Source organism: Mytilus galloprovincialis, chromosome 10, assembly GCF_965363235.1.
Source record: "Mytilus galloprovincialis chromosome 10, xbMytGall1.hap1.1, whole genome shotgun sequence".
Lineage (NCBI taxonomy): Eukaryota > Metazoa > Mollusca > Bivalvia > Mytilida > Mytilidae > Mytilus > Mytilus galloprovincialis.
Genome location: NC_134847.1, coordinates 38611027 through 38755205, shown reverse-complemented (window position 1 = coordinate 38755205; position 144179 = coordinate 38611027). Strand labels below are relative to the sequence as shown.

General features: G+C 32.1%; 6 protein-coding genes and 1 long non-coding RNA gene across 10 annotated transcripts; 6 read left to right on the top strand and 1 right to left on the bottom strand.

Annotated features, from left to right (window-relative positions):
* The first annotated feature begins 3226 nt into the window (after nt 1–3226).
* On the top strand, nt 3227–5613 carry LOC143047526 (uncharacterized). The gene is made up of 2 exons (XM_076220581.1): nt 3227–3394; nt 4593–5613. Exons 1-2 carry the CDS (start codon nt 3319–3321, stop codon nt 5216–5218), a joined length of 702 nt encoding a protein of 233 aa, XP_076076696.1. The 5' UTR covers nt 3227–3318; the 3' UTR covers nt 5219–5613.
* Nucleotides 5614–8702: 3089 nt separating this feature from the next.
* Nucleotides 8703–11985, top strand: LOC143047525 (uncharacterized). The gene is made up of 2 exons (XM_076220579.1): nt 8703–8842; nt 10467–11985. Exons 1-2 carry the CDS (start codon nt 8767–8769, stop codon nt 11873–11875), a joined length of 1485 nt encoding a protein of 494 aa, XP_076076694.1. The 5' UTR covers nt 8703–8766; the 3' UTR covers nt 11876–11985.
* An 8591-nt stretch (nt 11986–20576) lies between these two features.
* LOC143047524 (uncharacterized) lies at nt 20577–22735 on the top strand. Its single transcript, XM_076220578.1, has 2 exons — nt 20577–20799; nt 21934–22735. Exons 1-2 carry the CDS (start codon nt 20733–20735, stop codon nt 22464–22466), a joined length of 600 nt encoding a protein of 199 aa, XP_076076693.1. The 5' UTR covers nt 20577–20732; the 3' UTR covers nt 22467–22735.
* A 24759-nt stretch (nt 22736–47494) lies between these two features.
* Nucleotides 47495–48876, top strand: LOC143047523 (uncharacterized). The gene is made up of 2 exons (XM_076220577.1): nt 47495–47648; nt 48282–48876. Exons 1-2 carry the CDS (start codon nt 47501–47503, stop codon nt 48662–48664), a joined length of 531 nt encoding a protein of 176 aa, XP_076076692.1. The 5' UTR covers nt 47495–47500; the 3' UTR covers nt 48665–48876.
* A 1717-nt stretch (nt 48877–50593) lies between these two features.
* On the top strand, nt 50594–72112 carry LOC143047521 (uncharacterized). Its single transcript, XM_076220576.1, has 6 exons — nt 50594–50764; nt 60286–60387; nt 63272–63340; nt 63909–63926; nt 66123–66230; nt 71901–72112. The coding sequence occupies exons 1-6, from the start codon at nt 50686–50688 to the stop codon at nt 72095–72097; spliced, it is 573 nt and encodes a 190-aa protein (XP_076076691.1). The 5' UTR covers nt 50594–50685; the 3' UTR covers nt 72098–72112.
* Nucleotides 71947–113267, top strand: LOC143047520 (uncharacterized). Of its 3 annotated transcripts, none has more exons than XM_076220574.1 (11): nt 71947–71961; nt 79995–80111; nt 84922–85002; nt 89001–89027; nt 89978–90085; nt 95028–95075; nt 96050–96130; nt 103591–103692; nt 106881–106946; nt 107893–107913; nt 112418–113267. In XM_076220574.1, exons 2-11 carry the CDS (start codon nt 80063–80065, stop codon nt 112561–112563), a joined length of 729 nt encoding a protein of 242 aa, XP_076076689.1. In that variant the 5' UTR covers nt 71947–71961; nt 79995–80062; the 3' UTR covers nt 112564–113267. The 3 variants fall into 3 exon arrangements, with proteins under 3 accessions (XP_076076689.1, XP_076076688.1, XP_076076690.1); XM_076220573.1 differs by lacking the exon at nt 71947–71961 and adding an exon at nt 109577–109734 and having other exon boundaries at nt 79954–80111; nt 112418–113244; XM_076220575.1 differs by lacking the exons at nt 71947–71961; nt 89001–89027 and adding an exon at nt 109577–109734 and having other exon boundaries at nt 79954–80111; nt 112418–113244.
* Nucleotides 113268–128651: 15384 nt separating this feature from the next.
* Nucleotides 128652–132262, bottom strand: LOC143049145 (uncharacterized). Of its 2 annotated transcripts, none has more exons than XR_012970085.1 (3): nt 132196–132262; nt 130854–130948; nt 128652–129096 (listed from the first exon to the last, which is right to left on the bottom strand). It is a non-coding gene; the product is annotated as an uncharacterized LOC143049145 (long non-coding RNA). The 2 variants fall into 2 exon arrangements; XR_012970086.1 differs by having other exon boundaries at nt 130854–130992; nt 132196–132255.
* Nucleotides 132263–144179: the final 11917 nt, after the last annotated feature.

The following is a 144179-nucleotide window of genomic DNA, read 5'->3' as shown; positions in this document are numbered from 1 at the left end:
TCTTGGTTAAAAAAATTATTAATGATTATGTGATAATTTTGGCAAAATATTTGTGATTATATTCTATTCTTTATTTACCTTAAACAATACAGTTTATCGGTATAATATGCATAAATATACAGTTTATAAGTTGTACACATAAACGTCAGAAATATCAGTTACATATTATACAGTTTGTGAGTTTCAGACTACATATAATAAACATAGGTCTTAAATATTATTCCTGCACTTAAATGCATAGAGTAAGTACTTTCCTAAATTACAGAGTTCCTTAGTGTTTTCAACAGAAAACAATTGTACTAATTTATAAGTTGACGGCCGTCTAGTCCAATAATATTTCTTGATGAACTTTTTACGTATATCATTATAATAATATATGATTATTTGGACACCCGCATCAGCTAGGGGCCTCAGTAACAAAGAATTGTCAGGATAAGTTCAATCGAGGGTCCAAGCTCTTGTTGATACGTCAAGGCGAAACCATGGTAACGGAAGAATGTTTAACATTAGTAAACTATAAAGAGAAGACATTTAATATTAAATTTAACAAGCTAAACTCATTACCTGATTTAGACAGCAAAAAGGAAGGATACTTTTAATCTCTATAAAAACACCTCAATATTGACGACATTGACCTCTTATAGGGAAGTCTTAGTGCATACGGATTATCTATTGAAACAGACATATATTTACAGATACATGTAGTCTATCGCATTTGCATTAATACGGCTAGGCAGATCCGCAGTCTAATCAAAATATAGAACTCTGATTTCGTTAAACTCATATGGAGTATAACGAAATCAGAATATGGAGTATAACGAAGTCAGAATATGGAGTATAACGAAATCGGAATAAGGAGTATAACGAAATCAGAGTTCTGTATTTTAATTAGACTGAAGCTGTACGTTATAAGCAATGACCGTTGAGAAAATCGTATGTTGACTAAAAAAATGTCTAACTTTGATTGTATATATCATTGACTCTTCTCTTTATTCAGATGAATACAAGGGTATCCTCAAAATTCCTTCCTGTATAAACTCTTCAAATATACAGCACACTTTTTTTCATCTGGAGTTTCTGGACATGATATTTAAAAAAAAAACGGCTTCGACTTTTACATTGCAATGAAATAATTCTGTAATAGGTATCATGTATCATGGCTACCTTACTGCTTGGTAAAGAGCGAACATTGGCCAGGGATATAAAATGACCAGAGTTTTTGTCTATATTATAGTTCTGTTTTTAGCGATGTACTTTTTGATTTCAGTTGCTTAAATAACCCTGACGATTTAAATGGGTTTATTTGCTTTTATGAAATCATTATCAACATGCGTCAAGTTGTGCAATGTCATTTTTCTTTATCATTATGTCAAGGGTAGACTACTCCTTCGAGAGGACTTTTACACGGATGTTAACAATCTTTTATTTATCAGATATACAATTTATCTAGATTAATGATAAATGAACGAAAAACTATTCACCTTGATAATCAGTATCATATAGGATGAACAAATCCTGTCGAAATTCAGACTGTAAACTGTATTTAGGTGAAGTGCGGTTGTGGAATTTCCATTTATGATATCCAATTTAAATTGCTTTAACATTACAGACGCGTTTTAACATGCAGTTATATTCTATATACAGTAACATACTAGTATGTACTTTTTGAATTGTATGTATCCGTCATAAAATTGTTTTCTAATCTCAATCAGTGAGAAATATTCAGCCCCACCCCACCCCAACCGAATCCTCCATTGCTGAGTGAAGCGGTTGTAGTGACACATATATTTTTTACAATGACGGTTGCTAGTGATAATTAAGATTTATTCTAATTGGCAATGGATCATTGAGAGAAAACAAATCACGGTTACAATCTCAAACCGAGGAATTTCAGGAACTCAATTTTCGGCTCTTCCTTGACACCATCTGCGAGTATGGTCTTGAGGAAACGATGACAGTCCGTCGGAAGGGGACGATAAATAGCTGACCCGTGTTAAGAGAGAGCCATATCTCTTGCACGTTAAAGACACCCTTGTAGATTTCGAAAAAGAGTAGGCTAATGCCGCTACAAGGCAGCACTCACACCTGCAAAGTGGAAAGGGATTAATATAAGTTGCAAAACTTGTTTCCCAATCCACTATAAATAAATATGTTTAAACAAACAAACCGAGGGATACACATAAACCATAAGAGGAAAATAACGGAAAAAGATCACTGGAGTGCAACATGAACAAACGACAATGCAACGTTCATAGAAACGAACTATTAGATAACAACTGCCATATTATTGACTTACAGGTCATTTTATGAAGAAGAAAAAAAGGTGGGTTGTCAAATTGAGCCTGGTTTTGTGACTAGCCAAACCTCGCGCTTAAGGGCATTGTTAAATATACCGCTAAAATGACAACATTGCATAGCAGGGTTAAACTACAAAAATTTGCAACCACGTTCTCTTTCAAACGTGTTGTCAGTTTTGAATAATTAGCTAGTTCGTCGTGAGTGGTCGGTTTTTGAGGAAGGAAGTTCTCCAAATAATCTCACTTTAATTATTGTCAAAACTTATATACTTTTCTTCCTCTTAAACACAGGTACTTGTTGACTTTATTGCCATCCCTCGTTTTATTTTAATTAACTAGTTTTCCGGCACTTTATTACATGTTCTGTTGAAAATAAACTTTTAACAATTGTTAATGTGTCAGTAAAGATAGTAGAAAACCTTTGAAAAATTTGAAAAATTATAATAAAAAATCACTCTTCTGTTGGTACTTAAAAAAAAATTGCTAGACACACTGGTATTGACTTGTTTCAATAATCATGCATGAATATTTGATAAAAGTGATGGAAAAGAAAGCTTAATAAAAAAAAAAGGGGGGGGGAGGGCAATCAAATCAAATTAGTAAAATATTGATGAAGTAAAACCGACTGGTTTCAGCCACACATGCACTCAGTCATAGAGTGTAGCAAGCAAAATATCGTCTAACCATGGAAGTATTACATTGAATATAATACTTCCATGGCCTGGCTTATATTAAATCATTAAAGTGTTCTAATAATTTATAATTCAAATCGTTTAACTTTACTTGACCCACTTAGCGGACAACCGATCCTTCAAGTTGAGGGTCCTTTTTGATTTTCCAATCGATACTTGACGTCATCCGTTATTGGTATGTGATAGTTATTCATATACATATGATAAGCTCATGTGACCTTCGTAAAACACTTAAATAGCTATGTATATCTCTTCCGTCTTCACAAGCTTTTGTAGTTTTCAGAAAATAGCAGTTTAATATTTTCATCCTGTAATCCTTAAGATCGACGATGGACGTTACATATAGGAGCACCATATTGCTAGTGGTTATATTCTTTGCAGCAGTAAATTCTAAACCTGGAATTGGTAGGTAATATTTGAACATTTTAAAAAATTCATATGATTGTGCAAAACGCTATTTTTATTCTTCCTGACTATAATTTTATTTGATTACTTCCTTATTTAAAGGTTTCGTTTTAAATTTACCATATCAATTTCAAACTGTTAAAATAATACTAGTATATACTGCTATTCGTTTAATTTCTGTATGTAAACTTGGATACAACATATTTTGTATGCGGTTAAAAGGGTGTATTTCCAACAAGAATACTATTTGAATATTGATCTTAAACAAATAAATAACATACCAATTCACTTAAAATTCAGTTGATAAATCGTATAGCAATAAAGATTTGAATTGAATGGAATTTTAAAATGCATTACTGCTATTCGTTTAATTTCTATAATATATAAATTGGTTACAGCATGGTTTATATGCCGTTAAAACGGTGTATTTCTATCACGAATACCATGGGAATGGAATAAAACGGTGTATTTCTGCACGAATACCATGGGAATGGGTTAAAACGGTGTATTTCTAACACGAATAGCATGGGAATGGGTTAAAACGGTGTATTTCTAACACGAATACCATGGGAATGGGTTAAATCGGTGTATTTCTAACACGAATAGCATGGGAATGGGTTAAAACGGTGTATTTCTAACACGAATACCATGGGAATGGGTTAAATCGGTGTATTTCAAACACGAATAGCATGGGAATGGGTTAAAACGGTGTATTTCTAACACGAATACCATGGGAATGAATATAGACCTCAAACAAATTAATAACGTACCGATTCTCTTAAAATTCAGTTGATCAATCGATTTGAAATTTAATTAATTCTGGTTCTTTTTAAAAAGATAATTTCGTGTGATTTTTATCAGTAAAATTTAAAATCGCATATGCATAAATAGAATTATGTTTTGATAGAGCATGGATAATAAAATTACGTGTCCATGTTTTTAGAATACAAGTTTAAAAAACTAAAACTGAAAATTCCGGAGGAAAAAGGAAGTCGTTGTTTTATCTTAAAACAAATAGATTAATAAATGAGTGTGTATAGGTCAGAAAATTATATTAGAAAAAACAAAAAGAGTACTTTTAGTAATAAAATATCTGTATTAAAGAAGGGGTGAAAAGACACAGCGGCCATGCTTGAGACGTACGTGTTTTGTCTTAGTTGAGATTACAATTATCTTCAGTATATTTTGTTTCTTTCAGTGCTAAAGAATGTCAATGGCATTAAAGCAGCAACTGTTCGTCAGACAACAACCGTCAAAAACACATCAGCTAGTTCTGCAACGACTACAAGAAACTCGAGCATTACTGGCCAGACAACCGAACTCTCCAATGTTACCATTAAAACAACGATAACTCCAAATATCACGAAAGAATCGACAACGAAAAATTCTAACATTACTGTTGAGCCAACAACTCAAAATTCAAATATTACAATGGAACCCGTAACTAAGGCATCAAACGTGACACTGGAACCAACAACGAAAAACCCGAATGTTACAGTAGAACCAACAACCACAACCCCAAATGTTACAGTAGAACCAACAACTAAAAACCCAAATATTACAGTAGAACCAACAACGAAAAACCCCAATGTGACAGTAGAACCTTCAACTCGCCCAAGTAATATGTCTACACCAATGTCAACTCCAAAAACGAATCCACATCCAACAACACATGCAATGCCGACCACTACAAAGAAGTATAAATTTAATGGTGCAAGTTTTGTAGGAGGAATAGTTTTAGGCGTCGGTGTATCAGTTGTTATAATAATGATTGTTTACTTCTTAAAATGCAGAAAAAGTGATGCCGGTTACGATAGAATGTGAAACTAACAATTGCTTATAACTATAATTTTGGTAATCTCATTTGGTTAATACTGATTTTATATATACGACCACTATATTTAATCATAATGTCATCGTCGTACTATGTGAATTCCAATGATCATTATACATTTATGTAAAAGAAGGACTTCATTACTAGTAGACAAATCCTTTGAGCAGACGGACAGAACTCGCAGGAAAGGAAGAGTGCTTTTATTTTGTGCTTTATATTAAAGTCAAAATGAGACATCAAACACATGATCATAGTTCACACATCAATGCAAGTTCAAGATGGAACATCAATTTTGGGAACACAAGTGAAAGATTACATTTTCAATATATTTATTTTTGTATGATTTACAATTTGTTTTTGTTATATAAAATATTTCTTAAACAGAGTTTTGTTAGCTTTTTAATCAGTTACTATATACTATAGTTGTTTGATGATTTTGTGTGCTTTACTTGTGTCTTCCAATGGTAAATAACTCATACATGTTAGGACGAGAACAATTTAACAATAAATGCAATAGGTATAAGTCCTGCTGTAAGGGATCATCCGAAATTATGGGATAGTAATGCCACTGGAAAATGAGGGTATATTTCATAAGAACAGAAATCCAGTCTTACAACAGGCCAATTACCGGACTCTCAAAGAGTCGCAAGTGTTCTTGACGTGCAGAGAGCGAGAAACAAGTTCACAAGTAACAGTCCACAGGGAGACATACCACCTAATCCAGCCCAAAGGGAGACATGTCACCTAATCTTACACATACTTCTGACTCAATGTTGACTAGTTTTTGCTCACACTCCTTAATTAATGCTGCGTGCTTAACGTAGAAGCAGCAATTACTAGTTTTAATCTGCCTACCCTTCCGGAGCACCTGATATCACCCTCAGTTTTTGGTGGGTTCCGTGTTGCTCAGTCTTTAGTCTTTATGTTGTTTCTTGTGTACTATTATTAATTTTGTCTGTTTGTCTTTTTCATTTTTAGCCTTTTTTCGAGTTTTACTGTTCCTCTGGTATCTTTCGCCCCTCTTTTAAGTCTTTAGTTTTACCAGGTCGGGGTTCAAACCTGAAACCTCGCGCACACGAGGCAAATACGCTACCACGACACCATTGAGGCGGTTATATGAAAGTTATAATGTTATTTCACCCTTTGTATAGTTTTCCTTCATAACGTTATCAACATTTGATCATAATTTGTTTTGCTTTTTCGCAGTAATTATTGTCCTTTAATTTATCATGCAATTCTGTAACAGATCTATAATGACAGTTCATTCTAATACCTTAATACTAAATTTTGACCGAATATGTGAACAATCAGATGTCCGTCGGTCTGTTGTCTGTTATTATATTTTTCCTTCAAAATTTTGTTTACTTCCAAAGCCAGTACCGCTATATCAAACCAATTAAACATTAAGATTGATTCTCACAGTACTTAGTTTCAAAGGAGAAGGTCCGGTAAAAGTTCATTTGGGCCTAAAATTTGAAGTGCACCTGATTATAGATTTCTGACACTTTAATACACTTACTTGTTTGTGTCTACTTCAGTCGATTAAATTACTTTAAATGAAAAATTTCAACTGATTCTAGAATTGAATATCAGATATCAATCAAAAATGCAATAGGCTTCCTTCGTACAGTACAGTGGCGGATCCAGAAATGTTCATAAGTGTGGGTCCACTGACTGCCTAAGAGGGGACCCGCTCCGGTCATGCTCTAGTGTTTCCCTATATAATTAACCAATATTTTCCATATAAGGGTGGGACTGGCCTCTTCTAATCCGCCTCTGATACTAATATAAACGAATGCTAGCTATTACTGAAAGTACTCCCAATGTACTACACATGTGCGGTCCTGGATTAATTACTTAATTAATATACATGTGTAGATCTTTGGGATAGCGCATGTATCTTACAACGAGTGGCACTGGGGATGATCTCTGGTCTGAAATTGGTCGTTATTTTAAACTGAATTGTGTATGATAATGTCGAACCATATAAGATGAAATGTATGAAAAGGTTGCTGATTGATTCATAAGTACAATGTATATCCAACTATTCAGATGTCGACTTTTTCTAAACCTCAAAGTCGTTAAACACCCCCGTTGAAGTTTCATATGAAAAGGGTGGGGTAGAGCAAGTGGCAGTTCCTCACTTATACAACAGAGAATTGAAGTGCCCAATTTCTCTGTTTTTGAGCAGGGATCAAACCAGGATCATGAGGATGTTTGACAGAGGGATTAATTCTATAAAACAGTAAATTATCACCCAAAGCAAGGCAAACGTCTGTTTGACGATCAAATGCTAAAACAAAATCCTCTACGCTCCATGACATCCCCAACACACACCATTACTGAGGATAGATGCACATATATCTTTACAATGGTGGTTGTTAGAAACTTGGTTTTTAAGGGAGCTACCATTTGATTTTAAAAATGTTTAAAAAAAAAGGGGTAGGATGGAAATTTATGTTACAAAAGCCAAAATAAACTAATAAAAAAGGCAGGACCGAGTGGAGTGAGAAAAAATGCAAGACAGAGATTACAACTAAAAAAAACAAACAATGCAGGACAATATTTTCATTCTAAATACAATGGTAGCTCCCTAATTGACAATGGATATCAATCACAAGCAACGTTGTCTATAATTTTGTCGGTTTGGATATATTCTGATTAAAAAATCAAACGTTCTCTTTCAAACGTGTTTCAGTTGTGAATAATTAGCCAGTTCGTCGTGAGTAGACTATAGTCGGTTTTTGAGGAAGTAGATTTTCCAACTTATCTCACTTTAATGTTTGTCAAAATAGATTATTTGTCTCTTCCTCTTCAACACAGGTACTTGTTGAGTTAATTGTCATCCCCTCGTTTTAATTTGATTAATTCCTTTTCCGGCAGATTCAGATTCAGATTTCTTTTTTCTTCAAAATTTAACTCTTTAATGGTCGTTTTCTTACATTGGCAGTTGAAAATCATCTTCGCTAGGCTAGCCAAGGGATACGACCCCCTGCCCTCCTCTACACCTCTTAAGCCAATAGCAACGATCCAGGCGGAGAGGAAGAACGTGGATCGTTACTTTTGGCTAGCGAAGATGGTTGAAAATAAACGTTTAACAATTGTCAATGTTTTTTGATAAATTTGAAAAATGATAGTCATAATCACTCTATTGTTGGTATCATTGTTTTCCTTGTATCCCGGTATTGTTTTTTTTATAAGGAACATGCATGAACATTGAATAAAAAGAATGGAATTCAAAAGAAAAATTACTTAAAATTTAAAAAAAGGGGGATGGCAATCAAATCAAATTAGAAAAATATTGCTGAAGTAAAACCGGACAACCGATCATTCAAGTTGAGGGTCCTGTTTGATTTTCCGATGAATACTTGGCGTCATCCGTTATTGGTATGTGATAGTTATTCATATACATATGATTGGCTCATGTGTCCTTGGTAAAACACTTAAATAACTATGTATATCTCCCCCATCTTCACAAGCTTTTGTAGTTTTCAGATAGCAGTTTAAAATTTTCGTCCTGAAATCTATACGATCGACAATGGACGTTACATATAGGAGCACCATATTGCTAGTGGTTGTCTGCTTTGCAGCAGTAAACTCTAAACCTAGAATTGGTAGGTCAGTTTTAAACAGATTCAAATTTCAAGTTATTCTGCAACTCGCTATTTTTTTTTTTCTTCCTGACTAAAAGTTCTTTGATTACTTTTTTATTTAAAGGCTATCGTTGTAAATTTACAATATCAATTTTAAACGCTTTGTTACTTTTGTTGTGTATATTAATGATCTTGTTGTTATTTTGTTATGTTCATTGTTGTGTCACATACCATAAATATGTAGTTTTATGGCAATAAAGATTTGAATTGAATTGAATTGTTAAAATGAAATACTGCTATTCGTTTAATTTCTATAATATATGAATTTAATACAGCATGTTTTGTATGCGGTTAAAACGGTGTATTTCTACATTTGCCTGGGGTCCTGGCTAATCTTGCCTGTACGACGCGCAGCTAGATATCGGGCCGGGATACCAGGCTAATTTCTACATTTGTAACACGAATACCGTGGGAATATACTTTTTATTAGATCCCAAACAAATTAATAACGTACCAATTCTCTTAAAATGCAGTTGATTAATCGATTTGAAATTTAATTAATTCTGTTTTTTTTTTTAAAAGATAATTTCATGTGATTTTCATCAGTAAAATTTAAAATCGCACAATATTCATAAATAGAATTATGTTTTGATAGAGCATGGATAAATAAAATTATGGGGAAATAAGAGTCCTTGTTTTTAAAATACAAGTTTATGAAAAAAACTAAAAGGAGTAGGTCCGGTAAAGGCCGATTTTTGCCTGAAATTTCAGGTTCATCTGACGAAAGATTTTGGACACTTTTTAAACACTTAAGTGTCTATTTCAGTTGATTCAATTAGTTTATGTGAAAGATTTTAACTAATTTACTAAATACTCATTAAAAACGCTCCGATTCAAGCTTAAATTTGAAAAACATCAAATATGCCAAAAAATGTCAATTTTCAGATGGTTTTTGTCAAAAACGAAGTTGCCGCATCCGTGTTCATCCTCAACCTTTATATATGTTATGTATTATCATCAAATACAACTTTCATTTCAATATTAAGAATGAACACAAATGCAGCCGCTTTCATTTAAGACGGAACCCGTCTAAAATTTAACTAAAATGCTAAAAAGGGGAGACTTCAGTAATTTAGCATGACTTAATGATGCAAATACCCGATATATGTGCATTGTATTGTCAAAAACAGCCAATTTTTTATCTAGCATAAGCATTCTATTTTTCAATAAATAATTAAAATCTTACAGTTTATCAATTTTGTTAAACTGCTATATTTTGGGGCCAAAAGGGTTTTTTACTGGACCTACTCCTCTCCGGAGTAAATGGGAAGTCGTTGATTTATCATAAAATATATATAATAGATATAAAAAAAAAATGAGTGTGTATAGGTGAGAAGAATGACAAATATGTAGAAATATTAAGTAAAAGTGTTTTGATACTAGTTTAAATACAAATACAAAAATAGATATTTTTTTTATATCATGCATAGACTAGAAAAAATATAGTAATACACTACCTGTTTTAAAGAAGGGATAAAAAGACACAGCAAATATGTGTAAGACTTTTTAAAATGTTTTAAAAAGATTTTCTGTTAATCAATCAGTTGAGATTTCAATTTTTTAAAGTTATGTTTGTACCTTTCAGCAACGAAGCATGTCAATGGCATTGAAGCAGCAACTGTCAGTCAGACAACAACCGACCAAAACACATCAGCTAGTTCTGCAACGACTACAAGAGACTCAAACATTACTGGTCAGACAACCGAACTCTCCAATGTTACCATTCAAACAACGATAACTCCAAATATTACGACCACGAAAAATTTTAACTTTACTGTAGAGCCAACAACTCCAAATGCAAATGTTACAATGGAACCCGTAACTAAGGCCTCAAACGTGACACTAGAACCAACAACGAAAAACCCAAATGGGACAGTAGAACCAACAACCACAAACCCTAATGTTACAGTAGAACCAACAACAAGAAACCCAAATATTACAGTAGAACCAACAACCACACAACCAAATGTTACAGTAGAGCCAACAACTAAAACCCCAAATGTTACAGTAGAACCAACAACTAAAAACGCCAATGTGACAGTAGAACCAACAACCACAAACCCAAATGTTACAGTAGAACCAACAACGAAAAATCCCAATGCTACAATGGAACCAACAATCACAAACCCAAATGTTACAGTAGAACCAACGACCACACACCCAAATGTTACAGCAGAACCAACAACAACAAACCGAAATGTTACAGTAGAACAAACAACCACAAACCCCAATGTTACAGTAGAACCAACAACGAAAAATCCCAATGCTACAATGGAACCAACAACCACAAACCGAAATGTTACAGTAGAACCAACAACAACACACCAAAATGTAACTGTAGAACCAACAACCACAAAACCAAATGTTACAGTAGAACCAACAACCACAAACCCAAATATTACAGTAGAACCAACAACCACACACCAAAATGTAACTGTAGAACCAACAACCACAAAACCAAATATTACAGTAGAACCAACAACCACAAACCCAAATGTTGCAGTAGAACCAACAACGAAAAACCCAAATGTTACAGTAGAACCAACAACACCAAACCCAAATGTTACAGTAGAACCAACAACTCAAAACCCAAATGTTACAGTAGAACCAACAACCACAAACCCAAATGTTACAGTAGAACCAACAACGAAACACCCCAATGTTACAGTAGAACCAACAACCATACACCCAAATATAACTGTAGAACCAACAACCACAAACCCAAATGTTACAGTAGAACCAACAACCACAAACCCAAATGTTACAGTAGAACCATCAACTCTCCCAAGTAATATGTCTACACCAGTGTCAACTCCAAAAACGAATCCACATCCAACAACACATGCAATGCCGACCACTACGAAGAAGTATAAATTTAATGGTGCAAGTTTTGTAGGAGGAATAGTGTTAGGAGTCGGAGTATCAGTTGTTATACTAATGATTGTTTACTTTTTGAAATGCAGAAAACGTGATGCCGGCTACGAAAGAATGTGAACCTAACAATTTCTTAGAATAGTCCTTTTTGTAATCTCATTTGTTTAATACTGATTTTATATATATTAAGACCACTATATTTTAACATAATGTCATGGTCGTACTATGTGAATTCCAATGATCATTTTACATGTATGTAAAAGAAGGAGTTCATTACTAGTATATATTTGAGCAGACTGCCAAAACTCAAAAGCGAAGGAACAGTGCTTTTTTGTGCTTTATGTTAAAAGTAAAAGTGAGATTTTCAGCACATGAACAGACACACATCAATGCATTTCAAACGGATCATCAACGGGAACAGGAGTGAACTATTATATTTTTCAATGATTTATTTTTTATGATTTACAATTTGTTTTTGTTATATAAAATATTTCTTAAACATAGTTTTGTTAGCTTTTTATCAACTAATAGTTGATTGATGATTTTGTGTGCTTTACTTGTATTCTATTGGTAATATTTCATTCATGTTCAGACGAGAGCACCTTAACAAAAATACAATAGGTATGTCCTTCTATAGAGGGTCATCCGACATTATGAGATGTAAATAATAAATTAATGCCACTGGAAAATGAGGGTATATTGCACAAGAACAGAAACCCAGTCTTACGACAGGCCATTTACTGACCGCCCAAAGAGTCGCAAGTGTTCTTGACGTGCAAAGAGCGAAGCACGAGTTCACAAGTAACAGTCAAGGAAGACATGTCACCTTATCCGACACATTAATTGAACTCAGAGCCAACCAGTCTTTGCTCTAACTCCTTAATTAATGCTGCGTGCTCAGCGGATAAGCAGGAAATACCAATTTCAAAGTTTTTAGCTGACTCGGTCGGAGTTGAAACCCACCAACTCCCGCACTCGAGGCAAGCACGCTACCAAAAACACTGTTGAGGCGGTAATAAGAAAGTTAGAATTTTATTTCATCCTTTACATAGTTTTCCTTCACAACGTTATCAACATTTGATCATAATTTGCTATGCCTTTTCGCTATAATTTGTTTCCCTTGATTTATTATACAATTCTGTACAGGATCTATAAGGACAGGTCATTCTTATAGTTAGGTTTAAACGTTAGATTTTGGAAGAATACGTAAACACTTGGATGTCCTTCGGTCTGTTGTCTGTAATTATTTTTTTTTTCAAAATCTTGTTCACGTCCGAAGTAAGAACCGATGTCTCAAACAAATTACACGTCAAGATTGATTCTCATAGTGCTTAGATTATTGTTTTAAAGGAGAAGGTCCGGTAAATGTTAATTTTGGCCTTAAATTTGAAGTACACCTGATTATAGAGTTTTGACACTTTTAACATACCTACTTATTTGTGTCTACTTCAGTCGATTAAATTACTTTAAGGTAAATACATGGTATACCACCATCTTATATTGTACAATCACAGTAAAAAATCGGTCAAGTTATTTGCCTAAATCTGCAAATTTGGAGACAGATTTGCAATTTAAAGGATAGACTGTTAAATAATATTAAGAAAACTTGGTAATTTACTGTATTATTCAAAATATTTAAACAAATATCATTTGTTTTGCTTTTAGAATATTTTTTTCTTTCAAATGAGCCATTTAAGGGAAGATAACTCTTTTAGTAAAAATATTATACTGGACCGATAGGGAATTTTTTTCTTTTTACTTGTAGCAAGAAAACATGTTCGGTGACACCATTTTTTCTTTTCATTTTAAAATATATTACAAAACCTATCTTTTCTCAATCTATTTCAAAATTCTGTTTTTTCATGCACACAAATGCATTTTCCCATGAACAATCTAACTAAATTTAGGCAATTTTCAACGACTCATAGCTTAAAAAAAGCACGGTGACCCATACTTTTTATTATCTATACTATTAAACGAGAAGACCTCATTTTGTGTGTCGCTTCTCTTCCTTCCGCAATAAATTAATCATCATGCCTCTGTGTTCTTTAGGTAACATGTATAGTCGCATTTGTCATCCGTTCTTATGATTATTCTGATTGAGGTATTTTGGGAGAAAAACGAAAAAATAGGTGTCCGGATATTGTTTCCGTTATCAGACTGACTTTTAGTCATAGACAAGACTTCCGGTTTTAAACATGCACAAGAACAACCAATCGTGTGATAGATTACAAAAATGAAAAATAAATAAGCCAATCAGAGCGGTCTCCATATCATGGTTTTTAGATCGCAAGAACCACAACTATTCCGGTTTTAAACATGCACAAGAACAACCAATCGTATGCTAGATTACAACAAGAATGTGTCCAAAGTACACGGATGCCCCACTCGCACTATCCTTTTCCATGTTCCATTGACCGTGAAATTGGGTAATTATCTAATTTGGCATTAAAATTAGAAAGATCATATCATAAGCAACAAGTGTACTAAGTTTCAAGTTGATTGGACTTCAGCTTCATCAAAAACTACCTTGACCAAAAACTTTAACCTGAAACTCCCACTTTCATTTTCTATGTTCAGTGGACCGTGAAATTGGGGTCAAAAGTCTAATTTGGCTTAAAAATTAGAAAGATCATCTCATAAGCAACAAGTGTACTAAGTTTCAAGTTGATTGGACTTCAGCTTCATCAAAAACTACCTTGAACAAAAACTTTAACCTGGACGGACGGACGGACGGACGAACGGAGCCACAGACCAGAAAACATAATGCCCCTCTACTATCGTAGGTGGGGCATAAAAATGAAAAATAAATAAGCCAATAAGAGCGGTCTCCATATCATGGTTTTTACATCGCAAGAACCACAACTATTATACCTCCTTAGAGACAATAATTTTCGCGTTTTATCCACATGTAAACTACGATTATACTACTATAATATACAGAGACTCTGTATTCTGTCTACTTTTTTCTGAAATATTTACTATCTAAGGGGTCATTCCAGTTGCATATATATTTAAATAAGTAAAACATGTGGAAACAAGAATGTGTCCATAGTATACGGATGCCACATCGTCACTTTCATATACTATGTTTAGTGGACCTTGAAACGGGGAAAAATGTCTAATTTGGCATTAAAATTAGAAAGATCATATCCTAGGGAACATATTTAGTAGGTTGCGAGTTGCGACTTCATCAAAAACTACCTCGACAAAAACTTTAACCAGACTGAGCGGTACGAACGAACGAACGGACTAACAGACTAGAAAACATGGGGCATAACAATTTATTGTTGAAAGTGAAAGAAGGGATTTGGTCAAAATGAAAGTAGGGTAGACATTAGAGGGAGGCAGGACTTATTCGGGACGTCGGGATCGGGTGTTTTTAAGCTCGGGATTTCGGGATTGATCTTTACGGGATTCGGGAATATTTTTTTTTAATTTCGGGATGTTGGATATGAATTTCGTTAACATACGCACCGCGGGATTTCATGTTTTTAAGCCCGAATTTCAGGATCAAGGCCCCTCAGACCACCCCTCAAATGAGCTTTAGTCATTTATACGAGATTCAAATCCTACCATTGGCATGTTAATAGGGCTCTCAAAAGGAAAAGCACTGATGGATTGTTCTAGAAGCACATTTTATTTGAATAATAATGGTCTATAAGCAGTTTCATTTATTTCATGTTTAAAGCGGTGTAAAATTTTAATTTAATTTGACTTTTACCAAAAAATTGTAGCAAAGGGGAAGAATAAATGTGGTATAAGGCCAGTAACACAAAAATAATTGAATTTACATCTTTTACTTTAATACTAGCAAGACAAATCTTTGTGTGGCTTGCTTGCTTTGTTTGTATCAATGGGGGTGTTTGGATATACGCCTGAGGCGGCATATAGTTACCCATAGGTACCTATGGTTTGATATTTTATACACAAAATATCAAACCATAGGAACCTATGGGTAACCATATGATGCCTCAGGCGTATATCCAAACACACCCAATGTTTCCTCAAGCATGGCAATCAAGATAGGAGGGGCTTCAGCTTGTATACATAGACAATAATAGTGCATTGACTTGACATATCAACGATATAAGGATGAGGCTTAGAAACGGGGAAATGCGATGCTGTGCCGAGCATTTTCCCCGTTTCGGGCCGAATCTATGGGGTGTTTGGATATACTATTTAGGAAATAAACACAACTAGTTGTAGTATAAATACAATGATTGAACAGAGGCTTGTTTATGACCAAAAAATACGCATCCAGAGCAAAATTAAAAAATATGTGTTTTTTTTTTTTATCCTAAGAGTTTTTGCAGTTTTAAAATATGCAGAGAATTTCTTATTAGAGTAAAACATTTTGATTATAACTTGTGTTTCATTTTAATTATTTTATGCACTTAAACTGTTGCAGATATCCATTGCTGTCCAATCCGTTCTATCATCAATTCTCGCATCATTTAGTTGTACCACGAATTCACTTTAATTTCTTGTTAATTTTATTTTCAAAAGTATTCTAAAGTATTAAGTGCTTTCAAAAATGTGTATTCATTTATCAGAAAATATTCTCCACATAATTATTTTACTGAATTTGTTGTAATATGTTTAAAGTAAATATTTTAAGGGACTTTCCCTCCAATTATTACTCCACAGAGATTACAAAGATTGTGTATTCGTTTGGTTGTATTTTTCGAGGCCATTCAGACTGAGTGTCCAATCATATCCTGTGTATACTATACACAAGCTGAAACTCCGCCCCTCGGTTGGATGCATATGTCAATCTTAATTACACATTTATACAAACAAAGCAAGCAAGCCAAACAAAGATTTGTCTTGCTAGCATTAATGTAAAAGCTGTAACAAAGGAAACGCATAACGGACTCTGGAAAAAACGGAGAGGGCTTTTGATACCTTATATGAAATTCTCCAGTTGTAATATCTTTTACAAAAATTCATCCTACAGAAGTTTACAAGCTGTATATGCCCGCGATTATATATACATCTAATATGCAATATAACGTTATTTTTTAAATGTTTTTTTTTTGTTTTAAATGCAAGTGGCTTCATTCGTGTTTTATTCTCAAATCATATTTTCTATGTATTATCATCAATTGAAATCCCGCTAACATGTTTAACCCAGCCACATCATGTATGTATGTCCCTGTCCCAAGTCAGGAGCCTGTAATTCAGTGGTTGTCGTTTGTTTATTTGTTACATATTTGGGTTTCGTTCATTTTTTGTACATAAATAAGACCGTTAGTTTTCTCGTTAGAATTGTTTTACATGGTCATGTCGGGGCCTTTTAGAGACGACTATGCGGTATGGGCTTTGCTCGTTGTTGAAGGCCGTACAATGACCTATAATAGTTGTTAATTTCTGTGTCCTTTATATGTATTTAAATCTTAAGATTTAACACAAGTGCGGCCACTTCAAATTTAGACAAAAACTGTCTAATAATTAGCACAAATGCTAGAATTGTTGAGATTTCAGTAATATTCCATGAGTAAATGATGCTAATACCATATATATGTGCACTGATTTGTCCAAAAAAGCACATATCCATGTAACAAAAGTATGCTACTTCAAACTTATAAGCTAAAAGTTTTATAAATTTCCTGTTTACAAAACTTTCAATTTTTCGAAACACCTAGGATATTCTTATTCAAGGCATAGATTACCTTAGCCGTATTTAGCACATTTTTTTGAAATTTTGGATCCTCAATGTTCTTCAACTTTGTACTTGTTTGGCTTTATGAATATTTTGATATGAGCGTCACTGATGAGTCTCATGTAGACGAAACACGCGTCTGGCGTACTAGATTATAATCCTGGTACCTTTGATAACTATTTACACCACTGGGTCGATGCCACTGCTGGTGGAAGTTTCGTCCCTGAGGGTATCACCAGCCCAGTAGTCAATACTTCGGTGTTGACATGAATATCAATAATGTGGTCATTTTTATAAATTTCCTGTTTACAAAACTTTGAATTTTTCGAAAAACTAAGGATTTTCTTATCCCAGGCATAAATTACCTTAGCCGTATTTGGCACAATTTTTTGGAATTTTGGATCCTCAATGCTCTTCAACTTTGTACTTGTTTGTCTTTATAAATATTTGGATATGAGCGTCTCTGATGAGTCTTATGTAGACGAAACGCTCGTCTGGCATACAAAATTATAATTCTGGCACCTTTGATAACTATTAACAACTTTATATAAATACCAAAATTAGCCAAAAAAGGCTAAACATAAATAATAGTGGTAAAATTCAAGTGTGGTCTTGTATGATAGATTGAGAAAATCTGACAGGTGCCTACAATTTAAGAAAATCAGGTTCTGAAGACTTTTGTCAGACACTCCGAGCGACAGTTAATATTTTTACATTAGTTTTAAAAACAATACATTTTAACTGAAAAGCTGATATTTGATAAAATTCCTTGATAGATATTCAATTTTATATAAATCATACTAGGGAATTTCGTCAAAGTTAGTTTTTTTATCCAGAAATTTGCATATGAAGCCTCCAAATCTGCAACACGAAAAACTAGGGAGACAGAGCAGAACAGAGCACTGAAAACGACTAATTCTGCTTGCAGGAAATAGATCATGTTTCGGTTCCTTCCGTGAAATACATTACATGGTACTAACAATTTTCAACTCCCGGGAGCGATGAAAGATTGGTTTTTAATTAGGAGCGATGAGAGATTGGTTTTTAATTAGATTGGAACTTATCTTGATCGTTTTTCTTCGCTTTAAAACCGCCACTCCATGTCAAATATAGCCGACTCCCCGCATGTGGTGTTCTACACGGTGTTTATGTTTAGAATTATAATTGACAGACAGAAACTATAAAAGGGCAGAAAAGATCAGCAATACATGATCTACAAAACTAATAAATAGTGAATTAATCAAAATATTACATTGAAATGTACATAATGCATATTTTTTGTCCTCTGTTTTTAAAATTCACTTTGCAAAAAAATATCATATATGTATCAGATCAGATAATTAATATCTAAACTACTATAGTACATCAAGTACAATTCAATGGCAACAATGAATTCAAACAAACAATAAACAAGTATAATGTTATATGCAGGGGACGGATTCTGGACGTTGGAATACGCCAGACGCGCGTTTCGTCTACATAAGACTCACCAGTGACGCTCAGATCAAACTAGTTATAAAGCCTTACAAGTACAAAGTTGAAGAGCATTGAGGACCCAAAATTCCATAAAGTTGTGCCAAATACGGCTAAGGTAATCTATCCCTGGGATAAGAAAATCCTTAGTTTTTCGAAAAATTCAATGTTTTGTAACAGGAAATTCTTATAAAATTGACCATATAATTGATATTCATGTCAACACCGAAGTGCTGACTACTGGGCCGGTGACACCCTCGGGGACGAAACGTCCACCAGCAGTGGCATCGACCCATTGATGTAAATAGTTATCAAATGTACCACGAATTATAATTTTAATACGCCAGACGCGCGTTTCGTCTACATAAGACTCATCAGTGAAGTTCAGATCAAAATAAAATATGCTACTGAATTAAACTGACATGCTTTATAGAGTAAATCATGGAACGATTCAAGCAACAGCAAAAACACGAACAGGTCATTTATAAAAATAAATAACATATGGAGACAAATATCCACCTAAGTCCAAAGGTAGTGGATCTAAGCAATTATAGGCAACCGTACGGCCTTCGACAATGAAAAATACATACCATAGTGTCGGCTATAATAGGTCCCGAATGAGTATCAACTGAAAAAAGCAATGGCCTCATTTCTAACAAAACAATTTACGAAAAAAAAAAACAAACGAGAGACGTGCACCAACAATACTTACTGAACTACATGCTACTGACTTGGGACAAACACATACATAATGTTGTTTTTCTTCTTGTCTACTGGGATTTATAAAAAGAATGTATTTTCAATGAAATAAATCAATACAATTGTAATGAAATGTAAGAATAATTTTAGCACAAAGAACTCGTTTTTTGACATTCTACAAATCATATATACGCATACGTATCAGGGTAAATCGACACCATGTTGACTTTAATTATAGGACATTAATCTATCCCTAATATCCAATGTCAAACCCATCTGCCGGTATGATAAAAAAAGGGAACGATAATATCTACTGAAACGAACGGCATGACACCAGTAGTATCACCAGAACTACAACAATCCCACAACAGACTATAACAATCCCACAACAGACTACAACAATCTCACAACAGACTACAACAATCCCACAACAGACTACAACAATTTCATAACAGACTACAGGGTTCAGTCATGATTTTGTGATGCCCTATAATCAACCAAGTTTTTCTAACAAAAGGGGGAACCCGCTCCCCTGGATCCTCCTATATCAGTATATGTATCGATTCCTGCAATTACACCATCCTAACTTTCAAAAATTTGAATCCGTCACTGATACTGAATAGAACATGTTAGTCATTCTGATCTATTCATGACAGAACTATACTAGTATAACATGTAGAACATTAGCCGTCGGGTGCAGTCTCCATTAGGATAATACTACAGAAGCTCTTCAAGGCCATCATGTACTATACAAGTATAACGTGAAGACCATTAGCCATCGGGTGCAGTCTCCATTAGGATAATACTACAGATTCTCTTCAGGGTCATGCAGATATTTTGTTATCATTAAATAGATTAGTCTAAAACTGTCTGTCACAACATTTATCACATATTCAATTAGTCACTTGCTCGATTTTAGGTCTTACGTACATTAACTCAATGATAGGACATTTTTTTCGTATCTAAATGCGTCTGATGAATTACACACAATAGATGTGTAAATACGATGTTATCTTCATTATCTATTAAAATCACGAGATACTCTCTTCAAACTTTAACCTTACTAGTGACTGCAGGTGGATATAAGTCGGGATATTTTACACACAAGTAGAAGAATTTTGAGTTGTAAAAATTAACATCATGATGAAAGTGTGTGTCGTAGTAGCCTTTTTTATTGTGTCTGGTTGTGTGGCACTTCCAGCAATTGGTAAGATAAAGGACTAACCATTATATCCTACGATTTATCAAACCCCTTTTTCCCTTCTTCATCCTTTACCCTTCAATCTTTAAACGCTTTACCCTCAATGTATTCCGGTGTCATTGAGACATTATTCTTCTTAAATTTATAGATTATTTTTCTACTATTTGACTTTCGAAAAGCAAACTGACCCTATTTCTATTGAAAAAGGGGAACTACGTATAACGAATTGTTTCTTTTTTAGTTCAGGACCTCTTATAGCCGTCTATACTTAAAAGTTTTAATTTTCTAATAAGTCCATGTATCTCGTTCGTTGACGCAACATCAAATGAAAGATCTTACGGTATGAAGAAGAAAATATAATATCTTATTCAAGCACACGCGTTTTTGGAATGTACTCCCCTTTTTCTAATTTTTGTTAATTTTTCAAGTTAATATTTCTTAATATTTATTTACTCTTCAAAATGTTCCTATAGTTATTCATTAGATTTCAAAATGACATGGTATTTATGATGACTCCATCCCCTGTTCTCATTTTCACGGCCAGTCTTATTTTCCATGTGGAAAATCAGCCGTAAATAGAGGAGCATTACAAACCCTACTTTTATAGCAAAATCGTATGGATAACATGCAGCAAGAACATATCAAAATATATGTAAAATTAAGCTTAAAAATGTAAAATACATGTTTACTTGTTATTTGCATATTACAAATCCTATATCCATATCTTGATGAGTAACTCAACACAAGGTTGCCTTTGTTGACTGCTGTACCCCATTTTTTTTACCTATTGTAAAATTGAGAATGGAAATGGGGAATGTGTCAAAGCGACAACAACCCGACCATAGAGCAGACTATTGTGTATGTTTGTTTTGTTCACGCATCGTTGTCAATCTAATGGAATTTGATGCGACTGTCATACAAGTGAGAGGTTTAGCTAGCTATAAAACCAGGTTCAATCCACCATTTTCTACATAAGAAGCCTGTACCAAGTCAAGAATATGACAGTTGTTATCCATTCGTTTGAAGTGTTTGAGCTTTTGATTAAAGAGCCTTTCCTTTTTGAATTTTCCTCGGAGTTCAGTATTTTTGTGATTTTACTTTTTTTGGACATTATTTTACTCATTTACTCTTATCTTTCAGAAGTAACTGCAGATATGAAAACAAAAGCAACGGTAGTATCGTCTCAAACTAACGATATGACAACAGTAGTAACAACAGAACAACAGATGACAACAAACACACAACAAATGACAACACACAGTCAAACAACAGTCAACCCCGTTACTTCAATGTCAATGACAACAGAGTCTATGATGACAAATAATACTATGCCACCTTCGTCAGAAACCACAGCCAATCAAATGTCTACACAATCCTCAAACATGTCTACTGTCACAATGATGACAGACGTACCATCAAACATGTCGTCTGCGGGACAAATGACAACGATGCCGGCTACTATGACAACAGCAGGAAAGGTGACGGCGCACCACCCAACAACACATACACCGAAACCAACCACACAAAAACCAGAAACAACAACCAAAAAATCTAAATTTCAAGGAGGAACATTCGTCGGAGGGATGTTTTTAGGAATAGCACTTGCGTGTATCGTTACAGCAATAGTATACTTTCTTAAATGTAGAAATCAAAACTATGGGAAAGTCAATTAAAATCCAACAAGAGTATACATCTTATAGATGTTATATCGAATTTATAGACATAAGAATAGGAAACAAGAACAATTTTAAAAACATTTTGAAATACGAATATTAGTTGAAGATGGCACAGTAGATCTGTAATGTTTTGAAACATAATGAACATATCTTTTGACTTTGTCGTTGATCGACGTTGTTGTACAAAATTATATAAAAAGTGTATTTGTTGGTTTATGTGTTGTTGATGTTTTAAGGTGCATAAAATTAAAATAGTTTCAAAATAATTTCCCCGCCTAAATATCTTATGTGCATGTTTTGTTGGTTATATTTCAGAGGATAATAAATACCCTTATATTTCAAAGAGTTATTAAAGGTATCAGGCAGATTATTTATTTTATAGAACGCCAGACACTAGATTGAAAATGGAAATGGGGAATGTGTCAAAGAGACAAAATCCAAATCATAGTGCAGAAAATACCGCAAGACCAACATTAGGTCTTCAACATAGCGTGAAAATTCTGCACCCGGAGTCGGGCTTCAGTTGGCCCTTCAACAACAAAAGTATGCTTGCTTAAAGTAAAAATGGACGTCACAAAAAACTTATAAATGAAAATAAATGAAAACAAAAAACAAACAAAAAACAACAAGCAAGAATAACAAAGGCTTAAGCCTACTTGGAGTAGATGCAAAAATGCGGCGGAGTACACATGTTTTTTGAGATCTCAACCCCCTTTCATATACCTCTAGCCAATGTAGATCAAACAAACACACTGCAATACGCACAATAAAACTCAGTTCAAAAGACGTCCGAGTCTAATGTCAGAAAAGGTAACAGAAGAAACTAACAAAATGACATTGAAACATGAGTTAACAAAGGACTACTAGCAGTTATAATAAATGCAAATATTATCTTCATCATATGACAATTAAGCACACTCCCTCACGTTAGGAGTTTAGTATCATATAATTATAAAATATATGAGAAGAACAAATCCCGTATCATGTCAACGCATGGTTTTAGAATAAATCTGAGACAAAGACCGTATGAGTGAATCAATTTTAATTCCAAAATATGCCATATTGAAATACCTGACAACTGAATCGTAACTATCTTTTTTCTGAATAAGTCAGTCCATGTTTAGTTAGCTTTTGGGGTGAATGACTTTTTATTCAATACAAATGTTTAAGAATATAATGCTTCTATTTGTAAATTCATTGGGGAGTAAAAGCGTTGACCGAAGTACATTTTGTATGAAGCACCGAAGCGCTTCATTCTAAAAATGTACGCACGGTCAATGCTTTTTACAACCCTATGAAGTTACAAAAAGAAGCATTCAATACTTATAATTACATTTTTTAGCTCTGATCATGAAAACACGAATTTTATATTATTTTTTTGTTTAATTCATCTGTGCACTTTATTGTGGGACCACGTGTTATCATGGATGATAAGTTTTATTGAGTGATTCAATTGCTGAAGGAATAACATGTGATGTTCAATTAGCCAATCAGAATAAAGTATTATAATGAAACATACATCTAATGTAATTATATAACCATAAAAGATTGGATGTCAAATACCTGAATACAAATGTCTATGAGAAATAAATTTTGAGAGTTTTTCGATGTGCTTGGAAAGAAAATTATCTCCTGGATAAATGTTATATCATTTGTATATAAAACAGCTGAAGGAGGGAGCAGGGTTGTCAACTTGAGGAGATGAAAATTAGATGTGCTATTTTCCCTATCTCGTGAGTTTTAGTTGATTAAGGTGACATTCGTCGAACAAAGCGGTATAACTGAGATGTATTTTGTTAAACAATAGGGATAAAATGAAACAAAAAAAAAATAAAATGTTAATGCTTTTATGATATTTAAAATATGTGAAAAGAAACAGATTGATCAAGATTGAATAATCACTACTCATTACATAATTAACACCATTATTATCTGGAATACTACATCTGTGTCAAATAGAATGACCAAATTTAAGGTCCCAGAGAAGGAAAATATTCAGTTTTCTACTTTGTCTGAAGGTGCTCATCTTGCCTTTTGTATCTTTTGTTGTTGTTTTAGTTTAACGTTTGTATTTGTATCTTAAATGTATCATTTGCTGTTTTCTTTAGAACGAAGTGACGTTTATTTCATACGTATTCAATGTTTGCAGTTATTTTTTTTTTCATAGTAAAATAGAAAATAAATTTACCCAGTTTTGTTTGCAATACTCCCATCCTAGCCACTTTTATTAGAGTAAATATTTTCCTTTCAAGATATTAAGATATAAAATATTTTTCTCCTTGAAGTTCACAGGCACTTGTCTCAGAAAAAAATTTCCTATATACCTTATCATAACACAAGGTACTTAACTTGCATTTTAGAAAAATGTCAGGTGGTGACGAAGTTCCGTTATATGCCGCTTTATATGCTGTCAACCCCACTAAAACTTGTTATATCGTAAATCTAAATTGATTTATCTTTACAATGTTGTATAACATGCCTACATTTGTTGTCGGAATCATCCGTAGCAATCCTACCAAAGTATGTCAATCGTAATAACTTTCCAAACCGCTGAAGAATTGGCAATACACGTCCGCAGTAAATGATTTATTATAAAAATTGTTTTAAAAAAAACTGTTAGTTTGCCAGAGAGAGAGAGAGAGAGAGAGAGAGAGAGAGAGAGAGAGAGAGAGAGAGAGAGAGAGAGAGAGAGAGAGAGAGAGAGAGAGAGAGAGAGAGTTAGCAAAAAAGAGAATGAGAGAGTTAGCAAAAAAGAGAATGAGAGAATTAGCGAGCAAGAGAGTGAGCGTACAAGAGAGTGCAAGAGTGAGCGAGCAAGAGAGTACAAGAGTGATCGAGTATAAGAGTAAGAGAATGTGAGTGATACAGTAAAAGTGTGAGAGAGTAAGAATTTGCGATAGCGAGATAGTAAGTGTGTGAGAAAAAGTGTGGGAGCTAGAGAGGTGTAGGAGAGATAGAGATAGCATGTGTACTGACGGACGAGCGAAATAAAAGCTGTGGGAGACCTGATGTGTGAGTGAATGTGAGGGAGTGAGTGCGTGTTGGTGAGAGTGAGACAGTCATTGTGATGGAGAATGTCAGAATGAGCTTGATAGTTATTGTTTAATGTGAATTTTGGAACGAAAATTAGTGTATGTTCCGTGTAGTTTGTCCAATTTTTGTTGGTTAACAATCGTGTGGTTGATATCTCACAAGACTGAACAGTTTGATATGAAATCTTCAACATCAATTGCTGGACATACAGGTAGTGTTACTTCAGAAGCACAATCTGGAGACTTAACAGAAGAAACTACACCAAAATGTATCAATAATGACATAGATAATTCAAACCTACAAACACAAGATCAACTTTTTGTAAACACAACTAATTCCATAACCAGTGCAGATGTACAAAAACAATTTGATATCCCCAATAAAGCTGTGAAAGTTAATTCACAACGTTTGGAAAAAGAACCAGAAAAGATTCATGAATCTGAGAAAATGAATGAACAAACCCTTACTGTCATCCAGAATAGAATTGATATCATCAAAGAGTCACTGGTTAAAGTTTCAAAATCTCTGGCTAACCTGCTGACTTTACAAAGTGACTCGAAAACTAACATACTCAGTGAACTACAAAACATGAGCAAGTCTATAAAGTGTACCCCCATTCCTCCTGATACAAAAATCTATGAATCACAACTAAAAGAAAAAAATTCAACAATAATAATAATAATAATAATAATAATAATAAATTCTTTATTTAAAGAGGGTAACTCAATTAGAAATAGTCTAATTTTCATTGAGGCCCTCAAACAAAATACATGCATACAGTTAACATTCATACATTCATACATTAATTTACAATATATATTACTAGTATATACACAATTCAATCATTGAAATATACAAAGGGTAATAAATGACAATATTTGATATAGTTTTGTTAGAGGAAAACAAATTAGTTGACTTGCATATAATTTTCAAGAAAATGATTATAACTATGTTTCTTGAATAATTCCACATTAGGACATTTCTTTATTTCGAGTGGTAAATTATTCCATACTTTGGTTGCAGAATAATGAAAAGATTTTTTATAAAAATTTGTATTTGGTCTTGGAACAAAAAGATCATTATTAGAGACAGATCGTAAGTTGTGGCGTTGCACATCATCAATATTTAGTATTGCTAAGTAATCAGGTGTTAGCCCATTTACAATTTTATACATTAGAATTGATTGTTGGTATTTTATTCTTTTGGTAAAAGATAGCCATTTTAAAGAAGAAAACATGAAATTAGATGGAATAGAAATATCGCATTCCAGTATAATTCTTGCTACTCTTTTTTGAAGTTTTATGATTCTATCTGAATCTTTTTGTAATAAATTTCCCCAAACTGAACTACAATAGTCTATATATGGTAGAATATATGCATTATAAAATAGTTGCCTTGTGTGTATTGGCAAATATACTTTAATTTTATATAAAAGTGATACTTTAGATGAGATAATTTTACATACACGATCAACATGATCTTCCCAGCTTAAATTTTCATCAATGTCTATTCCAAGTAATTTGAAAGAATGGACATTCTCAGTACATGTTTCGTTGACGGTAATACATAATTCTGATAGTTGATTAAGTTTTTGTTTTGAACCCAATTTCATACACTTAGTTTTTTGTGCATTGATTTTCATACTGTTATTGTTACACCAAGATTGTATAGCATTTAAATCATTTTGCAATATGCTGTTTATTTTTTCAATGTTTTTATCATGAAAATGCAATGTTGAATCATCAGCATATAAATCCATATTGGATTGTTTAACATGAAGTGGTAAATCATTTATATATATTAAAAATAACAGCGGACCTAAAATAGAACCTTGAGGCACTCCATACTTTACAAACGATTTATCAGATTTAATGTTAGCGTATTGGACTTCTTGTTGTCTGTCAGACAAATATGATTTTATCCAATCTATTATATGTTTTCCGATATGATAAAATTTTAACTTTTCTAGAAGTATGGCATGGTTAATAAGGTCAAAAGCCTTACTGAAATCTAAAAACACTGTACCAACTATTTCTCCATTATCTAAATATTTTAACCATTCGTCAATTAGTTTAGTTAGCGCTGTTTGGCAGGAATGACCTTGTCTGAAACCTGACTGGGCGATATGTAACAATTTTTTATTGTTAAGGAATTCATATAACTGTGTACATACATGTCTTTCGAAAATTTTAGATATGGTATTCAAAATAGAAATTGGACGATAATTTGAGGGAATATCTCTTGGTCCTCCTTTATGTATAGCAGTTACTCTTGCAAGTTTTAATTTTTGCGGAAAACGATTTGAAGTTATACTTTTGTTTATTAAAAAAGTTAATGATGGGGATATTATTTCTGCACTTAACTTTAAAAATTTGGGACCTATTCCATCTAAACCTGCGGATTTATTAATATTAAGATGTTTTAGTTGAGAACACACCTCTCCAATGGAAATGAGTTTTAAATGAAAATTTTTACACAATAGAGAAACTTAAAAAAGATAACGAGCTCCTAAGATTGAATAAAGAAAAAGATTTGAATAACTTAAAAAAGGATTTGGAGAAAAAAAACTTAGAACTTCAAAACCAACTTGCACAAGTTAGAAAGTCAAAAACAGAATCTGATTTGGACAATGAAAAGCTAGTTTTTATTATGGATAACACAAAAAAAGATGCGGAAAAAGTAAGGTGTAATGCCAAAGAAAGAATTGAAGAAAAAGATGCAGTCATCAAGGACTTAAAGATAGAATACAGTCCTTTTTATATGACTGTGAAGGTAACCCCATTCAGCCATGGATTAAAAAACAAAATGCAAGGCAAAATCAACAAAGTGAAACAACAAGAAATGCAGTAAATCAACAAAACAATACAAATGTTTCAAATATTCTACTGCGAGAGAGTACACAAAATCTTATTAGTCCTACATAAAAAGTTGCTCAACCTCACTCAAACTCTCACATGGCAAATAAGAAAACTAATGACATCATCATTAAACCAACACAGATGTCATCTTCATGCATGACTCTATTTGTCGTTTTGTGGATATTGATAGGCTTCTTTTAAGATCAGGAAAAGAAGGTATGAGATTTACAACCTACACAATTGGAGATGCTTTAGGGCAAGTAGACATGGTCTCTTGTGCAGAGACAATCATTATACATGTAGGAATCAATAACCTGAAAAATGAATCAGCAGAAGAAGCATTTTGTAAATATACTGATTTAATAGAAAAGGCCTTAAAAAAATCAGAATTAGTAGTTAATTCACTGGTGTTGCCTTCACAAATAGAAAGGCTTAACGTAAAAATATGAGAGTTTAATGAGAGAATTTTGTACAAATATGACACAGCTGATAAGATAAAAGTTTGTAGAAATAGCAACTTCATTTCAAATGGTAATGTGGTGAAAAAGTTCTATTGGGATTCATTTAGACTCAATAAATTTGAAGGAGTTCGTGTTTTAGCTGGGAACATAAGAAACATTTTATTCCCACGAACCAGGAACCAGGTTCCACATTCACAAAACAATCTATATGTGAACTCATACAGAGAATCTCAAAAAGACACAATCAGCAGTAGAAATGATTACAAGTATCCGTACAATACACCTAATAGAAAGAGCAGTAATCGAAGTGATCAAGGACGAAACTCTGAGACTCCAGCAGGAAACACCTATCAAGGGCCACCCAACACGTACTATGACAGAAAGTTAGCGGATAGTATTGCATCAGCAGTAGCCAGTGTTTTCCACCAGTATCATGAATTTGGATCTTAGAAAAAAAAAGAAAAAAAAAACATAACGTACAAAATGTAGTCTATAACAGAATTTATTACTTGTTTTCCTAATTAAAATATGTATTTTGGTATATATATATTAAGAATTCATTATTGGTTCTAATTATTATTATTATTATTTTTATAAGATTCTTCAGAAGTTATATTTCTCAGTATTTACTATTAGTATGTAGATTAGGGATAAATTTAGCCAAGGATGGCAACAGACAGTTTTGTAATACTTACATTTGTACACTTTATCATAGTTTTAAAAATACATGTATTTAAAGTAACTTTCCAGCTTGTATGCTAGTAGAGGGCAAGCACTTTTATTTAACTTCACATATTATAGTCAAAGCTGGATAAAAGGCAAATAATTTAAGCAAGTAAGGTTTTCTTGAAAATAATTAAACAGTGATAGTAATTTTCTATTTTATTTTTCACTTTAATTTCTCTCTCTATCTGTTTTACAGTTCACCGACCCCTGTGCATTTTGAATGGTTAATTCAAATTTAGATTTTGATCATGTGTATAAAAGTTTCAAAGCAATTATCTATCAAATCTTGGAATGTTAATGGATTATTTAAAAGAATAAGTGGTAACAGAGTTTGTAAACTAGATGATGATAATATTTGTCAAATTATGACTGCAGACATTGTTGGTCTTTCAGAAACGCATATCCCCACCAATGAGATTTTAAACTATGATGGTTATAAATGTTTTGTAAACTGTAGATCATCTGATTCAAATAAAGTTAGAGGTGGTTTAGCTACATTTTTTAAGAAGGAAATATTATCAGGTGTAAAGTTGATGGATAAAACAATGGATGATATAATGTGGTTTAAACTAGACAAGACATTTTTCAGTTTTGATAGAAATGTATTTTTATGTTTTTTTATATATTCCTCCTTCAAACTCATCTTACACATTAAGAACAAATTTTGATAAACAAATTTTTGAGAAACTTGAAGCAGATATTGCGAAATATAGTATATCAGGGGATGTAATCCTTATGGGAGATCTAAATGCACATATAAACTGTAAAGAGTTAGATTTCATAACAAATGAAGTAGATGACAGTTTGGACAACTTTCTTCCCACTAATTATGTTGCAGATAGTGTATGCAAATTTAGAAATACTCAAGTACACCAAAAAACTAATAACTATGGAAAATTAATACTTGACTTATGCACAGAATCTCAATTAAGAATCCTTAATGGAAGAACTCGCGGTGATTCAAAAGGTAAAATCACTTTCTATAATATCTGATCACTGTCCAATTTCAATAACTATACATTCTCAGTTAGTAAATAAGTCATGTGATAATTATGTTAAGCCAACTCTTAGAAGAGTTAAATGGACTACTAAACGAGAAGAAATTTTTAAGTCCAATATGTTGAAAGTGAACTTTGGAACTATTAATTCTGATGTAGATAATTTAACCCAAAAAATAGAGGCGAATAATACATGTAATTCCAATGTAACTCAAAGTGTTAATGATACAGTCTCTAGTATATCATCAATATTATACAATGCTGCTTTTTAGCTCACCTGGCCTAAGAGGCCATGTGAGCTTTTCTCATCACTTGGCGTCTGTCGTCATCGTCGTCGTCGTTAACAATTTTTCAAACATCTTCTCCTCTGAAACTACTGAATGGATTTGAATGAAACTTAAAATAATTGTTCCTTAGATTATCCTGCACAAAGTGTGTGCTTCGATTTTTGATCCGTCAAAAAACATGGCCGCCGTTACTTAAAATAGAACATAGGGGTCAAATGCAGTTTTTGGCTTATATCTCAAAAACGGAAGCATTTAGAGCAAATCTGACATGGGGTAAAAATGTTCATTAGGTCAAGATCTATCAGCCCAGAAATTTTCAGATGAATCAAACAAACCATTGTTGGGTTGCTGCCACTTAATTGGTAATTTTAAGGAAATTTTGCAGTTTTTGGTCATTATCTTGAATATCATTATAGATGAAGATAAACTGTAAACAGCAAAAATGATCAGCAAAGTAAGATCTACAAATAGGTTAATATGACCAAAATTGTCAATTGACCCCTTAAGGGGTAAATGTCCTTTAATGACAATTTTTCACAATTTGTTCATCATATTTGCTAACTTTAAAAAATCTTCTCCTCTGAAACTACTGAATGGATTTGGATGAAACTTAGCATGATAGTTCCTTAGATTATCCTGCACAAAGTGTGTGCTTCGATTTTTGATCCGTCAAAAAACATGGCCGCCCTTACTTTAAATAGAACATAGGGGTCAAATGCAGTTTTTGGCTTATATCTCAAAAACGAAAGCATTTAGAGCAAATCTGACAGGTGTAAAAATGTTCATTATGTCAAGATCTATCAGCCATGAAATTTTCAGACGAATCAAACAAACCATTGTTGGGTTGCTGCCACTTAATTGGTAATTTTAAGGAAATTTTGCAGTTTTTGGTCATTATCTTGATTATCATTATAGATAAAGATAAACTGTAAACAGCAAAAATGATCAGCAAAGTAAGATCTACAAATAGGTCAATATGACCAAAAATGTCTATTGACCCCTTAAGGGGTAAATGTCCTTTAATGACAATTTTTCACAATTTGTTCATCATATTTGCTAACTTTAAAAAATCTTCTCCTCTGAAACTACTGAATGGATTTGGATGAAACTTAGCATGATAGTTCCTTAGATTATCCTGCACAAAGTGTGTGCTTCGATTTTTGATCCGTCAAAAAACATGGCCGCCCTTACTTTAAATAGAACATAGGGGTCAAATGCAGTTTTTGGCTTATATCTCAAAAACGAAAGCATTTAGAGCAAATCTGACATGGGGGTAAAAATGTTCATTAGGTCAAGATCTATCAGCCCTGAAATTTTCAGACGAATCAAACAAACCATTGTTGGGTTGCTGCCACTTAATTGGTAATTTTAAGGAAATTTTGCAGTTTTTGGTCATTATCTTGAATATCATTATAGATAAAGATAAACTGTAAACAGCAAAAATGATCAGCAAAGTAAGATCTACAAATAAGTTAAATATGACCAAAATTGTCAATTGACCCCTTAAGGGGTTATTGTCCTTTAATGACAATTTTTTCACAATTTGTTCATCATATTTGCTAACTTTAAAAAATCTTCTCCTCTAAAACTACTCAACCAAATTCAACCAAACTTCAACTGAATGATCAGTAGGGTGTATAAAATAAAGTTTGTGTTTTATTTTCTATTTTGTCTAAAAACATGGCCGTCATGGCTAAAAATAGAACACAGGGTAAAATGCAGTTTTTGGCTTATATCTAAAAAACTCCAGCATTTAGAGGTTGCACTTTGTAAATACAGCTGTTTCTGACAACACGCCTCTTTTGGGGAGAAATAGAATATTCATAGAAAATTAATTTTGTTTACATACTGGTTCCCAGTTATGCTCTCTGTGTTCCATATCGCAGAGACAGAACTGGGGAATGTTACCAGTAAATAAACACGTGCATATTGTTTACATTGAAATCTGTGGTAACCTTTCATTCGAGGTAGGGGTAGTTAAGAAAATTAGTGTAAGTTTCAACTCTGAGAAGTTCGGGGCATATAAACGTTGAAAATATGCCGCACAGCCCTATATTTTGACCTTTGAAAAAAATTGTGGTGCAAATGAACTTTCAATTCTAGGATAAGATTTTTTTCAAAACTTCATAGTAAAAGTGGTACAGTTTTAGCTGTAAAAGGAGTTCCTATGGGAAATTGCATTGTCAATATTTACAGAAATGCAACCTAGAGCAAATAAGACTAGAAGTTAAAATATTTATTAGGTAAAGGTCTACCTGTCCTGAAATTTTCAATTTGCAATTTGCAAAAAAAATAATTTGTTGTGCTACTTCCAAAAAATAGAAAATATTCTGACCAGAAAAAAAAAACATGTCCCCCTACAAGTTAAATGGTCCATGCCTAACTGTTATTAATGAAATCATTTAACTGTTTTGCTGTTATTGGAGCCCCTTGCCCCTTCTCAGCAGTGGACTCGAAAAATCAATATGGGAGGGGATGAGAATTGAGGATTTTTTATTGTGGCCATATTTTAACACACTAATACTATGGTACTGAGGTAATCTTCATAGTCAATGTTTCTTAGTTAAGGGGTTCAAAGTTTAACAATGTCCAACATAATCTACCTACCTATTCTCTACCTAGCAGGGTAAAATTTTATTTTAGAAAAAGATGTATAGTAAGTACATGTATGCAAGTTTTTTCTCTTAATAAATGATTAGTTAAAAAAATTGTCTTGATCATTTTTGTCGAGCCTGCAACTTTTGTTGCAGTTAGCTTGATATAGGGATAGTGATCCGGCGGCAGAATTGAATAACTATATTTGGTACGTGCGTTCCTTGCAAGGTCCTCATGCCTGTCGGACAGTTTTCACTTGACCTCGACCTCATTTCATGGATCAGTGAACAACGTTAAATTTTCGTGGTCAAGTCCATATCTCAGATACTATAAGCAATAAGTCTAGTAGATTTGGTGTATAGAAGAACTGTAAAGTGTACATGTCCAACTGGCAGGTGTCATCTCACCTTGACCTCATTTTCATGGTTCAGTGGTTATAGTTAAGTTTTTGTGTTTTGGTCTGTTTTTCTTATACTATATGCAATAGGTCTACTAAAATTGGTGTATAGAATGATTGTAAGGTGTACATAAAATTGAGAATGGAAATGGGGAATGTGTCAAAGAGACAACAACCCGACCAAATAAAAAACAACAGCAGAAGGTCACCAACAGGTCTTCAATGTAGCGAGAAATTCCCGCACCCGGAGGCGTCCTTCAGCTGGCCCCTAAACAAATATATACTAGTCCAGTGATAATGAACGCCATACTAATTTCCAAATTGTACACAAGAAACTAAAATTAAAATAATACAAGACTAACAAAGGCCAGAGGCTCCTGACTTGGGACAGGGGCAAAAATGCGGCGGGGTTAAACATGTTTGTGAGATCTCAACCCTCCCCCTATACCTCTAACCAATGTAGTAAAGTTAACGCATAACAATACGCACATTAAAATTCAGTTCAAGAGAAATCCGAGTCTGATGTGTCTAGCTGACCTCATTTTCATGGTTCAGTGGTTATAGTTAAGTTTTTGTGTTTTGGTCTGTTTTTCTTATACTATATGCAATAGGTCTACTAAAATTGGTGTATAGAATGATTGTAAGGTGTACATGTCTAGCTGACAGGTGTCATCTAACCTTGACCTCATTTTCATAATTCAGTGGTCAAAGTTAACTTTTTTAGTTTTGGTCTATTTTTTTAATACTTTATGCATTAGGTCAACTATATTTGGTGTATGAAAATATTTTATGATCTATATGTCGGTTACGCAGGTTTTATTTGAACTTGACCTCATTTTCACAGTCCATTGCTAAGTTTTAAGTGTTTGTGTTTTGGTCTCATTTTCTTTATTTATAAACAGTAAGTCATATATATTTGTAATATTGAAGAATTGTTAGCTGTACATGTTTGCCTGGCATTGTTCAATATGTTCAATAAGTCATTGTTTACCAGGTGAGCGATTCAGGCTCTTGAGAGCCTCTTGTTTAAGTAATACTAATAAGACCCCTGGTAAAACCAAGAGAAGTAAACGAAGAAAAATAAAAAAGCCATATTATGATAATGAATGTGAATCTAAATATAGGTCCCTAAAGAGTCTGACTAGAAAATTATGTACTGAGCCCTGGAATGACAGTCTTAGACACAAAGTATTATTTAATAAAAAGGAACTGAATAAACTTATAAGGAAAAAATATAGACAATTTAGACATAAATTGATAAAACAGATTATAGATTCAAATAACAGCTGTCCAAATGATTTTTGGAAAACAATTAAGAAACTAAAAAAGGAGAACTTCAAGGATCCTAGTTCTAACATACAACCTAAAGAATGGTTTAAATATTTTAATAAATTAATGAATACTGATTATGATAAAAATGTTTGTAATGATAAGAAAGAGTATACTACTTTTAAAGATTGTAACACATGTACTAAAATGTTAAACAGTTCTATTACAACTGAGGAGGTGGTTATTGCAGCAAAATCTTTAAAGAATAATAAAGCAAGTGGTTCAGATTGTATTACAAATGAAATGTTACAAATATCTTGTTATATGAATATTGATGTTTATGTAAAATTGTTTAATCTTATACTTAAGTCTGGTATCTACCCACCTTTATGGAGAAAAAATTTTATTAAGCCCATTTTCAAGGGTGGGTGTTTTAATGATCCATCTAATTACCGAGGTATAGCCCTTTCAAGTTGTTTAGGAAAATTTTTTCTAAAAGTTTTATATAACAGATTAGAAAAGTATCTTGAAGGAAATGAACTTATTTGTCGTGAGCAAATTGGATTCAGAAAGGGAAGTCGAACAAGTGATCATATTTTAACTCTAAAAACCATAATTGATAAAGCATTTAAATCATCAAAAAAGATATATGCCTGTTTCATTGATTTCAGGAAGGCATTTGATACTATTAACAGAGATGCCCTCTTTTACAAATTGTCTTATTACAACATAGATGGTCCCTTTTTTAGTATAATGAAAGATATGTATAAAGAGGTTTTGTACTCGGTAAAGATCTCGGAAGGTATCACTGATTTTTTTAATTCCTCAGTTGGGGTAAAACAAGCGTGTATTTTAAGCCCTACATTATTTTCTTTATATATTAATGATTTACCATCTATTTTTGACTCAACATGTGAACCACCCAAGTTAAATGATAATGATATATCATGTCTGTTATACGCTGATGATTTAGTCCTCATTTCTGAATCGGCTAATGGCTTACAAAAATGCCTTGACAAGCTTAGTTGATATTGCACTAGTTGGGATTTAACAGTAAATCTTGACAAACCAAAGTTATGATTTTTAACAAATCAGGTAAAAAACTTACAAAAGACAAGTTTGTTCTTAGTGATAATATTTTGGAACACTATACAGAATATAAATATTTGGGTATACTGTTTAAACCATCTGGTAGTTTTACAGAAGCAGTGAGACTTCTTTGTAAAAAAGCCTCAAAAGCTATATTTTGTATTAGAAAACTGTTATTTTCTGAAGATATCAATGTATTACCTCACTTAAAGCTTTTTGATGCTTGTGTTAAACCTATACTTCTTTACTGTAGTGAAGTTTGGTCTCTGTATATGATAAAAGATATTACAAATCTAGAGTCAAAATATTGGTCATTGGCTACCATCAAAGTCCAAATTAAATTTGCAAAAACTTTAATTGGAGTAAATAAATCAGCTGTCAATTTAGCAGTACTAGCTGAACTTGGTATGTATCCAGTTTTTATAGAAGCTTTAAAACTGTCAATTGGCTTCTGGTTGCATGTGATCAAATCTGATAACAATTGTTTACTAAAAGATGTATATTGTTCCAACCTGCAATTAACCAATGGATTTGCTAAAAAGATTGAACAGTTACTTGCTACATTAAATTTTTCACATGTTTGGAAAAATCATGATACTATTTCAAAAAGGCGTTTATTATATGCAATTCATACCAAACTTAATGATAGATATCTTAATTATTGGAAAGAAAATATATTACATGGTAATAAGCTGAGAACATATAGACAGCTTAAAGAAAATTATAAATTGGAAAACTATTTATTGTTAAATATAGACAGAAAAGTAATAGGGCATTTTGCTAAAATTCGTATTAGTAATAGTGTTCTTAGAATTGAACAAGGGCGTCACACTAAAACCCCTGTAGAAGAAAGAATTTGTCCTTTGTGCCTCTTAGAAGTTGAAGATGAATTTCATTTCACTTTAAAATGTACAAAACTAAATATAATTAGAGACCAACTGTTTTCCAAAATTAGTGAAATAGTTCCCTCCTTTTTAAATATGACTAATGAAGCAAGATTTAAATTTTTATATACGTGTGTTGAGACTGATATAATTAGAATTATTGTTAAATTTATAAGCGACATGTACATTTCTAGAAATGCTTTATTAAGCACTAAATAACTCTGTGGTACCACCTCCTCATATAATGTTTATGAAATTGGTATGATATATATATGTTTGTATGTTTGTGTATAACAAATTTGTATTGTCTTGGTATCAATCCTGTAATTTTGGATTTTAAACCAATAAAAATTACTTACTTACTTACTTACTTATGGACTGATTCGTATGATAGTGAACACTTTGAACATTTCCTGACACCTTCAACCTACTTCATGAAAGAATGAGTACCAGGTAGTCATGCCAGACCAAAAAAGTGGGAATTAAATATTTTCTGGTAGTATGTCCCAACATTCTGATTACATGAGTCATATACTGAGACAAAACAGTTTAGCAACTAAAATGTGATTTTTTTTGGTTACAAAATCATAACAACATATAATTTTAATAATAACAAAACGGAACTATGACATGTCAGAAGCAACGAAGCAACATGAATGTTTATCACTCACATTCATTTGGATTTTCTTTGCATGGAGCGCGGGAGGGTCAAAATGCGGAAATGAGTATAGTGTTATTCAAAATCAATTTCTCAGCCATGCCCTAAGTGCACCAATGAAAGATTGACAGACACGCCAGCAGCTGCCCGTAGTCAATGCACTACTTTGTAGCCGGAAAAAATTGTCACGTGTTGACGTAAAGCGAAGGTAGCGCGCCTCCTTTGGCGATATTTTTTTTTTATCTACGAGATATCGACATATCCCGTGCAGATGCAATTTGCCGATATCTGTTTGTTAGTCTATACACTGTTGCCTTATGCACATTAAATCGAGCCACGATGTCAGCAACACTCATTCCGGCATCAACCATTCCAAGAGCTTTCTGACGGTCATTTTCGGGGAGGCCTGGTTGACGCCCTATGCAATTTTTTCAAAAGTGTATATGTTTTTCTTACCAATGGTGTGTTTCTGAACGTAAGTGAAAAAGAAATCTTTAATATTGTTTTAAAAGTACAGGTACAGAAGGTAAAACATCAACTACACGTGCAAAGCTGAAAAGGCGCGAAATAAATCTCCATGAAAAAAGTACAACTGTTTTAAAATACAAGTAAAACTAAGGATTATATCAATGATGTTTAAATTTTTTTTTCTCCAGAAACCAAAAAAAAAAAAAAAAAAAAAAAGTGTTGCTAAACTTTTTTGACTAAGTATAGTTGTGCCATATGCTTTGGAATTAATTTTTAGGTGCGTTAGAACCGGTAGTGGGAGTGGTGACGGGGTCCCAACTTCTAGGCAAAAAATAATAATAAACGTTCTCTGTAATATTTGTGGTTGTCCGTTTTTGTCCCAATTATTCCCTCGTGCAGGATATAAGTCTTATTATATTGGAGTTGATACACATGCTTATTGCAACTGCTTAGTCCTTAACCTGGTCCCTCTTTCGTTTTACGTGTTCGGGTATTTTATTTTTCTTTACATTCCATCGTTTGTGTGTCCACTGTCAGTCTGTGCTGTTCTAGTTCGCTGTGTTTTTTGTGTGTGTCTTGATCACCTTCTTTCACTAGATCGTCGGTTACCCCCTTACGCGTAACAGGGGAGTGAGGTTTCATCACTATTAACTACATAAAGAAATATATCGGAGTTGGATAACACTACCCGCCCTCTTTGGTCGGAGCACTTTCTACCCCTTGTATCACTCATCTGCGTTTTATTTAAATTAATTTTGTCGCAGAAAAAAGGGACTAATGTAGCGTCAGTCAAATTGAGAAAAACAAAGAGACAAATACATACCCAGATCCTTAAGAATAAGATGACAACTAGGACGAAATATGTGCTCAGAAAAGATTAGCAATTCCAATTATGAATACGGTATCATGTTCGGGATTGTGAATCCACGAAATGCGGAGACAGTACACAGCACTTTCAATGGCGATCAATCAGACATAGTCTGAGAGATGACACTCAATTTTTTGTAGTGATACCAATTTTATATCCCAAGCTTATTTCAAAATCTAGAAAAATATGCCTCTTTTATAATGGTTGAAGGAAGGACAGGACTGATGATTTACAACAAAACGAAAAACAAATATGACGGACATGAACATTTCGGCAACTTCTCTTTTTAAAAAATATTCATGAGGAAAAGTGAAATCGGGTCGGTGACTGTTTATGACATAGAAATATACAGTCAACGTATTTTGACTGTTCTAATAGAACGAGTGCAGTATAAAAGCCAATAACAACTAATATGAAATCTAAGACAATGTGTGATATTCTTGTACTGCTTGTGTCTTTCTCAAATAGTCTAATTGTAAAAACTTACTACATTAGTAGCAAACTTGACAATTAGTTTTAATTTTATATTTATAATTTATAATATAATTTATATTTGAAGATTGTTTTCAAGGAGAAACATATGTAGATATCATTGTTTTTAAGAAAGAAAGTTCAAATGTTGATTAAGAATCGGTGCTCACCCATTACATTAAGAATTGAAAATACCAGATATTCAGAAAATCGTATTGTACAGCTGATAAAGTTGAGGATGAGCGTCATTTTTCAATCGAATGCTCACATTATCAAAATTTGAGGGAGGAACTCTTTCAGCCTATTCAGTCTAGCACATGTCAGAACTTTGAAAAGTTAGATAAATACATGTATGATTAATTTTTGATGTAAACACAAGAAAACTTTCCTATTATAGGGGAAACAAATGATGATTATATTGTTAGTTCTTTTGAATTATGTAGTACATGCTTTGATACTGACTGTTATTTGATATCAGTGTGGTAGTTGGTTTTTTTTTCTATTTTGTTTTGGCTCCGATTGTGACTGAGGCTTACGGTGTTATAAAGATAATTACATGTATAGCATAATATTACTATGTTAATAGTATTGTAAAGTCTTAATGTTGACCCAATCATTATATCGCCGCTTCGCAAAAGTGGGAAAATACTGTTTTACCTCTTCTGATCGCCCATTCAACCGTCCACTCGTCAGTCAGCCAGTCCGTCAGTTAGTCCGTCCGTCCCATGGATATTCAGTTTCGTTGCTATGGTGTGATTACGGGGCGCCGAATGGGACTCTTGTGAATTTGTACTCGAAATTCAATTTTGTACGGACAAAAGTGAGTTTTGTTCAACAAAAATGAGTTCAGTTTAACAAAATGTGTAGCATACTACAAATTTAAAATTTTGTCATACAAAATTATCTTTCAGTGGACAAAAGTTACTTTTGTCATGACAAAATTCATTTTTGTAACACAGACTTTACTTTTGTTACCTAATTTGAAAATTGGGCGACAAAAGTCAATTTTGTATGCAAATTAGTTCACAGAATCCAAACTAAACAAATTAGCATACAAAATTGACTTTTGTCTCACAAAATTGAATTCTCACAAAATTGAATTTTGTCTCACAAAAGTCAATTTTGTCTCACAAAAGTCAATTTTGTCTCACACAATTGATTTTTGTGTTTTAATTTCCATATCAGGTAATAAAAGTCAATTTTGTATGCAAATAAGTTTATATTTGCATACCTTTTTGACAAAATTGACTTTTGTCATGACAAAAATGAATTTTGTCTACAAAAATTAATTTTGTAATGACAAAAATGAATTTTGTCATCACAAAATTGAAGTTCTCATAAAACAAGTCTGTATCACATAGTTTTGTAAGACAAACATAATTTTGTTGTGACAGAATTGAATTTTGTACAAAACCACAAGAGTCCCATTCGGCGCCCCGTAGTGTGAGGCTTTTTCAGATTCACAACTCAACAACGAAGTATTTGTGCGGGAGCATCATCAGTAGCACGCACCATCACTGGTTGTTCTTGATTTATATGCTGTTTATATACCCTTTAATTTGGAAAGTGAGATGATATTTTCTGTTCTATTCTCTATACAGATTTCGAATTGAGTGTATAGAAAGTATTCACACTACCTCAGCCTTATGTTATATATACGGAATTATTTCTTAAAAATATTTTTTTTAAATTTTACCCTGATACTTGGCTTGATAAGTGTCGGACTTATGGGTTGTCGGACTAATGGGTTGTCGGACCAATGGGATGTCGGACTAATGGGTTGTCGGACCAATGGGATGTCGGACTAATGGGCTGTCGGAATAATGGCGTGTAACCATTCCCAGTACACTAATGGCCCATCCGCACTATCATTTTCTATGTTCAGTGGACCCTGAAAGTGGGGAAAGAACTACAATTAGAAAGACCACATCAAAAGGAACATGTGTAATAAGTTTCAAGTTGATTGAACTTCAACTTCTTCAAAAACTACCTTGACCAAAAACTTTAACCTGAAGCGGGACAGACGGACAAACGGACGGACGCAAAGACCAGAAAACATAATACCCATCAATGGGGCTTAAAAAAAAGAAAATTATAGAGGACATATCGACATGCATGGGTAATCCGTAAATAGTAGGTTGATTCGTCACTCAAACATGTTGAATTACAGTTGTGGTGTCACTTTATATAAATATAAAACATAAGATGTGGCATATCCAGCTATAAAAGGCCCCGAAATGACAATGTAAAACAACTTTAACGAGAAAACTAACGGCTTAATTTATGTACAAAATATTTTTTTTTTTATTTATACTTTCAGAAGTTTGCACCACTAATATTAAATCCACTCCTACTCCACTATGTGTGATACTTATATCATATCTATTAGATATTACGTAAATTATCAATAAGTATATACATAATCTAAAGTCAATGAACATCACAAAGTCCAGTATCGTAATTTTGAAATGTAGATAAAATATATCTACACTCAACAATGAAGATGAATATTTTAAAAATCGTCTTGTCGATCTATATTTCAGGTAAGTCAAATATACATGTAATTCAGTTTTTGGGGGTACATATTCTTTAAAAGATTCCTCGAGCATTCAAAACATAAAATATAATCAAATTTGCTGGCCGTATAAAAATAAGAAGATGTGGCATAATAATAGGTAATGAGACAACTTTCTACTAGACCAAATGACGTTGACGTTATTAATTACATATCGGTCATCGTACGGCCTTCAACAATGAGCAAGACCCATACCACATATCAATCTATACCATGCTTCGAAATAATAAACGAAAAGCAAATATGACATACAGCAAGTTGCCAACTATTGAAATAATTGACCAGCAACAAATATTACACAATATACCATTTGACAGGTAAACAATACAGAGATATATAGAAATCTTTTTTGTCATTTGTGTCATTAGGTTTTCGTACTGTTTAAATGAGTTAAAGTCTTTATTAAAACTTCTGAAACAACTAGCTATGTATATAACTATGTACATATAGACAGATTTTACAACGAAGCAATATAATGTAATAAAATATTTGACTGTTATGTTTGGGCTTGTATATTCTTCAGTTTTTTCCATCTTTTTTTCAGGGATCATTACAGTAACTGCTTCTTCGTCAAATGATCAAACTTTAGCTGACGTTGATTTATCTAATGACACTTCCACTCAGTCCTCTCAAGCTTCAACACATGGAATACCAGTGTCATCTCATGGCACATCTTCCGATTCATCCGTAGGTACCACACATGGAAACACAACCAATAAACCTTACATAACTGATACGACGGAAAATCCGGATCACTCGTCTGTTTCAACAGCCGTTAGTACGTCAGGTGCTCCCAAAACTTCAAATCCGTCGGCTGTTCCAGAAACGTCACATCCGACAACTGTTCCAGATAAAACAACAATTACTGTACAATCTACATCGGGTAATCCAACAACGACACGTGTTCCATCGTCAGACGATGGTTCTGGATTTAGTGGTTTATCCTTTGGACTCGGTATTCTGGGAGGTGTTATAGCAGTATGCTTGTCGATACTTCTTGTTTTTCTTTATCGACGTCGGATTCCATATGAAACTTTATCAAATTTTGACTCAACATCTTCAATAAACTTTTTGAAAGACTGAGTTGTAAGATAGATCTGAGATGTAATGTTAGATTTTTTAATTTAATACATCAATATTATTATATATAAAAATGAACTGTCTTCTTTTTTTTAATTGGTAGCATGTGCCTTTTACAGCCGACTTTACCATATATTTGTCTCATTGTTGAAGGTCGTACGGTTGCATCTAATTGCTTACATCCTGACTGCATTTGAACTTGATTAATATGTGCATAGCATGTCTCATTGGCAAACATACCACATCTCCTTATTTTCATATCAACAACATACATAATTTCTTTAAAACATTTCAAATTTCGTATCAGAACAGATGAATGATGATTTATGGACATAGGTTCATAGTCCAAATTTAAATTCGTTTGTGTAAAGCATCCAATGCATGTTCAAAACAGTTTATGGAGTTCTTGTGTCTTTAGAATAGAGAATTAATGAAACGAAATAGAAAATAATGGACATTAAAATAAAGATATTCGAAAAATGTGGCGTTGTAATATAAAGAATGGCGAATATTGGCAAAAACAATATAAAATAGAAAAAAAAATAGCCTAAAATATTAAAGAATAGAAAAATTTAAGATCCCCTCCAGTCAGAACCTCGATTATCAGGTGCAAAATAATGATAACAAGTCATAAAGCACAATGCATGGCTGAAAGACAAAACAAAAGTCCACTAAGTATACAAGATTTTTTAAAGGTGGATGTTTGTTTGAGAGGGCATAACGGGTATAATTTTATAGGTTTTCAATGATCATACCTTAAAGTAGTTTTATTTATAAAAAAAAAAAAAAAAAACACAAAAAAAACCCCGATATTAGAACGGAATTATTGAAACGGAAACTTAAATGTAAATCAAAAGGAAAATGAATAACTAAAGGAATATGTTTTACATAAATGAATAAGAGTTTATTGTTTTAAATTTATTACTTTTATATATAACTAAATATGTACAAGTACCAGTAGTGCTTTCTAATTACTAACAATTATTATTTAGAAGGATTAAAGATTGCTTATTTTGGCGTTAATATTAATTCACCATAAGGTCTTTCACGGCTTCGGAACTAAACACATTTTATTTTTTTTTTAAACAGTTGTTGGTATGACACGGGTTATGTTCTTCTCATATATGTTATGATGGTATGATACTAAACGCCTAACGGGAAGGATTGTGCCTGATATTCATATGATGAAGACAAAGTCTTTCAATCAGTTTAATTGAAGTCTGGACCTGACATGTCAATTAACTGCTACTAGTCTGTTGTTATTTATGTATTATTGTCATTTTGTTTATTTTCTTTAGTTACATCTTCTGACATCAGACTCGGACTTCTCTTGAACTGAATTTTAATGTTCGTTTTGTTATGTGTTTACTTTTCTGCATTGGCTAGAGGTATAGGGGGAGGGTTGAGATTAACCCCGCCGCATTTTTGCGCCTATCCCAATTCAGGAGCCTCTGGCCTTTGTTAGTCTTGTACTATTTTTAATTTTAGTTTCTTGTGTACTATTTGGAGTTTAGTATGGCGTTCATCATCACTGAACTAGTATATTTGTTTAGAGACCAGCTGAAGGACGCCTCCGGGTGCGGGAATTTCTCGCTACATTAAAGACCTGTTGGTGACCTTCTGCTATTGTTTGTTCTATGGTCGGGTTGTTGTCTCTTTGAAACATTCCCCATTTTCATTTTTAATTTTATTGTCTCTTGAAAATTCTGTTATATTTATATTTTGGAATTGTTCCATGGCATGCATTTTTTCACACTGCTTATGACAACAGTAAAATACTAAATCTGTTGGATGTGATTTTTGTCATTGAAAGTCTGGTTTATTCTAATGTTGTGCTTTGAACTCGGTTTTAGTAGCTACTAGTACTCTGTGTCTTTTGTCTTTTTGTGGGTTTTTTTCCAGATCTGATAAGTGAAGGATTAACAGTTTGTTCTGATGTTGTACAATTTCAAATAATTTGGAAAGGTTTAATTACGCACAAAATATGTTTAACTCTGCCATATTCATCTTTGCTAGCATGTAAGGGTTACGATCCACTCCCCTCCTCTCCACGAGGAGGGAGGGAAGTGGATCGTAACCCTTGGCTAGCGGGCTATGTGACAGTGATGTTTGTAGTTGTCTTTTCTTATTATATTATTTTTTTTTATCAAAAGTGAGACAGAAAGAATGATAGACTCATCAGATCACTACTAATAAGCACAAAAAAACTTACAAACTGGTGGATAGTTGTCACATTGTCAATATTAATCGTATCACAGTAGTCAGCACTTCGGTGTTGACCTGAATATCAATTATATGGTCATCTTAAAAAATTTACAGTTTGCAAAAGTATGAATTATTCGAAATACTCAGGATTTTCTTATCCCAGCCATGATAGATAACCTTAGCCGCGTATTTGGCACAACTTTTTGGAATTTTGGGTCATCAATGCTCTTCAACTTTGTACTCTTTAATCATAAGCCTGGTGCCTTTGATAACTAACTATATCTATATTTTATCCAAATCATGAATCATTAAAAAAGTGATAAATAGATATAAAAAGAAGTGGTATTTGCCAATGAGATAACTCTCCACCTATGTCACAATTTGTAATTAAAAGTAAACCACTATATACAACACCCTAGTCACACCATAGTAACACCTCAGTAACACTGCTATGATACAAGAAGTAAAAAATTTACAAAATACAATATTTTATCATGATGTTTTTAAAACATATGAAAATAAAAACTTAGTGCAGTTTACAATTTTATAGGTCAAAATATGGTCTTCAACACCGAACAGCAAGCTGTATAGAGGACCCCAAATAAAGACTAGTGTAAAACCTTTGAAGGGGAAACCAACAGTCTAACCTATATAAAAACGAGAAACGAGAAACGAGAAACACAACCTATATTTTAACCAAATCGTGAATTAAAAAGTGACAAACGCTTTGCTCTATCTGTAAAGTTTATCATTTATTTGTTCCCTTTCGAAATGCAAGAAATAAGTTGATATTAAGGAGACTCATTTTACTATTAAAAATAGTTTTTACGGCTAACATTGCATTTGTATCAAGTGATATCTGTTGGCTAAACCCACTGACGGTAGCCAAATGGCATATGTACATCCTTGTTCAAAAGTACGTTATCGTTCCTTGAAAATCATATGAAACGAGTGCCTGGTGAAAAATAATGTTTATCCAATTCTTCAACCAATGCATGTATATATCATAAACTTATAGTCTTCTGTGCACGTTTTTATCATTTTTCACGCACAAATATCGTAAAACCGTCACTTTTTTTCTCTCTGTCTGTTATGTACTGAAAATATGGCAGCTCATTAATTATCATGTTTTGAAGCAGTAGTTTACCGATTGTCATCTTATAGTAAACAATCAACAAATAGACAAAGAAGCATGGATATTGAGAACGTGTGTAACATGTTCAATTAGATAATACTTTATTTCAGTGATAGATCCATGCGTATTGCGATCACCAGATTTTTACGAGAAGGGTTATACATTTCAATTTTTGCCGAAAAAAAAACTATTTTTAATAGTAAAATGGGTCTCCTTAATATCAACTCTTTTCTTACATTTCGAATGGGAACCAATAAATGATGAACTTGACCGGCAAATAATCTACACAGTGTATGGAGCCATGAATTTGTATATATATACCTGTTTACGTATTGATACCAGTATCTTGTCATTGCACAAGGTCATGTTTTTCTCTGACTGTTAATGGCATAGTTACACTAAATCCGTTTTAGCTAGCCTAACCACGCCACATTCTGTATATGTGCTTGCAAGCCAGGAACCTGTAATTAATTGGTTGTCGTGTGTTGCTGTATATCATATTTGTTTTTCGTTCATTATTTTATACATAAATCTGGCCGTTTGAGTTGTTTTACATTTGCAAATTTTCTCAGCCTTTCATAGCGGACTATGTGGTATGGATTTTACTCATTGTTAATGGGCGTACGGTGACCTGTAGTTATTAATTTCTGTGTCATTTTGTCTCTTGTAGAGAGTTAGTTCATTATCTGCTTCAGTGCTTACTCATACTATAGTTGGCGTGTTTCATCGAAATTTTCGCTAGCTTGAGTATAGGCTAACGTTTGCTTTCTTTTTTAAGTTGACCTTCTTGCATTGTACCACGGAAAATTTAGTATCGCATTCGTGTAAAAATTTATTAATCAAAAGTTTTAATTATCGTTAAATTGTTATCCTTAAATAAATTAACAAGATTAAAATGCATCTCTTCTACGTAACAAATCATCTATCAGTAAAATGAAAAATGAACGGTTACGTACATTTCGTTATCATCTTATATGACACATGACCGCGAGGACAGTAACAAAGTACAACCCTTTTTACCATCCACCATGAATGGCAACGGGCAACTTTTATGTATTGTCATTTTAGGCGCCTGTGTATCAATAATTAATGGAGCTACAGTCCCATCATTAATGGCATCAGGTAAGCAGGTACCCAGATAATTCAAGAGCGTAATTATTTGTAATGGTTTACTTTAGCGTAACATTGGTGCGCCTTATTTCATTTCTTGAAATATAAACAAACAAGAAATAAATGGGTTGCAGTTCCTGTTTCTATAAATGGCAGCATTGTATATCAGCCAAAAAAGGATATTAAGCCTAGTTCTATGTCAATTTTAACTTTTAATATGCCTCTGTAACTTAAATTTCTGTATTAAGTATTCTGTTTTACTAAAATAGTGTTCAATATGTTGAACCTTCAAATAGAAATAAGTAAGACAACTATCTTCATAATCCAAATAAAGAAGTTGTAAGGGGATCACCGTACGACCTTTAACAAGTGGAGCAAATACCATCCCATATGGTCCACTATGAGAGATAATTGAAAACTATTAAAACAGAGGCGGATTTAGTATACCAAACATAATAATGACTTCACCGTTCAGCTAACAAGCAAGCTTACCAAAGATTCTAAATTACCTACACATGCACTCAATGAATTCTGCTGTTATAACCCTTGCCGATTTTTACTAAACAACAGCAATTTATGCAAAAGCTAGGCTGGGAAATCAGATGTTAATCGTACCTTATATTTAGATTTACTTTGATCTTTCAGCTGCTGTGTCTGCAACTAGTGGCAATGATACATCTATCGCACCAGCGGAAACGACAGTAAACCCTGGTACCGTAACAGCAGGAGCAGGGACAACATTGAACGTTCAGACAACACAACCAATAAAACCCGGAGGATCAACACAAGTAACACAACCATCTAACCCGGCTAAGGAAACCACACAACCTCCAACCAAACCCGTTGTATCTACAGGAACAACACCAAATAAACCAACCACAACCATAAAACAAGCTGCAGGACGCAAATTTGACGGTCCTTCTTTTGGTGGTGGTTTTGGATTAGCTGCTGGCTTAGTTATAATATTTGGAATTGGATACTGCTGTTATACAAGACGAAAATCAAGTGGTGGATATAGCCAGTATTAATAATGTAGTTAATGCTATAAGAATGAAATTATTAACAACTATATGTTCTGGTTTATATGTGGACTTTTATTTGGAGTTTTGATATCCAAATTGAACTTCTAGAACATGGCAGTTAACTGAAAAGGATCTCATTTCTTCCACTGTTATTCTTGTGTTGACATAAATTATGTATCAATGGTGCATTGTATTAATTAAATGTTTTACGCTATTTATATATGTACAATTACATTTAGTGCATCAGCCACGCCAAAAAGGGGATAAAAAATTTCAGTGCAATATATTTATGTTATTAAGTGTGAAATCATCCAGACAAATATGTGGTTCATAAGTGTTTCTCGTTTTTTTTTATAGATTAAACCGTTGGTTTTCCTGTTTGAATGGTTTACACTGGTCATTTTGGGGTCCTTTATAGCTTGCTGTTCGGTGTGATCCAAATTAATGATCTGTGTCTCAAACTGTTTGTTTTCCTCCTTCATGCAAAGCGCAATTCATGTCATATATGATATATCTGCATGTTTTGTAGGCCGGTATATAACATTTGTCAGTCTCTATGATCAAGATTCGGGATTTGTCTTCCATTAGGGTAAGAATGCCCTTTTACCGTCAGGCGTCAAACGGTCATTTCAACCGGCTATCGTAAGCGTTAACGTGGTTAAATTTTACCGTGATTCGTCAAAATGTCACTGTTATTGAGATTCGTCAGAGGTCTCAAATACTAGTAATTCAACTGTCGTAACCGACGCTTATTTTAGGGGGAAACATAACGTGATTCGTCAAATTCAGTCAATTTTGTATCGTCTGAAAGACTTGAGGCCGTACAGTGACCTATAGTTGTTAGTGTCTGTGTCATTTTGGTCTTTTGTGGATAGTTGTCTCATTGGCAATCATACCACATCTTCTTTTTTATATTGAATTGTCGGCACACGTTTATCTTTATGAACCAACATTACATTATGCAAGATTTTTTAACCGTTATTAATGAATCATGAAGGCCGGACTCCCAATCCCCAGTGATGATCATTTAAAACAAAAGATAATCATTCGTGACATTATTTTATGATTAATAAAATAAAAGCTGGTGCAGGAGAGATAACTCCAATGCATATTAAGACACCAAGAACAACCTATATCATTTGGTAAAATTTTGCAGTTTTTCGTTTTCTAGTTTCAAAACTTTAAGTTTAAGTAATTGCATAAAGATGATATAAAGCTTTTGTCATCATTTGACATATTCCAAATAATAAATCGTCTGGGCTATATAATTAAGTATTATCAGAGACATATAATACAATATATGTCTCTGGTATTATCAAAGAGGGCCCTCATGGGGTTTTTGATTATGTGATTACTTGGCCGTTTTTTTAATGATTATTTGATTATTAAGCCAAATATTTCATGATTATTTGATTACCTAGGACTGTATTTTTAGTTTATGATTATTTGATTACTAAAGATAAGCAAATATTTAATGATTATGTGATTATATTGGCAAAAAAATGGTGATTATGTGATTACTAGGACCCCCCCCATGAGGGGCCTCATCAAATAAGGATACCCAAACAGAAAAACCTTTAGTTGACTGGATGCTGCATTATCAGAAACATATATATTGTATATATTGCTCGAGATATATAAGTTAGGCCGGTATCATGACTGATGTATGATTATCATAGATCTATGATCATATATTGGTACAGAGATACAAAGTATGAGATGAAAAAATCACTCTATTTCATTCTACTTTCTTAAAATGGTATCGAAGGTCAGTCTGTCTGAGATAAAAGAAGAAGAAAAAAAACACTGATAACCGGAAAGTGAGAGAAAGTCGCTGTTAGATTTCCCGCCAATTAAAGCTAATCTGGATCTGGTACCTAGTCTGAACTAGTTTAAACCAGGTTATAAGAAAACATCTGAGATCTTCCGAATAGAAATTTACGTCAGCGGAAACTAAATCGAAAGTTGAAAAGTCGCACTACAATCGCAGAAGCTCCTGTTGTCAGAAGTTTACGACAAGTGTAAAGATGTCGATCCCGTATTTTGTCACTGTTATTCTGATATTCTGTTTCACCCTGTCGACCTTTCCTACCAGTAATGGAGAACGTAAGTGACCTACAAAACTCAAATAAAAACAAGTGACACGTGTGTGCTGGTGTGTGACAAATAAAATTTGTTGTCACCTGATGATACATGGTCATCATAAGTTATTTATTATGTAATTTTAACCTTGAATCACACTTGTGTACACAGCAATGAACAATTCTGCTAATGCTCAGTCCAGGAATATCCACTTTCTGCTAGAAAATCATAACAACTCTTTAGGGGTATAATTGAAATCGTTTAGAAATTACATAAATTTACAAACATCTACAAAAAAAAAAATCTAGTTTGTTGGCACCAAAGAGTTGTTCTTACCTGGGACAGTGGTGTAACAGCGCAACAAAATATAGAACGAACTAATCAAAAACATTTAAAGGCAAACAAGAATGAGAAACATTAAAATATATGACTTCCACTCAATTACAGGCTCCTTACTTGGGACAGGCACTGCCTCACATATACAATGTAGAATGTGGTAAGGTTAAACTAGTTTGAAGGTGCTAACCCTCCCCTAAGCAGGGACAGCTAGTCGTGTAACAGTACAACATACATGACATAAGAACAAATTAAATTATGTTATGCGTTTATTTTTCTGCTAGAGGTATAGAGGGAGGGTTGAGATCTCATAAATATGTAACTCCACTGCATTTTTGCGCCTGTCCCAAGTCAAGAGCCTCTGGTCTTTGTTAGTCTTGTATTATTTTAATTTTAGTTTCTGGTGTACAATTTGGAAATTAGTATGGCGTTCATTATCACTGAACTAGTATATATTTGTTTAGGGGCCAGCTGAAGGACGCCTTTGGGTGTGGGAATTTCTCGCTACATTGAAGACCTGTTTGTGACCTTCTGCTGTTGTTTTTTCTATGGTCGGGTAGTTGTCTCTTCGACACATTCCCCATTTTCATTCTCAATTTTTAAAAAATCAAGGGCTCAACTCATTAGATGGATACAAACAGAAATACATCTGACAAAATACAGAGAGGACATGGTAGAATACTTAAACATCCCCACAGCAAAAATTACTATCAGCTAGTTTACAACAATTATTGATAAAAATCATGCATCTAAGACTTAAATGTTAATTGTTACACATCATGCACATCACCCTTCCAATGGATTTACACATGTAGTGTAAAGAGGTCATAAACAGTCAAAGAAAACATGACCTTGTGCAATGCCACGATACATGTATTGGAGCCTCAGCCTGAAGTACATATGTTTAATTTCCATTTGTGAATCTTGAAATTAGGTAATTTTTAACAAGTCAGTAAAAGTAGAATTGAGTTGCTGCTATGTAGGCAATGGTAGAGTTACAATGAGAACAGTGTTCTCTGCAAATATATTTCATTTAGCATCCTAGGAAAAACAGGCAAATTTAAAATACCATCTTGTTTCTAAAAATAAACTTAAGAATCACAGCCATAAGATAATAAAAAAAAATTAAAAACAAAGTTCTTATTTATAACAATTTACAAATATCTAATATGAATGACCTGAACCAAAGAGCACTACAAGAATGTGTCAGGGTTAACCACAATTGTGAGAACTCAACCCTTCCCTAACCTCAGATAGTGGTGTAACAGCAGTGCGACACTACATTATTATAAGAGCAAACTTAAACTCAGTAGCAATCCACTTAACTCAAAAGAAAGACAATGTAAGAAGCACAAAACAACCAATGAAAAACATTTAAAGCAATACACTGAAATGAGAGTACTCGCAGCTTTTGACGACGATAATTTTTTTTAGTTACCTTAACTACTCATGAGGGTTTGTGCTCTGGCTGATTCCTTTTTGGGCATTAGAATAATTTATTTTGACCTTATGTTAAAATAAAATATAATTTGAGTGACATAAACATAAAATAAGTATTGTAAAAACAAAGTGAAATGTACAATAAACATACAGTTTATTATTCATTATAACATGAATCCCAGAAAAAAATCAATGAGTGTCTTGTTGTCAATTGAGATGGTAAATGCCTTTTTCCTATGGGTCTGCATCATTCAGTCTGGTTTAGCATATTTAGAGATGTCTGATAGGCAATCATACCACACTTTCTTATTTGTATAAGTATGGATATAGGAAGATGTGGTGTGAGTGCCAATGAGACAACTCTCCATCCAAATAACAATTTGAAAAAGTAAACCATTATAGGTCAATGTACGGCCTTCAACACGGAGCCTTGGCTCACGATTCACTTAATGACTTTTGAGCTGCACCGTGAAAAAGTTTAATAATTGAATAACTTTAATAATAGTAAGCCTAGAATCTAGTCTTGTATAAACATGAAGAATTATTTTAATCTTGAATAATTTTGAATTCTGTAAAATTGATAAGAAACATATGATGAAAATTAACCCAATTTAAGAGGGTTTGTCATGCTAGGGGGCTAGTTATATAAAAAAGAAGATGTATGATTGCCTATGAGCTATTAAGTTAAGTTGTAAATTCAGAAATTATTGCGTACATATATCATGTATATTATTGTGATTTTTCTAAAAATGGACAAGAATGCAAGTTTAATTAATGCAATTTATGAACCATATACATTCAGATCTATGTTTTATTTATTAAAATACAAATTCTTATTATTGTGATACTCACCTATTTGCATTATTCGCATTAATAAAAACCTCACAATAATTTCTGAATTTACATGTACAGTAGTTCATACTGAACATCAGTGAAAGTAAATGAACATTAATTCTGTGTGCATGGCTAACCCTCTTATGTTAAGTTAGTTTTCATAATGCATTTTTTACCAATTTTCTAGAATTCAAAATTATTCCAGATTCAAATTATTTCTTGTTTATCATGTTTATAAGACAACTTCATACAAATGTCATAATCAGTGTTCTGTCGTATTTTTTTTTAATATATATGATGGATGAATTTCACTCAGTCATTTGACCAATTTTAATGTATACATGGTATTTGAGTATATTCCTCATATCTTTGAAATTTTCGGAAAAGAAGTGCTGATTGAATATTTTTAAAGAGTTATTTCCCTTTTAAAATATTACAATGGAAATTTCATTGCATATATAGCTGACCGTGCAAGGGCTGTATAGCCAATCAAGGTTGTTAAACACTTCCATCAACATCATTGCATATTCTCTGAACTCTTCATCATTTTCATCTGGTAATTTCTGTCAGATATAAATGAAAAGTTTTGTAGAAAAATATTTTATTTTTTTTTAAGATAAATACCGGTATGTGCAATGGAGTGGGGACATCAAAACTCTGATTTCTATTCATGTACTATGTAAATTATGCTTAAATATAGTATGATCAATTTGTTTCTACTATATTGATTGCTGGAGTTGAAACTTTACTCTCTTTTATATAGAAATGAGAGTACATGTACCTCCCAATTTTGATCTATTCCCCTGAAAACATTGTCAAAGCCTGTGCAAGTTATAAAAACTTTTCAGATCTATGTCTAAGCAACAAATCATTCATTGCTTTCTCTTTAACACAAGTCATGAAAGTTGTGTGTGTGGGCGTGCATTAAATTTTGTTAATACATTTGATATACAGATATAAATGGCTTTAGCTTAAGATTCCCAATAATCATGATAATCATTTGTCAATAAGAGCTAATGGTATTCAACCAATTTTATGAACTGAGCAGATGAAATAAATGAAATTAAGGTTGTCATGGTTATAGGAATACATTGTAGGTGTCTGTGGCATCCTTCATATACTAATTCAAATAACACCATTTACCCTAGTTAACTTAATTTTTAGAATGTCCTATTAAAATTTTGTCTTTTAATGATGATATTGAAATAATTGAATATATATATAACAACTTGGAATTATTTTTAATTATGGAATTAGCATAATTTCTTGTGCTTGAAATTTTTAATAAATTCCATGTTTATTCTGTACTTTAATGTTCTATGCTGCGCACAACGCTACTTATTCATGTTATTACAGAAGATAGTACATTTTCAATAAAATGTACTGTGCCGCGCACAACACTATCTATACAAAATACATTGTATGGAATGTGTTATGAACTTCTCAAAACAAAAAAGACATGGAATTTAATAAAAATTTCAAGCACAAGAAATTCCAAATGCAAATTCCAAAATTAAAAATACTTTAAATAATAGACTGATATATATAGTTTTAGCCTAAATAAATGAGCTGTGTTACTAAGGATAAAAATCGACTTTATGCAAATGAATATCAATAAGTCTGTTCAGGGTGAAATATCTCTACAAAATATGTAACTGTTTAAGATTTGAGTTGATACATGTATATATAAGAAAGATACTAAACAGATAAAGCTTCACCTTTCATTTCACATTTGATTGTTCCAAAAGTCTTCTACATGTACATGTATGAAGGGGCTTAAAAACATGAAATCTTGAGGTCCCGAATTTGAAGAAATTTAAATCCCAAAATTCGAAAAAAGAATTCCCGGATCCTGAAACCCAGAGCTTAAAACACCTGATCCTGATGTCCAGAAAAAGGTCCTGCCCCCTCATGTATATCTGCACTTTCATAAGGTTGATTTCTATCAAAGACAGCTCATATATGTTAATAACAGATACTTAAGGAAAATTACAAATTCTTCCTTGTATCATAACAATACATGATATAAAGTTCAAAGTATTGATCAATATTTGTTGTATATTCTGACTCTGCATTTATTTATTAAATTTATCATCTTCATCCTCATCAGCCTGGAAGATGCTGTCTGAAACAGGAAACTCAATGATTGAATTTAAATCTATTTTTATTCATTTACGATTGATTGATGAACATGATGTATCATATTTAAAAAGTAAGATCACAAAAATACTGAACTTAGAGGAAAATCAATTGGGAAAGTCCATAATCACATGGCAAAATCAAATAAGAAAATGCATCAAAAAACGATTGGACAAGAACTGTCATAAACCTTTAATCCAATTTAAAAAAAATATGCATTTAAATTTTGAATTTTTTTTGCAGCATAAGCAATGATTGCTTTATTTTTTTTTATTTTTTTTTTTTTTTTTTGTTATCAATTTCAAATCCCATTTAAAATATGCAAAATTTGTTTCATAATATTATTTGATTTGGTTAACATTTTATTAAACTTGATAAGCAGCAAAGAAAATATAAATTACATCATTACTGTCATTTAGTAAAACAAAATTTTCGTCATCATAGTCATTTGACAATCTTAAAATAAATAAAAAAAGTTCTTTCCAGATACATGTACGGGTAATAATTATGAATCTATAAATTTGATATTGACTTTTTTTTCAAGTTTCATTGTAAAAAATCCTAGAATTGACTTAGTGGCAAAATTATTTTTTTTCAACCAAAACTGTAATACATTTGATTACATGGGTTTAAATAATTATCTTCTGAGTAAAGACACATAAATTTTAGTTTTGAAAAACTTTAAGGAACTTGATTTGAAAATTAAGTTGTAAAAACTGAAAACATTTCCAATGTAATAATAAAAGTTCACAGTGCACTCTTTATATATGTACATTATACAACATTTATAGTGTTAAGTTTATAAGTATGTCTGCCTTAGACTTGTAGGACATCAGATAATTAATTACAAAGTTGGTGACGTGAGACCTTCAACTTAAGAAGATTGAGTCATGTGATGTTATTACTTCGATTTAACAGCAATCAATGTTGACTAAATCATTCTATTTGTGTGCGTTACAGCTAATTTCCTAATGCTTGTAGAGTAAAACTTTGGTTGTCTAGCTTGCTTTGTATAAATGATACCTCAAGCTTTGTAATTTAGATCGAGATCTTCAAACAATATATATATATAGGCATAATTAAACCTGTATATATTTATATTTTATTGGACTTTATTTCAATTACAATTGTACAATATACTGTACAAACAAAGCTAGCAAGCTAACCAAAGTCTTGCTCTACATGGGGTAGTGAATTAGCTGTAAAGGCGAAATTATGTTATTTTTTCCAGAGGAAGTCAAAACTCCTGATTTGTAAGCCTTCTACCATCCCTCAAGTTGTTAATAATTCAAATCATCATTTTTTTCAAAGTTTCAACCCCTCAGAAAAATTGTCAGTCTTCATTTTTTGTTAACCTGATGTCACCATTAATTATGTTTTTGTGTCACTGATGAAGGTAATTTTTTATACATGTAAATCAAAGAACTGGTGCAGGTGTAATCCTGCTTAGTACTTCAGCCTAGTACTAAGAAGAGTTCATATTTGCCACTGAAAGGTTACTTTTAAAATAAAACAACCAATTTCCAGTCAAAAACTGACTTATCATGCTTATGAGACACTATCTATCTACTGTTTTCCTTATAATTATTTTCAAGTTTTAGGTAGAATTAGGAAGCTTGATAATAACCAACTAACATTGACTAATAAAATCAAAATTTTCTTCATTCGGTTACATGTATTTTATTAACAAAAAGTAGTTGAACTCTAAGACGACTATTATGCAAGGATTAGTAATGATTTTATGATGATTTAGGTACAATTGTAGAACTACTCACTAGAGATAAAATTATTTTGTGCAATTTTCATAAAAAGTAACTCGAGCAGAACTTTATCAATAATCTTTTGAAATCCGTATCCTGTTGATAGTTTCACAATATTGTCATTGAATTAATGCTTGTATGGTATATCTAAAATAATATCTTTTATATTGATATTATCCTTTTACTGAACAGATCTTTTTAGGGAAAAATGATTGAGTTTATTCATTAGTAGAATCATACATTTTGAAAATTTTGTGAAGCAAGATAATCTTAATTTTTTTCGAACTATCTGATTGATAGCATATCTGACATGTACATATTGTTTTTGTTGGAAGGTTGTTAATATTCAAGGAAATAGACATTAAAAAATATGAAAATAAAAACAACAACTTTAGAATCTATTCTAAGTATTTTGTTTTACTTGACTTGATAAGGAAATTGCATTATTAGTTGATAGTAGATCTGTGAAAATCTAAAAGTCTTTTTAAAACTTTGGGTGCAGTGGCTGATCGGGGGGGCTTCCGGGGGTTGGAACCCCCTTTTTTTTGGCTGATCAATGCATTTGAATGGGAGCATATAGTTGGAACCCCCCTTTTACTCTGTGTTGGGAACCCCCCCTTTTTAAAATGGCTGGATCCGCCACTGGGGTGAAATTGAGCTTGTATCTATATAGTATACTGTAGATTCATTTATATCCTGGATTCAAATTTTCCTTGATATATAATTCCTAAAAGACTGTATAACATGCTGTCAGAAAGAAAATATATACTTCATGTAACATTTTAAATGATGGTTAATCTATATATATATACCCACTAAATCAATGAAATGAAATTGGATCCACAGTACATACTGTCCTTGGTTGAAAACACTATGTTGACCTCTAGATGTCCTTCAGGTTTTTTCTGTGTTATTTGCTCTTCTGTAAGATTTCAAGGTCGTAGCAGGAATTTACAATCATACTCAACTTTAACAGTTACAATTAAAACAGAACATCCACTATAACAATGCTTATTTTTTTTCAATTGGGGGAAGGGGGAGGGAGGGGTGGTGGTCCCGGGATTTTTAGGAACCACTTGAACCACCTGGCTACCTTTGTGCATGGTTGCCTTTATTTCACATATTCAGAGCTTGTGGTATTCATGGTATTGTTGTCACACAGTCCATTACAGTCTTCTGAATGTCATATTATTTATAATAATTGCATATATATGGTCAGATCATATGTTTTTGTACATCATATGAATTGGTTATCATGGTTATATATAGATACAAGAAGATGTGGTACGAGTGCCAATGAGACATGCATGCTTTTTCAATGAAAATTGTGATGTCACATTGCATTCTTTTCAGTGTGAAAAAACTATGAAAGGAGGATACTGAAAGCCATATGATCAGGAAGTTTAAATGCTGTCATGCTAATTTTCAAACATTTTTTCTATTATTAAAAAATTAAACCGGAAATGACTAGTTTATACATGATCTTGCAGCAGTTAATAGATTTTTTTTTTAAAATAATGATACAATGTACTTGTATACAAGTCTAAGATTACATTGTATAATAATTAAACATTGTATTTATCACCTTAATTAGCATATTTATCTACGAAAAGGATAAATCAATTTCATATTTCATACTGATCTATTATTGTATATCGTTGTTTCTAAGAGTACTATGAATACATGTTTACCTTTATCTCAAAATTAGAAATATTTTTATTTGCCCAAACCCTACCCAAAGGTTGGGACAGGGGGTAGGTAGGTACATTGTGTAGACAGGCATTTTTTTTTTCAGCAAAGAGAAATTGAAGTACAAGATGTTTTATAGTTTTCATGTCAGAAAAATAAAACAATAATAATAAAATAACAAGATTTTGAGTAGGCATCTATTTTCTGGGTAGGTAGGGTGAGGGCAAACAGACTTGTTATATCTGATTACTTTAATAATTTAACATTTACCTTCACTTGACTGTAAGTGTTGCTCTTGTAATTTGTTTTATCAAACCAAAATATTCAACTGATGAGAAATATTACTACTCATGCTACTGAAGCTTTGAAAGTTCAAGGTGATGAAATAAAGCATTCTACAAATTGAACAACGCCGGGAATCAAAATAAATGTTTGTGTTCCTGTTGCTTGTAGGAATTTGAAATTAAATGAAATCTTTTGAAAATAAGTTTAAATCATGTACATGTATTTCTTCATTTCTCAATCATGAAACAGTTGATTTTCTAAAATGTTTTGGAATCATCAAATCAAAAAAGATGACTTTGGAATACCTATTCATGCTATTATAGGTCTGTTTAGAAGTACTAAAGTTCTAAATTTTCCCATTAGAATCAGAATAAATCTATCATGCCATGCCGTCTATGCTCATTTTAACATGGGTAGTCATTATATTTGTCAAAATTTCACATCTTGCTAACAATTGGTATAAAGATATTAACAAAAATATACCACCCGGGTAATGCATATATACCCATGTTAATACTGGTTCTCTGTAACTATTTAAACTCTTACATAGGGAGTGTGGCACGCATGGTCATGGATTTTCTTCAAACTTCACACATTTACTAGTCTTGATGAAAAAAACAAAAAATTGCAAAATTTTGGTTGCTAAGCTATGGCAACCGATGACCGGTTTTACCTCTTCTGGATATCTATGAATTTAAGCGCAAAAAGGCTATTTTCAACATAATTAATAATAAATGATTAAGAGAAAGAATGTTTTTTTATGATTTTATTAAATATAAAAATTTGCGTTTTATTAATGTAATTTAATAACTGATATTTTCATATTCATTTTCAATCATAATCACATACACCCCTCTTTTTATGTGGTTTGCATAAAGTAAAAAATACCCTTTTAAAATTAGCGTAGAGCATGGCATGAAAGTATTATTTCTTAACTTTTGATTTTCATAGCTGACTTGGCTGTTAACTTAACAGTGTTAAGTCAATCATTTGTATAGGAGTTAGATTCCACCGTCTTTTTTATTTGATTGACTGATGATCATATTCTTTCTGTATTTTCAGCTGTTTACTGTGAAACACAAAACAAAACAAACTGCTGTACCTATACAGAATGTGCTTACATCAACTGCACAAATGCTACTGATACAGGGGCTACCCATGAAGGTAAGTCCACATTACACAGAGGCAGATTTAGAGGGGATGGGGGACCAGGACCCCTCTTTTGTTGGGGAAAAATGGGTTGATTATACAGAGAATCACTGAAGCCTGAGCACCCTATATGGCAGTCAGTGTCCCCTTTTGAATATTTCTGGATCTGCCACTGTTACATGTACCACGAAAAGAACAGAATTTGGGTCTTGGGAAAGGTGGGTCATTAACTTTAAACAGGTCTGATGTTTAAACCCAATTCTATTAAAATATAACATTGAGTTTAGAAACACTCAAACTTTGCATATGAAAAAGAAGATGTGGTTTAATTGCCAATAAGACGACTCTTCACAAGACATCAAATGACACAGAAATTAACAATTATAGATCACTGTACAGCCTTCAACAATGAGCAAAGCCCTAACTTGACAGTCAGCTATACAAGGCCACAAAACGACAAATGTATGTTGTGTTATGAAAATTATATTTTGAAATGAAAACTGCTTACACAATGTGTTCTTATTGGTCAAGGTTATAAGTCATCAAAGATGCTGACATGGCTGAAGGGAATTAGAATTCAAAGGTTGTCATTGCTCTGTCAATCAATCCATTGTTTGCGTTTTTTTCTTCATCAAACTTTATCCACTGCCTGGCAATAGAGAATTCTCAAATCTTATCAAAATGCATTAGTGACTGTTTTTGGGTTGATGTTTAGATCCCATTAACTTTTTAAAGACTGTCCAAGTTCATATTGATATCACTATAAAGGAGAATTATCTTTAACTAAAGGAAATAAAAAGGACTTAAAAGATTTCCCAATTTACATACATTTTCCACTCGAACAATGTTAACATATTAGATATAAGAAGATGTGGTATGAGTGCCAATGAGACAACTTATCTATAAGAGGGAATTTTATCATGTCATAAAATATCTGTTTCCCTGCACTGTCAAGTGACTGCCTAATTCATAAAACATGTGTTACTTGCATGACAGTATTAATATCATTATCAATTTATTATCAACAGGAATATTTTTCTGAAACAGCAATTCCATATCTGTTACTGTCATGAAATATGCTAAAATGAGGAATAAGTTTGTAATTTAAATTTTATTAATGCAGAGTAAAAAAAAAATAATTTAGAATTAGAGACATGGACTCATGAGCAAACTTTTACAGCTCTGGCCATAACATCAACTCAGTGGCGGATCCGGGGGGGGTTCCGGGGGTTGGAACCACCCCTTTTTTTTGGCCGATCAATGCATTTGAATGGGAGTATATAGTTGGAACCCCCCCCCCTTTACTCTGTGTTGGGAACCCCCCCTTTTTAAAATGACTGGATCCGCCACTGCAACTACTGCTTGATAATTTTGTAACGGCACTAGCTCCACATTCTATATTTTGTATTTTGACAATGTTTGATAGCTTCTGGTCAGGTTTACTGGTGGTATATTGATATACATTTTTGTCTTGCCTTGTCAGTCGCCAATAAGACATTTTTAGTGTCAAAATCCGGAAAAAATCGTGTGTTTACCGAAATTGTTTCTGGTATTATACACGCCCCAACCCGAAGTCCACCATTTTTACATGTGTTTAGTGGTAAAATAAACAGTCATGATACGTTTTTAGTTAATTTTGGTGCATTCTGTTATGAATTCTTGCATACTTGTGATGGAAATTCAGATGACAGAAATCTATGAATTTAATTATTTTAATTCAAAATCCTCAAAATTTGTTTGTTTGAAAGTTTATTTTTCAGAAATGAAAAAAAAAGTTATAGGCTCGGGGGGGGTTTTAACTAAGGGTCGGTCGGGTTACTGGAACCCCATATACATTTTTATTTGGCCTAAACCATCTAATAAAGCATTTTTTGTTACTTTGGTTCTGATTACACAACATATATTTGGTTATTATCGTATCTTGGGTAATTGCTCTTCTTAAATGCTTGAAATTAGACAACTATTATCTTTTCTGAAAGCTTGCTAATACCTCAGGGGCCACTTCCTATATACACAGTGATAGGACATGCCACTAGACATTTTGCTAGAATAGGTCACTTTTCCAAGCTTGAAAATATGGGTATAGGTTGGGAAAACTGTCAGAAATATATGATAAGGTTGATAAAGTTCCAATTACTTGTATATGAAAAGTCCTATATTTTTTTTTACAGTGGAAAGTCCATGATATAAACATTACACACAGATTTTTAGTCTTCAATATTCCACTTTTCCAACAGACCCCACCAAACCCAAACAATATGGGAAAAGGTTACAATTTTACCTTCGCAATACATGTATATGAAAAGGTATACAAAAATTATATGAAAAGAGTGGGGTAACAGAACCCCAGCGACACCCCTATAAATAAAGTATTAAAGAGGCCCCCCAGGCTAATAAAGATACATGTGTTATGACCATTTAAAACAATGCCTGTTTTGTTTCCTTCTGGGTAGCTAGTTAAAACAGTTTCCCATTTTGTTGGTATGCCTATGACAATCACATTGTGACATATGTCTTAGATAAAGATTGGAAATTATGAAATCAAATAATTGGTTATCTGCTTGTTTTCAAGAAATTTTGATTTGAATTATGTTAATTTTTTGGGGAATTTTCTTAAAACTTTTCAAAAAGGAAAAGTTGTTTATAAAATTGTCAAATTGAGTTATGGCCAAATCTCTTTATATTAGTATACCTGCAGGAAACCAACAAATAGTTTTGGATTTGCCATTTCAAAATATAATGCATTTTGGGTAATAATTTTAAAACTGTATGCCAAAATGTTGTGATTGGTTAGAATCACTCTTAACAATGCAAATTCATCCAATGATAATTCAGATTCTAAAATGTTCAATTGAAAGTCTGATGGATATTTTGAGTTTCTGTTTAATTTGTTTTTCAGGTTGTCATGCTAAAGTCAACTTAACTAAACTAGAAGGTGTTTGCAAGGACAACACCTTTAATACTATTTGTAAGTTGTTATATTGAACAATACAAGTTCTTCACTGCATAATATAAAAATTTGAATGTATGTTGAGCAATTGAATCTACACAAAACATCAGTTTAGAGAAAATGAAATTTCATAATAAAAAAAAATGGCCACAACAATAAAATGTGCTTAGAGTGGTGTTCAACGCCCAGCAATAAACTAGTCATGTATTAAAAAGGAGAGTCAAAGAAAAGAGGGGCAAACGATACCAGAGAGATGAGAGAGACATAGAAATTCAAATAAAAAAAACAACAGACAAGCTAAGGCTAAAAAAGAAAAAGAAAAACATACAAATAATTGTCCACAAAAACACAACCTAGAAAAATAAAGAGTAAACAAAATTATTGAAACTTTTATGTTGTTTTTTTTGCTGCCAAAAGGAATTTTAAGTTGTGACTGTGACTTTTTTTATAGGCTTTTAAATGAGTAAAAACTAGAAGAAACTCAGTAAATTGATTCTTAGATTAAATGTACTAAAGCATGCTTGACAATGATGTTCACAGTCTGCAGAATAAATATGAATATATATTTTTCTTTGTGTTTTTACAGGTTCAGGTCCAGAAGCAGGTATGTATGAGGGTCAGAATGGGGGTTTCCTTCATTTCTGAATTCTTTTAATTTTTAATGCCATTTATTTCTATTCTTTTTGCCTCTTATTAACCGGATTTTTGTGACAAAAATGTCGGTTATTGATTTGGGGATGTACAGTGGGCGGGCGGGCGGCAATCAAATGTTGTCCGTGCATTAACTCATGAACCATTCAACCAAAGCTTTTAAAATTTTAATATGTTATTACTGACAACTATACGAAGGTCAAGTTCAATAATGGCGATTTTGACTTTTACCGTTCAGGGTTATGGTTCTTGAAAGATTGAAAAATGGAGTTTCCAGTCGTGTCCGTGCATTTACGCATGAACTGTTCTACCAAAGCTTCCCAAATTTTAATATGTTGTTACTGATGACAGAATGGAGGTCAAGTTCAATAATGACAATTTTGACTTTTACCGTTCAGGAGTTATGGTTCTTGAAAGATTGAAAAATGGAGTTTCCAGTTGTGTCCTCGCATTTTCTCATAAACCATTCAACCAAAGCTTTTGAAATTTTAATATGTTGTTACTGATGAAAAAATAGAGGTCAAGTTCAATAATGACGATTTTGACTTTTACCGTTCAGGAGTTATGGTTCTTGAAAGATCGTAAAATGGCGTTTCCATTCACGTTGTTGCATTTACTCATGAACCATTCAATCCAAGCTTTTCAAATTTTAATATGTTGATGCTGATGACAAAATGGAGGTCAAATTTGATATTGACGATTTTCACTTTCACCATTCATCAGTAATGGTTCTTGTGATATTGCCAGGACACAAATAAATGTTAATGAATCCGGTTTGCTGTCGTTGTGACAGCCTCTTGTTCTCTTTTGGTTATATTTGAGCACCTCTTTATTCTCTGGTCTTTATTTTTTTTTGTCAATTTTTCTCTATTCTTTATATTTTGTGCCCACTATTCTCTCCTTTTTAAACCCCCATCCACACCATCTCAAGGTTATTCAATGTGAAAAATTACAATATAATGGAACTAAAAGAAAGGATGAAATATAGAAACAAAAAAAAAGTTGAAATATAGAAACAAAAAAAAGGATGAAATATAGAAACAAAAGAAAAGGATGAAATATAAAAACAAAAAAAAGGTTGAAACATAGAAAAAAAAAAAAAAAAAGGATGACATATACTATATTTAACAGTGGTCAAATTCTGTGGATCATTTATTTTTGTAGGTAATAATTCGTGGATTTAAACAAAAAAAATTCCTGAATATTTAATTTTATTGGTGTTGCAAAAATTTTCAAACAAGATTATAGAAAATTTGTACTTCACTGAACCTTAAAAATCGTGGTTTCACTGTTCCCACTAAATCTCCAAAAATCGTTTCCCACGATAGAAGTGAATCTACAGTATAATAGTATGTCAACTCTAAACTATAGGAAATTAAAATAACGTGTGAAAAGAATATACACAATATACATACTTTTGTTGCAAAATATAAGATCTATTTGTACGAGGTTTATAAACAGAACCAAAAGGGAGGCTTGCTGGCTACTGTTTACAAATACACTTTATATTCCAGACAATGTATATATAATGTTTTTATCCTGCAATGTACACCTGGTACTTGAGCTTAAGTTGCTTAAATTAAAAAAAATGCCTTTGATTTTTCAAAGAAAGGAAAATTTTGAAATGCAGTCAGCAAAGAGGACATGATAAATGATCTGTTACCCAGAAAGAAATATTCACATTACCGCTTGCTCGAAATAGAAGTAGGTAACAGGAGACTTAGAAAAAACATTACAAATTTCCATCGTTCATGTACAAGTTAGGTTGATGGAGCATCATGCATGTATATTGTACATTGTTCTATCATATATTCAAAATGTTATTTTCAAAAATTTAAAAGTTAAAAAAAAATCAAAAATTTAGATGACAATTTTAACCTTGAAGAGATTTTTAATTAGAGGGAGGATGTGTGTGCCTAAACTAAGTTGAAATAAAATAGCTACAAAACATAATTTGCATGTTACATCTCCACCAAATTTCATAAAATACTATATAACAAGCTGCAAGCACAAACAACATGTGAAATAAAAATTGGGAAGATGTGATTGGGTAAGCTTTTAACTAGTACACAATGTGTATAGCTAAAAGCTGATATAAAATATAGATATAAATTCAAACAAATTACTAATTTGTATCACTATTTTACAGTAGATACATGCAGCCTAGTTAAAACTGAAACAGACTGTTGTAACACCACTGCCAATGCTGGTTGTGCTTGGTTAGGATCTTGTGGCAACGACACAATAAAACTTAACGGTAGGTGTCTATAAACTGCAGTTTTCGTCAACACCGTACATCTTAGCAGTCAGAAAAACAAGCTCTTTCAAAAATTCTTTTGCTATAACTGTCTTTCTAGATGTCAATAATCTTCTTATACATGTACATATGTTATATATTACAGTGAGTTGCTTATAGGTGTTACTGTAAAACTTTACCTATAGCTCAACCTGTTTTTAAAATTGACAATACAATAGAGACATTTAAATTGACCAGTTGGTATTGTTAGATTTAAATCTACCTTGATGCTACCTGTAAAAAATTTTATTCACCTAACCCAAAGTTTCAGCATGCTTTTTTCCTGAACTTTTTCTTACCTATGATTATTCTATTGAGAGATTTTTATTTTACTGTCATTCAAAATATTAGGAGTTATCAAGCCAAACAAGAATGACTATATCATATATGTTATTTTCTTGCAGTTTATTTAAAATTGCTTGGCCTAAAATGCACTACATTTCATCTTAATGTTTGCATAGCCACTACTAGCAGTGTTTAATACCCTAAATAATCCAGTCGTATTATTTCACTCACTTTATGAAACATCAAAATCAAATTTGAATAAACAATTTCATTTATTTTTTTACACTGATATTTGACATCTCATCCAGAATTCCAAAGTTTTAAAATAATTCCCAATTTTATTCATTTTTCACTACTTCACTAGATTTTTTTCTAAATCCATAGTATATAAATTCTGATTAATTTCCCATGATATGCATCCTAATTTAACAGGTGCAGAATCTATACATAATTCAGAATCTTGTAAAAAAAATTTATCATTTCCATTACTATATTCCAAATAGTTATCCTCACTTTACAAATATTTTGTAATATTTTATTTATATTTTTACTATATATCACTTGATTTTTCTATATCCACAGTAAACATTTTATTTCATTTCCTATTATAAATTTCCAAATCAAACAATATTTGATCCAGAATTTTATAATGACTATTTCCAATTTCACATTCACTTAAAACATTTCCTCACGTTAGGAATATTTTAGAATATTTTACTTTCATTTTTCACTTTATCGCTAGATTAGACTATATCCACTGCATTAATTCAACATTTTATTTCATTTCCAAGATCCCATTTAAATGGTAAATCATCTTAAGTTTGTAATAGATCCCAAATTCATAATGAATGTTTTTAAAATCACATTTAAAGCCACAGAAACATGTTGGATGAACACACACTATATCTCCTACTTGAATTCCAGTTTTGAAATTTTTAAATCTTTAACATAACTAAATCCCATCATATGAAAATTTGAATTTCCTTGAGCAAACACAGCATTTTATGCACAAAAGTCCCACTAATATTATAATAGATTTCAAAGAAAAAACACAGCAAGGTATACTCCAAACTTATTTTCAAATTTTACATGTACAACATCATGGTGTCTTCAACCTATGCCAATATTTGATAAAAATATATTCAACCTATGCCTACAAACAAAATACAATAGGTGTTGTTATAACAATTATTAATTAATAAAAGGTAAAATACAGTCAGTATATTTAAGCACTAAATATTACTCTTTAAAAATTCACAAACAAAAATAAAGTATTTGCAAAATTGTGTTGTAGTAAAAAATGGAATTATAAACAAATTCTAAAGAGACAAAAATTGTAAAAAAGAACACTTGATACTAGCAAAATTGAGTTGAAATAAATATTAAATTATTATAAAAATAAAATAAGACTAAATTTCTAAAATTAATCACATAACAATACTTGAGAAAAAAAGAGACCAAAAAATGTTTCAATTGTGCAATTTTCTTTCTTCTTTTTTCTTTTTTCTTCTTCATTATTTTGTTGTATTAAATATGAAACATACTTTAACAAGCAACAAAATATACAAATATAACATATTTCAACAGAAACTTTTTTCGAAATCAAATTAATTCAAGTACTCTGTGTTTGTTTTTATTCATTACATATTGAGTTGTGAGCTTCTGTCCAAGTTTGGTACAAATCCAGGATAGTATAAGAAAGTTATTAAAATTTTAAAAACTTTAACAATAGAGTGAATGTATTGTATCCTGGCAGAAAAACTAAGTCCTTTTATAGGTAAAATACGGGAAAAAATGGCTTTTTTGTTTTACAAAATTTAGTTCTGGATACTACAATGTATCTAATGATCATAAACAAGCTTCTGTTTAAGTTTGGTACAAATCCATGATAGTTGAAGAAAGTTATTCAAATTTTTAAAACTTTAACCACAGAGCGAATGTAATGTTTCCTGGCAGAAAAACTTAGTCCTTTTATAAGAAAATACAGAAAAAATGGATTTTTTGTTGTACAAAAAATACTTCTGGATACTATCTTATGATCATAAAAAAGCTTCTGTCCAAGTTTGGTAGAAATCCAGAATAGTTTAAGAAAGTTATTATTAAAATTTCAGAATAGTTTAAGAAAGGTACTATTAAAATTTCAAAAACTTTAACCACAGAGTGAATATTTGTGGACGCCGCCACCGCCGACGTCGACGGAATGTAGGATCGCTATGTCTCGTTTTTGTCGAGCCTGCAACTTTTGTTGCAGAAAGCTCGACATAGGGATAGTGATCCGGCGGCGGCGGCGGCTACGGCGGCGGCGTTAGCTTACTTCTTAAAAGCTTTATATTTTAGAAGGTGGAAGACCTGGATGCTTCATACTTTGTATATAGATGCCTCATGTTACGAAGTTTCCGTCAGTCACATGTCCAATGTCCTTGACCTCATTTTCATGGTTCAGTGACCACTTGAAAAAAAAGTTCAAATTTTTTGTAATGTTGAATTCTCTCTTATTATAAGTAATAGGATAACTATATTTGATATGTGCGTACCTTGCAAGGTTCTTATGTCTGTCAGACAGTTTTCACTTGACCTCGACCTCATTTCATGGATCAGTGAACAAGGTTAAGTTTTGGTGGTCAAGTCCATATCTCAGATACTATAAGCAATAGGGCTAGTATATTCGGTGTATGGAAGGACTGTAAGGTGTACATGTCCAACTGGCAGGTGTCATCTGACCTTGACCTCATTTTCATGGTTCAGTGGTTATAGTTAAGTTTTTGTGTTTTGGTCTGTTGTTCTCATACTATATGCAATAGGTCTACTATATTTGTTGTATGGAATGATTGTAAGGTGTACATGTCTAGCGGGCAGATGTCATGTGACCTTGACCTCATTTTCATGGTTCAGTGGTCAAAGTTAAGTTTTTGAGTTTTGGTCTTTTTATCTAATACTATATGCCATAGGTCAACTGTATTTGGTGTATGGAAATATTTAATGATCTTTATGTCAGTCGCGCAGGTTTTATTTGACCGTGACCTCATTTTCACGGTTCATTGCACAGTGTTAAGTTTTTGTGTTTTGGTCTATTTTTCTTAAACTATAAGTAATAGGTCAACTATATATGTTGTATAGAAGCATTGTTAGCTGTACATGTCTGCCTGGCATGGTTCATCTGACCTTGACCTCATTTTAAAGGTTCATTGGTCTTTGTTTAGTTATCTTGGTTAATGTGAAGTTTATGGTACAGCTGTTATAAAGCTTAGCTTTTTACTTAGGACTATCAACATAATATCAATGATTAGTATAGAAGGCGAGACATTTCAGCGTGTGCACTCTTGTTTTACTAAAGGATAACAACATGACACCAGCTGCTTGTGCAGATGCAGCTTCAATTCATATCTTACAGTATGACTTTTGAGGCAATCATATTAGTGAAATTTGTCTTATTCTCTGAATGTGTTGGAATTAATAGTGAACATTTAAAATAGATATTTTACATGAGTCAGTATCTATGAAATTCATGAGTTTCAATAGTGGTGTATGCCATTGTATTTGAAGGAATCTATTTTACATAAAATTCAATATTTTATCATATATTTCTTTATTATTCATGAAAATGACACTCATAGATATTCAATATGACTAGATGATTGTTCCTTAAATAAAAATTCATAAAATCCTCCTCCCCCCCCCCCCCCCCCATTATTTCATTTTACTAATTTTAAACTTATTCCTTTATGAAATAGAGATCCTCAACACACACAATTACCTACATTATCACTAGTACTTGTAAAAGAAATTGTATATTGAGTAAACATCAATGCTACGTTTAAACTGGTTGTAGATTGATTATCCCCTAATTTATGTTTTTATAACACTTAATCTGTAACAAATTATTCAACCTATGCCAACATTTTTTCACACAATTTTATACCTAAATTTCAAAATGTTGGCATATGTTGAATGAACCAACATCATATGTAAGCCCCACAAAACAGTTTGAATGAATTATTTCCTCCTTGATGTCCTTCATGACAATAAAATCTTGAAAAAAACACATCACATTTTAAGAAGCAAAATTGCTATAAAAAATCTAAGAAGTGAATTCAAATAAAATAAATCCAATATTGTTTGCACAATGACACCAAAAGATTTCAAACATTGCAAATAATAATCCAAAATGAGAATCTTGAAGGGACATGTGAAGAAATGAACAACATATCCATCTGAAAATTTAAACTGTAAACACCTGAACAGCTATTTCTTGTTTCACTGGCAGCTGGACAATACTATATATAAGGGTTAGAATTTTAAAGAAGCATTTAGTGTGTAAAAACAGTTTAATTTTCAAACATAGTAATACATATTTAATTTAATCTTTTACTGATTTAGAATTTTAGGTCAAAAATAGATAAATTATATATATCGGGGATTTAAAACAATGAAAACCAAAACTATTTTCTTCCCTATCAATTTTTTAATAGAATAATCCTAGGTAAGAAAAAGTTCAGGAAAAAAGCATGCTGAAACTTTGGGTTAGGTGAATAAAAATTTTTACAGGTAGCATCAAGGTAGATTTAAATCTAACAATACCAACTGGTCAATTTAAATGTCTCTATTGTATTGTCAATTTTAAAAACAGGTTGAGCTATAGGTAAAGTTTTACAGTAACACCTATAAGCAACTCACTGTAATACACTTAATTAAAAAATTGTAACTAATGTTTACAACTTATATAAAGATATAGTGATATTTTTATGGGAATACATTATTGATAAGCTTAATCAAAAGAACTAAAACTAAATGTTTTTATTAACCTACTTCCTTTGATAGATATAGGAAGATATGGTATGAGTGCCAATGAGACAACTCTACATCCAAATAACAATTTATAAGAGTAAACCATTATAGGTCAAGGTACGGCCTTCAACAAGGAGCATTGGCTCACACTGAACAGCAAGCTATAAAGGGCCCCCAAAATTAGTAATGTAAAACCATTCAAACAGGAAAACCAGCGGTCTAATCTATACAAAAACAGAGAAAAGAGAAACATGTATGAACTACATTAACAAACGACAGCTGCTGTACATCAGGTTCCTGACTTAGGCATTTTAGGACAGGTGCAAACATTTGATAGCTATATAAGTATTTGATTGGTTCAGACTACCCATGTGACAGTACCTTTTTAACATGGAACTTCTGAGATTGTTAGTGTTGATGGGATCTCTATAAAAAGGGTTTGATATACCGGTATATGTATTATTTTGCTAATTTTGGGCACTGTGATTTGCAAATAAAGTATTTGTTTTGTTTATTTGTCATTTTTTTTTAATAACCATTTTTTTTTGTATTATGTTTTAGCTTGCTACAATGCAACTGAGTTACCAAAACTTTGTAATAATGAATTCACAGATTCATGTAAGTTTGATTTTAACTTCATTTTTAAGGTCAAAGGTAACAGACTTCAAATGGAAGCACTTGTTAGAGTTGACTTTATTAGTCAGACAGATTTACTATATTTAGAAAAGCTAAAGGGAGGTAACAGTCTTCATGCTTAAGTCCTATGGCATTGGCATGTTAAATTGCTCTCAGGCTTGTAAAATTCTTCTTCTCTACAAGCCAACAGAATCCAACCTAAATTTACCAAAAAAATGAGCATCTGGCTTGTGGCCTCAAACGTTAAGCGTTAAGGCAGCAGGTAACTCTAAGAGGAAATCACAAGAACTGTTTGATGGAAATGCTGTATGTGTTTTATTCTTGTATGATTCAAAAATAAACAAAAGAACTTGCAAGAAAGAGAAGCTTTGGATTACTTCATGTTTTAAGAAAATGAGTTAAGCATTGCTCAAAATATTAGAAGTTGTAGGTGCATTTTCAAAAAAAATTCCACAATGAGCAAAGATATACATAGATGAGAATTTCTTCTTAATTTCATCTTTTAACTTCAATTTACTTGTGGTGCTCTTTTTTGCAAAACTCTAGGACTGAAAATACGCATAAACTATGAGTATTTCTGTATGACAATTTTGATAATAAAATGTGTGTGTGAATACAGCAGCTGATGAAGTGTTGAGAACAAGAAAACAAGAGAAAAAAGATTTACAGCAGCAGCATTGAGAATTTTCTTTACTAAAAGTATCATACATTTTTTAACTGTTTGGAATAATAATGATAATCATAAACATGATAAAGGCTGTATGTATTCTTTTAATACTCTATATATGATTTGTAAAATGTATAGTGATAGTCTATGGTGACCTATAGTTGATAATTTCTGTGTAATTTGGTCTCGGGTGGAGAGTTGTCTCATCTGCAATCATCGGCAATCTTCTTTATATTTGCAGAAAAATGAAATTGACGTGTATTTAAATTTGTACTTTTATTTTATTTTTCAGGTCAAACTGGTAAGTCTATACAATACAATACAATACAGCACAATGGGTTACAATAGTAGTTGCTTGCCTTTCCTGAGCACCTGATATAATTCTCAGTTTTTAGGTAATGATTGCATGAAATGCAATCTAAACCTTATTGGACTGACATAATATCTTCAAGACTTATCACTACCTTTTTGATACATAAAATATAGTGCATTCCATACATCCTATTCATGAACATTTCCAGATATTGATCGATGTAATTTATGTTCAGATATTCAAGGCACAAAATGATGTTACACTTGCCAAGAAAATATTTTAACTTTTGCAAGGTGCAGGAATCTAACATCTGCTCTAAAATTATAAATGATGTCATTGTTAAAGTCATCTCAATTTAAAAATTGAAGTTATCCAACGCAATATTTAATTTTACTTTCCACTGTTAAATTGAAGCAATCTTTACTGTTCAGTGCTAGTTTTCTATGTTAGTGTTTTGTGGACTAGTTCATATTATTGTCATGGCCGTTTTGGTTGTCTTAAGCTTTAATGTCCCCTGTATATCTATTTAGCTCATCTTGTACAGAGGGCCAGTGAGCTTTTCCAATCAATTGCCGTCCATTGTCAGTTGTTGTCCATTGTCTTTGTTAACTTTTACAAAAATCTACTCCTCTGAAACTACTTGGCTGATTTTAACCAAACTTTGCCACAATCTTTATGGTATCTTGTTTATATGTCTGGTTATGTAATGTATTTCAGTTGTTTCCTGTAATTAGTTAATATTTCAGTTCTATCATGTACAGCTTCTGTTTAATAATTTTATAAATTTACTGTTTGCAAAAGTATAAATTATTCTAAATAATAAGGATGTTCTGGTAACTAACAGAAAACCCTGGCAGTTTTTAGCACAACTTTTTTGATCTTTTGGTCCTCGATGCTGTTCGACTTTGTGCTTGTTTCGGCTTTCAAACTTTTGTATCTGGGCGTCACTGGTGGATTGATTGATTGTTGGTTGTTTAACGTCCAGTGGCAAATATTTAATGCATATTCAGGACGAAATCGTCACTGGTGGATCTTGTGTGGATAAAATGCACTTCTGACGTATTAAAATTTTCAACTTGTTGCCTTTTGTTGGCTGTTGTTTGTGTGTTTCTTTGTCAATTGTATTCTCCAATTTATTTATATTGTAGTCCTGTGGTGTTGAGTTGTCATTTTAATGTTATATTTCACATGGGTATGAAAGGGGAGGTTTGGCATGCCACAAAACCAGGTTCAACCCGCCATTTTTTTCTTTAAAAATGTCCTGTACCAAGTCAGGAATATGGCCATTGTTATATTATAGTTCGTTTCTGTGTGTGTTACATTTTAACGTTGCGTCGTATGTTTTCTCTTAATTTTGAGTGTAAATTCACATTGCGATAAGACGTGTCACGGTACTTGTCTATCCCAAATTCATGTATTTGGTTTTGATGTTATATTTGTTTTTCTCGTGGGATTTTGTCCGATGCTTGGTCCGTTTCTGTGTGTGTTACATTGTAGTGTTGTGTCGTTGTTCTCCTCTTATATTTAATGCGTTTCCCTCAGTTTTAGTTTGTTACCCCGATTTTGTTTTTTGTCCATGGATTTATGAGTTTGAACAGCGGTATACTACTGTTGCCTTTATTTATATATGAGTCCTTTGACCCATCTTGCCAACCAAGATGACTGCCATGGCTAGAAATAGCAAATAGGGGTAGAACGTAAAGATTATCTTTTATCTAGAAAACACTAGATTTTTTGACATGGGAAGGAGTTATTGCCCTTGAATGAATTTTTGTAACAATTTTTGGCATTTTTGCCTTATAACTTATAACCATAAAAAATTGAGAAAACTTTAAATTAGTAAAAACAGTCAGCAAGACCACATCTTCAATTAAGGTTATAAAGGAGGAAATCATTCGGAGACTCCTGAATAGAATGTTTGTTCTTAAATGAGGATTTTTACCAATTTGCGTGTTTTGCATTATATCTTGTGATACATATATATCTGTATATATACTTTTGTTTGGGATTTTTTTACTGCTTCCGGTCTTTGTACAATCTATATGATTAATTCTTGGTTTAGTAAAAATGTGCATGGGCCTAGTGATTAAACAAATTTTAAATAATTGTTACCTGGCATGATTGAAAAGTATATTGTAATGTTGATCTTATTTATTTTGTATTAGAATTAAAAGGTAAGGTATAGTTCACATTATATATTGTATGTTATTGTTTATGAAAAAAAAACACATTTTCTTTCATAATTTTTTTTTCACATGTTATGTGTTATGATTTAACCAAATTAATGCTGATGATGCTGCTTAGTTAAGGTGGTACCTAACACTACAGGGAGATAACTCTGTAAAATCAGCTAAACGTTTTAATTACGTTGTGTTGTTAAGGGAATATTAAGCTTCTCAATGATCAAAATAAGTGTTTGTCAAACTGCTATATAACCAGTGTAATTTTTCTGATAAAACAGTTGGTTCAAATATTTTGAAATTTTGATATTTTTGTAAAAGGGTGAAAGTAAATACTTTGTCAAAATTTTAAGAAAATTAAACGAGCCAAATTAATTTTAGTTAAAGTATTGGGTACCACCTTAAGTCTGTTCCTTCATCTGTCCGCCTGTCGGTCCCTCTTGAGGTAAAATTTTGGTCAAAGTAGTTTTTGATGAAGTGGAAGTCCAATTAACTTGAAACTTTGTATACATGTTCCCTATGATATGATCTTTCTAATTTTAATGCTAAATTAAGAGTTTTGACCCCAATTTCACAGTCCACTGAACATAGAAAATGATAGTGCGAGTGGGGCATTGATGTGCCATAAACATATTCTTGTTTGAGATTTAGAATTAACTAACAACATAATTTTAGATGTTGTCTGCCTTTTCTTCTGTTACTCTAATACACATGGTTATTGTATTAATCTCAAAACCTCAAAACACTAATTATACCCCACGCATTGGGTTGCGGAGGGTATAATGTTTTTGACCCGTCCGTCCGTTAGTCCTGTTTCTTGTCATCGCAACTCCTCTCAAGCCACACAACAGAATTTCACGAAACCTTTTCAGATAATAAGGACATACTATGTAGTTGTGCATATGGATGGGAAATTGCGATTCAATTTTTTTTCTAGGAGTTGCGCCCCTTTGAACTTATTTACTTTAATGTACTACTGCAACAGTTTGTCATCGCAACTCCTCTCAAACCACACAACAGAATTTCATGAAACCTTTTCAGATAATATTAAATAAGGACATACTATGTAGTTGTAACAGTCTATTATTTGAACTTGGAATTATTTAACTATAGAATTTGCTTGATTTCTTGTTATTGAAATTTTTAATAAATTCCATGATTATTCTGTACTGAAATAATCTGTGCTGCGCACAACACTTTCTATTACAAAGAAAATAGTATATTTTCAATAGAATGTACTGTGCCGCGCACAACACTATCTAACCAAAATACATTGTATGGAAAGTGTTATTAACCGCTCAAAAGATCATAATACAAAATAAACATGGAATTTATAAAAAATTTTAAACACAAGAAATTATGCGAATTCCATAATTAAAAATAATTCCAAGTTCAAATAATAGCCTGTTTTGTGCATATCAACCGGAAATTGCGATTCAATTTTTTTTCTAGGAGTTACGCCCCTTTGAACTTATTTGCCTCACTATACTGTTGACTCTCGCTTGGAATTTATGTACTACTGCATCAGTTTGTCATCGCGACTCCTCTCAAACCACTCTACAGAATTTCACGAAACCTTTTCAGATAATAAGGACATACTATGTAGTTGTGCATATCAACGGGAAATTGCGATTCAATTTTTTTTCTAGGAGTTACGCCCATTTGAACTTATTTGCTTTAATGTACTACTGCAACAGTTTGTCATCGCAACTCCTCTGAAACCACACAACAGAATTTCACAAAACCTTTTTAGATAATAAGAACATAATATGTAGATGTGCATATCGACAGGAAATTACGATTCAATTTTTTATACGACCGCAAAATTTGAAAAATTTTTCGTCGTATATTGCTATCACGTTGGCGTCGGCGTCGGCGTCGTCGTCCGGCATCCGAATACTTTTAGTTTTCGCACTCTAACTTTAGTAAAAGTGAATGGAAATCTATGAAATTTTAACACAAGGTTTATGACCACAAAAGGAAGGTTGGTATTGATTTTGGGAGTTTTGGTCCCAACATTTTAGGAATTAGGGGCCAAAAAGGGCCCAAATAAGCATTTTCTTGGTTTTCGCACTATAACTTAAGTTTAAGTTAATAGAAATCTATGAAATTTTGACACAAGGTTTATGACCACAAAAGAACGGTTGGGATTGATTTTGGGAGTTTAGGTTTCAACAGTTTAGGAATTAGGGGCCAAAAAAGGGCCCAAATAAGCATTATTCTTGGTTTTCGCACAATAACTTTAGTTTAAGTAAATAGAAATCAATGAAATTTAAACACAATGTTAATGACTACAAAAGGAAGGTTGGTATTGATTTTGGGAGTTAAGGTCCCAACAGTTTAGGAATTAGGGGCCAAAAAGGGACCCAAATAAGCATTTTTCTTGGTTTTCGCACCATAACGTTAGTATAAGTAAATAGAAATCTATGAAATTTAAACACAAGGTTTATGACCATAAAAGGAAGGTTGGTATTGATTTTGGGAGTTTTGGTCCCAACAGAATAAGGGGCCCAAAGGGTCCAAAATTAAACTTTGTTTGATTTCATCAAAATTGAATAATTGGGGTTCTTTGATATGCCGAATCTAACTGTCATGACTGTGTATGTAGATTCTTAACTTTTGGTCCCGTTTTCAAATTGGTCTACATTAAGGTCCAAAGGGTCCAAAATTAAACTTAGTTTGATTTTGACAAAAAATGAATCAGTTAGGTTCTTTGATATGCTGAATCTAAAAATGTACTTAGATTCTTGATTATTGGCCCAGTTTTCAAGTTGGTCCAAATCGGGGTCCAAAATTAAACTTTGTTTGATTTCATCAAAAATTTAATAAATGGGGGTTCTTTGATATACCAAATCTAACTGTGTATGTAGATTCTTCATTTTTGGTCCTGTTTTCAAATTGGTCTACACTAAAGTCCAAAGGGTCCAAAATTAAACTTAGTCTGATTTCAACAAAAATTGAAATCTTGGGGTTCTTTGATATGCTGAATCCAAAAATGTACTTAGATTTTTTATTATGGGCCCAGTTTTCAAGTTGGTCCAAATCAGGATCTAAAATTATTATATTAAGTATTGTGCAATAGCAAGTCTTTTCAATTGCACAGTATTGCGCAATGGCAAGAAATATCTAATTGCACAATATTGTGAAATAGCAAATTTTTTTTTAATTAGAGTTATCTTTCTTTGTCCAGAATAGTAAGCAAGAAATATCTAATTGCAAAATATTGTGCAATAGCAAGATTTTTTTTTAATTGGAGTTATCTTTCTTTGTCCAGAATCAACTTAAATCTTTGTTATATACAATATACAATGTATATTCACTTTTTACTACCAACTGATAAATTAAAATAATCTTTACCATTCAGTGATAATAAGCAGTTTTTTTACATCTTAATATTTTATGATGTATTTAAATGAGTAGTTATTGTTGCAAACTCCATTAGAAATTTTAATTGAGATTAGTTTTGGAATAAGGGAAAGGGGGATGTGATTAAAAAAATTGGGATCAATTTTTCTCATTTGAAATTTCATAAATAAAAAAGAAAATTTCTTCAAACATTTTTTTGAGAGGATTAATATTCAACAGCATAGTGAATTGCTCTAAGAGAAAACAAAAATTTTAAGTTCATTAGAACACATTCATTCTGTGACAGAAACCTATGCTGTGTCAACTATTTAATCACAATCCAAATTTAGAGCTGAATCCAGCTTGAATGTTGTGTCCATACTTGCCCCAACCGTTCAGGGTTCAACCTCTGCGGTCGTATAAAGCTACGCCCTGCAGAGCATCTGGTTTGTAGGAGTTGTGCCCCTTTGAACTTATTTGCCTTAATGTACTACTGCAACAGTTTGTCATCGCAACTCCTCTGAAACCACACAACAGAATTTCATGAAACTTTGTAGATAATAAGGACATACTATGTAGATGTGCATATTGACAGAAAATTATGATTTTATTTTTTTTTTCTAATACAATTTTCTTTTCTTACACTTATTTCATTTCTCCAATGACATTGTGGGGACGGGGGTATGTGAGCGTGCTCACTAAGGTTCTTTAATTTGTAGAGGCTGAAATACAGATTTAACTGTATGTATGGTAACCGTGGTGATCTAACAATTGTACCATGTCAATTATATTTCTTTGACATCCATATATGATTTTGGTCACAAGTAAACTATCCTCAATATATGGTGTTGCAATGTCCTTTACATCACAATTTGGACAAAAATTACTTTAAAAATTTTGTGAAAATTTTAGGTAATGTTTTTAAACTATCTGGCAAACAAACTATCTTGTGGAGAGTCTCATTGGCAATCATACCACATCTTCTTTTTGTGTAAGCATATATTCATACAAAACATAATTCCGATAAAATAGTATCTTTTTCATTAAATAAACAATTAAAGGTCACTTTATGGCCTAATAACAAAATGATAAATATACACAATACTACATGTTAAAATGCCATATTTTTATTGGTTTATACGAGGGAGACATTTAACTCTATCCATGAATAACATTCTATTAATTTTCAAAGAGACACTTTATCATTTATGTGCTTTTTAGGTAAAAATTGCATGATATGCAATCTAAACCTTATTGGACTGACTTGATAACAAAATCTTCCAAGGCTTATCACTACCTTTTTTGATACTGAGCTGACAATTTTTTCTCTGGGTAACAATCTGCTCTATCACCCTCTCAGCTTTGGCTTTTCCGAACTTGGAAATGTTTTCTCAGGGTAACAATCTGCTCTAGCACCCTAAGTTGACAATGTTTTCTAAGGGTAACATTCTGCTCTATCACCCTCTATATGTACATGTACTACTGCTGAGGAAAGTTAATTGTTTTCTTATCAGAAACCTGTAAATCTTTCATCAAGAAGGAGGAATGCTGTAACACCACCTTCACCAAGTTGACAGATTGTATGTTCTATGAGTGTAAGAATAAGACAGATCCTACAAAGAATCTCACCGGTATGTAAATTATCTACTGTGTTAATGGTGTCAAATCTGGTTATTTTAAATTTGAATCAATTTTTAACCTGATTTCGACGTAAAAATCAGTTATTGATTTTATTAAAGTAATCTGGAGATTTACTAATTTAAGGGTTATTTTTTAACGGTCTGATAGGAAACAATTTTTGAAAATATGTGTGTGGCTGCTTTACTGAAATCTTGGCAGCTGGAAGTTAGCAATTCAATGTCACTGTGTCTAAACCACACCGGCAAAATTTGCTCGGACTCGATGGTATCTTACATCCGGCACAATGACGGAACACCAATAGACAAAAGAAAGGTAGGTTTCTCCTTATTTTTTTATTTTTTTTATGATATCGAAGAATATATATACATATACAACTATTTTCTATTGTGAGATGCAATATTTTCTACGACCGTTCTATATTAACGGAGAAATAAGTCAAAATGCATGTCAAAATGACGAATTGAGTGAACCTTGCCTCGAAATTGTTTAATTTCTCGTTAAATTGTTCACATTGTACGGAAAGAAAGGTACGGGAAGATAGATATTGACACGGAGATTGCAAATTTAGTTATTATGAACATCTCAATAATTGTATTTCTGTGTATGGAACGAAAGAAAAGGGTCATGTCAAATTAAAATAAACCGGTTTCGTCAATGTTGTTACTACACAATCACCCGGTTTCGTCTATATATATCACCCGGGTTTTTTGGGTTTTTTTAACAAACAATTTATGAAAAGAAACTTTGGCACGGATCTGAACATTGTCTTTCGAGAACTTAAATATATATTTATTGTAAAGTAAACTTGGCGTGTTAAAACTATTTTAAACGGGCACTTTTGGACATAGTTAATTATGATAATAGTAAAAACACATTTTCCTAATGAAAGGCGTAACCCCAATTCACTTAACTTCAAACTAATTTTAAATGGAATATAAATACTGAATAGCAAACACTGGTATCTAATTATTTTGTAACATTATTATATTTTCTTTTGTTTATAATAGTAGTATGTAAAGATGAAAAATAAAAGGATGTGTTTTGATTGTGCCATAATTTTAGTTTACTATTATACTATATTATATACACTTAGTTTACAATATTTACTATCAATTATTAATACATTTATGCATTCAAGCATTGACGAACAGTCCCAAACCGACTATAGTCTATACTGTTCTGCACAAATTAATCATGCATGCAGTCCTGCCAGATTTTCTGGTACTATATATACTGTGTTACTTGCGCACTAAAGCGAGTTTTCACACTTAAGCATCCATAACATATATAGCAGTGAGATTTGTAACTTTCTCCCCGTTTCTGGTAGGCACATTTATTTTCATAGGCATGTTTTTCACATTATTTTTACAGTTCAAATTCATTTTTTGTACAATTCAAATTCAATTGAAACTTCAAGATAACTTTCGAAAACAATATCTGACAGTTTTTTATTTTCAATGTGAATAAAAGTTGGTTTGCAAAACATGACCGTCATTTATATCTAGGTCTTATTAAGAAAAAGTGACGGTAACCACTTATCCCATAAACTTTGACAATGAGACAACTTTCTTTTAGACACAAAAATTATTTTGAATTAATCAAGTTTAGGTCATCGTATGCCTTAAACAATGAGAAAAACACACAAACTGCATGAAAGCAAGCTATAACAGGGCCCTAAATTATAAATGTAAAACAATTCAAACAAGAAAACTACCTGCCTATTTTATGTTCAAAACGCATATGGTATAAAGCAACCAAAGACAACCATGGAATTACAAACGTGTGATTCGGGAATGGACTGAGTCAAAGTGTTGTCGCTGACACAAACAGTACAACAAAAGTACAAATAATAAAATATGATGAAAAAACCTTAACAGACGGAAGGACCGAATGACTGATAGATGGAGGAACGGACGGATGGAAGGACGGACGGACAGACGGGTGTATACAATAATACGTACTGTCAAAATTGGGACGGGCGTGTAAAAACCCAAAGAAATGAAAAAAAAAACTCGTAATTAAAAATTAACCCTGACTTTCCTGTTTCTTTCCGGTATTGGAACTTAAAAAAATGGCTGCCATCACCATGGAAACGAAAAAATGGTGAAAAAATATAATTTTAGAGTTAAGGGAATTGTTTGAGAATGCTTAAGCATAACATCTTTAGATTTTAATACAATGTAGGTGCCCACTATATACTGCTTTGGGATGATTTTGGCAATCATTGGAACTGCTATGTTGCCATGGATACCACACCAAAAATTTCCAAAATATGGAAATGCTCCAAATTTAATAAAACTTCACAGAAACGATGAGCAACATTGTAAGATGTGGAATTTGGCGTTGAATGCAAAACAGGTCAAAATGGTCCAAAAACCTTAAAGTGGCATTAACTTTCTTAAAATGGTAGGTCAAATGGATCGAAACTTTGATGGTATGGTCCCTCCCATGTAACAATGTGGTATATGCCATTAAATTTTGGGAATGGTCTCTGTTGCCATAGGAACCATCACAAATGTCAAAAAATTCAAAAATTTCAAAATGCTCCAAATTTGATGAAACTTAATATGATTGTAGACTGGTTAGTCTGGATGAGACTTTTGAAGTTGGAATTTCCAAAATGGCCACCGTTGCCATGGAAACTGCAAAAATGTCAAATATTTTTTTAAATGCTTCAAACTTAATGAAACTTAATATTATTGTAAACTGGCATGTATAGATGAGACTTTTGACTTTGAAATTCTCAAAATGGCTGCCGTTGCCATGGAAACGGTATAAATATGAAATACTTTAAAATGCTCTGAATATACTGAAAATTTACAAAAAGATGAATAGCCATACATATTTGTGCATTTACTGTTAAACAAGTTTGAAATGGCTGGCGCTAAGTGACAATAGGGGGAAGGGTGACATCCGCTATTGCTTGCAATGGCAATTCTAGTTATTATTGAATTTTGTCGATGACCTGAGACTATTATACTAATTTGTACATAGCAGTATAGTTACAATAAGGGATAAAAAAAAATATTTTAATGCATAGTAGTTGTAATCCTACATTCATTTTCTATGTCGATTATGCATGCATATACAGTTGTCTTATTATCAACGTTTATCCTTAAGAAGATTTATTTTTAACGATTGTAGAAAATATTACATACATAGAATGATTAGATTACTTATAAAGGTTGTCCATCCTTTTGTGCGAGAAAATCACATATCAATTGTGTGTTTCGATTTTTAAGACCGTAAACTTTAATTTCAAGTTTAAACATGTTCAACATATTTTCCCATAACTCATATAGAAAACGCATATTTAGAGAGCTTTAATCTCAATATGCTGTTAAAAAAATTCGGAATGCAAAGTAAATTAAAATATTTGTGTTCTATAAGAGTAGGAATTCAAGTTTTTGCTTATTATTTATTTGAATCTGAGACTCATATAAATAATAAGCCGTTGTCCGGTGAACGAACTTGTTTTCCAACGACCCACAAAACTCCTTTTGAACGCTGAAGTTAAATAATCAATTATAATGTAATGCGATTATGATTTTTTTATTTGACCAAACCGGGTTATGCATTTTGAAATCTATGACGAAACCGGGTTGTATACATTGACGAAACCGGCCAGTTCCATTTTGACATGACCCATTTCTTTCGTTCTATACACAGAGATACAATTATGGAGATGCTCATTATAACTAAATTTGCAATCTCCGTGTCAATATCGATCTTCTCGTACCTTTCTTTTCGTACAATGTGAACAATTTAACGAGAAATTAAACAATTTCGAGGCAAGGTTCACTCAATTCGTCATTTTGACATGCATATTGACTTATTTCTCCGTTAATATAGAACGGTCGTAGAAAATATTGCATCTCACAATAGAAAATAGTTGTATATGTATATATATTCTTCGATATCATAAAAAAAATAAAAAAATAAGGTGAAACCTACCTTTCTTTTGTCTATTGGTGTTCCGTCATTGTGCCAGATGTTAGATACCATCGAGTCCGAGCAAATTTTGCCGGTGTGGTTTAGACACAGTGAATGTATGGACAATTTTTTTTTATCACCATAAAAAAACCTTGAAAACACTTGTTTGATTAAGCAACTTGAAGAGGATCAATCGTCTGGCAATTGAAAAGGACCCTGTTGATTTTGAGGTCACTAGATCAAAGTTTAGAGTGAGAGCAGTCATTATCATTCTCCAATAGTTGGAGTACACCAACCTTAATGAATTAAGGTTGGTTAATCCTTATAAAAGACTCGTATTGATTGGAGGCCAATTTATCGAAATTCCAGGTCATAAAAACAATTGAAAATTCAAGATTGCAGTATCTATATATGGAGGGAAATTTTGAGAGAAAAGGTTTGATTTTGGGTAAATATCTGACATTTTGTAGGACCTTTGCTGTAAGTGATATGTAGCAAAATATGATAATGTTTAGACACTTGCGAATAGTGTTTTATAACTATTTTATCTTAATAATTGATAATATATACCTGCCAGTTTAAAAAAAGTTATAATGTCAATTTTTAAGCTATTCAAAGCAGACCAAATGCATCTCTTTTACTGGTTGCATTTTTTTTAGTTTATCACTGAATGGTTTTGAATCAGTATATAGTTGTTTAAATGTAATTTTCAATACCTGGATGCTTTTCTTTTCTTTTAGTTTATTAAATTGAGAGTTTTTTAAAAAGTGTTGGAGGAAACCTTGGGAACACCTATAAACTGGGAAAGTTGACAGGTCTTAAATTAAGTGAAAAGCTTATAATTATTGTTTTATTTTATAAATTCAGGTTGTTACAATGTATCAGACCAGTCAGACCAGGCTATAATAAATAAAACATGTGATTTGACAGATAAAGTTAACAAAACTTGTAAGTATTAATTTGGACATACCATACCTCCTGTCAGAGCAATTATTTTTGTTTATAAAGCAATACTTATGTTTCCTTTACCAACATGACCAACAACAACAACAACAACAACAACACTTTATTTTAAGAGGGTTACACAGTTAGCTATATAACTAATCTTCCCTGAAGCCCTCATCATGAAAAATCAAACAAAATGCAAACATATACATTCCATACATTAGTATAAAAAGTCAAGTATGATAATAATGTTCAATACAACTTGATAAAATGTGATGAAAAAATAAACATGATGACATAATAAGTTTTTAAAATTATTTATACAGCTAGGTTGATTTCAATACATGATCTGTTATTTTGTATTTGAAAGAATTAACATTTGTAATATTTCTTAACAGTATTGGCAAATTATTCCACAAGAATGGTCCAGAATACATAAAAGATTTTTTGAACAATTCTGTTTTTGGTTTAGGGAGTATGAGGTTTCCTTGAACAGCATTTCTCAAGGAGTATGGATTTCTGTCTGAAACATAATGAAACTTGTTAGTAAGATATGATGGGGCATCATTTTTCAAGCATTTAAATGTCATCACAAACTTGTGATATTTTATTCTCTGTTCAATTGTCATCCAGTTTAAGTGTTTGAATAAGGGTGCAGAAGGAGCGAAAGGGTCTGTTTTTAGTATTAATCTAGCAGCTCTCTTTTATAATTTTAATATCCTTTTTAAACCCTCACTGCTACAACTACTCCACACTATACAATGATAATCAATTAGTGGCAAGATATAACCATTATAGAATAATTTTCTACAGTCTAGATTTAGAATTTTTTAATCTTTAATAGTAGATATGGGCTAGATGAAATTTTTGAGCAGATCACATCAATTTGGTTTGTCCATGTGAGGGAAGGGTAAATTTTAATGCCTAAAAGACTTTTGCATGTGGAAGATTGTACCACTTGATTGTTAATAGTTAAACAACTCTCATTGTAATGTGGCATTGCTCTTTGCTTTGTTCCAATAATCATATATTTTGTTTTATTTTTATTGATGAACATATTGTTATCATTGCACCATTCCTCTACACCTCTAAATCTTCTTGTACCTTTGAATCTAGAGTTTGATAACAATTACCAGAAAGATGTAAAGTTGAATCATCGGCATATAAATCAGTGCAACAATTTTTCATATAAATAGGAAGGTTGTTTATGTATAATATAAACAGAAGGGGGCCTAATATTGAGCCTTGGGGGACACCATACTTGATATAAAGTTTTTTAGTATGAGCATTACCAATTTGTACTTATTGAGTTCTCTTATTCAAATATGATTTAAAAAAAGAAACAGCAGTATTATCAAATCCATAAATTTCAAGTTTTTTACAGAGAATATCATGATCTACTACATCAAAAGCTTTCTTAAAATCCAACAAGACTGCTAAGTTGATATCATCATCACTCATATCCTGTATCCATTTATCTATGATATTGATAAGGGCAGTTTGGCAAGAAAGTTCTTGTTGAAACCCAGACTGTGCTGGGTGTAAAAGATCTAATCTTTTTAGATAGTCATACAAATGTTTTGAAACATGCTTTTCTAAAAGTTTTGATAAAACGGGAAGTACAGATATTGGTCTGTAATTTGTTGCCATGAATTTTTCACCACCTTTAAAAACAGGGGTTACTCTTGCATTCTTTAGAACACTGGGTAGTGGACTTTTATCTATTATTAATTTAAAGATGAAGTTATGAAAGGAGTACTCAATTTTTGGTTTTATGTTATCAGATCCGGTGGATTTATTAATGTCAAGTTTGACCATCTCATAAAATAGACCATTTATTGTGACTGGTGGAATTGAAAATTTAACTTGTTCTGACTTAGTAAATTTCTTTTGTACAAATTGAGTTAATTTTGCATAATCATGATTTATTTACATCTGTCAGTCCTCAGGTTTTCAACACAAGATGTAAAAAACTTATTAAAAACATTGCAGATGTCACTGACATTATTAGTTTTAACACCATCTTCATTTAAAAGTTCATATGGTTTTTCTTGTTGGGATGGGTTAAGACTGTGAATACATTTCGACAAATTTTTAAAAGCTTTTGAATATTTTACCATCTTTGAATAAAAATTTCTTTTTGATCATCGATTTTGTGTTTTGTCCTGTTTCACCAAAATTTGAACTCGGACCACATTCCTAATTTATGGTATTTAATTCTCTCTCATTTTTCTGGCATATGCAATTTTATTATTGAACCATTCAGGTTGTCTGTCTCTTTTTACTTTTTTAGTAACAATTGGTGCATGTTTATCTAGAACTGCATTAGATATGTCATACCACATCTGAATACATGTATTTGGGTGACTTTCATGATATAACTCCAGTAGCAGTTACTTAAAGCAGTTGAAATGCTGTGTTTAACAAGTAATTTAAATTGATTTTTATGAAATTTATATCAAGAGATGTCTTGGAACAGTTTGAAAATATTTTGGGGATTTTTCAAAGAAGCTGTGTCACCTAGAAAAATAAATTGTATGGAAACTTGTATTGCAAGCATCTAGATGTACACAAAGGTTGATGTAAGCAATTAAAGAAACCATACCACCTTCAACAATGAGAAAAGACTATTTTGTATAGTTGACTATGAAAGATTCAGACAGGAAAGATCTGATACAATTAAAATGAGAAAAGTTACAGCCTATTTTATAACAAAACAATTTACAAAACAAATATGACAAGTCTACATTTCTTGTAGGAGTGTTATGAAATTAATATCAAAGGTTTACTGTAGATTTATTGATATTCTTTGGATACATTTTTTTCGTGCAATTCGTGGGTACATGGGAACCACATTTTCAAATGTTCAACGAATTACAAATTTTACAAATTTTTTAAGGGAATGTAGGCAGACTTTGACAAAACATCCAAATTAAATATCTATGAATATGCAAGTTTTCTTCAATCCACGAAAATCGGTACCCACAAAAATAAAAGAATCCACAGTTTATCAGCAATATTTGAGAGGACTTTGAAAATGTTCCGATCAATTATTTTTACTTTTTTAATTAGTGATATTTGTTGTGGATATAGATTATATGGAAAATTGTATTGTAAGCACTCTTAAGCCCACTTTCTATGTAGGATTGCTATGAAACTTTTTTATGCCCCATTTATGGGCATTATGTTTTGTGGTCTGTGCCTCTGTTCGTCTGTCGGTTTGTTTGTCCATCAATTCCTTCTTTGTCTGTCCTGCTTCTGGTTAAAGTTTTTGGTCGAGGGAGTTTTTGATGAAGTTGAAGTCCAATCAACTTGACACTTAGTACACATGTTCCTTATGATATAATCTTTCCAATTTTAATGCCAAATTAGAGTTTTTACTCCATTTTCACAGTCCTCTAAACTTAGAAAATGATAATGCGGATGGGGCATCCATGTACTAGGGACACATTCTTTTTTACAGGTGTTTTGCCTTTTGGAATTTGAAAATTTTATGGAAAATGTTATTGCTATTTCTAAAGCAATCTTTTGTCTTTATTTCTTGTAAAATATATTAACTCTTTCTATTTTGGGACAGTAATATAACTCTTACCCAAAAGGATAATATTTGCCTCCAATGGTTCTCCATACTTTTAAGAGGTCAACCTTATTACATTATAAGATGCATGTTTCCTCAACTTCAGGTTTAAGGCACAGTTTGAGCTCAAGTAAGATCTTTGAAAATTGAAATCGAAAAGAATTTAGTATGACAATGTGTTTATTGGAAGAATACTCCCCATTCAGTGTATCCAACACTCTGTCTGACTGACAAAATGTCAGACAAAAAATCATTTGGACAGACAGAGACTTTAAGATATTTTGGTTTAACATATAGTAGAAAAGTCCAAATTTCTCTTTCGGTCAGACAAACCCTAAAACAGTTTGGCACAGACTGCCCATTATATATATGGTAAAAATTTAATGATAACAAATATTTAAGGAGATTTTATATTTATTGCCAGGTGCTGCAACACCAGTTGTACCTACAGGTAAGTAATGTGGTAGAAACAATTACAAGGGAGGTAATCATAAATATTTACAAGGAAAGAAATCAAAAACATATACAAGGGAGGTAATAGACTATTTTCATATTACAGACTTTTGATTCTTGTTTGTATTATATTTTGACAGGTTACCTACAACATCCTGGTACTGGATCTATTGAAAGGGTCATAATAAGTATAATCAAACATTTAATCAGTGCAATTTGAGGGGAAATTCAACTATTTTCCAATGAGTTTGTCTTGTAAAGAAAATATGAAGCAGTATATTTTCCCCTAGAATTGTACAGATTAAAAGCTTGATGTTACTTCTCTATGTTGCTCTAACTTGACTTGGTACCAGGATGTCCTAGGAAACCTGTTGAAATAATATAAATTTTGGAAAATAGTCTATTGTTAACATTTACAAGGGAGGTAATCATATACATATACAAGAGTGGTAATGAGTAGTTTAAATACAGCAGGTTTCAGTAAACCATAAGTTTTTATGGGTGCAGCTATTTTATGAAGATTACATGGTATTCAGAAGAGTATGACTTCAACATGCTCATGACATGATTTATATAACATGTATAAAAAAGAAAATTTGGTATGATTTCCTATGAGACAACTCTTCACAAGAGATTATAGTTTACCTTACAGCTTTCAACAATGAGCAACCACAATGCATAGTCAGCTTTTAATGGCCCTGAAATTACAAATCTAAAACATTTCAAACAAGAAAACTAATGGCCTAAATAATATACAAAAAAACAAATATGTAGCCCCACAAATGACTTTTCTGTATTTATCAGTAACATTTATTAAATTTTGGAAGGCTTGGATACACTTAATAATTTTATAACTCCAGTAGCTAATAAACTGGGTCTTATTATACCTACCTTGCATTACAAACAATATGGACTTTAATTTAAAAGAAATAAACCTTCTAATTTCAGTGTCCTGCAGAAACTTCACAAAAAATGTGACGGAATGCTGTAAACATGGAAGTGACCTTGGATGTGTGTTTGTTAAGTGTACTGGAAAAGACAAGGCACCATTCGATGGTAGAATCATTTATTAATTAGTTAGGGCCTCTTGGGTAGTCGAGAGGCTAAATATTATTAAAAAAAATGTATTATATCAAATAATGGAAAAGTAGAAGAGGATTCTAAAACATGAGGTCGAGAAAAAAAAGATCGATGTTTCCGGTAACCCGACCGACCCTGTTTTTTTAGCCCCGACCCTAACTTTTTTATTGGATCTTCAAAAAAAAAAAAAAAAAATTGTATCAACCGACCCCGTTTTTGACACAGGTTTCTGATAGATGACATAATATTTTTTCTCTCTTGCTTCTACTTGCATAGAAAGCCAGTAAAACATTTTATTAATGTCAAAAGGTATTCCAAATAGGTTAAAATCCAAGAAATTTGCACAGCAGGTGCTTCGAAAACATTGCAAATGGCACACTTCCGGTTTTTGAAACTAATTACGGATCCGGACTTGGAAAAACCATGATAATTTTACGGATTTCATTTACAATGTCAAAAAAAAAAAAAAAAAAAAAAAAAAAAAGAATTCCGACCTACCGACGCTATTTTTCAAAATGATGTTACCGGAAACACATATCTTTTTTTTTTAGGCCTGAGAAAAAGGCATATTGCTATAAATGTTTTACTGTTTGGCCCAAAACTTAAGCTCACTGTAAATATATATGGTCCAGTTGATAAAAACTTAAACAGAGTGCAAATTATTTATGTTTCTTTATATCTAAGTTTTTTTCTAAATTATATGTTTTAAAAAAGTATAAAAATCACATAACCATGCCCCTTCCATGTCAAGTTTAATATATTTGTATGCTCATTATGCAAGTAGGGGTATCACCATGGGACACATTCTCCATACCTATTTGATTTGTTAAGCAAATTTTATCCCTTATTCTTTCCATGAAAACTTTAAATTCAACCTTTAAATGTGTTGTTTGTCCAGCAGAATTAATTGGTAAATGCAAAGTGAAATTTTTTATTATACCCCACGCAACGAAGTTGCGGAGGGTATAATGTTTTTGACCCGTCCGTCCGTCCGTCAGTCCGTCCGTCCGTCCGTCCGTCAGTCCGTCAGTCCTGTTTCTTGTCATCGCAACTCCTCTCAAACCACACGACAGAATTTCACGAAACCTTTTCAGATAATAAGGACATACTATGTAGTTGTGCATATCGACGGGAAATTGCGATTCAATTTTTTTTCTAGGAGTTACGCCCCTTTGAACTTATTTACTTTAATGTACTACTGCAACAGTTTGTCATCGCAACTCCTCTCAAACCACACAACAGAATTTCACGAAACCTTTTCAGATAATAAGGACATACTATGTAGTTGTGCATATCGACGGGAAATTGCGATTCAATTTTTTTTCTAGGAGTTACGTCCCTTTGAACTTATTTACTTTAATGTACTACTGCAACAGTTTGTCATCGCAACTCCTCTCAAACCACACAACAGAATTTCACGAAACCTTTTCAGATAATAAGGACATACTATGTAGTTGTGCATATCGACGGGAAATTGCGATTCAATTTTTATTCTAGGAGTTACGCCCCTTTGAACTTATTTACTTTCATGTACTACTACAATAGTTTGTCATCGCAACTTCTCTCAAACCACACAACACAATTTCATGAAACTTTGTAGATAATAAGGACATACTATGTAGATGTGCATATCGACAGGAAATTACGGTTCAATTTTTTTTCTAGGAGTTACGCCCCTTTGAACTTATTTGCTTCAATGTACTTCTGCAACAGTTTGTCATCTCAACTCCTCTGAAAACACACAACAGAATTTCATGAAATTTTGTAGATAATAAGGACATACTATGTATATTGACAGGAAATTATTATTCAATATTTTTTCTTATACTTATTTAATTTCTTCAATGACAATGTGGGGACGTGGGGTATGTGAGCGTGCTCACTAAGGTTCTTTAATTTATCTTGTTTTATCCTTCTACGCCTAAAACTTTTCCCAAATTCTGACTGGAACTAAGCAAAGCTAACAAAGTATCATGTCAACATATAATCATATTTATAACAGGGTGGACAAGACTATTTCTTTGCACGCTCAGGTTATCAATTGACTGGGTCAGATAATGTGAAGGTTCCCCTGTATTGCCAACTTGTCATATCGTACATGTTATAGACATTTATTCTGTGTGGTTGCCAATCACTCAAAACGCCTAAATCGAATAATAAAAAAAACTAGCAGAGGACTTAACTTTTGTTGTTGATTGAAATGTTGAATACTTAGTCATATCAAACGAGTGACTGGTAAAAAATAACGTTTATCCAATTCTTAAACCAATGCATGTATATATCATAAACTTAGTCTTCTGTGCATGATTTTATCATTTCTTACGCAAAAATATTGTATAATTGTCAATTTTTTTTGTCTCTGTCTGTTATGATTTAACAAATATGGCAGCTAATTAATTGCTGTGTTTTGAAGCCGTAGTTTACCAATTGTCACTTTATAGTAAACAATAAACAAAGAAGCATGGATATTGAGCATGTGTATAACATGAACAATCAGATAAAAGTTTATTTCAATGACAGATCCATGCGTATTGCGATCACCAGATTATAACGAGAAGGGTCACACTAAGGTCACCTGCATACGGAAAATATGTGGGCGAATTGCTTTTTCGAAGCAAGCAATTAAAATAAAGTAAACTTCTAAATGTGGACAAATTAAAGAATTCTAGTCATAAAAAACATGTGCAATGATAAAAAAAAAAATATTTGTGGTTGCATATGACTTTAAACTGTCTTGTTTTCTTCTATTGCAAAAACAAAGTATTGTAGCTTTTATGAAAATGATTCTATGTTGATATGTTACATTTAGTTGTATTTTTTAATGACATTTTCTGTTCACATTTCTTGATTTCCTAAAGAAAAAGCTAGTTTAGCTAGTATTTATACGACCGCAAAATTTGAAAAAATTTTCGTCGTATATTGCTATCACATTGGCGTCGTCGTCGTCGTCCGAATACTTTTAGTTTTCGCACTCTAACTTTAGTAAAAGTGAATAGAAATCTATGAAATTTTAACACAAGGTTTATGACCACAAAAGGAAGGTTGGGATTGATTTTGGGAGTTTTAGTCCCAACATTTTAGGAATTAGGGGCCAAAAAGGGCCCAAATAAGCATTTTCTTGGTTTTCGCACTATAACTTTAGTTTAAGTAAATAGAAATCTATGAAATTTTGACATAAGGTTTATGACCACAAAAGAAAGGTTGGGATTGATTTTGGGAGTTTTGGTTCCAACAGTTTAGGAATTAGGGGCCAAAAAAGGGCCCAAATAAGCATTATTCTTGGTTTTCGCACAATAACTTTAGTTTAAGTAAATAGAAATCAATGAAATTTAAACACAATGTTTATGACCACAAAAGGAAGGTTGGTATTTGATTTTGGGAGTTAAGGTCCCAACAGTTTAGGAATTAGGGGCCAAAAAGGGACCCAAATAAGCATTTTTTTTGGTTTTCGCACCATAACTTTAGTATAAGTAAATAGAAATCTATGAAATTTAAACACAAGGTTTATGACCATCAAAGGAAGGTTGGTAATGATTTTGGGAGTTTTGGTCCCAACAGTTTAGGAATAAAGGGCCCAAAGGGTCCAGATTTAAACTTTGTTTGAATTTATCAAAAATTGAATAATTGGGGTTCTTTGATATGCCGAATCTAACTGTGTATGTAGATTCTTAATTTTTGGTCCCGTTTTCAAATTGGTCTACATTAAGGTCCAAAGGGTCCAAAATTAAACTTAGTTTGATTTTAACAAAAATTGAATCCTTAGGGTTCTTTGATATGCTGAATCTAAAAATGTAGATTTTTTATTATTGGCCCAGTTTTCAAGTTGGTCCAAATCGGGGTCCAAAATTAAACTTTGTTTGATCTCATCAAAAATTGAATAATTGGGGTTCTTTGATATGCCAAATCTAACTGTATGTAGATTCTTAATTTTTGGTCCCGTTTTAAAATTGGTTTACATTAACGTCCAAAGGGTCCAAAATTAAACTAAGTTTGATTTTAACAAAAATTGAATTATTGGGCCTCTGTGATATGCTGAATCTAAACATGTACTTAGATTTTTGATTATGGGCCCAGTTTTAAGTTGGTCCAAATCAGGATCCAAAATTATTATATTAAGTATTGTGCAATAGCAAGAAATTTTCAATTGCACAGTATTGTGCAATAGCAAGAAATCTTCAATTGCACAGTATTGTGCAATAGCAAATATTTTCAATTGCACAGTATTCCACAATAGCAAGAAATATCTAATTGCACAATATTGTGCAATAGCAAGAAATTCCAATTGGATTTCAATTGGAGTTATCTTTCTTTGTCCAGAATAGTAGTTGAATCAACTTAAATCATTGTTTTATACAATATACAATGTATATTCACTTTTACTACCAACTGATAGATTAAAACAATCTTTACCATTCAGTGATAACAAGCACTTTTTTTACATTTTAATATTTTATGATGTATTTAAATGAGTAGTTATTGTTGCAAACTTCATTAGAAATTTGAATTGAGATTAGTTTTGAAATAAGGGAAAGGGGGATGTGAAAAAAAAATTGGAGGGTCAATTTTTTGCATTTCAGATTTCATAAATAAAAAGAAAATTTCTTCAAACATTTTTTTGAGAGGATTAATATTCAACAGCATAGTGAATTGCTCAAAGGCAAACATTTTTTTTTAAGTTCATTAGACCACATTCATTCTGTGTCAGAAACCTATGCTGTGTCAACTATTTAATCACAATCCAAATTTAGAGCTGAATCCAGCTTGAATGTTGTGTCCATACTTGCCCCAACCGTTCAGGGTTCAACCTCTGCGGTCGTATAAAGCTGCGCCCTGCGGAGCATCTGGTTATATAATTTATGTTTCTATCATGCAGCAAATTGAATAGTCTTCTTTCATTGGATAATTATATGTTTTACAGGATGCTACAATAAGACAGAAGTCACATGTGCTCCACTTGATGACCAATGTAAGTGTTTGTATTACTGAATATACTTTAGAATGAGAATTATATTAAAGATTTGAACTGATTTGGTCCTGTAAGACGCTCAAATTCAACCTTGAATATGAAAATCTTTCAAAAATGCCATAAAACATCACTTTTCAAATGGTTTTTGTCTTAAATGTAATTGGGCACATTCATGATCAGTCTAAATATTAAGACTGAACACATGTGGGGCCACTTCCCTTTTAGACAAAAACTGTAAAAATTAGCATGATTGGTAAAATAGTGAAGATTTCAGTTATTTTTGTATAAATTAATGATGCTAATACCTGATGCATGTGCAATGCATCGTCAAAAACAGTCCATATTTATGTAACCAAAGTATTTCACTTTCCAATGAGTAGCGAAAACTTACACTTCTAACAAATTTGAAAAAATGCTATTTTTTTTGTCCAAAAAAGGGGTCTTACTTGGCCTATTCCATTAAAGAAATTTTATTGAAAGCAAATTGTTTCAGTTGAGTAATATTGTTGATAATACATAACCAAGGTTAACAAAGCTCTCACAATTTAGTTAACTCCAATGGGTCCTTAGGCTGGGTGCATGCCTTTAGTGCCGGGGTTGTCAGTTTTATTACTGTCAGGGTAAAAACAAAAACTTTAAAATTGTTATTTACTGCAACTCTGTTAGGCAGGCAACATTTAGTTATCCCAAAGACTGGGGAGATAAATGTTAGAATAATGTTCAAGGTAAGGTGACATGTCCTCGTTGGGACTGTTCCCTTGCGAATGAGCATTTTAAAATTCTTTGATGAGGAAGGCTGTCTAGTAGAAACCTGTATTTATATTCATATCTCAGGTTGTTGTACTGATTTGGTTGTAATATTTGCCAGTGGATGTTAAATACTTGCATTAACTTATCCAGCATCATCATCATCTTGCTATTCAGTTTTCAGAATTTTATTGTCTCCGTGGTGAAATAAAATATTTTTTTTGCAGGTCAAGCACACACTACTGAGGCACCGACAACCACTCCAAAAACAACAACCGTGAAACCAACACCAGAGCCAGTATTTGAAGGTAATTATATTATTTATTGTTACCTACTGTAGATTCATTTATTGTCATGGGTACACATTTTTGTTGATTGAGGAAACATTGTATTTGGGTGGCTATTTTATTTCCCGGTTTTATTAATGTCTGCATACAAGCCTGTAGAAAATTTGTACTTTGTTGAACCTTTATATTCGTGGTTCACCTGTTACCATGAAATCAATGAAAATTTGTATCCCATGAATAATAATGAATCCACAGTAGTATGTTTGCCGTAGAAATGTGTCGCTGTTGAATTAATAAATATTGATTTTAAGGGGAGATAACACAGTTTTAACTCCCTAAAACAGTTTTAAGAAAGTTTACTATTGATGTGAAGGTGTATATTTGATATTCTGAAATTGACCAGTTAGCCATGAAAACAAGGTCAAGGTTATATGAACCCTGTCTATGTAGTGGTTATTGTATTATAGGCAATGTTGACATAATGATGCTAGATAGAAATCTGTAATCATCATATATATACATGTATGTACACCAGGGCATACATGTGATTATACCCCGCTTTAAAAAAGGGGGGGTATACTGTTTTACCTCTGTCTGTCCGTCCGTCCGTCAGTCCGTCCATCAGTCCGTCAGTCCGTCAGTCCGTCCGTCAGTCAGTCCGTCCCATGAAACTTTCGTCACATTTTTCTCAGGAACTACACATCCACCCTTTCTGTAATTTGGTATCAACATTTATATATGTCAGCCATACCGTGTGATGCGTTTTCAGATTCATCACTTGACAACTTCCTGTTTACCGAACACTTGTCTGATTTTACACATGATAGCCAAGTTGAAAATTTTCGTCACATTTTTCTCAGGAACTACAATACAAGGATTTCTGAAATTTGGTTTCAGGATTTATATAAGTCAGCTATACCGTGTGATGCGTTTTCAGATTCATCACTCGACAACTTCCTGTTTACCGAACACTTGTATGATTTTACACATGATAGCCAAGTTGAAAATTTTCGTCACATTTTTCTCAGGAACTACAATACAATGATTTCTGAAATTTGGTTTCAGGATTTATATAAGTCAGCTATACCGTGTGATGCGTTTTCAGATTCATCACTCGACAACTTCCGATTTACCGAACACTTGCATATTTTTACACTATTAATATTATCCACTTGCGGCGGGGGTATCATCAGTGAGCAGTGCGTTTTCAGATTCATCACTCGACAACTTCCTGTTTACCGAACACTTGTATGATTTTACACATGATAGCCAAGTTGAAAATTTTCGTCACATTTTTCTCAGGAACTACAATACAATGATTTCTGAAATTTGGTTTCAGGATTTATATAAGTCAGCTATACCGTGTTGAAAATTTTCGTCACATTTTTCTCAGGAACTACAATACAAGGATTTCTGAAATTTGGTTTCAGGATTTATATAAGTCAGCTATACCGTGTGATGCGTTTTCAGATTCATCACTCGACAACTTCCTGTTTACCGAACACTTGTATGATTTTACACATGATAGCCAAGTTGAAAATTTTCGTCACATTTTTCTCAGGAACTACAATACAATGATTTCTGAAATTTGGTTTCAGGATTTATATAAGTCAGCTATACCGTGTGATGCGTTTTCAGATTCATCACTCGACAACTTCCTGTTTACCGAACACTTGCATATTTTTACACTATTAATATTATCCACTTGCGGCGGGGGTATCATCAGTGAGCAGTGCGTTTTCAGATTCATCACTCGACAACTTCCTGTTTACCGAACACTTGTATGATTTTACACATGATAGCCAAGTTGAAAATTTTCGTCACATTTTTCTCAGGAACTACAATACAATGATTTCTGAAATTTGGTTTCAGGATTTATATAAGTCAGCTATACCGTGTGATGCGTTTTCAGATTCATCACTCGACAACTTCCTGTTTACCGAACACTTGCATATTTTTACACTATTAATATTATCTACTTGCGGCGGGGGTATCATCAGTGAGCAGTAGCTCGCAGTTTCACTTGTTCTTCCAGCAGAAGTCAAAATCTTGTGCTTTTCAGACCTTCTTTCCTCCCTCCCGTTATAATTTGAAATCTTCTGCTTATTGAAAATGTCAACCTCAATAAATTTTCAGTAGACATTTTTGTTTACAAAATTGATACAGACAGAGAAAAAGTCCAAGAAACTTTAAATTGATATGGGAAAAATCCGAGAAAAACAGAAGTCACCATTTCCTGTTATTGATTTTGTGTTTTAGGTTATTATAAATAACATCAATTGGACTCTTAACTCAAACTCTTTTAGAATTAGAGAGTTAACGTCACTACAGGATTAGAAACCTTTTTAAATACATTCTGACACATTTGTTGCAGGTGAAACATAAAATTAATTTATTTAGTCTTAAGACCTCTATTTATCTGTATTGTTGTGACTACACATGTATTCATAATTTAAAAAAACAAAAACAGTTTTAATACTTGTTCATTACTATACTGATATTTACAAAGACTGGTCAAGTTTGGAGTGAGAATAATGTGTCTGGGTAAGGTGACATGTATTCCTGCGGACTGACAGTTTGGTACAGAACTGGGGTTTATATTCATATCACATTATCATGCCTTTGTCTTAAATATACATTTAACCTGCCACTGGAGGTTTACAGCTATTCGTTCATACATCTCCAATATTTCTCCTACAGAACATATTGATATAAATCTTAAATAAATACTGCACAACCTTTTTTTGTGTGATATTTTAAGATTTTCAGGCTTTCGCATAACCAAACAGGGGCTTTTGAACTTAATCAAACTTAATAATTCATAATTAAAAGTAATATGGTTTAGAAAACATATTTTAGGGTTTTTTTTCACAATTAATAAAACTAATGGTTCCATTTAATTTGTTATACAATGCTACCAGACTCTTTTGAGAATGATACAGGTTTGTTAGTCAATGGTGAATGTCTCGGGGTAAATGGATTACTGTGGATCCATTACAGCTAATTTCCTAATGCTTGTAGAGTAAAACTTTGGTATGCTTGCTTGCTCTGTTTGTATAAATGCTAAATCAAGCTTTGTAATCATTTAGATTGACATTTTCAAACAATATATATATAACCCGTAAATATTATATTTAAATTTGATTGGACATTATCCCAATAAAACTGTACAATATACAAACTAAGCAAGCAAGCTATCTAAAGTCTTGCTCTGCATGCATTAGGAAATAAGCTGTAATATTCGTTGGATACCAATTTTTCGTGGATGTCAAGGTAGAGGTGAACCACGAAATTCCATGTTCAACAAATGACAATTTTTTTAAAGGCTTGTATAAAGACTTCGTCAAAACCACGAAATCAAATGTCCATGAACATGCAAGTATTCCTTCATCCACGTAAATGGGTAGCCACTCAAATGAATGAATCCGCCGTATAGAGATTTTGTTTGGTACTCCCAACTTTCCTTTTACTGCATATTTATTATTATTCATGGGGTATCAATTTTTGTGGATATTGTAGGTACAGCTGATCCTCAAATTAAATTTTCCATAGTTTGTATACAAACTTCGGCAAAACCATATATTTAAATATCTGCAAAAATGTTTTCCCCTTGTCACAAACATTAGTACCAATGAACATCAATGAATACATAGTAGATTGAATCAAGTATATCTTGGTGTTTTAACCCAATTTTTTTTTCATTTACATCTGCAAATTTGCCGTTTCAGAATCTAATGCATTTTGGGTAATATTTTCAAAAGCGTACACCAAAATGTTGCGATTGGTTTGAAATGTACTTAACAATGGAAATCCATCCAATGATGCTAAGTTATTTTCATTTTGGTGTACGAACAATGAAATTACCCACAGTCCTTTAGATTCTGAAAAGGCGAATTGTTTGATAGGTTTCTAAAGCAATCCAATATTGTACCTACTGTGGATTAATTTATTTTCATGGATACTAATTTTCGTGTTTGAGGAAAAGTTACATTATTTGTGGATTTTTATTTAGTGGTTTAGTGATCTCTGCATACAAAGCACATAGGAAATTTGTAATTCCTTGAACATTTTAATTTGCTGTTTACCTCTGACCACAAAACCTACGAAAATTGGTATCCAACAAATAATAATGAATCCACAGTACTTCTTCACAGTATCTCTAAATGTTTTGACCATTCTTTTCTCTGATAATGGTTAAATAACAGAAAAGTCTAAAGAAATGTTTCTTCACGCGAGGGACTTTTCAATATAATCATGATAATATAGTTACTACACATGTAGTAGTTAATACACTATTTATAACAATGTATTTTAAATCTGTTATGTATTTGATAATTAGTATGGGCTGTTCCAAAATAAATGTGGGGGATGGGGATGAGATGCTTTTTTTATGACCACAACCACCCATAAAATAATTTTTTTCTTTTAATAATTTGTAAAAAATTCTATTTAGTAAAATACAACCATCCATGTTTAATTAATTCGAAGAGTCTTACATCCCCCACCTGATAAATTTTGGAACAGCCCATATCGAAGGAGGTTAGTACAAACAAAATCTGTAAATTGTATGTTTAACTTGAGACAGGTTTATGTAATAAATCTGTTTTTTGACAGGTTTATCCCAAAACTTTAGAAGTAGGTAGAATTTTTAGGTTTTTTTTGTTTGTTCTTTATAAATGACAGTGTTCTTAGTTTATTAGTTTGATTGGTGCAAAAAAGGGGCGGATCAAACCATTTTTAAAAGGGGGGTCCCAACTAGATGTCCCAATTCAAACGCATTGATTGTTAACAAAAAAAAAAAGGGGGGGGGGTTCAAACCCCTAGAACCCACTGGATTTGCCACTGCAAAAAAACTCAAGCAGAGTAACAAATTTTGGAATAACTTTTCTAATTCAAGTATGGCTGCCATGTTTTTTAGTACCAAATTTCAATTATTTGACAAAAAAAATTATTATGAAATTCATAGATTAATGTAAAGGATTAATTTTTAACTTCAGAGACTTTACAATCAAGGATATGTCTACAATTCTCTTTTAAGAAATAGAGGCAATTAATCCTAAGGCTTACAGTCACAAAATTTTGAGTATGAATATCTTATTTAAACTCTAAATCAATCAACTAAAATATTGGATTTAGTATTTAAAACACCACTGACCAATTAATACCCTTATAGTACTGAGTTAAAGGTTAATGACTGAAGATTTAATCCCGGCTCAGCTATTATTTGAATACTTCCTGTGAAAATGAACTAGATTTATGAAAAAAAAATCCCTCATTTGAGTTTGTAAAGGAGAAAAGTTTGCAGCGAACTAACAATAAACTTTGCCAAGACATTTCAGATTCCTACTTTTATTTTTAACTTCAATCAGAATTATGACTCATAAATATAAGTATAATACAGGATTGATAGATAATTCTCCCTAAGACATTTTGGCAACAGAGTGCCCTGCCTGATGCTATGATTATACCCTGTATAAACATTTTTTTGGGGTCCCTGTTGAATATATGAGTTATATAGTCGATCTGTCTATCTGCTCATGCATCTAATAAGGTCAACTCCTTCTATACCATAATATATTTGATAAATTTTATAAGAAAGAAGATGTGGTATGATTGTAAATAAGACAACTCTTTACAAGAGTCCAAGTGACATATAATTTAACAACTATAGGTCACTGTACAGCCTTCAACAATGAGCAAAACCAATACTGCTTTTACACTTTTATTAGAATATAATTGCAGTTAAACATATTTTAAAAGGGGAGATAATCATATTGATCTGGAGTAGCCTAACTCACAAAACAACCATTATATCATTCTCATAGTTGATTCCAATACATTTGTATTGTTTTTAAAATTAAACAAATTGGGATTCAGTTTGGAAAAGGTTTAGGGTGTCACAATTCTCATTTTCTATCTTTCAGCAGATTTTAAAGTCTTCGTCACTGACATTAAAATCTTAATATTCCCCTCAAAAATTCTACTACGAACCAATATAATGAAGATCACTACTTTGCTTAGGCACTAATAGTAGATGTTATTATTCTCAATAACTAAAAAATAGAGCTTTTTTGAAAATTAATCGCAAGGTTTTTTGGTTTTTAGAGATTTTATGGACAAGGGCTTCTTCTAGTTTTTCCGATACAAAATTACATAAACTTTTATAATTTCAGATATTTCTTTTCACCCAATTGTGTCATATGCATATGTGTTTGTTCATGGTGTTTGAATTCTCTAGAAACTGCCCCTATAAGTTGGTATATTGAGTGGTGATGGGACCTTAATCAGGACCTCAGGATCGGGTGTTTTTAAGCTAGTTATTTCTGGATTGACCCTTTCGGGATACCGGGAATTCTTTTTTCGAATCTCGAGATGTCAGGATTTAAATTTATTTAAATTCGGGACTTCAGGATTTCGTGTTTTTAAGCCCGGGATTTTGGGATCAGGACCCGTCCAACCCCTCTATATTGGTGTAGTTGATACTACCTTCACTGGCTTCAGTGTTCCAATATATTTTTCTCTGGAACTGTCCTCAAGAATGTGCCTATGCTAGACTATCTTTAATGATATTCTTAAATTAGTATATTGTTTAGGTGGTGGCCTGAAAAACAAATAGCCTTCATTATTTTGCATGTGGAATTTTACTAGAAAATTTGATGTCCTATTAAGTTGAAGACAGCCATGGTTCAGTATCTGAATAAAAATATGTGCTGGAATGCCTTGTTAAAGTGAGATTATCAATCCTTACTATCTCTGATAGATAAAGGGAACACATTTACAGTTTTAAATCAAATTTTCTGTCAATTAAAACAAAGTTAATTGTATTTGACTGACAACATTTATACCAGATTTTTGCGTCAGTCTGATATTTTCTATTGAAACAGAAAGGTATAATTGTGTTCATCTGTTTTAACCCTTCCTTGATTTGTGACAGTTGTTATAAAGTCATATCTATTTGAAAAAGTTTGAAGAGCAAGACAGAATTTATGAATTCAGTTATTTTAGTGATTAATGTGGGCCATTTGACCACTGTAAATTCAGAAATTATTGCAAAGTTTTAATTAATGTGAATAATGCAACTATTTGATTATGGCAATAATAAGAATTTGTATTCTGATATCTTATTATACTGTGGAGACATTATTATTCTTTGGATACCATATTTTGTGGATTTCTTAGGTACGGTTGAACCACTCAATTAAGTGTGTAAGGAATGACAAATTTTCTCAAGGCTTCTGCAAAATCATGAAATTAAATATCTACGAACACGTTAAGTTTTCATTCATCCATGAAAAAATTGGTATCAATGGAAATAAATGAATCCACAGTATATCTGTATGCAGCTTTTCCTAACATCGCAGCAATTAATAAAAAAATGTTTGTCAATTAAGAAATTATAATTGCAAACAATAACTTTTGAATTAACAGTATGTCATGTATATGTTGTAATACATAATATAAAACATCCTATTATTCTTCAGAGTGTCAGAACCTCAAGAACGTGAAAGACTGTTGTGGAAATGAACTGTTTAAGTGTATCTTTGTCAACTGCAATGGAACCACCACAAAACTGACTTATAAAGGTATGTACTAGTTATTTATAACCCTGCTCTGAAAGGAAGGATGATAATGGTTTTTGTCTGTCCTTCTATAGATATAAAAAGATGTGGTATAAGTGCCTTTTTCAAACAACTCTCTCTCCAAGTCACAATTTGTAAAAATTATCTATTATAGGTTGAAGTAAGGTCTTCAACACGAAGTCTTGGCTCACACAAAACAGCAAGCTATAACGGGCCCCAAAAATGACTAGTGTAAAACCATTCAAACAGAAAAACCAATGGTCTAATCTGTATATAAAAAAATGAGAAACGATAAACACTTATAAAACACATCAAATAAAAACTACTGAACATCAATTTCCTAACTTAGGTCAAGTGCAAACAAATGTAGCAGGTTTAAACGTTTTACACATAACCCTGCTCTGACAAGTGTAAACAAATGTAGCAGGTTTAACCGTTTTACACATAACCCTGCTCTGACAAGTGTAAACAAATGTAGCAGGTTTAAACGTTTTACACATAACCCTGCTCTGACAAGTGTAAACAAATGTAGCAGGTTTAAACGTTTTACACATAACCCTGCTCTGACAAGTGTAAACAAATGTAGCAGGTTTAAACGTTTTACACATAACCCTGCTCTGACAAGTGCAAACAAATGTAGCAGGTTTAAATGTTTTACACATAACCCTGCTCTGACAAGTGCAAACAATTGTAGCAGGTTTAACCGTTTTACACATAACCCTGCTCTGACAAGTGTAAACAAATGTAGCAGGTTTAACCGTTTTACACATAACCCTGCTCTGACAAGTGTAAACAAATGTAGCAGGTTTAAACGTTTTACACATAACCCTGCTCTGACAAGTGTAAACAAATGTAGCAGGTTTAAACGTTTGACACATAACCCTGCTCTGACAAGTGCAAACAAATGTAGCAGGTTTAAACGTTTTACACATAACCCTGCTCTGACAAGTGCAAACAAATGTAGCAGGTTTAAACGTTTTACACATAACCCTGCTCTGACAAGTGCAAACAAATGTAGCAGGTTTAACCGTTTTACACATAACCCTGCTCTGACAAGTGCAATCAAATGTAGCAGGTTTAAACGTTTTACACATAACCCTGCTCTGACAAGTGCAAACAAATATAGCAGGTTTAAACGTTTTACACATAACCCTGCTCTGACAAGTGTAAACAAATGTAGCAGGTTTAACCGTTTTACACATAACCCTGCTCTGACAAGTGTAAACAAATGTAGCAGGTTTAACCGTTTTACACATAACCCTGCTCTGACAAGTGTAAACAAATGTAGCAGGTTTAACCGTTTTACAAGTAAACCTGCTCTGACAAGTGTAAACAAATGTAGCAGGTTTAAACGTTTTACACGTAAACCTGCTCTGACAAGTGTAAACAAATGTAGCAGGTTTAAACGTTTTACACGTAACCCTTCTCTGACAAGTGTTAACAAATGTAGCAGGTTTAAACGTTTTACACATAACCCTGCTCTGACAAGTGTAAACAAATGTAGCAGGTTTAAACGTTTTACACATAACCCTGCTCTGACAAGTGCAAACAAATGTAGCAGGTTTAAACGTTTTACACATAACCCTGCTCTGACAAGTGCAAACAAATGTAGCAGGTTTCAACGTTTTACACATAACCCTGCTCTGACAAGTGCAAACAAATGTAGCAGGTTTCAACGTTTTACACATAACCCTGCTCTGACAAGTGCAAACAAATGTAGCAGGTTTAAACGTTTTAAACATAACCCTGCTCTGACAAGTGTAAACAAATATAGCAGGTTTAAACGTTTTACACATAACCCTGCTCTGACAAGTGCAAACAAATATAGCAGGTTTAAACGTTTTACACATAACCCTGCTCTGACAAGTGCAAACAAATGTAGCAGGTTTAAACGTTTTACACATAACCCTGCTCTGACAAGTGCAAACAAATGTAGCAGGTTTAAACGTTTTACACATAACCCTGCTCTGACAAGTGTAAACAAATGTAGCAGGTTTAACGGTTTTACACATAACCCTGCTCTGACAAGTGCAAACAAATGTAGCAGGTTTAAACGTTTTACACATAACCCTGCTCTGACAAGTGCAAACAAATGTAGCAGGTTTAAACGTTTTACACATAACCCTGCTCTGACAAGTGCAAACAAATGTAGCAGGTTTAAACGTTTTACACATAACCCTGCTCTGACAAGTGCAAACAAATGTAGCAGGTTTAACCGTTTTACACATAACCCTGCTCTGAAAGGAAGGGGATATCATACTGGTTAATGTCTGTCCATCTGTGTATGTCTGTTTTATTAAAAATTGGTTGCATTTTTGGCTGGAAGTACAAATCATCAGAGTTTCTTGAAATTTGATATCAACCTTTCTTAGTTTGCAAACAAGCATGCAATTTTGGTAGATAGATTTTTCCGGTAAAACTAACCATTTCCTATATTCACTGCCAGGAAACTTAATCATTGTAATACTGTAAAAGCAGAAATTTTCGTGGAGGATTTATTTAATTTATTTCATGGAAAGAATATATCTGCGAAATTAAAACCCCCACGAAAAATTTAACCTCCATATAACACCACTTACATTTAAGGTAACCATGAAAATAAATCCCCAAGAAATCTTATAGAGAGACAAAACCACCAAATTTTAACCCCACGAAAAATAATGTTTCTACAGTAATTAGCAGCAGAATGTATCATACAGGCCAAAATCTACTTTTAAACTTAAAAAACAATGAGCATGAAGTTGTGATTCTTTGGGTGTAAGGAAATGAAGACTGATCGCAACCATATTTTAGAATTTTGGAATTCTCATATATTCTACCTTTCAAATTGTTTTATATACATATTCTATTGCTTTTGGGTGTCCTTCTTCAGTGTTAAGATTTTTCATAGGCAAGGTATATTTTAACTCATTGTTTTGTAGGGTGTTACTCATAGGCAAGGTATATTTTAACTCATTGTTTTGTAGGGTGTTACTCATAGGCAAGGTATATTTTAACTCATTGTTTTGTAGGGTGTTACTCATAGGCAAGGTATATTTTAACTCATTGTTTTGTAGGGTGTTACTCATAGGCAAGGTATATTTTAACTCATTGTTTTGTAGGGTGTTACTCATAGGCAAGGTATATTTTAACTCATTGTTTTGTAGGGTGTTACTCATAGGCAAGTTACATTTTAACTCATTGTTTTGTAGGGTGTTACTCAACTACGAATCAAACAACTATCCAGACAGAATGTGGAACCACCTTTTTGGATTCATGTAAGTACATGCTGGAATAAGAGGCTATTTTTAGAATACTTGATAACAAAATTTATCAATAGAGTTATAATCAATATTTAAGCTAGCATTTGAATTAAAAACAGTATATGAAAGAAATAAAAAAGATGTGGTATGATTGTCATTGAGACTTTCCATCACAGACCAAATGATATAGAAGTTAACAACTATAGCATGTATAGGTTACAGTACAGCCATCAACAATGAGCAATACCCATACTGCATAGGAAGTTAGTTATAAAATGCTGGAATTGACAAATGTGAAACAATTTGATTAAGAAAACTACACATATTTAAATTATAGTGTTATGATACAAAGCATTTCCTGGATTAAACTTACTGTTGAAGTTTGACTGAAAACTTCACCTTTAAATTAATATTGTAGTTATATATATAGTATTAAGAGATAACACGTCTCCAGCTAAACAGCTATTTGCAGCAGTAAAACTGTCAATGGACTTCCGCAAAGCAATACAATATAGTTATCTTTGTTCTAAGGCAAAATAAACCAAGCAATCAAACTTATATTGATGCTAATTAATTTTCATTAAATGAAAATTCTGTGAAATGATGTCATTTTCTTTGGCACCTAAACAGGGGGCCTCATATGTATATTTCCGGTGTCAAACGTAAACACTGGATGTTTTATAGCTTCTTATGAGCCTCATAATGTAATATAATTTGATTTTAAAAAAAATTAAGAGGTGCTAAACATGGGTTTTGTTTGCTTTTTATTGGAGTAAATGCATGTTAATACATTCCTGAATTCAAAATGTCGACTTCCCTTACTTACACTGAGACAAGGAGATAGTGAATTGACCGCTGATTAACATCCAATCAGAAGCATTGATACAAAATGATTGCATTAGAAATATAAATACCTAGATTGTTTCCCTTGTATTACCTAATGATATGATTTTGTTGACAGGTGCTGCTGTAGCTCCTACAAGTAAGTTACATAAATAAATTTAAGGAGGTAGACCTAGGTTAAGGGAAATAACTCTTAAAATCATCAGAACGATTATATCAACCATTTTCATCAATATATTCAAAGCTTCTAGGTTACATAGATTATTTCCAATCTGTTTCAGGTAAATTCTTGATATGAGACTTTTACAAACGCATCACTGAATTAAAGAGTTATCTCCCTGAACCAACAAGGTCTACCCACTTAAGTGAATAAAAAAAAATTATATAAATCATCTAATATTCTTCAGAATCCAAAACGTGTAAGCATGTTATGTTTTACAGGTAAACAAAAGCATGTCATTTCAACACTGAAGACAGCACTCATTTTATGTTAGATTGCACACGTATGACTCATTTTTCTGGATATTTATCAGTGGTGAGATACATCTAGGTGAATGATAAATTCTGGAAAAATCAACTATAACTTTTCTTTCAATCTGTTTGCAGATTTCATTGTTTAAAATTTGAGCGTATACTTCTTTGCCTTCAGCTTGATAGTGAAAAATTTAGTCCAATTAGAATTTTAATTGGAGCATTCTACGTTATTTTCAGTGACAGTGAAATGATGATTGTTATTTATTGTGGATATATTTATTTTTGTGGATTGATTAAAACTTGCATTTGCGTGGATACACAAATTGTATTTTGTGGTTTTGTAAAAGTCTGCATACAAGCGTGTACCCTCTAAATCCTCAAAAATTGATATCTCACAAATAATAATGAATCTACAGTCTACAGAAGTTACTTATACAGAAAGGTTGCTTATATCTGAAATTATTAACTTTTTACCATACATCATGTTCATGATTAGAAACAATGTATTTTAAAAACACAAAATGCATGTATTAATTTAAAAAGGTGAGTGGAAAAAAGAACGTAAACAATGACAAAGTTTCAGTTGCATTTTCCTTATTAAGAATATATCAGGTTTAAGATTTTTTTTCATATTGACTTTATGCATAGTTGATGTAGTTGAAGCTATATATGGGAAAGGTTCTAGGGATGAGGCATGGCTTTTTTTAAAATTGTATTAAAGGTAGAATATGTAGTAAATTTATTCTTGATTTTCTTGAATTGTTGTCTCTTAACAAGCTATATATGAAAGGTATAAAAAAGAGGTAAATTTGTTCAAGAATAGAAGAAAATTTGTCAACATGTATATATCTGTTAATGTTTCCCTTTAACATGTTTAAAAACAAAACAATGAAAACCTTCCACTAATTCAAAATGACCTTGAATAGACCATTTTCATATAACTGACTATTGACTCCCAAGTACCAGTATGTAATTTTTCGACAGATTTCCTACTCTGTGGTATAAAACTCTGGTACTGGGTCAATAGGGAGCAAGTCTGAAGAAGTAAAATCAAGCTTACAATAGGTGAATAAATTGGAAAATTGTAACTGTATACTTTGATTTTTTTGCTGTATATAAAAAACAAAACAGTTAATTTTCTCTCCAAATTTTGCCCATTGAAAGCTTGATTTTACTTTTACTTGCTTTTCCTAACTATGGACTAAAATTATTTACCGCAGGGTAGGAAACACGTCAACAAATTCATATACTTCAGAGTCAAAAGATTGGTTTTATGAAAATAGTCATTTGGAAAAAGATAATTTTTAGCCTCTTTCTGACATTTACAGCTGCGGCACCATCTAAAGGTGGCATTAATCATCATTTTGATGGAGTTTCATTCATTGGTGGAGTTATTTTATGTGGAGCAATAGTTGCCATCATATTTTTTGGATGCAGGTGGTACCAGGCCAGACAGGGAAGCAACTACCATACCCTTTAGGCAAATGTACTTGTTAATGTAGTTTCTTCAATTTATTTTAAAGCATGAGTTTTTTTATGTATTTTTTTCTTTTTTTGTAAACTGTTTAATATTTTTTTTTATACTGGTTGATAAGATTTGACTTCCTGATAAGCTGATATTTCAATTTTTCATTTTAATAAATTTCTTAACAGGAAATATTGATTTATTCAAATCGAAAAAAAATAATTTGCCATTGACATCAACACAGTATGAAGTTCAAGATTATTTTTTTTAATTGCATGTCCTCTGACATTTTATTTTCAATAATCCCAAAGCATGAACTTTTTCATTGTATATATTAATTAATTGTTCATGTATGACAATATATTCTAATTAAGTAATGGATGATTAATTTTAGAACAGCTTTTAACGAGTGTGATATGTTTACTTAAAATATGATGGCAACTACCCTATATCAACAGAGATGACAAACTTTTGATTTATTTAGGCAGATTATTTTTTACAGACATCAGGACCAGTTTGTCATTGTTTTAAGGTTGTTCGCTTCTCTTGTTTCAGAATGTTTGCCAGTTATTCAGAATCCTCTGGTTTTATCCATGTAGTGCCATTAAAATTTCACTTCCCCCAACCAACCCCCCTCCCACTGACCCCTACTTTTTTTTTCATGATTTTATTACGTAACCATATTTAAAAATGCTATAAAATCCTTGTTTTTTTTATGCCCTATTTATGGGCATTATGTTTTCTTGTCTGTGCGTCCGTCCGTCCGTTCATCCGTCCGTTTGTCCGTCTGTCCCGCTTCAGGTTAAAGTTTTTGGTCGAGGTAGTATTCTATGAAGTTGAAGTCCAATCCACTTGAAACTTAGCACACATGTTCACTATGATGCAATCTTTCTAATTTTAATGCCAAATTATAGATTTCCCCCCCATTTTCATGGTCCAGTGAACATAGAAAATGATTGTGCGGATGGGGCAACCGTGTACTGGGAACACATTCTTGTTTTATATCTTTTAAAAGAGAAAGGGTGCCAAGGTTAAATGTATAAGTCCAAAGAGAATTATTTCCCACAAAATTTTCAACTGCCTATATCTGTCAAACAAGCACGCAGACCCTTTAATTTTTTCTGTTTTTTTAGTTCCTTTATTTATATAGTTTCAATTTACAACAGTCTTTTTAACAGCTCGTAATTCTTATTTTGAAACGGAGTAACGAACATCCTCAAGATAAAACCGAATTAAATAGAACCATCACACCCATCTACATTGAACACATCTGTATCCATAATTGTTTTATTAATTGGTGATGAATATGCATGACATTCACTGCCAAAGGTGATGAATATGCATGACGTTCACTGCCAACGGTGATGAATATGCATGACATTCACTGCCAACGGTGATGAATATGCATGACGTTCACTGCCAACGGTGATGAATATGCATGATATTCATTTACAGGATCTGTCATTTCTTGGTTGCATTTTCATCAATTTTAGTTGTAACTGTTAGCTTCCGTATATTGTTTGGTGTTGAATGTTAGAAATGTTGTAAGTCAATGAAATAAAAATGAATGAGTTCAAATATAATATGTGGGTTCATTATAATTTGTGGGATACCAATTTTTGTGTATACCACTACTAAAGGCAAACAATTAAACAACGAAATACACATTTATCTATATGCTTATATGCAGACTTTTGCAAAACCATAAAATCACACATCCATGAAATACAATTTTTTATCTTTCCAAGAAAATTATTTTCCACAAATATAATTGAATCCACAGTATAAAATATGTAATTTCATCTCATTGATCAGAGCTTTTGGTACAGGCTTTTAACTTTTAAAACCACTTTAAAGTGAAATTGCTTGGATAATAAATGAGGTGGGAGAAAAACTAAATTAGTATAACTTTTTCATGTAACTCTTGATTATGTTTACATCATATATATGTATAAATAGAAAGTGCCTTTTCATGTAGAAACAATTGCTGAAATAAATGTATAATGGTTCTGTTACTATGTTTACCTATATTCAGCTTTATAGCACTTTATTTGTCATTTTTAACTGTTTTGAATCAAGCGTCGACAATGAGTTTTTCTTTCTCTCCTGCTTCAGCCAGATAGCCACAATCATCAAACTGATTATACTGCCATAGATTTCATGTTCATACAGAACCAAACCCTAAACTAATTGAATTTAATTCTGGTTTATCATCGAAGGATTTAAAATTAAAAGCCTCTTCTGACAGTGCTAATACAACTGCAGGAGGAAGAGCGTTCCAATACTGGATGTTTTTTTGGGAAAAATTAGTTCTTGCCATTATCACAGGATGCTAATGGTAATTGGAATCATTCATTGTGCATAGTTCTCGATGGTTATTTTGGTGGTATTAGATGACTTTTCTTTGATATTGCCACTTTGTTCACTATTTTGTAGAGTGTGGCAAGTCTTACCTTCTTACCTTGTTCTAGAAATGTCATTTAAGCTTTGCTTAAGATTTTAAGATTGAGTCACAACACAAATAGTAAATTGTTATCATTATTCAACAGAAGTTAGAAATAGAAAAGTTAAAAGTCACTCTATTTGTTTTGAAACCTTCATCGACTTCCATTTTCTATGTCATTTTTTGCTTTGTTTAGTTTCATTAACATTCAACCCTAATGTCTACTTTTTCATCACATGCAGATTTTAACTTTTATTGCAGCTGCAGCGCCATCTACAGACAGACATTTTGATGGAGCCTCCTTCATTGGTGGAATAGTATTGTGTGCTGGGATCATTTTGATCATCTTCTTCGTTCTGAAATGGTACAAATCTAGACAGGCCTCCAGCAACTACCATCAGATGTAAAACATAGAGGAGTACTGAGAAACTGTAGAGGATGAATTTCTATTTCCTGGATTTTATAGTTATGTTACACTTTATGTCATTTCTTGTCTTTCAAACATGTTTTAAAATCAAAGTTATCTCATTTATTTAAAATTCTTAATATTGTAACCTAATTTTTCATGTGATTTGGAGTTGGGTGTTTTTTAAGGCTTAAAAGTAGTTATTTTCTAAAATTTGATTTAAAAATTAGATTTAAAAATTTATAATTTAAAAATTTAGTTTAAAAATTTAATTTAAAAATTTGATTTAAAAATTTAATTCAAAAATTTGATTTAAAAATTTAATTCAAAAATTTGATTTAAAACTCTATGAGAATTGTTTCCAATTGGTTGTAATACTGAATTACTTATATATAACTGAATCTCTTTTGTTTTTGGAAAAATGTGATATTTTTCTTTATGTTCACATATATAGTTACAGAATTTACCACTAAACGTAATTATATCAAAACTTAATGTCAGCATTATTTCTTAAAGTGCCTGGATAAACAAGCCAAAAATAGATTGACAGAGTTCATATTTAAATCTTTAATCTTTTTTTATTGCTATTGCAGTTTGAAAATATTTCAAATGTCTCTATAATAATGAAAATGTTCAGTTGTTGTGCTGTGTTAAGGTGCTGTACATGAAAAGAAAGAAAAAATGAAGGCTAAACATAAAAAAAAATTAAATTCCGCGAGGTGAACCAACGCCTGTGAAATCGTTTTGGTAGAGTCCCTGAAGTGGATACCTTGGTATGCCGGGTTGTCAAATCATGCAAATGAATGCAATCCTTAAATAATAATTAAAATTGACAACAACACTTCAAAAGATCTGCAATTTTATTATCTATGTCTACATGTTTCGCCTGCAAGGCAGGCTTCATCAGGACAATTTTTATACAGAAATTGAGCCCCTGAAGTACTCAAAGTGGTGCATTAAATTTGACGTCGTCATGGTGAGAGAAACAATGAAAAGTGAAAGTAGCAATACAGAGTTATAAATAGATAAGATAAATATAGAAAATTAAAGTTTGTATACAATGTAACTTGAGTTCGTTTTACTATTATATGATACATAAAATTGTTCTAAAGGCTTGGCATCTAATAGGACGAACTTCCCATGGTTCCTACCACTTCGCAAGGCTTCTCTTCCAACCTGGCCATAGTTGGAGGTTACTACTTCCCGGCGCGTCGGCAACAATAGGAAGATTAGATTAAAAAATTGTTGTAGAAATCATTGAAATGTTGATGTTTGTTGTTTTGTTTCATTGAGTAAAAAACTGTGGTGTTTGCATATCTAGGATTTTGAAAACGGGGCCCCATCATGGCAACTTTAGGGGTAGGACTTTAAAAAATAGTATATTCATTAACCATATAAGTAGCTCCATAAGGGGACAGGGCCATCCCCTAAATCTGCCATTGTGTATTGTTAGCATATAATTCTTTATTTAGATTTTAAAGAAATTGTTGAGAGATTTCATTATTTTGTGAAGGATTAGAATAAAAGGATTATATTTTTGTATTTGAGGGAGTATGATACATTACCATAGTAACAGATTTATGTGATATTTTGTTTTTAGTTAACAAAGATTTGTTGATTCATATTTTGGACCATTTTTTCATCCTTACAAATATGGCTAACATTTTGGGACACTTCACTATCTGAATTTCTTATACAATAAAAGGAGAATAAAACACTTAACAAGCCATTGTAACACAAGAATTAAATAACAACTTCAGCTTTAGTTTAAGCTGTGCTAAATGAAAAATAAAAACCAATGCAACATGTCATATATATATTTAACAAGTTAAAGTTGGGTCAGATACAAATTTGTTTATATATTGTGTGGAAATTATAACCATAGTTAGACCATGGAAGTATTATTTAAAAGGAATAACATCGAGTAATTAGCATGTATTAACGGCCTGTAGAGCCCTGTACTAAAGTTATATGATTTTATCCAATTATAGTCTCAGCGATAGAACCCCTTTGGTTACTATCTGTGATACCGCGGTTGTAAAATGGCATCTGCAATTTCTTATCAGTCACATGATTTTATCGAGTCCGGTAATTTTAAAGTACCTGTGTGAAATCCGAGGTTTATTAATAAGAAGGTGGCGCTGTATCATATAAAACCTCTGCCTTCAGATGAAGTCGTATGATGTAAAAAACTTGAAAAACGGACGAGAATTGTTCAAACTACAGCAGTTTAACATGGAAAATTGTATTTAATTTAGCATATTTTTGCTTTTTACCGTTTGTTTTAAACTGTTCTAAAAGTATTTTCCGGTTAAAAGCGGATCCCGAGTTAAACAGATAAATACCGATGAATCGATCAGGTTTCACATGATGTTTAACAAAATAATGTAGGCAAATGTAGGCATAGATTTTTTTACTGTTGAAATGTGCAAAGTTAATCGAGATTGAATAAAAGAATATTTACTTTCAAGTATTATAAATTTATGTATATGTCATAAATGTCATTGATTGCATTATTGAAACTGGACAACTAAAATGGGGATAATATTTTCGTAAATATATATTATTGTGGAATGCTTGTATTAATATAATAAGCTATACTGCAAAAATTATAACAAACCGACGAAATGGGCTTGAATCTATCTGTCTTACGGTAAATTCATTTTTACACAAATTAGTTTATGTATCAAGAACTTAAATTGAAGGATAGAACCGTTTAGAATTGTGAATATTTTAATTGACTATAAATACACGAAGGATTTAGATTTTTCGTATTTAATAAAGGGGGTCCAAACGTATTTTTTTTACAATCATCTTCTTAACTTACGGAAATGTTTTTTTAACTGTCTGTAAATATTAAAATTGAAATGACACAATCTTGTTCTCCAATTTCGTATGTGATAGCTGTCGGTTTAAACTATTATGATCAAACTAACCAAAAATAGGGAAAAATTGGACTAAAATAAAAATTGAACGAATGACTCTTTTCGGCAGCGTACATCAACGGAATGTAACGAATGGACTATTCGGGTTATTTCGCACGTATAAACGACAAAAACTTGTCTGTTCGTTCTCCGTGAACACGAAAATGACAGATAAGTGTCAGTGATTTGATCGATCACATGCGGAGAATCAACTTCCATGCCAGATATTGAACCAATTAACAAGTTATTGAAAGATGGGCGGTAACACAGATGAAACCTTTGAAGTGACGACGATGTTATTCCTTTCAATATTACTTCCATGGTTAGACATTTAAATTACTGTAAAACCCCACATTTGGAGGTCATGGAATCTTTGCTTCACACATTTTATATTTTTACAACAAAGAAAAATCATGATCATCTTGCCAGCCAATATATTTGATGAAATAATTTGATATTTATCAAACTATGTTAAGGTACATATATTGTTTTGTTTACAGATAATTGCATTCCATTCCTTATATATTACATTGGTAATTCACCAGATTCAAAGAATTGTGGATAATTTCATTGGTTTTAAGCCAAAATGAATATAACTTCCTACCATTGGTTGAAGATCAATTGTTTTAGAAAATATCAACCAATCAAAGCAATATGGTGTACAATTTAAAAATATTACCCAGAATGCATTTGCTTTTGAATCATTAAATTTATTTTGTTTTATAATATGCATAATCTTGGAAGAATCTGGTTAATGATCTGTGAGATCTGTTTGTTTATGTTTTGATGTGATTGTAATTTGTATTATCTGCTGTAATTAAGCTATGGATTTCATTTTCAGTTTAAATTGTAAACAAGTTTTCAAGGAATTTGCTTGTCAATGTAGATATTTTTAGAGGTAATTTAGACAATTAACAATAATATTGTTTTACAAAATAGCTTTAGGCATTGAAAGAAAAAATGTTGTGTTTCCAGATTTATATGAAGTTAAAGTGGGAATGGTCAATGGGTCAAATTTTTATAAAAATAACTTTCCATAAAAAATGAAGCATCATTTTTTTGGGGATTTTGGATGGTTCTTGGTGTACAAACAAATAAGATTAGATCATTAACTGCAAACACAACATTTTTCTATCATAACCATTAACATATACTGTGGATTTATTATTATTATTTGGATACACATTTTAGTGGATTTTGTAGTGACCCTTGAACCACGAAATCAAATGTCCAACAAATAACAAATTTTGAATAGGCATTTATGGTGGTACCCAACACTTTCACTAAAATTAATTTGTCTCGTTTAATTTTCATAAAATTTTGTCAAAGTATGTACTTTGATCCTTTAACAAAAATATAAAAAATTCAAAAATTTTGAACCAACCGTTTTGTCAGAAAAATTACACTGGTTATGTAGCAGTGTGACAAACACCAATTTTGATCATTGAGAAGCTAAATACTCCTTTTACAACACAATGTAATTAAAACGTTTAGATGACTTTACAGAGTTATCTCCCTGTTGTGTTAGGTACCACCTTATGCAGAACTTTGCAAAACCATGAAATCAAATATCCAAGAAAATGCAAGTTTTCCTCAATCCACGAAAATTGATACCCACACAAATAAATGAATCTACAGTAGTTGAATAGCTTTGTGCAAGTTTCTTTTTTGTTGCTGATATTTACAGCATGCAAAGATAAATGAACTTTTAATTTCAAATAGCATCACCTGGAACTTCATTGAAATTAATAAATTTTCCTTCGTTGGACTACAAAAAATACATTCTTATATTAATTTTGTGATATGTTTTGTGATTTAGATGATGTGTCTATTGATGAATGTGATTTTGTTTGTTTATTTTATTTGTCTTTGCCAATTAAGTGCTATTTAAATGTTCATATATTTTATGTAAATGTATTATCATATTTTGTTTCTTTATATATGACAAGGAAGAGTTTTTCATATCATATAATTTTATTTTATAATGTGCTTTCAATTTGTATATAATAAGTTAAATAGGAAAGAAAGAAAAAACATAGTTGTGATTGTATCTCCATCAGCAGTTTCAATGCTATTATCAATTTTCCTGAATTTCAGACCTTATCAGAATGGTAAATAGGAAAAAAAAAATAAAAAAATTAAAAAATTTGTTGTGATCTAGTACCATCAGCAGTTTCAGTGCTTTTATTAATTTTCCTGAGTTTCAGACCTTATCAGTATGGTAAATAGGAAAGACAAAAAAAAAAAAATTGTGATCTTAAAACCATCAGCAGTTTCAGTACTTTTATCAATTTTCATGAGCTTCAGACCCTATCAGTTTTCGTATTTTTGCAAATTACCCATGGGGCCACAGTGGCAAATTAGATCAACCACAGTGATCATTATCCTTTCAACTCTTGAGATTTTGAGTTCAAACCCTGCTCACAGCTAGATGCTTTAAGACGTTAAATGACAAAATTGCTATTGATATTGTTTAAAGTATGGTGGTTATCAATTGGATGCCAGCTTCCTACATCAACAGAACACTGACCGCCATGATATAGCCATGGTCTTGAAATATTTTGCATAGCATACACGAGAATAATATTTATATACTTCTTAAGAAGAAAAAAGTAAAACAGGTGCATCTGGTGAAATCATGTGGTAGGTTAGATGGCTAACACTATCTTCTTTAGAACTTCCATCATTGCATAAAAATTATCTATTCAGTATGGAATACAAGAGCTTCTTCTATTTTGTCTTTATCGTGTCATTTTCAAATAGTTTACATGTTTACGCATCAAGATCATAATGATAAATTGTTTGCAGTAGAATATAAATATGTTAATTAGTTGAGGTGAATGGTCATGTGTATAATTTATTGGGTGATAGGTACTGAGACATTCAGATGCTTAATATAATTTTTCATGAATCTTTGCTGATCCCCATTTAGATGACAAACAAAAAAAGATAATTAATAAACAAAACAAAAATTAATGAGGCATTTTCATTTGGATGATTATATAACAAAATTAACTTCAAAATCCGATTAAGGTGGTACCCAACACTTTAACTAAAATTAATTTGGCTCGTTTAATTTTCTTAAAATTTTGACAAAGTATTTACTTTGACCCTTTTTACAAAGATATAAAAATTTCAAACAATTTGAACCAACCGTTTTATCAGAAAAGTTACACTGGTTTTAGAGCAGTTTGACAAACAATTATTTTGATCATTGAAAAGCTTAATATTCCCTTAACAACACAACGTAATTAAAACGTTTAGATGATTTTACAGAGTTATCTCCCTGTAGTGTTAGGTACCACCTTAATTTATTGTTTGAGAATATTCAGGTTTTGAAAAAAAATTCAGCAGCAAATAAGAAAAAAATCATCCCTCTGTAATAGACAAAGCAGAAAATTTGAATATCTCTTGTACTGTTTTAACATGTAGTAGGTTTTCCTATTGGTTAATAGCACTTGCAAATGGTTAATAAAAACATTATATTGTAGATAGATTTTTGTCATTTTGTCATCATCACTCATAATCTTTATCTTTTTGTCAGTCCATCCAGTATATATTAAAGAAATCTCAATATATTCTTGCTTTAAGTTTTTATTCAAATAAAATAAGCTTATCCTGCTGGAAAATATTTTTTTTGTTCTAAAAACCAAGATATTTTAGTTTATAGAATAGATTTTTTGTATCGTATTGAAAAATATATTTGCTAAATGGGTATTTTTTTTTATTATTCTTTGGTTAAACAGAATCATCTCGTAAGTAATTACTTAATATTAACCAGAAACCATTTTGGATGCAAGAATTGTAATGTGGTGCTTCGTTATCATAATTGGCTGTTTCAAAATCTAATGAATTGTGGGTAATATTTTCAGAAGTGTTACACCAAAACGTTGTGATTGGTTGAAAACGTCCAAAACAATGAAAATTCAACCAATGTTGTGACGTTATTTTCATTGTGGGTAGGAACAATGAAATTACCCATAGTCCTTTATATTCTGAAACAGCCAATTAGCAATCTCAGCAATCTCAGGAACTTTGAATTATTTCTGGAGCTACACAGCTGAAGTATTATCATACAAACATTTTACTGGCTTATAAGTGTTTGTCCATTTTTATGAACCTTTAAACTTGGATGCCACTGGTCTATCGAATTTATTTGTCTGATTTTTTATGATGATTCTAGTCTACTTTGCCCAATGTCCTTTTTTGCATTGAAAAGGACTACTCAGTACTGACCATATACAGAACAAATTTCAACCAAAAACATACCATTACTTGACAACTTTATTTTAAAATAAAATGTAATGTTAGAAATAAGGAAGGTTAATTGTATAGATGCTTTAAAGGAGGGATTCATAGCTTTTTTAGCTGAGGGAAAGACTAGTTATTCTTAGTTAGAACAATGCGTGATTAACAGGCGCTGGTCAAATACTGATACATTACATTTAACTTAAATTATTCAGTATGCTAATTTAAACCCAAATTTATATGATGAAAAATAAACAGTTTGAGTTTTTGATGCATTTAGCTCTTAAATGATCTCCAATGTAACTTTTGATATTTCTTGTTTGTTTCTTTGGAATTTTTAATAGTAAAAGTAGGCCTAATAGTATATCATTATAAAATTTTTACTATATTTCTGTAACAAGGAGAGAAAAAAAACATAACTGCAAGGGTAAGCCTTTATATATTGCACTGGTAAAAGGGTATTGTTTAATCGTGTTCTATAGAATATTCTTAATCTCTAAATTTAGATAATTTGTTGAGAAAGTACTGTAGATTTATGACACATGTCTCATTTAATTATATATAGTAAATACTAATATAGAAATACTCAAGTTGTAAAGTTAAAAAAAAGAAATATGTTGAAAAATTTAATACTGTGGATTCACAATTATTCATTGGATACCAATTTTCGTGGGTATAGGTGTACCACGAAATTAAATGTCCAACGAATGACAAATTTTCTACAGGCTTGTATGAAGACTTTGTCAAAACCACAAAATTAAATGTCCCAGAACAAAAGCATTGAGTTTTCCTTCATCCACAAAAATTGGTACCCACGAAAAATAAATGAATCCACAGTAGAATTGATAACAAGATTTTGGCCTCTTTGTATATGTTGCTTATATAATTACAAATTATAATTTTGTACAAATTATAAATTTGAACAGGCTTTTTGTAAAGCATTATTTTGACATACACCTTCTTTTACCAGGTGATACAGGTTGATGTTAAATAAATGAACAGTAAAATGGTTTACACAAATTCACATTCAGACATTTCTTCAACCTAAATTTAATAAAGTTACAAGTATTTCAGTGGAATGGGTCATATAACATATAAACAAACTATAGGGGCCAGCTGAAGGACACCTACGGGTGCAGGAATTCTCGCTACATTGAAGACCCACTGGTGGCCTTCGGCTGTTGTCTGCTCTATGGTCGGGTTGTTGTCGCTTTGACACATTCCCCATTTTCTTTCTCAATTTTAGTTTTTGGGATTCATTCATTCAGCTTACTAATCAAAATATATCATTATGTTCCTAATATATTAGTGTAAATAAAAGTTAAAAGCTGTTGAAATGTATTTTGTTGTTATTTTAAATATGTCGCGAACACTTAGTTAATCTGAATGATTTTTCAGTGCATATGTGCAAGACAATCTTACAATGTTATCTTTTATGGACATTCTTATAAAAAAATAGAACATTCGGGAAGAATGTTCCCTATTTGGATATGTCACATTGTTATGGATAATACAGTTTTCATTGTCTAACAACAATAAAAAGTCATTTGCATTTTTCAGAAAAAAAGGACATATTTAATGCAGCAGCTGAACAGCCTATATTTAATTGAAATAAGTTATGTAATATGATTTAAATTCCGACACATACTGAAATCAATTGCAACATTTGTCAAATCTAAAATGATTATTTTGGAGATGAAAATCCTGTAGAATCATCAGAAAATAAAGATTGGGTCTGCATGCCAAATATGTTTGCATATAGAATAAGGTTTGAAATTGATAACTCTGAATGGTACAGATAGGAGAGCTATTCAATATTTATATAAAAATTTCAAACTCTATTTGATTATCCGTCTGAACAGAGAATTTCTTCCATTTCTTCTACCATTATTATATCATTTTAAACAAGTAGTTTGTTATATACAAATTGCCAGAATATTGTCAATATACTGCAAGTTCACTCGAAGCTCCTTAATATTCAACCTGTCCTGTTGCTTATTTGCAATTTCATGTTCCTTTATTTATGAATGTTTCAAATTTGAAACCATAACACATGAGGAGCAGGATCCGCTTTCCCCTCCGGAGCACCTGAGACCACTCCCAGTTTTTGTTGGGGTTCGTGTTGCTTAGTCTATAGTTTTCTATGTTGTGTATTGTGTACTATTGTTTGTCTGTTGGTCTTTTTCTTTTTTAGCCATGACATTGTCGGTTTATTTACGATCTATAAGTTTGAATGTCCCTCTTGTATCTTTCGCCCCTCTTCTAGAAAAGGTTCTTAAGCAAGTCTGTCTCTAAACAAATGCCCCAATTGGTAGTTCTCCCAAAAGTGCAGCTGCTATAGTTTATAAAAGTAAAACGTATTAAAACCTGGGACTATCATACTATTGACACAAAAATGTGTCCATAGTATACAGATGCCTCACACGCACTATCATTCTAGTATGTTCAATGGACCGTGAAGTTGGGATAAAAACTCTAATTTGGCATTACAATTAGAAAGATCATATTGCAGGGAACATTATGTACTAAGTTTCAAGTTGATTGGACTTCAATTTCATCAAAAACTACTTTGACCAAAACCTTTAACCTGAAGCACGACAGACGAACGGAAGCAGACCGAAAAACATATTGCCCCATACTTATTGGGGCATAAAAAAGGTACAACTTTAAACCCATCTGAACTATATTCAAACATGATATGTTATACCAATTCATTGCCTGACTCTGCATTAAAATGATTAACAAAACAAATTGAACCAGAGTGTAACTGTCTGTCGGGAACTTGGCTTTAACATCTAGAAATTTACAGGGAGTTGCGGCTGAGAACTAGACTTAAAGGGAAATTCCGCGATTTTTTACTTATCATCTAATTATGTTCATCTTAACATAAAAAACACATTTGCAAAGTTTTAAATTTATATTCCTTCTAATAACGGAGAAAATCAAGTATTTGTAACTTTTTTGGTTGAATTCTCGAGTGGGTCGTGACGTATTAGCCCGATTTATTGAATTCTGGGAAAAAATAAAATCTGTTTAACTCTTATAGCTTATCGACAATATACGTAATTAAAAGCGCACAGCTGACGAATGGTCGAAGTTATAAACCACAATATAAGAATGAACGAAAGTGAATATGCATATATATACCGTTTTGTATTGATTGAATTAAACTCCTATAAAATTATCTCTAGTAAATGTTTTTGAATAAATCTAATTAATTATTGTTGAGATTTTTTTCATAAAATATTTATTGAACATTTTTACTGATATTGAACTGAAAATATTTCAGTTCTATTTACCGTTATTGTTTTGATAATCATTTCAATGCAACTAATGTGTGAGCAGAGTGTGTATATCATTTTGTAAAGGTCACTGTATATTTCTCGGCTTGAGGTCAATTCGTTTACCTTGTAGCTATTTAGCCGCAGGTGTGAGTTCAAGCGTACACAGGTATAAATGTTGTTATTTGGAAAGGATAAATAGAAAGGATTAGAGTATATGCTGTCATGATGTTAATACACTAAGATTAAATACACGATGAGAATAAAGATACAATAATTAAATTGTGTAAATTAATTGAAAATAAAATTCAGATTCGTAATTCCGAAAGTGTATAAAAATAAAAGGAAACAATTTTTGATTACTTTCTTAGCGGCAATTGGCGTAAAGATTCAAATATGAAGCAAAAAATAGTAGTTTTAATCTTTAATAAAAACTAAATGCAATATTACCCAATTTGATATACCATTGTACATCTGTTTGATATCATTGACTTTACCGGAATTTCTTAACTTGTATTCAAATCTGGCTGTGTTTAAATGCTAATAAAACTATTGCAATTTTAAAGTTTTTAATTGACAAAAAAATACAACATACAACATGCATAATTTTTTTTTAGTTTCTTTTTAACATTTTATTCTTACATAATTAAATTCATTTGACAATCATTTACACGAACTTTTTGTGATAAGAATACTAATTATCTAAGCTAAGGCATTATATCTTTTGAGGATTTTTGAGGATTTTTTAAAAAAATTCTATGATAATAGTTGTGCAATGTTGAACATGATAGCCGTCATTAATCCAAATAAGTAATACAGTAGTTGTAATAAAAGTTATACTTTAGTCATGCATTACAGATATTGACGAATTTATAATAGTTCGTTCATACATCGTTGTTCATGAAACAATCATTATTAGTATACATGTAAGTTTCCTGACGTATAAGAGCCATTGAGGATGAGCTCCAGAGAAATCAGACTAGTTGCGTTTCGTTCGTTTGTTTGTTGGGAAAGGAGAGGAAATGCAACCGCTTGTACAGATAAACGACAGAATTACCATACAAGCATTTATAGTCAACACAATCAGAAAGAGTTCCCATCGTTAGACGGGGAATATGAAGGCTTCCAAGAATGAACAAGTGACATGTCTAACTCTGAACAGTTAGAGAACAGACTATCGACATCGAACGCTTGTTCTTGATATTTGAAACTGCATGCATATATATACGTATACGTTTATGATATAGTGATGAGTTCTGACAAAAACTAAATTCCTTCATGGTTATATCTTGCCATACGTTTATATTGGTTTGTAAGGTGATTACTCAAAATCGTTATTTGAAAATCCTGTTTGTGAGATGTAGATTCATTTCAATACAGAAATTTCGTCTATATATTTCACAAGTGTATAACACGGAGAAGCTCTGAAGGTTCATTACTCCCATTTTGTTTGGGTGTGAACCATCGATGTTTACAGCAATATCAAGGAATAAGGTGATGATGGTAGAAAGAACTATGGGCGTCATGTGGCAAATATTACATGCATATCGGACAATGAGTTGTCAATCTGTATGAAAAGTTTTCCAATACAACCATATTATTGAGAAGGAATGTTTACATGCTATACTCTCGTACTAGTATTACAGGGTTTTTGTGGCGTTCACCTTAGACACACATCGTTTTAACGATGTTTAAAAAAAGACAGAACCAATTTAATGTCATATTTCCCTATTTTTAAAATATAACTAAAAAATTTTATCTGACAAGAATATCCCTATTTAGCGAACAAGTAATTTATTCTTTTTTCGGTTATTGAATACCAAGAAAGAAAATAAATCCCGAAATTAATTTGAAACTTTGATACTCAAAAGTTTCCCAGCAAAATATTCACATCCCCTGGGGATAATTAGTGTTCGTCCAGTGGCATATATAACAATTGTGATGACGAATTCCTTCCTTTGTTTGAGAACAATCTTATTGAAATATAAATCTGTGATTTTCCTAGGTCCACAGCTTCAATGAACCAAAGCAAAAGTTATACATCGACCTGTATTTAAATCAAATTGGTTCTCTTCTTCTTTTGGTATACAACTGTAGTCTTTCGACATTCGATGATTACATACTGTTGGCATACGTTGGCTAGTCTATTTACAACACTTTTACCCCTATTTATTCAAAATATATGTTTTTTTCTTATGTTCAATGTATACACGTATATATTTTAAATTGCGCTATAGTTCCGTAACTTTATATCCAGTCGTATAAACGAATCGTCGGCAAGTGCGTACATTTTTTAAATCAATATTTCTGGTCTGTTCCAATCTGTCCTTCACTATTGACAATGACTATATATTACATTTTCCCAAATTCACCCTTGGAAAAAATATTTAAATAGATTTTAATTTCATCAAATCTTATTTTTTGGGTATTATTTATATATTATGAATTATATTCTTTACACCAGAAATGTTATTTATAAACAAGCGTATGAGTTTAGTAATGACAAGTAAGACAGAGTTGTATATTATACATCTGATAGTTCAAAATGGAAAGTTATAAGTTATAAGTTATCAGCCGTGTACACTGATCAATACCTGCAGAAGTGAAACGATGCATGAACTTGCAAGCCCGACAGGAAATCGCTTGAATACCTGGACGTGTCACCTCACACCCCTCACAATACCTTTGGAAGTAATACCTTTAGCCATGCTGGTGATCAGATAAGGGAAGATCAAAATATATTTGAAAAAAGTTTATTACTTTAAAGAATTATGAACAAATTAGATTTTCGAAAACAATTTTCACGGAACACTTATTTATGATTTCAACTTTGACTTTTCACCTAATTCCAATATCAACAGTTTAAAAACAACAGACCATGGTAATTTAAAAAAAGTAAGAATATTTTCCGTATCAAGTTAGTTAGTCGTATTAAACAACCGTACGATTGACAAGATATCGACACGCAATTACGACTACATCGGTTACTGTAGTTTTGTTTCTTTGTGGTTTATAGACATATCGTTTTTATTCATCGGGAAAGAAGACAAGATGGCGGATCTCGGAGAATTGATACTCTAAATTTAAAATCGATGGTGATCGCTTATCTAGCGGAATAAAACTTTAATATCTATGAATTTGAACATTTTTATACAGAATGAACATAATATCAATTTTTGATTTTTTTGCGAAGTTTCCCTTTAACAATAAAATAATGGTTAATTTTCTATTGTAACGAATATGGATGAAATATTTGCCACTGGACGAAAAGCAAACACTATTAAATTTACCATTTGCGAACCTTCTATGTATAATACAACATATGTGTTTTATTTATTTGTTGTTCACTCCTCCAAATGTTATTTAATTCGGTCAAAAATATTGTTATCGGGATATATTAGTTTGTTTTGGGAATATTACGTTGTTCTTGTATTTCTTGGGTTATCGTGGTTGCCGTTTGTTGCGTTTGCCTTATATTATAGCTACGAATCGAGCCCGTCAGCATGAACAAAATACCAACCAAAGACAACCATACTCTAAATAATAATATCATGACTAGGGACAGACCAGAATAAATAATGCGGCGGGATTAAACCTGTTTTGTCAACCGTCAACCCTTCACCTGACCTAGTCTACCATGCTGACTGACATTTAAAGTAAGCCTGGTACATCTCTATTCAATTGAGGGTCACACACAGTCGGAAACCCGGTTGAAATAGAACAAAAGAATGGAAGCTCTTTGTTAGAGAAGGCGATAAATGTTTACTGTAATGTTTACTATAGTAACAAAAATTTTAAAAGTTAATAGAAACAAATAAAATGACAATTATCTTCTCAATTACGAAATGTTTTATTTTAAAAACACCATTTGAATAAGTTTTTGAATTTATCTTATCTATTAAATAGTAAGGGAGCTACCATTTGATTTTTATGGGGGGGGGGAGCTAGGATGAAATTTGAAAAACATAGGCACATAGGCAGGACAGGAGTTTTGAGTAAAAAAAAAAAGGCAGGATGAGACACTGCAAAAAAAAAAAGGCAGGATGACAATTTAGGTAAAAAAAGTCAGGATAAACTAATAAAAAAAAATGCAGGACCGAATAGAGTGAAAAATAAAAAGGCAGGACAGAGATTACAACTAAAAAAAAATGCAGGACAAAATTTTTCATCCTAGCCCCCCCCCCCCCCCCATAAAAATCAAATGGTAGCTCCCTAATGCAGAACAATAAGATACCAAGTCGAGGACATGGGTATCTATCAAGTTGGATGTAGAAAATGCATAGCCTCCGATTTTTTTTTTGATTTTTTTTTACCACGGACGGAGAACTGTCAATCTTCAAGTTCAGTAATTTTCGTGTTCTATTATGTGACTCAAGAAAAAAATCCAAAAAATGGGTAAAAATTGTATCGAAAAGAGAAAATCGAGTGCACCTTTTTATGTTTAGGCGTCAGTTTGGGTGTATATTTTGTCTTTAAAACGTACAAAGCAAGAGTATATCATTTCGCTTCAGATTCTATCATTTTTATATATCAAAGCTACAGGTTGACTTTAAAACATAAAAAAAATCACAGTACGAAAAGATGAAATATATGGGTCAAGTGAAATACCTATCTAATGAATCACGAAAACAGAGAAGGTGTGTTCGAATAGCTATTTTTTTAATAAAATTACTTGACGACAGTCTTTTAAGTTGGATGATGAAAATGCATATCTTCGAAAAAATACTATTTTGTGTGTGTGATAACTAGGGTTATTAATCTTCAACCACTGAAAATTTTTAGTCTGCCCTTCCACGAAATTTTAAATTAAGGTTTTTTTTAATGTTTAAGAATTTTCGAAAATTCAACCTGACAATCGATCAGACAATAGTTTTAAGTTGAATCAATGCAGACAAGATCATTAACTGATGCTCATTAGCTAGTAGACACATTTGTCTTTTAAAATACAACTGTCATATAAGGATCGTAATGGTGCTATGTGGATAAATTTATCGGTTTTCAAGAGCAAAATTGGCAGCGCGTCATCCCTACAATGGCTCCCATTTCTACGATTGTGAAAATGAATTGGCGTAATGGGGAGATAATTTTGACGAAGTAGAATCCTGACTGAACAGTTCTGTTTGTTCTGAATAGTTATGTCAATAGAAAGGCAAATTAGCTAAAACGAATTTAAAATTTATATCCGTACCAAGTCAGTAGCGGATCCAAAACTTTTCATAAAAAGGGGGGGGGGCTCCAGTCATGCTTCAATGATTCCGTACATAAACAACCATTTTTTCCCCCTCAAAAAGGGAGGCGGACACCCCCCTTTGAATCCGCCTATGCAAGTCGATGATTTTTTGTTGTTTTCTGGTTGTTCCTTTGGTCTGAGACTATTATAAACATTTCTCATCATTTTTCAAGTATTCGACTCTGTTAAGCACACGTTGACCACTTCATGAAGACAAGCATTTCTGTCATTCCACCTTTTTTTTTACACCACTGCATAAGGATTAGGTATTGACCCCTCACAATGACAATCAACAGACAAAAAAACATCGTTTAGACAACCACATATATTTTATTTTTATTTCATTATTCCCATCCCTTTTGTTTTAACTAAAATAATTTTACAGCTGATTCCTTAAAATCCTGCAAAGCAAAACTTTGGTTTGCTTGCTTGCTTTGTTTGTATAATTGTTTATACAAGCTTTGTAAATAAGATTGACATCTAAACAATATATATAGGCATAGTTTAAACTTAATATATTATATTTGAATTTAATTGGGTGTTATCCTAATGATTTTACAATATACAAACAAAGCAAACAAGCTAACGAATGTTTTGTTCTACATGCATTAGGAAATTAGCTGTAAATGATATTTATTCATTTTAACTTTTTCTTTTGATGTTTTAGCTACATGTAAATTTGCAATTTATACACAATGTATCTTTTTTTTCTTTTTCTTTATATTTGATTTTTTTCAGAATTTTGTTTAAAGTTCTTTAACCCATCCATATCCAAGTTTTAGTTATATTTCCATACTGCCATCCGTCTCCACAATAAGAAGGGTCCCTTACACACAACAACCTACCAAATCCTGCAAAGAGAAAACAAACTAATTATTTCTTATAAAGGTAACTCTGTAACATAAGATGTAATGAATAACCTTATTGTATTACTGTATGTACAAATTATCTCAGAAATCAACTTGAATGAAATCGGCATATAATTATGGTGGCCATTTCGCGTTTTCGCCTTTCATATTCTTCAGGGCAAAAATGCAAAAACTCAGAAAAGCCGAAAAGGCAAAAACGCGAAACAACATTAACCGGCCACCAAAGGTATTTTATACAACGATCAAAGAAACAAATATTGTTTATAAAACACTTCACAGAAAAAAAAGTAAAAGAGTAATTTAAGAGGAGGAGACGATAATTGAACTTTGATATATTCTAATATAGGTCAGCAAGGCAAAGGTTTATATACATTGGACTTTCAATCGGCGGATATCATGATTTAAACCCATACCAATTATATAACAAGTTTATCTAAAATGTTAATAACGTCTATAGACATTGTATGCAAAAAAGGCGATATGAATGAAGTTCAAAATAACCTTTACAGATGATTGCAATGAGTATGAAGATACTATCTTTGGTTAGGTTGCTTCTTAGCTGAACCATGAAGTCATAATTAGGTTAGGTAAACTACCCTCCTTTAAGAGTAGACTAGTCCGACAGATAACCAATCTATATGTCTGTAGGACTAAGCTACTTCGAAAGCAGGGTAGTATACCTTATCTTACAATGACTTCGTGGTTCAGCTAGCAAGCAAGCTAACCAAAGATATTACCTTTAGCTATACATACTCATTGCAATCGGCTGTAAATGTTATGTTTGCTTAGAAATTGTATGTAAAACCATGGAAGTATTATATCATTTATTTTCCATGGTTACACTTTACTTCGATGGTAAAACTTATCTAATTAAAGTAAGAATGAAGTTCAAAATGATCTAAAATGATAAGTTACTTAGACATTGTATGTAAAACTTATCTAATTTAACGGAGATATGAATTAAGTTCGAAATGACCTATTAGTTGTGGTACAAAGCAACTATAGACTCCTAGATGCAGTCTTACGATAAGCTGTCTAGTTGTAAGAACTTTAGCATTTGCGACAACTTAACAAGGATTACTTAATCATATTGAAATAAGTTAAGTCATTGATTTATGTAATAAGGCCATGATCTTAAGTTGTTGTAGCAGTAACTGATGCATATATGCGAAGGGATTTCCAATAATCAATTTAAGTTCATTGAGAGTTACATAACATGAACAAACTATTTTAAGATCTTGCAAGTGTTCAAAGACAATGTAAAGTGCAAGTTATATATACAGTGAACTTATGAGGAGATGATTGGTTCCTGCTATACAAATCCTCGATCCGGCTTTGGCAATCCAAACTTTTTAACTCGGCGATGAATGCTGGTATAAAGTACGAAACGAGTCAGACTTGAGCACAACGATGTGACGAACTTTGATTTAATGAGTCTTACCACATATTATTAAAGCGGAATTATCACTGAAATACTAGACAAACTTATCGGAATCGAATACCTACTGGGATTCATTGTCTAGAACAAATTATTTTGTGTTATAGATACAATTTGATAAACATGTCAGTTAAAACGAAAAGATAGTACAGAAACGGAGTTTCCCATCATTTTAGATGATATTTCCCTATGTGGCCCTATTACATGGCACCAAATTAAAAAAAAAATCGTTTTTTTTCAAATTTCCCGCCATTTTACACGGTCTCCTGTCAATCATATGATGTAACCTCATAATACTTACTGCTAGCTAGTTTACGGATAGCACGTTTACATGTTAACCTCGTTAATGACCTTGACTTTGAGGTATGTTTCGTTCCATTTTTCATTGATGCAGAACTGCAATCAGACAAATAACAATGTAGCTTTTCATTGATGCAGAACTGCAATCAGACAAATAAAAATGTAGCTTTTCATTGACGCAGAACTGCAATCAGACAAATAAAAATGTAGCACAGTGTTCTATGTCCAAACAAATTTCACTTAATATGTTGTTTGTTAAGTATCCCTTACCTTTTTTCTGTACGACTTATTGAGCAGCCATTTAACTTTTGAACTTCAAAAAGGGGGAGGGGTTACGGTTTTTTGTCTGAGTCACTGAGATTTTATGCGCGCATCATCTTGGCTTGATTATTTGTTATTATCAAATTAGGGATCATAATATTATTGTTTTAGAAAAAAAAACATGATCCCCACCTTCTTTGAAATTAAATTGTAGTTCTCTTGTGGTTATTAATCTGAACATCTTGAATATGTTCAAATTCAAATCGATTTATTCAGGATAAAAGTAATTTCATTTTCTAAATAATTCTTTGCAGTCTAGAATATATATACATTCATGCCTACCCTTCTGGAGCACCTGAGATCACCCCCAGTTTTTGTTGGTGTTCGTGTTGTTTCTTGTGTACTGTTATTTGTCTGTTTGTGTTCTTATTTTTTTAGCCATGGCGTTGTTAGTTTATTTTTCGATCTATGAGTTTGACTATCCCTCTAGTATCTTTCGCCCCTCTTACATCTATTCTAAACTTATTTTATTTGCTTTTACATATATGATGAAAAGGATCAGACGCAGAACTTACATGGTCCTCTATAAAATATATTTAGTAATAAAGACAGAGATCGACAACATTAAACAATTATATATGTCTACACTATACAAATAGATAAATAACAGTTCTACGTTTCAATGCTTATTCAAAATCATTCTTTAATACATATGTAAATGCATAACGAAGGAAGAACTAGATCAAAATGTCAACACAGTCTAACATTTTGTTTGACTTTTATAAGATTAAAATGAAAGACTTCATTTTATATGAAAGACTTCATTTTATAGGACAATAAAGGTTTATGTCGATATTTATCTAAATGAATAAAAACGTATTCTAATTAACAGATACATGTATACTTTCATTTTGCCGGTTTCTTCATCAAAATTCTAATCTCACTACTGGTAATTTATTATTTTTTTACACGATGGAAACATTTGTATATTTGCATAAGCACGTGTATTCTAAAGGAAGTAATACCAAAAACCCAGTTTAAAAACAATCCTAGTGTTAATATATTAAAAAGGTCGCACTTACTTTTTGCTAATTTTATTCCGATAAAAAGTTCGGTTCGTTACCATATGGATAGGTTTCTTATTTCATCCAGAATGTGGTTTTTTTTGTAAATAACATATTTATATCCACGTAAAGCATGGTAACATGTGTTTACGTATTTACATGATATTTATTGATTTTGGAATATTTCAAGTCAGATTTGCATATATTTATGATACAGTGAAATTCATTACGATTGTGCAGGTGAATGCACTTTCAAACGAATTTTCGTAAAATACGGTTAATTCTTTAGCTTGTTATAACGAATCCAAATGTGATTGTGGGATTATTATCATGGGGGACGTGTAAGAGATTGACATAGACGATACACAGACTGAAATTAAATTTCGGTTGTTAGAATTTAAAGTCTTTTTTTGGGTTTTGTTTAAGTACGTGTAGAGATTTCGTGTCACGAATTTTAAAATACAGTTGATTCCTACTTGTTATGCTGTTGAGGGCCGGTACATATCCGAGTGTTAATGATCACACAATTTCACAGTTTTGGGAATATTTTGATGTCTTTAATAGTGGATTTTTTTCTCTCCAAATTTTGACTGTTTCAGGTTTTATGTACCATCATTTGATGCTCTTTAATTTAACTTTATCTGTAAAGCAATAAGCAATAAGATAGCGCCCGTTTTGTTCAGTTTCATCTTTAACATGCTACTATGACATTTGTAACAAACATACAAGCAGAGCCAAATACAATGAAAGTCCCAACTATGTATTGGCTTCCGAAGCTGCACAAAACACCTTACAAATATAGATTTATTTCGTCTTCAAGCCATTGTTCCACTACTAAATTGTCTATTCTTCTTACCAGCACACTTGGTACCATTAAAAACCTGATAATAAATTGTTCAAATAAGGCCTTCGAAAATAGTGGAATTAATTACTTTTGGAGTGTCAAGAACTCGTTGGAAGTACTTGATAAATTGCATGCTTACATTGGTGATTTTGAATCTGTTCAAAGTTTTGATTTTTCTACCCTGTATACCACATTGCCTCACATTCTCATTAAGAAAAAATTCACACACCTAATTAAATGGGTATTTAAAAAATCAGAATGTGAATATATATGTTCAAACTCTTTTAGGTCATTTTTTAGTAGCAATAAACAAAAAAGCTATGTCAATTGGACATGCTTTGATACTATATATGCCCTTGAATTTTTACTAGATAACATTTTTGTTCGCTTTGGGGATTCCGTGTATCGTCAGATTATCGGAATTCCAATGGGGACAAACTGTGCACCACTTATTGCGGACCTGTTTTTGTATTGCTATGAGTTACAATTTATGACAAAAATAAGCAAAGACCAATCGAAACAACATCTGATAAACAAATTTAATAATACTTTTAGATATTTGGATGATATTTTGGCTCTCAATAATGACGACTTCAGTATGTATATTAAAGAAATTTATCCTGTTGAAATAAAGCTTATACTAACAATGACCACTGCCCTTTCCTCGATCTTGATATCTATATCACTAACGGAAAGCTGAATACTAAAATTTATGATAAAAGAGATGATTTTTCATTTCCTATCGTTAATTATCCATTTTTAGATGGTGACGTTCCCTTGTCACCATCTTACGGTGTTTATATATCTCAACTTGTACGATTCGCTCGTGTATGTAACAATGTTTTAGATTTTAACGAGAGAAATTTATGTATTACTGAAAAATTATTACACCAGGGTTTTCGATATCACAAACTAGTCAAAACATTTACTAAATTTTATCATCGGTATAAGGACATCATTCGTAAATATAGCTCAACATGCAGACTTCTTAAACGTTCAGGTATTTCACATCCATTTTTTTATGGAAATATTCTTTATAAAGCACAAAGGTGTCAGTATTCACCTCAAAAACTAACAAAACCTTTGAATAGACTTATTAAGAAGGGATATAGTTACGATACTGTTGTCAGGTCATTAAAGATTGCATATTTTGGCGTTAATATTGATTCACTTATAGGGTCTTTGCATCGGAACTAAACACATTTATTCAAAAACCAGTTGTTGGCATGACACGGGTTATGTTCTTCTCATATATGTTATGATGATATGATACTAAACCCCTAACGGGAAGGATTGTGCCTGATGTTCATATGAGTGAAATCATAATCTTTCAGTCAGTTTAATTGAACTTGGAGCTGGCATGTCAGTTAACTGCTAGTAGTCTTTTGTTATTTATGTATTATTGTCATTTTGTTTATTTTCTTTGATTACATCTTCTGACATCAGACTCGGACTTCTCTTAAACTGAATTTTAATGTGCGTATTGTTATGCGTTTACTTTTCTACATTGGCTAGAGGTATAGGGGGAGGGTTGAGATCTCACAAACATGTTTAACCCCGCCGCATTTTTGCGCCTGTCATAAGTCAGGAGCCTCTGGCCTTTGTTAGTCTTGAATTATTATAATTTTAGTTTCTTGTGTACAATTTGGAAATTAGTATGGCGTTCATTATCACTGAACTAGTATATATTTGTTTAGGGGCCAGCTGAAAGACGCCTCCGGGTGCGGGAATTTTTCGCTACATTGAAGACCTGTTGGTGACCTTCTGCTGTTGTTTTTTTTCTATGGTCGGGTTGTTGTCTCTTTGGCACATTCCCCATTTCCATTCTCAATTTTACTAGTTTAATTTTATTGCACGTTTTCTTTTCTGGTTTAGATTAGATTAGTTTCTTTCTGATTTGTATGTCCCACCTACGATAGTAAAGGGGCATTTGTTTTCTGGTCTGTGGGTCCGTTCGTCCGTCTGTCCTGCTTCAGGTTAAAGTTTTTACTTGAAAAACGTTGACTTTTCTAAACAGTGTTCATTACTAGTATGTGTATTGTTGATTTATTTTTTTATCGTCCATATTTAAAAACACTTCAACGGATTTTATAAAATGAACAATTTAGGACATAATTTAAACAATACTTACTAATTGAAGACACAGAAAGTTGTATATTTATTGTATAATTTTGACACAGGAAGGGTAGATATGTAAATTCTGGTTTGGATCTGCAGCATTCGTTCGAATTTTGAAGAGCACAAAAAAAAAATGCGAGATTTGGTTTTTGTGACAGAAACACAAATTTCAAAAAATCGTTAATTCTGCCACGATCTTTTGAAATCTTGTTACAAAACTTTTAATTTTTTTTCCTTAATATATACGGAATAAAAAGATATATCATTTTCGGAATAATCTATTTGAATTACCTTTTAATCACTCTTAACTTCACCCCTATCCATATTTTTTTCTATTTTCGGCTTGACCACAAAACAAAGTGAACTTTTCGTCCTGGTCAGACGCGTCCAGTTAACGATGACGTCATAAATAAAACATACACCATTAACACCAAAGACTACTCTTGCTAGGAGTACAACTTTTTTTTAATAAGTTTAAAAAATGACAAGAATAACTTCAAAGCAACGCTGATCATATGTCGCGGTGTTTCTTGTCTACACGCTCAAAATCATTGTTATTAGGGATCATTCGAGTAACAAAATGAATAAAAGTATTGATTTTAAGGCATATTCCATTTCTACTTTTAATTAGGCACATTTTGATATATACATTTATAGAGTTATCAATTCCGAAACTTCTAACGTTACAAATGCAATAAAGGCGAACTGGAAAGCAAAACCCGCATTATCACCAACATCTAGACATATTTCATATCGAATGTACTACATTTGGGTCTTTGAACTTCTATTTGAGAACCACGTTTACAAAAGGATCAATTATAAATTAATCTGTTATAATGTTTCTCCATTGTTGAAGCATCTATAATACTAAAATAACGAGGTCCAATTTGTCAACCGTCATCACGTAAAAACGACGAATCAAAGAATACAAATTCAAATTCAAATTCAAATTCAAAGTTTTATTGCCATATAAACTTTACAGTTTGTGACATAATATAACAACAACAAAAAACAAATAAAGACAATAACTAAGTAACTCAATATATATACACAAATTCAGGTAAATAATTATGGAACGCCATGACTGCCTTATGTTAATGATCAGCATTATATGCAGTGCTCACACCATTATATTAAGTGCTCACAACATTATATTAAGTGCTCACAACATTATATTAAGTGCTCACACCATTATATGCAGTGCTCACACCATTATATTAAGTGCTCACAACATTATACTAAGTGCTCACACCATTATATGCAGTGCTCACACCATTATATTAAGTGCTCACAACATTATATTAAGTGCTCACAACATTATATGCAGTGCTCACACCATTATATTAAGTGCTCACAACATTACGTTTTTTGTTGTATGATGAGATTGTTGTATGATGAGATTGATGTATGATGAGATCATTCGGTAAACATCGTTTTTTAGCGGAAATTACCGAATCCATAATTTGTAAATTACGGTAATGCCCAGCAAACAAATTTAAACAGTTATTAAAGTCATGTGATCATAAGGCAGTATACAATATTTAAAACTGATTGAAATAAGTAAGGAAAAGATGAAACTAAGAAGTGAATGATTAAAGTAGTTCTGTTCGTCGTAAGAAATACGAATGGCAAAATGTAAGTGAAATAATAAAAAGCTTATTTAATGAAATATTGAAGGGAAATTTGTGTGACATATTCCTCGAGCTCATTTCCTACTGAAGAACTTTAGCAAGGTGCCACTTTATAGTCCGTACTCAGTTTAAAAAAAGCTGAATTACATTTTAAATAAAACAGTCAGCTTTCTATAACACATAAGCGTTATATTACACTAGCTTATATATATGTCATGATTGAGTCATTTTTGGCATCCATTTTCAGAATTTGTTATTTCACATGAATAAGTATCTAACAGATATGGAAAATGCAGTTTAAAGCATTTCATTGTAGGTGTTTAACATAACTTTAGGCAGCAACCATTTAATTTTTTTTGGGGGGGGGGGGGGGGGGGAGGGCTATTGATTTTTATTTTTCTCGCGACAAGTCGAAAATAATTTTTTTAATTCAATTTTAGCATTACATATATTGGCAGCTAGGGGTGAATCAATCAAATTTTTTTTCTCAGAATCAAAAACAAATTATTTTTTTCTCCAAAAACTGGAAACACACTTTTTTTCAAAAAAATCCATAAATTTTACCCTTTCAAGACCCAGTTTAACATTATTTTCATTTAAAGTTATCATCTCTTATGAAAACTGAGTTTGTGGGGATGAAAAACGTTTACTACGTTTGTTCGTCATTTTGCACGGTTAATATATATAAAAAAAGTGGTATGCTTGATAATGAAACAACTTTCCACAAGAGACAAAATGACATCACAGAAATTAACAACTAAACGGCCACAGTACGGCCTTCAACAATGAGCAAAGCCCATACTGCATAGTCATGCAGCTATAGAAGACCCCGAAATAATAAACGTAAAACATTCCTAATTTATGTACAAACAAACGATCGAAAAACTAACATGTATATAACACATTAACAAACGACAACCACTGAAATAAAGGCACCTCCTGACTTGGGACAGCCACATATACAGAATGTGCGGCGGGTTTTAACATGTTAGCGGGATACCAACCCTCCGTCTAACCTGGGACAGTGGCGTAACAGAACAACATAAGAACGAACTATGAAAATCAGTTGTAAAAGGCTTAACTCATCAGATGGGTACAAATATAAATCCATCTACCAGAAAATAGAGTAGACGTGGGCGGGTACTTCTATATCCCAACAACAAAAAGACACTATAAGTACTGATCTGAGAGTACTCGCAATTACTGACAGCTAGTTCAAAGCCACTAACAACTAATAAAAAAACATGCATCTAAGTTTTGCATTTAGGTAAAGATTGAAACAAACTGTGAGTAAAATAGAATGATTTACTATTATTGGATAGTAACGATTGTCCATGAAAAAGGAGTCATTTTCAATTTTCTTCAATTTGTACTTGTTTGGATGTATAAATATTTTGATATGAGCGTCACTGGTGAGTCTTATGTAGACGAAACAAGCATTTGGCGTACTAAATTATAATCCTGGTACCTTTGATAACTACTTGATCTAAATTAATTCTGGTTAAGGTACATTAAGATACAAAATATAATCAACTACAAGTCATAGAAGAATAATATCTTTTAGATCGCACTTCTTTGATAACAATGGACCTCGAAAAAAGATTCAAATTTGTGTTTAGGTCCAGATGATAGCAACAACACAAAAATAGGAATGCTATTTGTTGCTGAGCACTTCTTTGATTTTATTTAAAGTCCACACAATTTGTTTTGTAACGGAAGCACAAAAAAAAATACTCATTATTATGTCAATATATAATTGTAATATAATTATATTAATGGAGAACTTCTAGTATTGTTTTACTGTGAATTCTTCTCGTTGTTGTGATTGGCGTTCTAATTCTTCTCACATACAAGCTTGTCTATAGTCTGAGGATTTCTGTTATTTTTGCTACCAATTTTTTTCCATATCCCATGTTAGGATCAATCTCAAAGGTTGAAAATTTCATATCTGAATATTTTTTTCGTTATCTGGAAAGTTACTTTTGACGGCGGATCTTGATTGTTTCTGTGGGGCTTCTTTCTCATGGATAGGGATGGATAGGGATCACTCACAAAAATGGAAAATTGTCGAAACTAATTTGACTTTTATGTATAGCATAAAATCGAGAATGGAAATGGGGAATGTATCAAAGAGATCACAACCCGACTCCATAGAAAAAACAACGGCAGAAGGTCACCAACAGTTCTTCAATGTAAAGAGAAATTCCCGAACCCGGAGGCGTCCTTCAGCTGGCCCATAAACGAATATATATTAGTTCAGTGATAATGAACGCCATACTAATTTCCAAATTGTACACAAGAAACTAAAATTATAATAATATAAGATAAACAAAGACCAGAGGCTCCTGACTTGGGACAGGCGCAAAAATGCGGCGTAGTCCGAATTATATTCTTAAAAGAATTTAAATTCACAAACTAGTTATTTTGCACCAAACATTAATAACTGTTTAAATTTGTATGCTGGGAATTACCGTAATTTACAAATTATGGATTCGGTAATTTCCGCAAAAAAACGATGTTTACCGAATGATCTCATCATACATCAATCTCATCATACACCAATCTCATCATACAACAAAAAACGTATAATGTTGTGAGCACTTCATATAATGGTGTGAGCACTTAATATAATGTTGTGAGCCCTTAATATAATGTTGTGAGCACTTAATATAATGGTGTGAGCACTGCATATAATGTTGTGAGCACTTATTATAATGTTGTGAGCACTTAATATAATGGTGTGAGCACTGCATATAATGGTGTGAGCACTTAATATAATGTTGTGAGCACTTAATATAATGTTGTGAGCACTTAATATAATGGTGTGAGCACTGCATATAATGCTGATCATTAACATAAGGCAGTCATGGCGTTCCATAAATAATAAAGGGTCCCCTGTCCTCAGTTCCATTGACTTTTTTATAAAGGATCCTAGTTTATTCACTTGTGTTGGTGTTGATGGGTTAAGTATATATATAACTTTGTCATTGTCAGTGAGATTAGCAAATGAATTACTTTCTCTGTTAATGCAATCAAAATATGTTAATCTAATATTTGAATTATGAGCAAAATTTATTAAGAAATGTTTCTCATCATCTACTACTTTGCATTTTTTGCAAAGTCTCTCTCCGCGAGGAATTTTAAAATGCCTCCCTTTTTCAATTAATAATGAATGGTCACTGATTCTAAGTTTTGTAATTAATTTTCTAAATTCAAAGTTTGGGTTAGAGAGGTAAGGTTTGATCAATAGATTTGGCTCAAGTGCTTTATAAAAATTTAATTTACTTTTATCATCAATAGATGTTAACTTATTTATCAACAGGTTGTTGTAGTATGAATTTATTTGGGGTTTAATATAGCTTTTAATATTTTTTAATTGTTTTAAATTATCACAGGTTTTTAGTCTATCTATATCAATGTTAGATTCAGAAAGAATATCTTTTGCAAAAGTGAACCATGAATAGGTGCCACTAGAATCCAAAGTTTTAGTTAATTGAAAAGATTCATGTAATAAGGGATTCAAATTTGAGGTGAAGAGCCTTGCTAAATACATAATAGTTTGGGTTTTTATATGACATTCAATAGGCAGTCTTCCCAATTCGTTCCTTGTACCAAAATTTGAGGCACTTTTGTTAGTGCCAAGGGTAAACTTGCAATAACCAAGATGCAAGTTTTCTATTGGAGTCTTGTCAATAAAATTAAATGGGTCCACAATTTTTCCAGAAACCAAAGCTCTTTTTTTAGCTTTGAAATATGTTATATATGAGTCCAAATATGTTATTTCAGAATTATAAGTCAGTATAGGTCTCACTAAGGTGTCAAATAAGTTATTTGACACTCTGATAGGAAGGCTGCCAAGAGAATTAGTATATGTTTTAATAGAGAACAAAACCTTTTTTGCCTTTTTTGTTAATTCAGCTGTACTATGACTGAGATTACCATTTGATTTAATCAGCAGACCTAAGTAAGGATATTCTGAAACATTCTCTATTTTTTTGTTTTTATATACAAGTATAGATGCTTCAGGCTTTTGCTTTGTTGTTGAAAAGACCATACTTTTTGTTTTATTTATGTTTAGAGAAAGCTGCCAGTTTTCACAAAACATGGAAACTTTATTTAGACTATTTTGGAGACCCTCCTTAGATTCTGATAGTAAAAGCAGATCATCAGCAAACAGGAGGGAGCCTAGTTTACTATTTATAAGCTTCAAAGGACTTGAGTTGTCATCTTCCAAACCTTTAGTGATATCATTTATAAAAATGTTGAACAAAGTAGGACTTAATGAATCCCCTTGTTTCACACCTCTAGTAATGTCAAAATAGTCAGAAATGTAATCTTTATGTTTTAAAGAGGATTTGGTATTTAAATATTGTTGTTTTATTACTCTGTAAAATGACTTTCCTACTCCCATTTTGCATAATTTATACAGAAGGGCTGTCCTCCATACAGAGTCAAATGCCTTTCTTAAGTCAATGAAGCATGCATATATTTTTTTGTTATTTTTGTGTATATATTTATTAATTAAAGATTTTAATATAAAAATACTGTCAGCAGTTCTGTGGTTTTATCTGAAGCCAAACTGACAGTTATTCAGCTGTTTATCCACAACTGTGATTAGTCTATTATTAAGTACAGCATTGAATATTTTAGGAAGATTACTGATTAAAGATATACCTCTGTAATTATTGGGATCAGATTTGTCTCCCTTCTTATGAAGTGCGATTATATATGAGTCCTTCCATGATTTTGGGTATATACCCGTTTTTAGAATTAAATTAAATATTTTAACAATTGACTTAATTATTACTTGATTTGAGGTTTTAATTATTTCATTTATAATTCTATCTGGTCCAGCAGACTTTTGAAGTTTTAGTCCTCTGATTACCTTATTTACTTCTGAACAAGATATTGGAGCATCTGTTTCAGCTTTGAAGTCTATATTATTTTCTAATAGCTTTAATTGTGATTCAATGTCTATCATAAAAGCATTATTTATAGATGAAGGTTTACCTTGATCTTGAAAATGTTTTATTAAAACTTCTTCATCTTTTAATACCTCTGGTATTTCATCTTTTTCTGTTTTATTCTTAAGAGATTTTAAAATTTTCCAATATTCCTTTGGATTTTGATTGATATATTCACTTAAACAATTATAAAGTTTTTGTTTATATTCATACTTTTTGTGTTTAACCATTTTCTTCAAGTTTTTTTTTAACTCAAAAAACTTTTGCTTTAAACTATTATTATTTGGATTATTTCTTGTTTTGTTTCCTATTTTATTTATTTGACGCTTGGTTTCATATATAACATTGTCTGACCAAACTTGTTTAAATTTCCTTTTCTTCTTCCTCCTCTTTTTTGGAGTTGCTTTACAAGAAAGGCTTGAAATATTATCTAAAATTTTTGTCAATTTTTCTGTAGCCTCATCAACACCAACCTGATTTTCCTCGTAATTAACCATTTCAAATTCTATTATCTCATTCTTTACATTTTCAGTCAATAAAGCATCAATAAGTTTAAGTTTAGAATTTTCTGTCCATTTATATGATTTAATCCAGTGCCACCCTTTTTCCTGAGACAAGGCCAATTTCTTTATCTATATTTATAGAGCACTTCATATATAAAGTAATTTGAACATGATCTGATAGGTAAGTAAAATCATTTGTTTTAAAATATTTGACTAAGGACAGGAGACTCTCGCTAACAACAGCATAATCAACAGTACTAAATCCACTGCTTGACATATATGTATAATATCCCAATGAGTCACCTAAAAATCGACCATTGAGTAAGCGCAGCCTTGAAGACAAACACAAGTCTAATAACTTTGTACCAACTGTATTTACAGAAGTATCTTGATTGTTTCTATTAATTTCTGAATCAGTAATATAATTTTCCGGGAGTAAATCAAAACCATCAAAATTATTGATGTGATCAGAATCATTTACAATAAAGTCAGCTCTTTGGCCAGTTCGAGCATTTAGATCTCCAATCAATACAATCTGTCCATTCATGGAGAAAGTAGATATCTCATTTTCTAAAAAATCTAAGTCATTATCATAGTGAGATGATGAAAAGGGGGGTATATAAAGAGCGCACAGATAAATATCATGTACAAATCCAAAAAAGTTCTTATTCAACTTAAGCCATAGTCTATTTGGCGAGGTTGTTGCTTCTTTTAAATATGTAATGCCTTTAAAGCATGGCTTTTTTATAGTAACAATAATGCCCCCACTATACCTTCTTGCTTTTTTTCTTTTTTTACGGGACTTAGAAATAATACAATGGCCTTCCAATTTAAATTCTTTAGATTCTCCCTTCCAGGTTTCTAAAAGTATGTTTATGTCACCTTTTAAATTCTCAATAAACAATTCATCTTTAAGTTTGTCTCCAAGGCCGTGAACATTCCGTGAGGATATAGATAAATTTTTATAACAATTTGACATTTGAGCATATAAATCTTTCTTATTTTGTTGTAAACCTGAAAACCTCAATATTCACAATATAAAGTTCAAATGATATTACCTTGTGTATGGTATATGGGAGGTAACTCTATTCTTTAAATTCAGAAAAATCAATATTTTAAGCCCTTGCATATATGCTAGTATTTACTAATTATATTAAAATCAATACCAAAGACAATTTGATGTAATAAACAAATTTATATTTATATGTTGTATATATCAATGCAATAACCTATTTCAGTATTTGTCATATAATTTCTTTTATTTCTAGTCACACTTTGAACATATAAAAAAAGAAATTAAAAAATAAAAATAAAAAAGCTTTTCTTTTGAATTTTATTTTACACCTCCCATTTCTGTTTGAGTTCTATATATAGAAAAATCAGTTATTAATCAGGACATATGAAAAGTCCATAAGACGGTAAACATATACCGGTAAGCAATATATCAATAAACTATACACTTTTCTTCTAATGATTCATACATATTTTCCACTGACATAAAAAAATCAGTTTGTAATCAGAACATATGAAAAGTACATATGTGGCGGTAAACATATACCGGTAAGCAATATATCAATAAACTATACATTTTTCTTCTAATTATTCATACATATTTACCACTGTCAGACATAAAAAAAATCAGTTTGTAATCAGAACATATGAAAAGTACATATGGCGGTAAACATTTACCGGTTATATATCAATAGACTATAAATTTTTCTTTTAAACATTCAGACATATTACCACTGACCCGTTCTCATTTCCTGTAACATGAGCTCCATCATATTTACAATTTTATTTCTGCCATTTATAGCACTTTCACTCCCTACATGTATAGGGTTATTAAAATGAGATTTCTGCTCAAAAGCTTGATGATCTCTCTGCTTTCTGTTTGTTATTGAATTTGGCATTTGATAATTAGGTATACCATTGTTTCTTACAG

What these genes read in the sequence shown, in the direction of transcription:
- LOC143047526 (XM_076220581.1), top strand. Translation starts at nt 3,319, where the DNA reads ATGGACGTTACATATAGGAGCACCATATTGCTAGTGGTTATATTCTTT. An exon ending in AAATTCTAAACCTGGAATTG is followed by an intron (nt 3,395 to 4,592) that starts GTAGGTAATATT and finishes TGTTTCTTTCAG; the next exon opens with TGCTAAAGAATGTCAATGGC.
- LOC143047525 (XM_076220579.1), top strand. Translation starts at nt 8,767, where the DNA reads ATGGACGTTACATATAGGAGCACCATATTGCTAGTGGTTGTCTGCTTT. An exon ending in AAACTCTAAACCTAGAATTG is followed by an intron (nt 8,843 to 10,466) that starts GTAGGTCAGTTT and finishes TGTACCTTTCAG; the next exon opens with CAACGAAGCATGTCAATGGC.
- LOC143047524 (XM_076220578.1), top strand. Translation starts at nt 20,733, where the DNA reads ATGATGAAAGTGTGTGTCGTAGTAGCCTTTTTTATTGTGTCTGGTTGT. An exon ending in TGTGGCACTTCCAGCAATTG is followed by an intron (nt 20,800 to 21,933) that starts GTAAGATAAAGG and finishes CTTATCTTTCAG; the next exon opens with AAGTAACTGCAGATATGAAA.
- LOC143047523 (XM_076220577.1), top strand. Translation starts at nt 47,501, where the DNA reads ATGACACATGACCGCGAGGACAGTAACAAAGTACAACCCTTTTTACCA. An exon ending in CCCATCATTAATGGCATCAG is followed by an intron (nt 47,649 to 48,281) that starts GTAAGCAGGTAC and finishes TTGATCTTTCAG; the next exon opens with CTGCTGTGTCTGCAACTAGT.
- LOC143047521 (XM_076220576.1), top strand. Translation starts at nt 50,686, where the DNA reads ATGTCGATCCCGTATTTTGTCACTGTTATTCTGATATTCTGTTTCACC. An exon ending in TCCTACCAGTAATGGAGAAC is followed by an intron (nt 50,765 to 60,285) that starts GTAAGTGACCTA and finishes CTGTATTTTCAG; the next exon opens with CTGTTTACTGTGAAACACAA. An exon ending in CGACACAATAAAACTTAACG is followed by an intron (nt 66,231 to 71,900) that starts GTAGGTGTCTAT and finishes ATTATGTTTTAG; the next exon opens with CTTGCTACAATGCAACTGAG.
- LOC143047520 (XM_076220573.1), top strand. Translation starts at nt 80,063, where the DNA reads ATGTTCTATGAGTGTAAGAATAAGACAGATCCTACAAAGAATCTCACC. An exon ending in AGATAAAGTTAACAAAACTT is followed by an intron (nt 85,003 to 89,000) that starts GTAAGTATTAAT and finishes ATTTATTGCCAG; the next exon opens with GTGCTGCAACACCAGTTGTA. An exon ending in CACAAAACTGACTTATAAAG is followed by an intron (nt 103,693 to 106,880) that starts GTATGTACTAGT and finishes ATTGTTTTGTAG; the next exon opens with GGTGTTACTCAACTACGAAT.